A 121,896-nucleotide genomic window follows, 5' to 3' on the forward strand; every position below is an offset into this window, starting at 1 on the left:
CGTCTTTGCTTCGTTGGATGGAAAAGAAACAGACCCGGAGACGTTAGAGACCGAGCCCCAGTTCAAATAAACAGACCTGACGGGGCTCCCGTCCCGTTCCGCACATAAAACCAACCTCCTGGTGCCATTTCTCAGAGAAACGGTCTATAGAAAGGGTACGCGTTTCTCCCTGCTGTAGATTCCCGCCTGCCTGCCAGAGGAAGACACGCGGTGCTTACGTCCGTTGTCTCCCGTTCAAGTACAATTATGCAAAATGCGGCGATGGAGGCAACTGGGCCCTGTGGCCGCGGCTGGTTTCTGTGTCTGCCGGCACCACCCGCAGACGCCTAAGGCGGTTGCTCAGCTGTTAGCTCGCCTGACCTCCGCCTCGTCCTCTGAGTTAGATATAAATGCTCTAAAATACTTGGAACTGTTAAAACACACATCGGCCAGCAAAACTGGAACAGCTCAGTGACTGCTGTTGAATAAATATTTGTTGAAGAAATTTATTTTGTTTAGTTTCTGATCTCCGTGTGAAATTTATTTCCACAATTGAAAATGAATTCCTATGCAACTACACTTACTACTAATAAATGGGAACTTATATTCTAAGTTATATTTAGAAGCGTTTACACACATCTGAAGTCGTTTCTGGGAGTGGGACAGCTTCCACTTAGGTATTCCAAACCACCGAGCCGGCCTGACACAATGTCAATGAGCAAAAGATCATTTTGTTTGGTTTGTTTTTTTTCTTCAGACCCAGTCATGCCCTGCGATACCATCTAACGACTTTTTAATACACTATTTCTATTACAAAAGACGCAAGGAAGTCATTACTTTTCTGTAACAATTTGTACAGATTTATTACTTAATTAGGGTTTTTTTTACCTTTATTTGACAGGGGTTATTAAGTGCAGCGTATACCTCAACACAGCCAGAAAAAAGATCTGAGTAATCTTTTATAGAGTCCTACATTAAGATGCAATATATCTAGACAGTAAAACGTATTAACACATCTCAGAGAGACTTCCATTTGTCACCTATTTCAAGCGCTGGGGAAATGTGTATTCAAGGAGTGATTTATTTCCTGTGAGGGAGTAAAGTCACTCAACAACAAAAAAAATTAATTTAATTAATATTTTCCTACCCAATTGAAAGGGTCCGTATCTACACAGCAGGCTGCTCTGTGCAGACACGGAGGCGTGTTGGGGACGAGGAGAGAGGAGGTGGGTCATTGCTGGAGGGCGTGATGGGGGTCGTCACGGGGCGTGCGGAAGATCCCTGTGGAGGAGGCGAGCCCCCGGCCGACACCCGTGACGGCTCCGGGGCTCAGCGGTGCTGGGTGACTCCTGCTGTCTTAGGCGCATCTGTGGTGTTTGTGTGACTCGCGGGACGGAGGTGTGCGTGGGGTCAACACGGTCGCTGCAGATGGGGACGCGTCCGTAGCTCGGCAAGGCCAGCGCTCCGTGTGCAGATGCGCGCAGGCATTTGAATGTGAGTATTTTTCATCCAACATGAACGCCGCCGGGCTTGCCAGCTGGCAGAGGCTCCTCAGGTCCCTGAAACTCACTCACGGAACGGAGGCTACGGGGCGTCTGGTGCTATTTTCAGCATGGCCATTGCATTTCTACGAGTCTCCGTGGTGACACGCTCTTTGCCTCTGGACAGAGTCATAGATGAAATAGAGAATAAAATACAAAGTCTGCCCCACCCAAATCTTTCTTTGAAATAGACAGACTTCAGCTAGATTACTGAGAGAGAGAGAGAGGAGACTCGATTATGGAAGCAGGAATGCTAGCTGGGCCACCGCAGGCAGCCTTAGAAAAGCAAAAGGATCACAGGGAACGGCCCGGAGCAGCCGCAGGCCGTGGGCAGAGCGCGGCTGCCGTCCTGCCTCTTCCACCTTCACGGGGGGACGTTAACCCCAGGGGCTGGCGCCGGGAGGCGCCCCGGGGAGATGACCAGGTGGGAGGCGGCTCCTCGTGAGTGGGGCCACTGCCCATGTGGAAGGGACCCCAGGGTGCCCCCTCCCACCACACGAGGACACAGGGGAAACACAGCTGTCTGGGAACCAGGATGTGAGTCCCCACGGGACACGGAATCTGCTGGGTCCGTAGTGTCGGACCCCGGCTTCCAGAACCGCGAGGAGATTGCTCTCGCTATCGGGCCACCCCGTTGATGGATTCTGTCATCTCAGACCAAACGGACTAAGAAAATGACCTCAATTAAATTCCTACGAGGACACAAACTACTTGAAAGGGACTCTAGAAGAAACAGAAAATGTAAGTAAGCTTAAGACATTCAGTGTAACAGAGACACTGCCCACAAATAAAACCACAGGCCTAGATGGCATCCCTGGAAAGTGTTTCAAACTTTAAAGAATGAATGGATGCCAATCTTTTACAAATGCTTCTAGAAAATAGAACAGGAAGGCCGACATGCTGACTTATTCTAGGACGCCAGTGTTCCCCAAAACCAAAACTAAGAGGAAAAAAACAAACTGCATCAATTTCTCTTATAAATACAGACCCAAAAATCCTCAACAAAATACTGGCAAACTGAATCCAGCAGCGTAGGAAAAGGCGGATTCATGACAACTAAGTAACAGGTATCCCAGGAAGGCAAGGTTTGTTTCACACAAAAATCAGCCAATAGAATGGACCCTGTTATTAGAATAAAGAAAAAATATATGGTCATTTCTATAGACTTAGATAATCTTATGGCAAAGTCTAACATTCTTTAATGATACAAACACTCAAAAAACTAGGCATAAAATGTGACTTTAGGAAAAAAATGGAATTTTTATCTAGAACTGAGTGCAAACTCAAGACCCATAATGCTTTAGCATTTCCACCAGACTGAAAGAGCATGTGGGAGGAGTGTGGCCTGTGGGAGGCAGTGTGGCCCGTGGGAGGAGTGTGGCCCGTGGGAGGCAGCGTGTCCTGTGGGAGGCAATGTGGCCCGTGGGAGGCAGCGTGGCCCGTGGGAGGCAGTGTGGCCCGTGGGAGGCAGCCTGGCCCGTGGGAGGCAGCGTGGCCCGTGGGAGGCAGTGTGGCCCGTGGGAGGCAGCGTGGCCCGTGGGAGGCAGCGTGGCCCGTGGGAGGCAGCGTGGCCCGTGGGAGGCAGCCTGGCCCGTGGGAGGCAGCGTGGCCCGTGGGAGGCAGTGTGGCCCGTGGGAGGCAGTGTGGCCCGTGGGAGGCAGCGTGGCCCATGGGAAGCAGCCCGGCACATGGGAGTTTCTTCAGCCAGACTTTTGTCACTGAGGGAAGAAGCTGGAGAGCCAGCCCTTCCTTTGGCCCGACATTCCCTCCATCGGTCACTCTTTCGTTGTTGAGTGTTATGGGGGAGACACTCTTCTGTCTGTTTCCAATTACCCAGGTCCAAGGAAGCGGGTTTGTTATTTCCTGTCCTTTCTGAATGAAAGCAGGAGGCTCATCTGTGCTGCATTTATCGGTGGAAGAGGATTCCGCCCTGATGCGTGGGGATCGGCTCATAAAGAGATGAGTGGTCTGTGCGCATTTTGAGCTCCTTGCAGAAGAAGACCTGAAAACATCTATAATTTTCACTCTGTTAAAATTCGGGAGATTTTTGAGGTCAATTGCCCATCTGCACGGGAGAAGCACTGTAATTATTTCACAGCCTGTGAAATTCGCCGGTTTTTAGGTTCACCCGGTTTTGAATAAGCTGTTACTTCCCTCATTCGATAAACAGTGAGAGCAACGCATCTGGACGCACCCGCGTGCCGGCCCCGAGGGTGCGGGCTCGTCTCGGTGAAGGGCCCCTAAGCACCAGCCATTTTCCTACGATTCAGGTTTTGTCATTACAGGGACTTTCGTGGAAAACTCACTTCCCCGGGGGAAAAACACAGCAGCCATCGGGCAACTTGGATCTTCCACCTGGGAAGGCAGATTTCCTAAGACTTGGTTTCCAAACACAGCCTTACCCAGGCTCCTTTGAACCATAGACTGAGGTCCCTCCCACAAAAGAGACCACGTTTCTACAGGGTGGAAAAACAAATAAATAAATGGATAAATAAATAGTAAGCAAATGGATAACATTCACTTTCAAAGGAAATTCAAGTTTTCAGTTTAAATGTTTTAGATTTTCTCTTGAAATAACCCTGAAGTCAATGATAGGAGGCTTCATATGTTCAGAAGAAATTCTTTTTATTCAAAGTTCAAAGCCAAGGGCAAGAATAATATGTCACTGAGACCTGTTCTCTCGTTTCGTGAGTCCCTCAAGCACAGTATCAATGTCTAGAGCAAGTCCCCTGATAACGACATGAGTAATTATCACCAACAGACACACAGCATATTGACTGCCAGGTGTTGTTCTAAGTCTTTACATTTATTTTTTTTAATAAGTTTTTATTTATTTCAGAGAGAGGAAGGGAGAGGGGGAGAGAGACATCGACGGGCTGCCTCTGAATGTGCCCCAACCAGGGCTGGGGATGGAGCCTGCAACCCAGGACGTGCCCTTGGCTGGAATCGAACCTGGGACCCTTCAGTCCTTGGGCCAATGCTCCAACCACTGAGCAAAACTGGCATTGCCCAGCTGATGTGGCTCAGTGGTTGAGCATCGACCTAGGATCCAGGTGATCAGGGTTCGATTCCCGGTCAGGGCATGTGCCTGGTTGCGGGCTCGATCCCCAGCAGGGGGCGAGCAGGAGGCAGCCGATCAATGACTCTCATCATTGATGTTTCTGTCCCCCCCCTCCCTTCCTCTCTCTGAAATCAATAAAGACATATTATAAAAAGATCCAGGATCTCCACTCTCTGTACAAGCACCTCAACTATGATGTTCGATGTTCTCAGGATTTTATTCCGCGCTCTTGGCATGGAAGCCGCCCCAGAATTAGTTACAAGTCAGATCTAGTACATTTCCTGCCAAGTGAGAGTTGTACAATGATTTTATCTTAAATAACTGCTTGTTAGAGATTGTTGAGAGCTTACATTATAATGCGATTTGGAGTTTAATTGTCTGTGTGCCCGCAGACAGCTCGAGATACCACGCTGTCCACGCAGGATTGACAGCGGACCCCAGCGCGAGGAAATGGGGTTTCCAGGGGTGACCAAGGCCCAGCTTTTGCTCTTGGAGTGAGTGTAAATGTGTCCAAATCAGTAAGATGCGAACCACTGAGAGCAAACAGTGGCGCGGGGCCCAGAAGGGAGGCGCGAGGGTTCCTCCAGGGAGCCGGGAGCCACCTCTCTGACGAGCGGTATTTCAGGTGTGTTTTGAAAGAACGGGAGCAGGAGAGCCAGCCTGCGGAGAGCAAACCGCGCTCTCTGCCCGCGCCCCACCCCTGGGCATCGCGGCGGCCCCGCGCCCGGCCCAGCCCGGCCGAGCGGACCCCACCCTGAGGGTCCTCTCCGAACCCGTCACTATTACCCTCACCTCCGGCACTCCAAAGGGTCCGTCTGCCTCCACGTGGACTCTCGTCCACGTATCGTTTACCTCTCAAATAACCAAATTTACTTTGAAAACATAAAGCAAAGACCGTCGCTCGCCTGCTTACCGTGAGCACCGTCATGGGGGAGCAGGTCTGGGCCCTCCGGTGGACTGAGCCGCGTCTGGGGTTTGGGTCTCTGCGGCCCCATCACCTCCCGCCGGACGCTCTTTTTCTTTTTTTTTTTGTCTACTTCAATCACTGCTCCCGCCTCTATTTCCTGCTGAAAATGTTCTCCTCCTGGGGCCCCTCAAAAAATCAGTGCTAAGGGCCACAGCTGCGTCTCAACTGCGTTCCCCCATCGTCACCATGCCTCGGTCTCCGCCTGGACAGCCTTCCTCTATTTACTGCTCAGACGAGACCCCCTCCTCCCAAGAACATCAGTGTCGACATCACTCGTTGGCAGAGGGGAGAGGGGACGACACCTGCAAGGCTCCCATTTTCACGAGACCTCGCTCCGCACGGTGAGGCCGGGGGGCTGTTTCAACCTTTGGGGGGACTGCGCCTTCTCTGTCTCTGCCCCTCCCCGCCTCTCCTGGGGCCCCGCTCGCCTGCAGACGCTGGCGTGGCCCGGACCGGGGTTAACTTGGGCTCTGGGTGGAGCGCCCCCGGCCGCGTGGCATCCCCGGTGACTGAGACGCGGCGAGATGCCCGTGGTGCTTCCAAAGCATTTCGTTCCTGCCCCTCAGCCAGTTGGGAGCCATCGGGAGCCTGGGGTCGCTTTCTGGTTTTGGCAGGTAACATGCCCTTTGCGCTAATGCTCTGGCCCAGGACCCAGAGGATTTGGCCAAAACCTGCGACCCTGCAGACACCATCACATGGGTTAAACCTTATTTTGCTCAGGAATTCCTATAAATACAAAGCTACAGAGACACGCGAAATAAAATAAAAGCAAACCCAGACAGAGACCTTTAACAACGGGGGAAATTGCACCGAGAAACTCCCGGGTTTACGACCAGTGTCCCCTCCACTCAGAAATGCGTGTGAGCCAACGTGAGCTAAGAAATTGCCTCCTGACAGTGTTTCTTCCCATGAAAATCAGCCGCATGTTCTCTCGGCTTGTTTTCGCCTGGGGTAGTCTTGTTTTCACAAAGGCGCAGCGTTTCCCGTGTATTGACCAGTGGGCTGGCTTTTCATTTTTGGGCTTTTGCCAAGGCAGCCTTTCCTTCCCGCCGAGGTGGTGCCTTGTGCATGTACGTGACCTTTTCCTCTTCACTTTTGATGGATTCGGTGCCGGCACTATAGCCCCCCGGGGGCTGGAGCTTCAGGCGAAGCCTTGGGCTCAGAGGTGGGCGAGTGTTCGGGGCCCCTCTCTGCAAGTCATACATTTTGCACAGAGAAGACGGGATGTAATCTTTCCGATCGGTCACTGCAGTCATCCCGAGTAACCTGCAAACACCCTGCGGTAACGTAAGATCATGCAGGCGGCAGGACAGGGCCTCCCCGAGGTCGCCGCGTCCTAATCCCTGCAACCTGGGCCTGTGCTCTTACAGGGCCCCGTGGACTTCGTGTGGCTAAGCTAAGGACCTGGAGCCGGGAGGATTCTCCTGGGCTCAGGGTGTGCTCAGCGTAACCCTCTCTGCTTGTCCCTCCCGGACCCGCCCCAGCACCTCCCGTCACACTGGTGCTCACGACCCCAAACCCACTTTGTCATCAGAACCTAGACAATGACTGTCCAGCGCAGGCCTGGCCGTCCCAGCGCTGACCTGCTCCGTAGCCGTAATTGGTAAAAACTGCCACCCGCGGTTAGAAGTGTTAGGGGCACCTCCAGGCAACCCGGGGGTCCTTTCCCACAGTCGGACCCGTGCTGACGGCAGCCAGAGCGCGGGCCGGGGGACCCCTTCCATTGCCGCGTCCCTCAGCCTCATGTGTCTCACCCTGAGAATACTGAGCTGCTCCTGATTCCCCGAGTTTACCCTTAGTCACAATGCACGTTGACTCATCCGCTCGTGGACTCGTGCGTCCTGGCTCAGCCACGCTGGGAAGGCTTGGAAGCCTCCGGAGACTAAAAATAGGACTTTCATGGGCTCCTGCAACTCCTTTTACGGGAAAAAGTCCTCGAGGGAAATGAAAGCAGCTGCCGGAAGAGACGTCCGCAGCCCCACGCGCACGGGGGCAGTAACCGCGACACCCAGGGTCGGAGATGCCCTGAGTGCCGGAGAACAGGTGCCCCGGCGGGGAACTCAGGGCGTGAGACGGGGTATCACGCAGCCTTGAGCGAGAAGCGGGTCCTGCGGGAACAAACCTGGAGCCCAGCGTGCGGAGTGCATGCGCCGGACTCAGAAAAGTGTTTCTTTGAAAAACCTGCCCGACCTCGCCTGTGTATGGAACCTAAAGGTACCGCTCCCACGGGCGCAGGAAGGAGCTGGGGCTGCAGGGGACACGGGGCAGAAACGGGGAGGCGCTGGTCGGGGCTGCAGGGGCCCAGGGGCAGGGGCTGGGCAACCCTGGAACCTAACGCCGGGCGCGGGACTGTCGGTAGCTGGACTGGAAACACGTGAGGAGAGCAGGTTCCAGGCGCCGTGGCCCCCAGAATAGTAACCGCGTGAGGAGGCGCTGGGCTCTCTAGTTTTATTCCACCGTGTGTGTGAATCAAACTGTCACGTCGTCTCCCTTATGCAACTTTATTAAAATATAAAGCAGACATAAATAAATATATAAAAATAAGTGAGCCTCTGGGCTCAGCCCGTCGGTGCCCAGGGAACAGCAAAGGCTATTTTCGGCGGCGAGACGGGCTGTGGTTCCGTTTAACCGCAGGCGGTCCTGCTCCGAGCTTCTGGAATCACCACGCGAGGGCGAAGGGTCCTCCGGCCCCGCTCCGTCTAAAGCGGGAGCAGCCTGAGGCTTACGTTTTAATCGCTAATCATGTCAGCAAGTATCCAGCAGGCACTTGCCAGCTGTCCCGTGATTTCTGAAGGACGCTTTCATCTCACTGCGCTTATCCGTCTGAAGTGCCCGCCGCCCGCCCTGTTCCCCGAACTCTCCTGCCTGGTGAGGTTAGGGGGAGGTGTGTTTAATTTCCGGCGGCATCGCCAGCCCGTGAAGATTCACGTCTGTGCCCGCCTACAGCTTTCTCGTTTACTTTGTATTTTGTTTTCTTTGGGTTCCGAGTTTAATATTAGTTTCAGACAACCGCACGTTTGATGAGATTTTATCATTTATACTTGGAGTATCTTCTGGGATTGGTTTTCTTCTTAATTGGACACAAGTGTCTTTGTTAGGGCATCATGTCTGGAAGAGACTTTGTAAATATAAAACGACAGTCCCGTCCTATTTCCTCCGTGTCTTTTCCTTCAGTATTTAAATAAATGTGACCGCACTGCCGTTTGCCCGCAGTGCTGCCTTTGGGGGTCTGTCCTCAGCATAACTCCCAACAATTCCTGTCAGCTCCTCTTCTTGGCGAGCTTTTGGATTTCTATTTGTTTTGGTTTTATTAAGTTTTGCAGTAACTCACCGAGGGTGGGTTTTTGCATTTCCCCGTATAGATTTAAACGGCCCCTCGAGGATTCGCGTTGTCCCGGGAGGGAGGGTGATCCGGGGTTCGGAGCAGGTTCTGGTTTTCGGATCTGCCGGGTGCTCCTGGACCATTGAAACAAGGCTGGGACTCCGGCGACTCCGTTTTCTCATCTGTAAAATGGTCTGATAATGTTGAGGTCGTTCATACTGTGGGAAATAAATGAAACCCTGTATCTAGAGCCGGGCAGGTTTCCCAGTACTTAGTGCTTCCTTCCTGCCGCTTCTGAATCCCCCGTATTGCGTTCATGAGGTTCAACCCACCTGTGAAGCGAGGCGTCGACCCAGGCGCCCTCGGAGCCGAGTGCCTCCCGGCTCGGAAACGAGGGGATTCTGCGGGTGAAGAGCAGCGTCGCGCCCCAGCGTCTGGACAGGCTCGGGGCCGGGAGGCCCACAGTGAAAATGCCGCAGCTCATCAGAGGCGCTTCACACGCGCCTGACACATCGCCTCCCGTTTGATAGGAACAGAAGCGAGTCCCGGCGGTGGGCAGGCAGAAGGGGATCCAGAGAATCGCAGATGGAATTTAATTACAGCTGTAAAATAGGGGTAGACGTTCCCCTGAACTTCAGCCGAGATGAAGGGAAACGCTGAGGGAGAAGGACCGGGAAACAAGATAAACTGCCCGGGGCCTTGCTTTTCACCAGCCGGATCCTGCGTTCCCCTTCCCGACACCCCTGAACCCTGCGCGGCTCCTCCACGCGCCGGACACACCGATCAGAATGGAAATGTCTTCAGAAGCCCGAGGGAGCGAACTGCTTTCTTCCTTCTGCTTTTGTTTCCAGAAGATGAGAGCCATTCTCCGGGCCCCTCGGGCGGCCGTCGGCCCCGGGAGGCGCGTGGAAATCAGCCGGGAAGGGGCAGAATCAGGTGCCTTTCCTGGCGAACCCCCGAGGCCAGGGCGAACCCCCGAGGTCAGATCGAGAGGCCCGCTGGGCTCCGGGGATCCTCAGGCTTGTTTGTTCTCTGCAGGTTCCAGCCTCTCACCCGCGGGCCTCGGGCCTCGGGCCTCGGGCCTCGGGCCTCGGGCCTCGGGCCTCGGGCGCCCGGCGCTGACTGTGGAGTCAGCCTCGCTCTTTCCTGACGGTCGCTGTGCGCGTCTGCTCCAGGGAGAAGTAAACCTCTGTACAATCGTCTTCCTAAAAATGAATCGAGATGATACGTTTCATTAATCATGATTTATGTTGCACCCGAGTGCTGAAAAATTACACAGCAGTCAATTAATTTAGCAAATATGTTGGAACCTACTCTGTGCCCGGGGCTGTATCATTCAACACAGAGGAGATTAACCGAAGAACTTACGTGTACAACCCGCGGACACAGACGATAGTGCAGTGAAGGCCTGGGGAGGGGGCCGGGGCAGGGCGGGGGACCACTGGGGGTAAAGGGGGGCATCTGTAATATTTTCAACAACGGGGTTGAACCGGCGGCCTGTCCGTACCTGGGTCACTCAACCAACTGAGCCACACTGGCCAGGGCAAAACATAAACACTGAAAAATAATTTAAACATTTAAATATATATCAAGATTTTGATTTAGCAGCATCTGTGACATTAAAGCAAACCCCTACCCTTGTCACCATAAGATTAGACTTGACTGTTTTGTCAACAGTTTTCTTTTAAAAAGGATGAAACAGTCCGTAGCCCTGATCTATTTAAAATTTCTGTTTTTCCTATGGCAATGAAAAATAACTGTGCATAACTGATTACAGACTAGACACAGAGTTTTACTTTCAAAGCTATATAGACATTCACAGGACATTTACCAAGAAACACTGTTTCTGCATTGTCAAGGAAAATTTTTAAATTTTTATTACACTTTACTCCACTGATCAGAGGGCCTTACTTCCGTCTTTCTCATAGTTTCTCCCTTGCGCTAATATGTTCATTCGAGATGGTACCGAGTACTGTGTGCGACACCCCGAGAAACTATATGAGCTTTTAGAACCAAGGGCCCAAAGGAATTTATTTTCAAAATCAACACAAGACACTACGGCCCCTGTGGAAGGGGCACTGACCGAACACTGGGGGTGTTTTGCTTGTTTGGGGAAAAGCGTTTGACTCCCACTTAAACCCAGAGCTTCGTTGTGACGGGAAGATGCGCGTCTCCCTTTTTAGAACATCGTGGCCGGTAACCGATGTGGGGCTTTGTTTTCATTTAACAGCCACCATATACCATTCCACTGACCTTCTTCCAAAAGCCAGCCTTCGGGAATTAGTTGATGTCTGGCGTCATAAAAAGCGTGCGTCTACCCGACACTCTAACACCGCCTGTGACAGTGCCCTCGTTAAAAAATAGGCAAGACCCGTCCTCTGCAGCCTTCAGGCCAGTTTACAGGGGGCAGGAAGTTCCAAGGACAGAGAACCACGCCGAGCGCCACCAGGAGGACAGCTGACCAGGGCGACTCTCTTAAGTCAAGGCCGTGCGTGGACGGGTAAGAAGCCACGGGCGCCGGGCGGAGGCCCTTCCAGGGCAGCGTCCCTGCAGCGCCCTCTGCTGACGAGCTTCGCGAGGAGCCGGCGGGCAAAGAACGTTTGCAGGACGCAGCTGCCACATCCCGGCACAGCTGCCACGTCCCTGCACAGCTGCCACGTCCCGGCACAGCTGCCACGTCCCGGCACAGCTGCCACGTCCCAGAGCAGCTGCCACGTCCCAGCACAGCTGCCACGTCCCAGCGCAGCTGCCACGTCCCAGCGCAGCTGCCACGTCCCTGCACAGCTGCCACGTCCCAGCGCAGCTGCCACGTCCCGGAGCAGCTGCCACGTCCCGGCGCAGCTGCCACGTCCCAGAGCAGCTGCCACGTCCCTGCACAGCTGCCACGTCCCAGCGCAGCTGCCACGTCCCAGAGCAGCTGCCACGTCCTGGCACAGCTGCCACGTCCCAGAGCAGCTGCCACGTCCCAGAGCAGCTGCCACGTCCCGGCACAGCTGCCACGTCCCAGAGCAGCTGCCACGTCCCAGCACAGCTGCCACGTCCCAGAGCAGCTGCCACGTCCCGGAGCAGCTGCCACGTCCCAGCACAGCTGCCACGTCCCAGAGCAGCTGCCACGTCCCGGAGCAGCTGCCACGTCCCCGCGCAGAGGCCACGTCTCCGCGCAGAGGCCACATCCCAACACAGCTGCCACGTCCCGGCCCAGCGCAGGGACGGCGGGTGTGGAGCTGACGGCGCGCAGACCGAGACGTCCCGGTTCCGTTCCAGGAAAGCAGCCCCGCTTTGCTTTGTACCATCTAGGACTGAGCACTTTTGGCGTCTTTCCTCCGCCTTTGTTTTCGTATTTGACTTACCTGCTGAATTATCTGCCACGCGGCTGTTAACAGACCCTTGAGAGCATTTTTTTTAAAATTTTTCGCAAATACGTGAACTTCTAACCGCCGTGAACTGTGTCCAGCGAGCCCTCGGTAAACACGCGTGAGTGGGGCGTGTAACCGACTAGGCCGACGGCCTTCTTTGCATGCTCTGGGGTGAGTTTTCAACGTTTGCTTCCTCGCCGTGGAAACAAAAGACTAAAACAAATGTGATCTTTGAAAGTGACGACGTCTTGGGAGATTTTTAAGGACGTTTCAGTCTCATCTATTCCAAGCAACAGCTTTAAAAACACGTGTCCCTCCTTATTTCCTAGAACATGGGGTGGGATGCTGCCCACGTGCCAGCTTAACTGCAGTCGCTGACCCCTTTCACTTGACACTAAAGGCAAACGCTGAGCCCAGCCGCGTTTTTCCAGGACCCCCTCCTCCCGTGCCGGGGACCCTGCAGCGTCGGCTCGATGGCCCGTCCTGCCCGTCACCCCCCCCACGTGCCGCCACCTCTTGGGTGTGACCGCGGGGCCCCCAGAGTTGGCGCTGCCCGTCTGGGTCGCGCTGCTGCTGTTTCAGGGGGGTCACTGCCCTCGGTAAATCCCGGCGAGCCCGCCCGTCACGCTCACGCCCTAAGTCACGACTGACTCGGCTTCTCCCGTCTCCTTTCCCGATCGACCTGTGTTCTTCGGGGGACAAGGGGTCTGGGTTGCGCATCGCAGCCAACTTGACCGGCAAAGTCCAGAGTACGTGCGATAGAATCGCAGTTAATCACGGAAACGTGGCCTGTGGATACCAGGGAGGCGTGACGTGCGCTCTGCGGCAGTTAGCCCGGCGCACTCGGCGGGTGTTGGGGAGGCCTCATGCAGGAACGGGGGGCCCTGTGCTCTGAGCCCAGACCTGGGGCTCAGATGCTTCCTTTCGAGTCGCGGACGAGGGCAGGTTACCTGCCAGCCCATCGGACGTGTGGGTGTTAAAATGTCTGAGGACTGTGAGGTTTCCCTGAGCCGCGGGCAAATCCAGGAATTCAAAGAATAGTAATAATTTTTCGTAGGACTGAGATCGTGCCGGCTCTAGAGCGACCATTTTGCGAACAGTTGAAAACTTAATTTAGCCTAATCTGGTGCAGTTTGTCTGATTCTGTAATTCTTTGTTCAGAGTTGAGGGTCATTATCTCAATCACTGTCCAATTCAGAGCCTGCTTGCTTCCCTCTGATTGTTTCCCCGTGTCGGGAACTCCCCCTCACCTCTCCCTCGCGCCGCGGCGACATTATAGGGTCCCCGGGTCCTGCGGGGGGGAAGGTGGTGCCCACAGACCCGGCTCCAGGGCGGCAGGCGGGCGCCTCTGCGGCCCTCACGGTCCTCAGGTGTCAGCGCCAGCAGGTGACCGGGCTGCAGGGACAGCGGGGAGCCAGCGAGACCTCAGACGGGCTCCCGGCCGCGGCCTGCGTCGGTCCCATGTCTGGTCCCTGATGTCCCAGGCGGCCTCAGCCGGAGCTGGGCTCCACCCCGACCCCGGCCTGTAGGTGATCAGCAGCTTCCCGAACCCGCCAGCCAGGCAGCGCGTGGCTCCTGCTCACAGAGGCCTCTCGGGCCCCCACCCTCAGGCGGGATTTGGGGGTCGGGCCCGTGGGTGCCTCGGTGTCTGCCGAGCGCGTTCACTCACCTTCACAGGCCCCGCAGGCGGTGCACACAACGGGCTTCACAAAGTCGTATTAGCTGACACACAACCTGATTTTTAAACCATTCAACTCACACATCAGAGGTTTCTTACACTATGGCTTATGGAAAACCAAATGTTCTTCTGACATTTCTTATTTCTTAGTATTTAAAGACAATATTTTGACAGGTAGACAATAACACTTTTTAAAGTTTTCCTACAACTGTTTCATCTTAAAAATAATTTAAAAATGTCTCCCACACATACAGAGTACTTTCGGTTGGAATTACATCTTACGCAGACATCGGCTCTGCAATCAATAAACGAACATGCTCCTCTGGGCACAGCCAGCGGAGAGGGTGCGTCCGCTTGTTCCTTTTAATAATTTAATCAGACCCCATTCGGGTAGGTTTCTTCTGAGACTTGTGCTCCACACCACGAGCTACGCTACAGGCCGAATCCGTGGTCCACCCCTTGATTCCTGGGTGGCACCCGACTCGGAAATTCTCACGGTGGGCTCAGGAGGAGCCCTGTGGGGGCAGCGGACAGGCCTGCTGGGGGCACCGGAAGCCGAGGTCGGGCTCAGCTGCCGTGGCTTCACCGCAGGTAACACGCGAGCCCTGATTCTCTGAGAGGCCGGCAGGGTGAATCTAACGGTGGACACACCTACAGGGGAGAGGGGTCGGGCTTCTGCACCGAGCTTACTCACTTGAAAACGGGGACACTTGTCAGACCAGAAGTAATGCTGGGCGGCGAGGGGCCCGCCTCCCAGGCCGTCCACCCGGTAGGAAGGCAGCTGGTAGCCAGGAGACGCCGCCTCGCTTAACAGAACAGGGTCCATCGTTCAAACCTGCGGACAGAGGATGGATCAGACGGGGGGGGGGCACCGGCGAAACCCGCGGAGATCGGAAGTGGTGAGGCCTGGGAACCAGGCAGTGGAGTCTTCCGGTTGACGGCAGAGGCCGTGGTCAGGGGGCTCGTATCTGAAAGGACCTCGTTATGGAAAAGCAAAGCCCCAGGCTGAAGAAAACCGAGCACACGCGGGCCTCACACCCCCCCGCGGCGCTCGGGGCTCACCATGCACCTGTTGCTCAGGATGGACCACCAGGCAGGTGTTACCGCCCCCCCCCTTGGCAAGTGTGGACGCTCTGGGTTCATTCGTTTATGGAAGGTCACAAAGGTGAGAACCGGAGACGGGACAGGAGCCTGAGCCCGCGCACAGTTCAGCCCGGTGACCGTTCCAGGGAGACCTGGTGCCCCTGCGGCTGGCGCGAGGGGCACGCAGGTGACGCAGGTCCCGTGATTCATCGGCTCTGCTGCTGCTCTCCACGCGAGTTGTGCGCGTCTGTGGCGCCGGCCGAGCCGACGACACCGGTGGCAAATCCCCCGGGTCTGACGGATCGCCGAGCCCGGAGCGGCGTTCGCCAGCGAGACCCACTGGGAGGCACTTGGTGCCCGGATGTGTCAGGAACCGGTCCTTTACCTCCAGCAGATGCTCTGAACTGGGGCATGAGCTGCACCTGCCCGGCCTGCGTTCTCGGAAGGAGCGGCGCCTGGACTAAAGCACAGAGCTCTTATCAGCGCCTTCAGGGCATCACACTCGCTCGACCGCCCGAGCTCCTGTAGGAATGTCTCTCTGCCTCCCTCGAACCCCAACTGATGCCCAGTGGGCTGCGCCCCTCACTGCGGGAAGCGCGGCCCAGAGCCCCCCGCGGCCCGTAGCTCCGACTCTTCAGCTGAGCCAAGAAATGTCCCACAAGCAGCAGCAGTTGGGGTCCTGTGGCCGGACCGGCGCCTCCTCTCTGCCCACACCACTGACCCGCCGGGCAAAGGCGGTGCTTGGAAGACGCGGCTCAGTCGCTCGGGAAACAACCTCATTTCCCTTTATCTCTTTCCTAATTGGTTTGTTATTTGCCTTTAAATTTTAATTGTCCTGATTTATGTGTGTTTCGCTGTATAGTGCTCCTCCAGTCCTTTGTGGAATTGGCTATAAAACGCGGATTCCTTAGAAAATTGTCCAATAATACACGCGTATGCAAGGACCTGAGGGTGTGGGCGCAGGGCCGGCTTTCTCCTCCGACGCCCGAGGAGTGAGTCAGTTGGGGGCACACCCTCGGCTTCATTGCCCGCCCTGGTTCCCAGAGGTTGGGGGGCGGACGGTAATCCATTCTTGCACTGCCTTCAGAGCATTTTATAAAAATAATTAACAGCCTGGACGGGGTGGCTCAGGATCTAGGAGATCGGGGTTCGATTCCCGGTCAGGGCACAGGCCCGGGTTGCGGGCTCGATCCCCAGTCGGGGGCCTGCAGGAGGTGGCCGGTCAATGACTCTCATCATTGATGTTTCTCTCCCTCTCCCTTCCTCTCTCTGAAACCAATAAAAATGTATTTTAAAAAAAAGTAATTAACAAAGTTCAAATTGGCTTTTCAATTTCTTCCGTTACCCTGACCACCTGAGCATAAAGTGGAGTTTGATATAATTTCGTATGAAATCAATACGAGATGGCTCCCGAATGTTTGTGAAATTCTTATTGATTGTTCTGAAAATAAAATATTACCACGTTGAAAGTCATCATATCAGAACTGAAATATTCATTCCTAGAGAAATTTAAAATATCACTCCGTGGGACAGAGCTTAGGGAGACGCTTGTTTCATTTATTTTCAATTAAGTCATTCTGTAATTTCATCTCAGCAGGGCTATTGGGTTAGGTCACAGCTGAGTAAGTGGAAAGGGCTCGTGTTACTGTTTTGTTTAAAATCGGGAGAAAGAAAACAGTCTAAATGGATTTCCCTGTTGCTTTAAGTTGTTATTGAATATATGAGAAAGCTATCCTGGCATGGAGAAACATAAAAGGTTCTTCACAGGAAGAAATATGAAATTAACCTTTCTTGGGCTGAGTCCATCCCCTTTATCCGTGACTCGCTCAGTGACCCCGTTTGAAGTTCAGTTAACCATCAATTACCATCAAATAATAAGGTTCTCGGGGCGTTTTCTATGCAAATGCTGGAGTCGATTTTATAGATGTGGAGACTGGGGGTCGACTTTGGTTGCAGCGTATGAGGGATGAGCGGTCAGCACGGAATCGAGTCCGGGGCCCGTCTGCACCTCTTACAGTTGCACAGTCAGCTGACCTGTGGGCGCGTCTCTTGAGCCTGGCGTGTTTGCATCAGAAATTAAAGGACAGCCCGGCCGGCGTGGCTCAGTGGTGGAGCATTGACCTGGGATCCAGGTGATCAGGGTTCGATTCCCTGTCAGGGCACATGCCCGGGCTGTGGGCTCGATCCCCAGTCGGGGGCCTGCAGGAGGCAGCCGATCAATGACTCTCATCATCGATGTTTCTCTCTCTCCCTCCCCCTTCCTCTCTCTGAAATCAATAAAGATATATTTTTTGAAAAAAAGAAAGACATTAAAGGTAAATGCCCCGCAGCTGTTTTATCGACTCACCTCCTGAGGGGCACTTGGGCTCTTCCCAGACCTTAGCTGTTGTAAATTGCGCTGCTATGAACGTAGGGCTGCGTAAGTCCTTTCCGATCAGTGTTTTGGGTTCGTAGGATAAAGGGGCCGCCGACGTCAGGCGGCCTGTCCCGAGGAGTGTAAGCTCCGTCCGCCGACCTCGGTGTCCGGCAGCTGGGAAGCTGAGTCCCGCCCGCTCTCCCGCCTTGTCTCCCGCAGACGCTGGCCTGTGCCTCGCTGCCCCTGCTCTCGAATGGTGGGCGTCCAGCGGATGCCAAAGCCCTTTGCCGACAGCAGGGCCACTTCCGCTCCTCGGGGGACAGCTGCGGCTCACCCTGCCTGACCCAGGGCGCCCGGGCCCCGCTCCTGCCGACCGCCCCACGCCGGGCTGTGGGGCCTGGGGACCTGGGGCTCGCTGCTCCCATCGCAGCGAAACAGCCGGCCTCTGGCCCCCCGCAGACCACACTCCATTTCCAGCCGCAGACTGTGTCCCCCGGTCCTGCAGCCCAGTTCCGAACCCAGCGTCAGCGCCTCGCACTCCGTGATCCTGGCTCTCCGAACACGCAGGAAACGTCCACAAATATGCAGGTGACTCGCCCACAACCCGCGTGATCGTCACACCCGGGACTGGCCCTGCGGGCACTTGGACCCTCCCGTCGGCTCTGTGACTCCCTGCAGCGCTGGACGCGTTAATACTCCGCCCAGGGCCGCTCCCTCGGATGCGGGACGGGTTCCATCAGCTGCGGACGCCGGACAATTTCCCGCGTTCCCGTGATTCTTTTTTGTTTTTGTTAAACGTCTTTTTCAAATTTTATCTTTATTGTTGAAAGCGTTTCAGATGTCCCCACTTTTTTCCCCTACTGACCCCTCCACCCCGCACCGGCCAGCCCCCGGTTGGCCGTGTCCGCCGGTTATGCTTTTACGCACGAAAGTCCTTCGGTTCATCAGCTCCTGTGACTCTCGACCCCGGTCTGACCCGTGGGGCTAAACCGCGGGGCTGATTAGGGTGCGAGGCACACGCAGCATGAGTCGGATCTGCCTTTATTTCGTCCGGTCATTAAATGTTCAAACGCGGACGATCAGTGTTCTCGACTTCCACGTAGCTCTCCGATGGAGAAAGCGCTGAGAGGGACTTAAAGTTTAATAACGTCTCTGACGTGCCCCCTGCATATCCCCCGTCAGACGGCGAGCTCTTCTCAGCAAAGACTTGCCAGAGATTCGGTTTCAATCAGGGGAGATTTAAATAAATTCATTCCCATCGCCGCCCCCCCCTTCCAGCCATAAACCTGGGGAGACCCGTGGAATTAACCTGAGCCCATTCTCGCGGGGAGATCAATGGGAGCGGCGTTTTATTGATATTAAACAGATCGTTATGGGAGGCGGTTAGACTGAGTCTCCGGGTCGGGAGATAAAATAATAGAATTAAATCAAGTCCTGTCACCTTAAATCGAGACATTTAAATGTAAACTTCTGTGGTGCGGGGAGGGAGGGCTACACCTAGATGATTCCCGGGGCACCGGGAGAGAGATGAAAACAGCGTATCCGGTAAACAGGGCGGAAGCTTTGCACAGACAGAGCCGACCTCCCCTCTAAATGCCAACCACCAAGTTGTATTCTCAAGTTACCTCTATTTATTTATTTATTTTCTATTATTAGTTTCCTGGTAACAGAAAATCTATTTATTTTCCTGGGTTTTTTTAAAATGTTATTTTTCTGTTCATTTAATAGCAAAGTTTTTTCATGTTATTTATTTTACTTGTTTGTCTGTTTCTGTTTTTCTATTAATTTAACTGCAAAGACTGGCTGGCGTGGTACCAGGGAGACGATCCTCGCCTGTCGGGGCCACACTCTCCCCTCCGATGCCTCCGGGTCTGACGTCCTGGGAGGGAAACTGCACCATCGCCACCCCTCTGACAACACCGGGCCTGGGGTGCGGGGCAGAGACCAGAACCGAAACCACAGCCTGCAAACCTGCCCCAGGATCTTCCAAACAAGTCGTCGGTGCTTCTCTCCCCCCCTCTCCCTCCTTCTTTCTCTCTAAACATCCACAAAAGCATCTTTTGTAAAAATCTCCCTGATGAAGTTGCCCACGTGTTTTCCGTCTCCTGACTGGGCCCAGAAGAACGAAGCTCCTTAAACTCTCTCTTTCTCGGACGGAACCTTATTTGGATGGATTTTCTACCCGGTTTCTCAGCGTCTCTGACGTGACTGCTGACCGGTTAGGCCTCAGCATGTACCTGATTTGGGCTATTTGTCGTTTTAATGACTCACGCCTCCTTGCTCTATGATTCCTTGGCCACGACAAGGGTTTTGATGAGCTATTTTCCTTCAGGCCTGGCCAGGAGTCTCTGGCACCGTGACCAGGCTGCTTTGACGTCAGTCTCAAGAAATGACGCTTGTGCTGTAATAACGCCCAGGTGTTGGCCTCTGTGTTTCTCCCCCTCCACTTGTCCTCACTAATCTCCACTCTCTCCCTAATAAAGGGATCGGAAGTCCAGGCCATTCTTACAATAATATCAGTGACGACAGCAATAAGAACAATGGTACTAGCATCTGTGGAATACTTAATTTTTGCTCAAGGGTTGTGCTAAATATGTTTTCTTTAATTTCCACAACAGTCCTACTAGTTAGAAATCATTCCGTGCAGGTAATGCATCCATATTGTAAATATTAAAACTGAGGCCTGGAGAACCTATTGACTTGACCAAGGTCAGGCCGCTAATAAGCAGTGGATCTGAGGCGATGGAGACCACGGGTGATTATCCAAGGTCAAAGCATTATCGTTTACCGCATGTTGTTGCAACGTGGTCACCATCTCGCTTCCCGTGGTTTTTAGAACCTGTTATGTCTCCGTGAATGGTCTCTAGCTACAGAATTAATTCGTAGCTCACAGTATTAAAATGAATATTGCTGCTTGAAACATCCCTGTTACAGTGACATCGGATTTTGTAGCGATTGCAAGGTAATAAAAATTACTCTAATGTGAGCGAAACTGATTTGATTGACTTAGGTAATGTCAGGAAAGCAAATGTTTTGCCCCGATGACCCCGGCGACTGCATTTGGGTGGCAGACAGATCTTTGACTACATTTTTGGTTCAATTTAATTAATGAAACCAGACTCTGTCGTCAAAATGATGATTTATTCTTCAAGGTGTGGTTCACAAGTTCATGCCCAGAGTCTATTTAATCAATTTTAAAACTGCCTATTGCTGCTTGGGTAGATCAAATGAGCGAGTCATTTAAAAAATATAGCTATGCAGGGATGCCGTATAATTGGGAGGAACTGGGAGGGCAGTAACCAGCAAATAGACTACAAATGCAATTAATTAGCATTTATCCAGCTAAGCGTGCCACTTAATTTCTATTAGAACAGGTAACAGTACGTGTTGGTTTACTCTCCTTTACAAGTATGGTTTAGAATAAATTAATACTCAAGCATCATCCAGGAGAAGCCCTGAGACATCATGAAAGGAAGGGTCTGATGTAGAAACATCTTCCTCTTCGGGGTTTTAGATCAACTCTTTGCAAATATGATTTTTTAAAAGTATGTTTTTATTGATTTCAGAGAGAGGAAGGGAGAGGGAGAGAGAGAAACGTCAGTGATGAGAGTCACGGATCGGCCGCCTCCTGCGCGCCCCCTGCTGGGGATCAAGGAGCCTGCACCCTGGGCCTGTGCCCTGACGGGAATCGAACCTCAACCTCCTGGATCCTAGGTCGAGGCTCAGCCGCTGAGCCACGCCGGCCGGGCTGCATATTCAATTTGAGGTGAACCTCACAGGACTGTGGTGAGTGTTCAATGACATTACGGGGGGGGGGGGGTAGGTGAGAAAACATAAATGGGTGGGAGTAACACGCCTGCGGTAAACCCCAACCTCACTCTTTTTCCTGCTGCTTCAACTTTATATTCATCAGTTGCTTATCTTTGGTCTTCATGATCCACGACATCTCCAATCTTACATATTCCCAAGTCCTCGGACTTCCAGATTTCTTCTAATAGGTCAGAAGGCAAGACTCATCCCCTTAACCTCTTTAGCGTCTGCAACAGGTGCACAGAGGAGGGACCTGGAGAAACACCTCAGATCCCTCATGTGACACAGAATTCTGTCACACTCATTTTTGTGGCATCCAAAATATGTTCTATTTTTAATTTACACACATTAAATTTCAACTTAAAGATGTAGGTGGACTACTGGGCGCTCTGACCTGTCCTGTTGATCTACACGCCTGTTCATGTGCCAGGACCCTGCTGTTTTGACGACAGTGGCTTTGTGGTGTAGTTTGATATGTGGTATTGTGATCCCTCCAGCTTTGTTCTTCCTTCTCAAGATGGATGATTTTCGTTTTCTATCCAGTTTTTTTTCTTTTATTGTATCTGTGATCCCAGTTAGTGTCAAACTGCACTTCAAGTGTTAGCAGACATCGCAGGTGTGTAAGGAGGTGTAGTCAAGGGGCGGCTTTGATAAATGTCCTAACAGGGCCGCAGGGCCTCGGGAGGCGGAGGGAAGGGCAGACGCTCCTGTTCTGGAGGCAGGAAGAGACTCCTGAGGAGGACGGGGGTGTGACCAGTGAGGGGAATTCTTTACCAGACTAACCGCAGCAAGAGGACCTACTGCTGGAGTCCCCCCTTCAGCTCAATCCTGGGTACGTGGCAGGTTCCTAACACATTCTGGGTTCTGTTCTTAAATCCCCAGGATCTTGAAAAGCAGTTGTGCTCGTCTGGAGGGGAGAGCATTTGGGGCAGTGGCGGTGGTGTCCCAAGTGGCTTTAAGAGTCAGGTTCAGGCAGGTCCCCGGAGAAAAGTTGGAGGTCTGGGTGTGACCCCTACTTTGGCCATTCAAACTCTAGACGTGGCTGAGACCTGGGGTCTCCCCGTCCTTCTGCTTCCTGGGGAGAAGGCAGAGACAGTGCTGCCAACTCGTTCGTTGTCGTCACCACAGCTCCCTGGACCCCAAACTCTGGGGCGGCCACTTCAGGTGTGACGGTGACTTGGAGCTGGGCAGACACACGTCTGATTCCAGCGTTAGTCAGCCGAGATGCAGTTGGATGGTGGTGTGTGTGTGGCTCCCTCTTCTGTAAAAGGGAGGATAATGGTATTTTCTCCATGGGGATTCTGTTGCTAATAGAGTCTGATGACATCCGAGTACTGCTGGCGGGTTAAACCCTTAACAGACGGGGCTCCTTCCTGGCAGGGTCCCCCTCACTGATCCGAGTCAGGGGTGACTCTCTCTCGTTTTGTGCTGTTGCTTCCAGGGGAGGGGTGTCGGGTTGTTTAATCTTGGATGTGAGTGATGTGGAGAGAAACGCTTGAAAAGCCAAGTCATGTTCCCCAAAATAATAATTTTAACAGTTACACCATCTGGGGTGAGTTGATCCATTTTATGAGATTCTGTTTCCAGAGCCCAGGAAGAAATCTTCTAGAACTGCTGTAATTGGTAAATGTTATGCCCGGCTCCACAACATCTCTCAGCATAGAGCTCGGGTCAGGGGCCTGGCAAACCTTCTTTGTGCCTCCCGGTCATTGTCCACCTCTGAGCGTCAGGAGACTGACCAGCCAAGGAAATCCGCTCCATCCTCACGGAGGTATCATCTCTCCCTGGATGTTTAATTGGGACAGAAGCGACTGTCTCCTGATGAGGGCTGAAAAATAAATCAGAGCTTTCCAACGGGGCCTCGTGAGGCAGAACACGAGGAGGGTGGAAATGCCCCCCACGGCCCCGTCCCTGGTCACCCGAAGCAGCCTCTCACCACTTAGGCAAAACCACACCGTACCCTTGTCTTTGATCCTTTAGAATAGCTTCAGAATCACGTCACTTCTCAGACAAGTATCACCGGTGACTATTTTTAACATGGAAACGATTATCTTAATTTAAAAAGGAAAAGTATTATTCTGAATACACCTCTGGTTCATTCAGTCACCTGAAGTAGACATGGACCAAGCTATTTCAGGATAGGAAACAGTTTCCTCATGGGAACCAAAAATAGGAGAATTTTGCATTGAAAACCAGGCCATGAGCCCCACATGAGGCGGTCAGCTGAGAGTACAGAGCAGGACTTGCTGTTTTTTAGTGGCCATCTCTCCAGTTTCTCCACTTGGGGGATTTGAACGTCGACACAGCTGAGACTGTGGTCTGAACTCGCAGCCGGCAGCCGCAGGGGGAGCAGAACTGTTACCCCACCCACCAGACACCTACTGAAGGGGTCTCCGGCCCTCATGGTGGCGACACCCAGTTCACTCTCCCAGCCTGAGTTCCCCGGACAAAAGTCTGGGTAGAGAACATGTACTTTTTGTTTTTACTTACAAGAAACACCAAAGGAATTCCATCGTTCACTAGCATGAGTTTGTACAAAAGTCGGCTGTGTTTCTGCTTGTTCGTGACCAAATTCACAGCTGTAAGGCCAACTCCCCAACTCCCCTAAGCACACCCTTTCCTGCGAGGAGGTCAACCCCCATCCTCTCTCCACTCCTCTGTCAGCAGCTCAGTGCCTGCCCTCTGACCCCGTCGTATTTCCAGATCCTTCCCAGGGCCCTCATGCCTCCTCCTGTTTGTGGTCCGAGCTGTCACGAGAGAAGTATTTTACTACAACAATACATCAGGTCCCATCCTTGCTGCGAGATCCCCTCTGTCAGTATCTTCAGGAGGAAATGCAAACTGCCTTAGCAACCGACACTGCTCAGCTCCTCCGAGATGGCCCTCGACACGCACCAGCCACGTTCCTGTCACTGCCGACCTAGCCCACCCTGACCAACAGTTACCCTAACTCTCCTTTTCGGGTCGTCCTGCCTCTGGTCTGTCTGAAATGCCATCTGGACCTTCACCCCCTGGTGAGTTCCTACCTAAGATTCCAAGTTCCCTTTGGGGCTCAGTCGTCCCAGCAACCAGACTGGACTTGAGCAGCACAAAGTCCTTTCTGGAACCTTCCGTGAGGCCAGTGATTGACAGGTTTGAGGCACAGGATGGACATACTGGTGTTTAGTGAAGGAAGGAGGGTGGGAACAGACCTGGCCGCCCAACATCAGCAGGGGGGGTGACGGACACACCAGGGGTAATGTGACTACAGGAATATTCTGTCCGTTTCGGAAGAAGCTGTGTGTCCCACGGGTCTGATCTCTCCCACTGCGGCCTCTTTCTAGAGATGCATCATTTTTAAAATGGCATATTTCATACCAAAAATAGGGCATGAAAGTGTCACAGGTCTGAGCCTTGACACTTATAGCTTCTAACGTATCTCAGGAGGAGGGAATCGCTGGAGCCTGCAGTTCCCTTAACAAGGGGTGTGTGTGTGTGTGTGTGTGTGTGTGAGAGAGAGATAACAGAATATACTGTAGACTTTTGGTTGACACAGTGACCCTGGGGCTAATAAGCCCCTGTGACATGGAAAACTGGAAACAGTAAGTAAAAAGAATCTGAGGAAATATTAAATCAGTAACAGCCTCATTGGAAGAAAATATGCTTTATTTTAAATTCCAGCAAAATCTCATTTTTGTTGGAAAACTCATGCTACTGCGAGAGCAAAATACACATCTTAAAGGAAATTTTTTAAATTTCCCTGGTGAGAAGGGGAAGGGGGCCGCCCTGTTCTCTCCACAGAATGTTGCCAAATAGAAAATGTAATTACAGACCCTTTCTCTGTCCCTTTGAGATCTCGGTAAACCTTTTTAAAAGCTTAAAAACGCTTCCCTCCAGTGTTACAATCTAGGACTGTTTTTCTTGAGGGCCTGGGAGGCGTCCGTTTCAAACGTAAACCTGGAGGGAGTCAGCGCCCTCGGTCCCCTTCTGTGGGCGGACAGAGCGCAACTCAGGTTTCATGCGGGCGCCCGGCTGCAGGTGGTCACACGACCCGCTTGTCGCAGTCGCGGGAGAAGTTGTTTTCCTTCCGGATGCAGGCAATTGGCCAAGCGGCGGCGCCTTCATCGCCAGGTGGACTTGGAATGGACCGTGAGCGAGCGGGGGCACTGCCCCGTCCCTCCCCGAGGACCCGCTGGCCTGGGTCCTGAGACGACGCTGCGTCTGCCCGGGCCTCTGCGTGGGGCCTCTCCTGGCATCGCCCGGACACCGCACGTCCACCTTCCTGTTTGTTCAACCACAAAGCCGTTGTTCTGCGCCTTTGTGAAGAGGCATCTGGCCCCGGGGGCCGTGCTTTTAATGATCTCCCAGCGCTGCCAGCAAACCCTGACCTTCCTGCGGTGCAGTCGCCCGGGATTTATGGAAATAAGTTTTAAGAAAAATAACCACCGGCACCATGAAAAGGAACCTCGATGGGACGCGCTTCCTTTCCCGGCAGCGGTTCAGGCCTCGGTGTTTTCTGAATGGAAAGGGTAACATGTACACACCGCCGATCGTCTCCAGGCCTCTGGGATACAGCCTTGCCCAACACTGACCGGGCAGATCGTTACAGAGCGATTCTTATTTAGCCAACAAAATTTTTGGAACGTCTGGTTTTTTGTCCAAGACGCAGGAAAATACCTACCTTTTTTTTCTTCTTTTTTTCCTTGGGGCAAATGTAAAATTTTCTAAGTAAAAAATATTCAAAATATTTAAATTTCGAATCTTCAGTGTACTTTCAGGAGGGTCAAAACCATCATTTTGGTTCCCTTTCCTGCAATGACCAGTTTGGCTGGAGAGGCGGATGCCAGTTCCGACAAGCGAGCCAGCGATTCCCTGAGACCAGTTCGCGAAGATTTGGGACTGCAGGGAGTTTGCAGGGAGCCACGCTGCCGTTTACCCGATAATAAACGGGTCTGTTTGGGGGCCGCGATGAAGGGCTCCGACCGACCGGCCCACCTGCCCGAGGGCGAGGTGTCGGATCATCAAATCCCACGGAAGAACCGGAGATCTGGCCCAGGGCCGAGCCTGGCGAAAAGCGTCAAGGGCAGGATCAGGGCGTTTAGCAGAAGCAGAGAGCGCCCGGCACGTCCCGCGTGACTCCCTGACCCGTCCTCCCCACGCCGAGCGCCCCACACGCCGCCTGACCCGGCTGACGCGCCATCTCTCGCAGAGACCTGCCAAGGGCCGCGGTGACCCAGTTCCCCAGGGGACCCCATGGGCCCCACATGGCAGTAGTTCAGGCAGAGTCAGTCCACACATTTAAAAATGAAGAATTTTAGACGTAAGCTTGATGTTCAACAGTGATGAGGCTGAGGAGGCCTCACTGTGACCCTCAGCTGCGTGGGAGACGAGCCCCCAGAGCCGGCAGGAGCCCTGGCTCCACGTGGCTCCACCTGGTCCAATTCCAGGTCCCACCAGTGACACAGGCCGAGCCCCTGCGGAGAGGAGATGCTGGTGACAGCCAAGCTCCATCAGACGGAGGAACCTGAAGGGCGTGTGGACCATAAAACAATGCTACGGTTGCCACATGGATGAGATTGTTCCCACAATGTGTGGCAAGTACCACTGAGGGGGCATCAAGGGCATATTGGTTTTGGTTCAAGAGGAGCTCTGTGTGGAAAGACGTCCCAAGATGAAGGGGGGGAAGCAATTTTACCTCCAGTCACTAGAAACGTTCAAAATGACCAAGGGGACAGGACACGATTTGGCAAAATATCGGCTCCACGTGGGAAATAATCCCGGGAAATGAACAGTGAAGGCTCCTTAGCTTCTGCGTCAACAAGGATTTGGCCAATCACCATGGACAGGCCGGTGGGGGTGACGATCGGCTCAGCCTCCCGCCTCCTCCGGGCCCTGTGCCTTCCCCTCCAAGGCCCCGTCTCCCAAGGCCCAGGCCCCGCGTCCTGCGACATAAACACCCGAGGCTTGAGGGCGAAACCCCGGCTGTTTGCGACTCCTTCCGGCGTCCCCTCGGCACCCGGCTGTTTCATCGGTGGGACATTGTCACCCGTGGGCCTGCACACGGGGATTTATCTGCGCTTGTGGTGTATCGACTCCATTACGGCCACGGCAGCAGGGAGCCCGGTGGGGTCCCAGATGTGCTGCCGCCCCTGAGATTTATTCCAGGCGCTTGTGCCCCCGTAACTTGAAAGGCCCCACGTAAGGGAGGTTTTATCTCCGGAGCTACACCAGCCGGGCAGCTGTCGTCCGGGTCCGGCCGCACTTCGGGGAAGCACCTCTCTCCGCAGGTATTTCTGTGCCGGGGCCTCAGCTCAGACTTAAAGGGCGAAGTCACGCAAACAGGGGGCCCGTGTCAAAGGATCGTCATTTCATGAGTTTGTCTCTTCTGAGGCAAGGACATAACAAGTCTTAGAAAAGTAATAAAGCACAGCAGAGGCCTGGTCATTTTATCAGCATTTTATATATTAAAATAATAATAGCTGCCCCTTCCCAGGTGTAGGGAAGAACAACACGGGATTATTCATGCGGAGCCTTAATGATGCGGGTTCTTCATCGTCTTCTTTCCTCTCACGAGGACACTAATTTGGGGACCGAGGGGGACAAGGAACCGCTAACGTGAGAACCAGGTGTTGCCCACGCCTCCGACGGACGTGCACCTGCATGTGTGGCGAGTGCCAGCGACGCCTGGACTCTTGCTCAGTGCTCAGGCCCCGGAGGTGGCCAGGAAGGGGAGCAAAGCTGGGCGGCGCGGACGCTGTCCTTGGAAACACTGACTTGAGGGCTTAATTAAGAAACAAAAGTCTCCAGAAGGACCTCGGGCGCCTCCCCTTTCCTGCCCAAGAGGCTCAGGCGCAGGCTGGAGGAAGATCCCGGGAGAGGAGTCGGGAGGGACCCGGGGACAGGGCAGAAGGTTGGGTCGTGGCAAGAAGGTGGAATTTGATGCTAAAACGTGCGTTTCTGGTGTTTGGAAATTGAATCTCAGTCTGCTCCGAGTCTAAAAACAGTTAAAAAGAGAAAACACCGTGTGAGGTCTGAACACTGGCGGTCACAGGACCCCATCTACTAGGCTGCTTTAGAATTTGCGTTTGCAGCCGGCGTCCCCTCTCAGTTGGTCACGTCATAAACGGGGCTGCCCCGGGCGGCTTCAGCCACGAAACACAAACCTCAGGTTTAGGCTAAAAAGCAGCCGGTTCCCACACCGAGCAGAAGACCCCTGATCCTGGAATCTGTCCCGAGGGTTCCCTGTGGCGAGGGGAACGGCCGGGAGGCAGGTCCTGCATTTTTGGTGGCTCCTGATTAATGAGACTGTCATGAGAACAAAGCCGGCGTCCTTCAAAAACGCAAAGAAAAATCTTTTCTGTATTTTGAGTGACAAAAAAAAAAAAAATACAGGAAAATCGACAGACGTGTCGGTCGCCCAGGCGGTTGCCCGAAGCAGCCTTCGGTCGGGCTGCCGACGGGAGACCCTGAACCAGCTGGACTTTAGAGGCTGTTGCACGTCGAACAATCACAGGCCCTGCAGCAGACACCACCTGGAAATGAGACTGTCCCCTCCGGACCCCGCTGTCGCCGTCGGCTGCGGCCTCCAGGCCTGAGTCGCGAGCCCTGTGACCTGACTTGGCTCCGGGGCAGCAGTTAAATTTAGAAAAATGCTGTGCTTGGATCTTTCCAAAGGCAGTGGCCCTTCGGTGACATAAATCAGAGGAGCTGGCCAGCTCTCGAGGGTGCTCAGGCCCTCACCCGATTGTCCCACGTGAATTCCTTCGGTGTAATGACGGCACGGGTCCCACCACCTCTCCCGCGTCACCCGCCGTCCAGCCCTGCAGGCATCCGGGCTCTGCCTCCTCCCTCCCCGTGCTCTCCCCGGACGGCCTGTCCCGTGGGTGCCGGAGACCTCGTGGGTGCTGGGCACTCAGCGTGGCAGCCGGGCTCCTGCTGGGGAAATGACGGAGGCCCCACAACGCAGCCACGGGCATTGTGATTCCAGCATCACGCCTTTTTTTTTGCTCTCGTTTCGCTTTGCTTTCTACATGGTTCCCTTAGAAAATCCTGCCCCGTCGCCATCCGTGTTTCATGTGCCACGAAGAACAATTTCTAAGAAGTCGACGGTACTCTGCTGTCCACAGATGAGCGAGAAGAACTGTCTTACGTCAGGGACGGCCAGCGTCTCCCGGCGGCTCTGTCGCTCGCCACACCCACAGTTGTCCCCCAGGTCGGTCTCAATTCTTCAGTCTTCCTTTGATTCACTTGCTTGCGGATCTTGTCTCTGAGCCTCACGCAGGCGGCACCAGGGCTGCCTGGAACCGAGGAGGCAGGTCCCTCGCCCTCGGGGGGTTGCGTGGGCTCCCAGAACGCGAGGGCTTTTCTCAGCCCCCCCCCACGCCCGTGCGTCCAGTTTACACAGACGGCACTTGGCGTTTTCCACCGTCTAAATCTGCACATTTGGGGACCTATTTCTTTTCATCTCTGCTTGCAGAGCAGCTGATTCCTCTCTGAGCGTCTCCGTCTCCCCGTCTCCCTCTCGTCCCTCCCCCCCTCCCCGCTCTCCCCTCCCCTGCAGCACCCTGACCAGTGGCACCTACAGCAGCCACCGATTCCCGGCCGGGGAGGGCGACGCCTCACCCAGCGCCTCCCGCTGCAGGCCCTGGGTCCCACTGCTCCCGTCTCCGTGGCGCTTTCTCGGCGCCCGCCATCCGGACATGAAGCCACCGCCTTCGTTTTGGTTTTGCTCCTGTCTGACGGGCACGCCACGGGGCCGAGAGGGAATCAGGGGAGACGCCAGGGCTCAGCCGCAGGGGACGGTTGGAGAGCCGGCTTCCCTGGGTGGTGCCGTTGCAGCACCTCCCACGCGTCCGCCGGTGTCTGGTCGGGACGTCCGGTGCCTGGAACCGTTAACGCGCGATTAAAACACCGTGAGTGAGAGTGAGACGGGGAACGGACAAGTGGACCGTGGACTGCGAGCGCTCACAACCCCGCCCGGAGGGATCGCCCCCTGCAGGACCGGGTGTCTCAATGTCCAGCAGACTGACGGCCCCTTAATAAGCCCCTCCCCCCATGAATGTCTCCGGAAAAGTGAAAAACCAGGGGACGTTTCTGCATATGTGATCGAGAGCCCCCAAGCCCTGCGCATATTTTAAATCCGACAGTCAAATGAGACGATGAATTGTTCCTTTTACGGGTCATTTTCCTGATGGACTGGTCTGGGGCTGCCGGGGGCCAGAGGGCTGGTGCTGCTTCCGTTTGATAATTTGCCCAGGGACATCCACGATTTATTTCTTAAAAGATGATTTTGTTCCATGGAGTACTGTACAATTTATCACACACTGTAAGTATCAGCGTCCATGAATAAAGTAAATAACGTTAATGAGGAGCTTTAATCAATGGTTTCCTCGAATAATATAAAAATATCCACCCAAATATCAGATCAACCCTCCGGGCTCAGTAAGCGTCCCTGCGTAATTAAACAGCCCTGGCTCGATAGCTTGGAAAATCGAACGTTCTGGAAGCTGGAAAATACACTTAGATCATGATGTTGATTTATAATAAATATCGAAAATAGTTTTACAAAATTACGAGAGTTTCAAGTTAGTTTGAAATTGAAGTGAAGGGTTTCAGTTAGTGGGGAGAGTAAAGTCTAAACCCAAGTCCAGCCACATTCAGCAGCTGCAAATACATACAACAGACAGAAGCCCTTCTTTCCTGGAGCTTACGCCCTAGGGGGGGAGAAAGATGACAAATGAATCACTCCGAGTGTGTGCTTTCAACATTACTGGATGTTTAAACTCAACATTTTGGGGGGGAAAAATACCATGTCTGTGTTTGAGAGGGTTGAAGTTCCACTGTGAATAAAATGCTATCAAACGGCATCGGGTGCCACGGGGAAGCCGTGAGTGAGAGAAACGGTCGGGCCGCGTGGCAGGCTTTGTTTTTGCCTGGATCGAAAGGCCTCCACCCCTCAGCAGCAGCAGCCGGCAGCTACCAACGCCGAGGCGCGGCCCAGCGCCCGCGAAAGGATCGCAGCTCCCGAAGGCTCGGGTGGCGGGCGGCGTGTTTAGCGATCGAGTGTTTCTTGAGCAAGGCGTGGGCGTTGTTCTCAGACGTGTGCCGTTGACAGATCACGTAGAGCGTGCCCGTGACCTCTGTGGGGGCCGGAAACCGAAGAACCTGCGGCCCATTCACTGCGGCGGCCGCCTCCTTGCGGGCCCGGGGCCCAGCCGCCGTCTGCACGGCCTGCCCGCGACCAAACGCCCCGCGTTGGCCTGTTCTCCCCGCTGCCCGCGACCTCCCTCCGTGTCCAGTTTGTTGAACTACAAGCAGCTCCGAAAAGCCCTCGGTCTAAGGCTGTCTTTCCCCCGTGGAGAGAAGAGGCTGGCTTTGGTTGGGTTTGGTTTAAACGCGTCTGCCGGGCTCCTGGTACCCGGCGGCTTCTCGGGTCAGACAGGAACCGGGCATCCTGGTCTGCGCCCGACGCGTTCCCGGTTCCCAGGCACATCAGTAGGAAGGCAGGCAGGGGACACAAGTCCCCGAGGCAGCCACCTCGTGTCCCTCCACGCGAGGGAACAGCGGCCCCTGGGACGAGACCAGAGCGGGAAGCGCCGGGCCGGGGGGGCTGGTGCCTTCTGTGGGCACAAATCCTGCAGCATGAGGGGGCCGGGGGCGGGGGCGCAGGCGGCCGGAAGCACCGGCCCCCTCGTTTGGAGGCTGGGACCTCGGGCGAGAGCTGGGAGGGCAGTTCAGTGGGGGGGGCGAGGGACCCGGGATGAAGGTCTGCATCGGTCACGTACACTGGATTTTCGGGGGGAAATGTAATCTGCGGGGATATTCCAGTTACATTGTGTTCCGACAAAGATGGGTCCCTGTTCTCTCGTGATCGTTTGTTTTCGCGGAGCCGCCGCTGTGAATCGCCGCGTCGCCCTGAGGTCGCTCGTTACCAACGTTCACGGTCAGAAATGAGAGCGTCTCCAGCACGCGCTCTCCCTGGCCAGTTGCCCTTGTGCTCAGCAGCATCGCCTGCGCGGCCCCGAGGCCTGAAGTCCACCCCCTGACCTCCGGCGGCTTCCTCTCTTCCTGAGCGTCTCTGGGGTGAGAGTGCGGGAAGAAGATAAACGCAGGCAGGTCAGCGCGGTGGTGACGGGGCAGAGGGAGTTTCCATTTCCAGTGACAGAGGAAACAGAGGAGGAAACAGAGAGGCTACGTGGGCTTCGTCTTACCTGCGGAGGAGGCGTCTGGGCACAGAAGCAGCTGCATCCAGCCATCTGCCCGTGGTCAGTGAGGCCTTGTCGGGGAGAGGCCGGCGGCCTGGAGGGGTCTTGGCCAGAGGGAGACCAGCTAGCGACGGAGAAGTCAGGCGGGCGAGATGTTCACGTCTGCGAAACTGTAATAACCTCACAACTCCTGGGATGAGACTGGTACCGACTGCAAATAAAACACTCGGCGGCCGGTGACGGGCAGGCAGGCTCCGCGGTGCGCACTGTCATCGGCTGGGGTTTTTACAGCAATTTTCAAAGAGAGCGACCAGGTTTCTAAAGAAAATAAAAGAGGGAAGCTATTTTCACAGTGGCTGCATTGCCTGTGAATTATATGACTGTCCCTTGTGTCTCCTCGATTCCAATCTAATCTGCCTCTGACTATAAAGAATGCAACCTTCTTATCTCGTGGGAAAGGCCGCAGGCTCCCCTCCCGCCCGTATTACAGAGAAAGACCGTAAAGACAGAGCAGAGCTCGGAGTGGACGGCGTAGGCCGGTCAGGCTGCGGGCACCTCTGCCGGGGGGGGGGACCCTGAGCACCGTGGGCCTCGGTGCCGCCGAATGAAGCATGACCGTGTGGGGAGCGATCGCCTTGGGCCCCAAGTCCCCAGTTTATGTAAGAATTTATCATCCGCGCCCGGCCGGGCGTGGCTCAGCGGTTGAACGTCGACCTGGGATCCAGGCGATCGGGGTTCGATTCCCGGTCAGGGCACATGCCCGGGTTGTGGGCTTGATCAATGCCTCTCTCATCATTGATGTTTCTGTCTTTCTCTCTCCCTCTCCTTTTCTCTCTCTGAAATCAATAAAGATATATTTAGAAAAAAATAATAATAATAATAATTTATCATCCGCTAACCAGTCATTCTCTTAACCGTCAGGCGTCCGTTGACCACCTGATATGCTCTAGGCTTTCACTGAAGATGGATGAAAATCTCACCCTGGCCAGTGTGGCTCAGTGGACAGAGCATCAACCCCCACACAAAAGGGCCTCGGGTTCGATTCCCAGTCAAGGGCACGAACCCGGGTGGCAGGTTCAATCCCTGTCCCCGGCCGAGGTGCTCGGTGCACACACAGGAGGCAGCCCATCCCTGGGTCTCCCTGGCATCAATGTCTCCCTCTCTCCCCCTCCCTCCATCCCTTCCTCTCTCTCTAAAAAATCAATGGGAAAAAATATCCTTGAGTGAAGAGTCACAAAACAAAAATAAAGAAAAATGGAAATATCTATATTTACATATATAGGTAATATTGACTGATTGACCTGTCTGCGGATGGACTGATTGGTCAGTAGAAAGCATGAGCTTCATTGCCAGGACCCTGGTAGAGCCCGGCATGCGAGAGGCTCCCGACCCTCGTGAAGCCTTGGCCCCTGGCTCGGCTCGGCCTCGCCGTGCATGGGCCCTGTGCAGGGGGAGAAGCAATTCATAGTTAACAAGCACAATTGTCCCATCGAGTGGTCTGGATCTGAACGACTCACCTCACGGTGCCGAACACGGGACATCCATCCTTAAAGGGCTGAATGCACACGCTGGGCTTGCACCATAAGGGCTCTCAACCCATGAGTGAGGGCTCCACCTTCACGACCCAAGCACCTCCTGGAGGCCTCGCCTCCGGACACTGTCACCGTGAGCGTTAGGGTGTCAACGTGTGAATTTGGGGAGGGGGGACACAAACAGTCAGGTCAGAGCAATAGCAACATTCACAAGGAAAACTGGAGACTAAAGGCCCCCCAAGTGAGGGGCTCGCCGAGCCTGTCAGGGTAGAATTGCTCAAAGAAGTCACAGGCAAGCAATGAAAACGACATTTATCCGACGGAATGCTGCTTCCACCCTATGTGGAAACACAAGATACACAACTTAATTAGAGCGTGATGACGACTGTGATATAAAACCCTATTCGGGGAGGATTGAGAGGAAATATAGTAAAATGCTGACTGATTTTATGGCTACAAGGGATTTGGGGAACGGTTCTCTCATGTTGTATTTTTAAGTTTCTACAATTAGTGCGTTCACATTTAGCATGAATGTATTTTTATAAAAGGGGTTCTTATCACTGTTCCAGACGCACGTCAGCGCCTGTTTGCTTTAGCAGTGGCGTTTCGGTTGCTGTGTTGAGGCAGCAGGAGGGACGGGCACTGAAAACGAGCTCCAGAGCATCGGGAGCTAAAACCCTGCGGGAAACGTCCCTGGTGGGGACACGGGGACGGGACGGAGGAGGCTTCTTACAGACCTTCACCGTGGTCTCTGCCTGGACCCACCAGGAGCAGGGCCGTTCGTATCTGCTCATGTGACGTCTGCATTTCCCCTCGAGGGCCAGTTATGGAAAACTCAGTCAATATCACAATGATTGTAATAGGTGGAATCTCTTTGATTTTATATGTTAGTTTAGGAAAATCTGGAGGGTTTTATTGCTTTTTGGTTGCAAACTGATTGGGTAAGCCTGTCATCCAAGAGTCTTTATGAACTTGCAGAATTCCCGGAACTTGATGAGATGCTGAGCTGAGAAATGTGAGCGGTGAGGCCTCACTGCCGCCTCAAGCACGTCACATGGAGAGTTGGATCTGGGTTCATTGCTAGTGGTGTACATGCAGCCAAAAATTCGAAAGTAGAGCTTTCTAATAACAAGATGAATAGTGTGTGTGTGTCACTGAGAATCGTGTTGATGTATCTTGGTCTGGGAAATAAATTTATCCACGGGCTTAGCATTCTCACAGAGACTGGCATCCGAAGTCAGTGCTGGGAGGAGTGCTGCTCTTGGAGTTGCTACCGGGGCAGTCGGGGGGTGATCAGCGCCCGTGGCTGTGCACACACTGGGCTGTGCGAGCCACCTCTAGGGGCTTGTGGGGTGGCAGGGCCCAGCCGCAGACACACAGGTGGTGGTGGTGCCCAGGGCATGCAGAAAGGACCGGAGCCAACTGTGGGAGCACTGGCGCCGTGGGGACTGTCTGTATGCACTGCGACTCCTGAGTGTCATCACAGGCACATGACCGCAGAGGCACGTGTCCGGGGTCAGGCCTGCAGATGTGTACAGCTGGAGATAAGAGGTGCCGGCGAGCTCAGAAGCACAGGCCAGCGTCGGGACACATGCATCTGCGTGGGCCTTGGTTCTAGGCGTGCACCTGAGGGGCTACGACATGAATAATTTCCCCTTCACAAGTCGTCAAATATTTCCCATTCCCACCACTGACTGAAGATGCTTTTTTATCAGTTATTAACTTTTATGTCGGCTCGGTTCTTTTTCTGGGCTTCGTATTCCAAGCTATTGATCTGTTTATCTCTTTGGGCAAAATGACCTCAGTTTCATAACAACTGTTATGATTTAAATGCATTTTATTATCACGGAAGTCAAGCCCTTTTATCACTTTTCCAGATCAAAGATTTCTTAACTATTCTTGTTTCTATATATATAATATAATACACAGATTAAAGATGCCCAGAAAGAGAAGAAAAAAGGGAAAAGTTGGAGAGCAAGAAATTGCTAGAATATTAAAGACGATGAAAAATTCTGCAGAGGCACCCTGTGAACTCCCAGACGCCGCTTCTGACCCATTTCCAACCACTGCTGAGCCGGCTGGATCAGCTCTGACTCTGAGGCTGTCAGGCACCACCTTCTGTTCCGATTGGCAGCTGAAGCTCAAAGCGGCCTTTCATCTCAGCCGCCTCACTGTGCATGCAGAGGAGGAGGTGCCCGACCGGTAGGCACCCAGGGGCAGGGACGTGCCTCCTGAAAGCCTCCAGCCCCCAGGCAGACCTCGCAATTACAGAACTGAGCCTGAGAGAGAAGACGGATTTTTTCCCCTCTAAATCTTACGCAGAGATCTAGGTAACGCTATGCAAATTGCTGGGGATAAAAGGCAACTTGAAAGCCGGAGGGTTGAGCAGGGCAGGGCCACAGAGACTGCTGATATCAGGGAAAGGCCTCTGAAGTTTTCTGAGGCCGTCAAAACCATCACTTTCTCTTTTAGTGCCTCCAAGCATCCAGCCACTGCCTACCAAATACTTTCCAAAAGAAGTGCTTTCAAATACCTATCACAGAAGCCCGTTTCTGTTTACAAGGCCACGAAGGGAAAATATTCATTTATTCGCACATCAAGTGTCTATAGCGTCCACACACAAGAATGACAGTTCCATGGAAGAACCGTGATGAAGGCGAGTAATGAAGCGTCGGTGAGGAACGGTGTCGGGCCCGGCGGGCTTGCCCACCTGAGCCAGGCAGGGGGACGTCGCTGCCAGTGCGGACGGACAAACTCAACAGGGCGCCAAGGGCAGGGCAAGGTGGGAGCCCGTAGGAGAGTGCCTCCGGCAGTTCGGTGGGTCCGAGGAAACCGAGCAGCTCTAAGAAGGGAAGCGGCGTATTCGGAGGAGCAGTTAGAAAATCTGACAGCTCTGCACCCAAATGGTCTGCAGGAGACACCAGAGACTAAACCGACCTAAGTCTGTTGGAATCCATAGCATGGAGTCCAAGATTCTCAGGCTCTCCTCAAACATGGGTTATTCCATTGTATGGATTTGAGAGAGAGAGAGGAAAGGGGAGGGGGGAGAGAGAAGCATTGATCGGCTGCCTCCCGCACACCCCCTGCGGGGATCGAGCCACAACCCGGACAGGTGCCCTGACTGGCATCATGCTGGTGACCTCTCGGCGTGTAGATGCCCTAACACTGAGCAACACCAGCCGGGGCCTAAGGCTCTTACGAGAACAGAGCCGGGCTTTGCCCTTGGACTTCTAATTCAGAACATCTATGGTGTGGCCCAAGGATCTCCACTTTGAAAATCGAATTCTCCCACCAATTCTGAAGTTCGGCCACAGGGGAGGCGCGGGCGTGGACCACCGTGTTGGTCGGGCTCACTGCTCGGTCACAGGCACCCTGTAGACGTCCCCCTTGGCTCAGTCCCCGACCTGCACCCGGTCTCCTGTGAGGCGTCTGGTCCCGCCTGGAGAGCCCAGTTCTTCACCCTCCGGGAACACTTTGCCTGCCAAAGGGCCACTCGCCCGTCTTGCCGTGACCCGCGGCGTTTGCGTTTATGTTCCGTGTGTAAACCAGCCCCCGTGTGCTTTGTTTACAAATTAAGAGGTGAGCTTGGGAACAGGACATCCAATTTTTGTCCTGAATACCTGCAATTATGTCCAATTTAGTGTGTTTATCTTATGACTGAACCACTTTTAAGCAAAAATCCAACCTTTCAGGAGAGCATTTTAGGGGTGAATGTTCCAGCCTCTCTCTGCCCCCCAGCCTGCAGCCCCCACCGGCTGCCCCGCACACGTGTCCCTTCCCCAGGGCCGGGCTTCGGACTCAGAGGGCACGAAAGCGGTGAGGCTGACCTGCTTGATTCCCCAAATCAAAGTTCCACGAAAAGCATTAGCCTTGGAGGCACGAGCTCTGGTTGTCCCGCCTCGGTCAAAAATGTCTCTTCTTCCGTGTTGGTGGCGGTCACCTCTCTCTGAAAGTCTCCACAGACTAGGAGTTTCTGCGATTCCATTACCAGCAAGATGAGACCTCAGCCCTTGTCTTCTCGACGGGAAGGTTTCAGTCAAGACACAACGTGTAGAAAAGCCAGCCAGGGTTTGCCGGTCTCGGGACAGCGAGCAAGGGTGGGCCCGGGAGAGGCCACGGGGGAGCCGGGCTGGGCTGCTCCGGCCGCTGGGAGGTCAGAGGAAAGGGGCCTTGGAGGCAGGTCCGGGGGTCAGCCACTGCCCATTGCTCCCTGGGTGCAACGCCTGTGGGGTCCCTTAGCGTTCAGGGGGGAGGGGATGGCCCTGGTTGCTCCCCTGCGGGGAAGCGCTCGCCGGGTCCTTCGTCCTGAGCGAATTCCTCTCTCCTGCGGCTGGGAATCTGAGGGGAGGTCTCGGGAGGGTGTCACTAGAATACCCACCTGCTTCCCAGGTGCCCTGTCAGGGCCGAGGTCTCCGCCGATCGGCCGGTCGGGGCAGGGGGTCGTTAGCCGAGTCGCTGGTCCTGAGGCAGCCAGGGCGCCGTGTGTCTGGTTTTGTTGCTTTTCTGGGCCTGGAGCTGAAATACAACGGAGGCCCGGGTGTTATCTCAGGGAGGAAAGCTCAGGGGCTGAGCGGCATCACCAGGGACGTGAGAGGCCGGGCCCGAGCTGCACGTCCCGTGGCGACAGCGTGGCCGCTCCCTGTCCTGTGGGGACGCAGGCGCTCCAGGGCCCCGCGCTCGCCGCCCGCAGCAGATGCGCACGGCTCGGGTTTGGTTGGATCAATCAACAGGCCGTTCTCGGAGCCCTCGAATCGATGAGACGAGTGTCTGCCGTGGAGGGAAGGTCAGGTTACGGCGACGACCTGCTGCTGCGCCAGGAACCGCCCGGGACTCTGCCCCTTAGAAGGACAAACGTGGGTTAGCTCGCGGTTTCTGCGGCGAAGAGCTCAGGAGTGTTAGCCGGGTGCCTGGGCCTCAGCTCTCTCACCCGGCTGCAGGCTCATCCGGCGGCTCTCACCGCACACACGGACACACGGACACACTATACACACGGGGACACACAGACACGCACACACTATACACACACAGACACACTATACACACGGGGACACACAGACACGCACACACTATACACACACTGACACACTATACACACGGGGACACACAGACACGCACACACTATACACACACAGACACACTATACACACGGGGACACACAGACACCCACACACTATACACACACAGACACACTATACACACGGGGACACAGACACGCACACACTATACACACACTGACACACTATACACACGGGGACACACAGACACCCACACACTATACACACACAGACACACTATACACACGGGGACACACAGACACGGACACACAGACACACTATACACACGGGGACACACAGACACGCACACACTATACACACACAGACACACAGATACACAGGTACACACGGACACACACAGAAACAACACACGCTCACAGACACAGACACACGGACACGCACCTCGAGCAGAGCCCCGCCGGACGAGCCCCGCCCGCTGCCCCTGGAGCGCGTCCCGCCCCCAGATGAAGAACTTCGTAGTTTGATATAAAAAGATGCTCAGGTGCCGGTTTAACGCGCGAGTGTTAATGTCCCGTGTGGGGCCTTCTCCCCGAGAACAGGCTGCCGGCCCCCGAGGCGCGGGGGCCTCGGGCGGGCTCAGGTCCCCGCGCTCAGCGTCTGCTCGGAGGGGGCGAGCCGAGCGCAGGACCCTTTTGCGGCGAGTCCTCCGTCTCCCTCGTCACAGGCGCGGCCCCACCGCCGGCTGCCGAATCTTAGCTCACCTTACGCTTTGCTTCGAGGCACGTGTCTCGGTCAAAACCACCGTGTTGTGCTCTCGGGACTGACGGCCTGCCGGGGAGGACCGCCCGCATCGTAAGTAAACGCTGTCCCGGCGACGCGGTCACAGGCAATTTCACCTCCAGTCGCGTCCCTGATTCGCAACACGACGCAGCGAGAGACCAAAATAAAACGAAACTGCTGAGAACCCGGCGTGGCCCCTGGTTGGAAAAATAACCGACTCCGGTCTGATGGTTTCATCCCAGGTCCCCAGTGTAACTTTGATTAAAATGTCGTGAGATGAAAAATCTTATTTTAATGGAAGCAACAGTGCTGTGGAAGGTTTTTGTGGGGTTTCTACTTCTTGCTATTTTTTTAAATATGTTTTTATTGATTTCAGAGAGAGGAAGGGAGAGAGAGAAACATCAGCGATGAGAGTCATTGATCGGCTGCCTCCTGCACGCCCCCCACTGGGGATCGAGCCCCCAACCCGGGCCTGTGCCCTGACCGGGAATCGAACCCCGATAACCTGGATCCTAGGTCGACGCTCGACCGCTGAGCCGTGCCGGCCGGGTGACTTCTTACCACACACAGCCCCACCCGGCTCCTAGGGTCTCGGGGCCAGACCCCGAATCCTGCGGCTTCCTGGTGTGTTTCCTCCCCGGCGTCTTCCACGCGGGCGCCTGGCGCGTCCCAGCACCTCCCCGACGGAGCCGCGTGGGCTCCTGCTAACCTGTCCCACGGCCTGTCACCTGGGGCCTCCCGGCACGTGACTGACGCACAGGATCGCTCATCAGAGATGGGGGAGACCCGCCCCTCCTGGCTCCTCTCCAGCCCCGGGGCTCCCAGAGCCCCCAATTCAGGTACCGAGACGAAGTGATCCCCCTCCCCTGGCTTCTTGCCATAAACCATCTTTACGGCTTTTTCTCGCAGCCAGTTTGTGGGTGCCCAGCTTCTCCTGCACCCCTCCTTCCCTCCCTGGTGCAGCGCCAGGTTTCCTTTTCATTTATTTTTTGATAGTTTTCTATCGTAACCTATTCCCTCCCCCACGGGCACAGCTCCATCCCTCTCTCGGGCTGCCCTGAATTTCAGCCCCGGGGGCATCACCGCACCCCTGGGGGCATCACCGGTCCCCACTCGGCACCAGGGGCTTATGTACGACTCACAGGCCGAAACTCGTTCAGTAAGAAAAACACGCACATGTCCCAGCCCCGCACAAAAGTCCCCAGTGGGTCCCGACACGGGGACCACGCTCCTGGTTTCACGTCGCAGCCTCACAGGACCCGTCTTACCCGCTCGGTGGTGCAGCCAAGGACGTGGGCTGTCGTCTGCACAGGTCAGCGTAGATTATCGAAACCTGCGAAAGACCGAACCTTCAGAGCCGACCTTCAGAACCCTTCCCCCGACGCCGTCTTCACCGGACGGCGTGAGGCCTGCGGGCGCGTGGAGCCTCCCATGGGCCACTAGGTTCAGGTGCAGGTCTCAGAATCCTAAACACCACAGATGGGTAACGAGCGGAAAGGCCTTTGACGGAGACAGTGCTGTTCGGTGGCGTTTGCAGCCAGGCCGCTTTCTTAAGCGACGGGATGGATTACGTCTGCGCTCACCTGCTCCAGTCGCCTGACCTGCAGGTTTGGAGCTGAAGACAGGACACGATACCCTAGAGAAACAACTCGCTGTTCTTCCTGAAACCCTGTGAGTGACGCATCCGTGATTTGAACCCATCCACCCAACTTGAAAGAAAACGTGACCCCAGACGTGACGGCCGTGAGCCCGAAGCCCCGAGACCCCGCAGGGAATAGTCACGCAAAATAAGCTCTGTCCCCGAGCGCAGCTGGGCCCCCGCAGGGATTTCCTGGGCACCCCCCGTGTGCCGGGCGCTTTCTCAGGCCACGGGAGGGCGTGGGGAGGCGAGCTCCAAACTCCTGGCGCCGTGGAGGTTGAATTCCACTGCGAGGAGGAGACGGCAGCCTGTGGACAAGCAAATAAAACGCCGCAGCTTTAGGGAGGAGGCAGGAAGGGCCCGAGACGGCGCCCGGCGGCCTGGAGAGGGACCCGAGTGTCCACCTCGTCTGGAAGGCCAGGGACGCGCCCTCTGCGACGGTGGCCCCGTCCGCACTGTTTGGGGTCACGGAGGCCAGGACTGAGGGTTTCTGGGAGCAGCCGGGCCGCGCGGCGTTTTCTAAGATGCTCTGTTGACTCGGAAGAAAAGTTAGAGATTGAAAGTTGGCCCCTTGGTGCAACCGGGCCGGGTGTTGAGTATCGGCGGCTTTCAGTGCCGTGAAACATTGGTAGGTTATTGGCGGGGGAACTGCTCGGATCTGGGGACGTTTGCCGAGGGTCAGGGCCGCGTTTGGGTGGGTTCTGTCGGGGGCTGCGGTCGGCCTGCGGAGGCCCCGCCGTCGCCTCCCAGGCGGCCGCCCATCCTCCCCGCCGGGCTGACCGTCCCGCTCACTCTCCGATGAACAAGCTCCCGGCCTCAGGCCCCCGGAGCCGCTCTGACGTTACCTCGGCCTTTGCGCGGACGCGGGGAAGGGTTCGGCCTCGGCCTCACAGAAGCACGAGGCGGCTGCGGGGTTCTGTGACCCGCTCGGCCGGGGCCGCAGGAAAGGTCAGGCGGTGAAACAAACCCGGGGGGCTGCGGGGTCTTGTCCAGGAGCTCGCGGGACGTCTCGTTGACCTTTGCGTGCGCGAGGCAGCGTGGTTTCCGACATTTCCCAGCCAGGCGGTAGCTGTTTTTTCAAGTACATTTATTTTTTTTAAGAAGAAAAAAAGAAACAAGCGTGTGGCCTCTGTGCACAGTGTGAGGTCAGGAAGCCTGGACCTCGGCCTGGCCGGCGCGGCTCGGTTGGCTGGAGCACCGTCAGGTCTCAGGTCCGAGTCCCGGTCGCGGCACATGCCCAGGCTTCGGGTCCCACCCTGGCCCTGTGATGGATGAGTCTGTCTCATCGATGTTTCTCTCTCTCCTTCCCTCCCACTCTCTAAAATTCAATGGAAAACTACCCTCGGGTGCGGATTAACAGATAAAATAAAATAAAATGTAAGAATTATTAACTTCTACCAAACACGTGTGTCTGAAATGATGCCTGTGGTTTTACTCTGCAATTACAAAGTAACTGTAATACCAGCCACACTTGTAATCAAAGGTGAGGAGGGTGGTTTCGCACGTTACTCGTGGCGGCTTTCACCGCGCCGACCGCGTTTCCGGGCGGGGACTGCGGTGGAAGAAGCCCAGACGGGGTCAGGTAGCAGCAGACGGAGGCCACTCGGCCACCCGGCCCGCGGGGTTGGAGAAAGCTGGGGGGGGGGGCTGACAAAACCATCACACATCCCGAAAAATGGGGAGTGAAACGTCCCCACGCTCCCCTGGGCGGAAATTCAAGAGCACAGATCACAGCCGGAGGCCGGACGGGAGCCGCAACCGCATTGACCAGACTACGGGAGGGAGGCCGGCTGTGGTCCGGGCCTCGTTCCCACCCAGGCCGGCTACTCGGCGCCGTCGGCGGAGCGGCCGGTCTTCTTAAGCAGCCGTGCAGTTAAAAGATGTTCTCCTATGTGACCGGGCGTCGTGACCCCGAGAGGTCAGGGTCAGGAGGAGACGGCCGCCGGCGCGGTTCACACTAATGACACCGTAATAAATACCCGAAGGAGCAGGGACTGCGCCCGGACCCAGCGGCATTCAAATCAGGTGGCACCGTTTGCAGTCATTACAATCGACTGTGGCGTCTGTAACTGGGGCCTGTAATTGAAATGTCTGTCTCTAAAAATCAATTTGGCGTAGATTTCAAGGGCTGAAAAAGGAGTCCCGCTCCCCAGAATCTGTGATAAGAGTGTTCGGGGGGGGGGGGCTATAAGAATAAAAGCAGCCCTTTCCTTTAGCATTGTTTGTAAATGGAAAGTTGGGAACAAGGCGATTCTCCAAAAATAGGATGCTTTGTAATGATGCAAAATGAATACTGGTTGTTGGCCTGATAAAATATGATGCAGCTTTAATGAGTTTAAGGCTTACGTGTTAGCGTGAGAAAGTAATTATATTCGTGCAAAGCAACCAAACAAGAACACAAAATGGAAACCGCGCCACAGTTACAAACGTAGGACACACTCCCATGCACGTAGAGAAGGACATGTGAGACCAAGCAGGCGGCTCCGTGGGCCACCTCAGAGCAGAGCCCCCAGAGCCACGGCGCGGCCCTGCCGCCTCCTCTTCTGAACAACAGGGTCCCCGACCAGGGCCGCTTGCTCCGTGCGGGCCCCAGAACGGAAGGGACAGGGTGGGCGGGAGACAGCTGCAGCCGACCCCCAGCTGTGTGGCTGACGTGACCGTGAAACCGGGAGGCAGCCCTGACACGTGTAGAACATGTAAGCAGAGTGTGGCGTGTGAAGCTTTGCAATGATCGTAAGAAGAGCTCAGGAAAACACTTGTAGAATATTGTGCAACAAAAGTGAAACACAAAATCAAGCAACCCAACACCCCTGCTGTGTAGAATGATTATATTTGGATATATATTGGGGGGGGACCCTAAAAACAGGAAGTACGGCACATTTTACTGTTTTTACAAATTATTTTTTAAATGAGCACAGAGATGCCCTAAAGATTACTGCATAAGCATGTGACACTCTTTAGTGATGCTGATTCTATTTATACACACGCACAGCATATTTACAGGGCTTTTTGAATATATTTTTGGAGCTTTAGTTTGGAATAAATTTGTGTTGTCTCAGCTATTCTGTTAAAAAGGGCACCTGGGCAGAGACTGTGCTGAAATTCGTCCAGAGGGGCTAGAAAAGCAGCAGCGAGCCAGGTGGAGCGGCAGCCAGTGCTGAGTCACCTGCACGTGGAGCATAGTTAGTGCTGAGTCACCTGCACGTGGAGCATAGTCAGTGCTGAGTCACCTGCACGTGGAGCACAGTTAGTGCTGAGTCACCTGCACGTGGAGCACAGCCAGTGCTGAGTCACCTGCACGTGGAGCACAGTTAGTGCTGAGTCACCTGCACGTGGAGCACAGTCAGTGCTGAGTCACCTGCACGTGGAGCACAGTCAGTGCTGAGTCACCTGCACGTGGAGCACAGTTAGTGCTGAGTCACCTGCACGTGGAGCACAGTTAGTGCTGAGTCACCTGCACGTGGAGCACAGTTAGTGCTGAGTCACCTGCACGTGGAGCACAGTCAGTGCTGAGTCACCTGCACGTGGAGCACAGTTAGTGCTGAGTCACCTGCACGTGGAGCACAGTTAGTGCTGAGTCAGCCCTGCTCTTGGAGCGGCAGTTAGTGCTGAGTCGTTCCCGCTCCCCACCCAGAACACTCCAGGTGGTGCTGAGTCGTCCCTGTGAGGGAGCCCTTCCCTGTTGCCCCTAAACCATTCTAACCTTCCCCGAACCCTGGATCAGGGAGCCGGGGCTTGGAGCACCAGCTCCCGCTCTCCTGGGTGGTGTCGTTCTTAGTAAAATATCCCGTCTTCTCTGTGACGCTCGTGCCTCGCATGAGGCTCTGCCGGCGCCGGGCAGATGAACCCTTTCTGTCCCGTGACGATCTTTTCTGTTGGCCTCTTACACGGGCGATTTGTAATCCAAGCTCGAGCAGTCAGCGAGGACGGAGTTCCCTAAACCAGCAAAGTCAGCCACGGACATAGCGGCTGCCGAGTCCTGCCCCAGAGCTGCCTCTGTGCCCGACCCTGGTCCCACGGTCCAGCCAAGTGGACACGAAGTTCACCATGGCGCCATCCTAGCCCCGACCAGACCACCCTCTGGGGCCAGTCCCGCACCCACCACCCATGTCTACAGAACTTTCTCCTCAGAGCAAAGGGACCTCGTAAAATGTAGGCCGGACCCCAGATTTTAAAGCTTGCTCAGCTTCCCATTGCTCTTTGCATGGAACCTGAGCTTCTGTGCCCAGGGGTACAGCCTCCCCGAGACTCGGCCTCCTGCGCCATCCCGTCCTCGTGGTGACGGGGCCACGTCCTGCTTTCTGCTCCTCTCGCGGGGCCCAGCCTGTGTTCCCGTCTCCCACGTGTCCCACGGCCAAGTCGCCGTGTCGTTCAGGCCGTAGTTCATCGGTCATCACCTCAGAGATGCGTTAATGTTTCCCACGAGCACAGAGAGACATATTCAGTACACACTTTATTTTTATTAAAGATGAGCATTTAAAAAAAATGTTTGTGGTTTATTTTAGAGAGAGAGGATGGGAGAGGGAGAGAGAGAAACATCCATGATGAGAGTCGTTGATCGGCTGCCTCCCGCACGCCCCCGGCTGGGGATCGAGACCGAGACCCGGGCATGAGCACCGACTGGGAATAAGTCGGTGCCCAATCACTGAACCACACGGGCCAGGCTCAATGCGCGCTTGTTAAAAGATTGAGGGAGTGCTCACGACCCCGCGTTCCTCCTGCCACTATTTGGCCCTGGTCTGGGTTCTCGCTCGGTAATGACCGTGGTAGGAAACAGTTAAATTCTTCCACCTCTGCCTGCAACACGCTGAGGCCACAGTTTTTCACGGGTGCCGGGCAGAGTTATGGCAGGGAGCCTGATGGCCGGGAGTTAGCGAGGTACCAAATGGGTACTTGAAATGTAGAAACCTATCCGTCAACGTGCGCTGGAGGCTCCTCTCGATTCCAGAAAATGAAAAGTTTATGAGCTTCCTGTCTTGGAATCTTTAAAGACCTAAGGGTGTCTTCTGAATTATGGTTTTAAAAGAGCAAAACCATTTTAACTCGCTGATTAAGTCAGGAACGTTGCAAACATAACCGCGTCACCCACACCCTCCGTATTGATTAAAACGTGAAGTCAGACCCTTATTTCAGAAACTCAAGCCGTGGACTGTCAGCGGCTGTGGCTGATGGTGTGGACTTTCCTTTGCCACCGGGCAGCATAAACAGTCCTGAGTCTTGGAGGGGAAATGACACCACAAAACAGGAGCCGTAAATCAAAAACGACTTAATATGAGGGAAAAAACTTAACAGCCGCTAAACAAATAGCAGGAAGGTTACGATTTTATAATGGAAATAGAAGTCAGATACTTCTTGCTTTCCCCAGTGAAGCAAGATCTGCTAAAGGACACCCAGTTTCCACCCTTGTTCCTGGAACAAGATCGTTCTGTCGATGACATTGATGTGCTCCGCTCGAGTCCCCGGCGCTTGTAAAAAATACCGCTAACATCTTCCCAGCACAGAACTGTGTGAAAATGAAAGGTAGCTTCAGGTTTTGGACATTTTCTTTCTTTGTGGGGCTAATTATAGATCTGAAATAAATCTCAAACCTCAGGCCCATAATGGACAGCAAAGTAAGCTGTGAGCACCAGAGAGGTTTCCAAAGACTGACCCTTAGTGACAGATCTGTATCTAGCACTTGGAAAAGCACCGCATCATCTAGGCTTAAAATTGTGCTTTTTTTACAATTTTTCAAATACACAATTTATGGTACATGGTTCAGAACAAGCAGATGCCCGGCCAGCGCGGCTCAGGGTGGAGCGTCCACCTGGGATCCAGGAGGTCGCGGTTCGATTTCCCATCGGGGCGCAGGCCCGGGTTGCAGGCTCCTCGATCCCCAGCAGGGGGCGAGCAGGAGGCGGCCGATCCCTGACTCTCATCATCGATGTTTCTCTCTCTCTCCCTCTCCCTCCCTCTCTCTCAAAAATCAATGGAAAAAATATCCTCAGGTGAAGATTAACCAAATAAAACTAGAGGAGTCGGAGAAGGAGAAGCCACAGGAGGACCTCGGGGGCTGGCTCGTGGGGCCCGAGGGCGGGGGAGGCGTTGGAGCAGCTGTAGGGGGTGCTCCGTCTTTGGGGGACACACACGGAGCAGTGTGGGAAGTGGGTGGCGACAGAGCACTCGCTTGTGGCGAATTTGAAGAGTCCTATGGGGACCTCGAGGAGAATCCTCACCGGGACGTTTTGAAGCTGAGCCTAAATACGCTGCCCCAGGCCACACGCTGAAGCCAAAGCTCCTAACCAGCCTCGGGACGTGCGGCCTGGACCACGGCTCAGCATCGGGCCTCAGGGTAGGGGGAGAGGCTGAAGCGAGCCCCGCGACGCCCTCCATCCCTCCCTCTGAATCGATGGCCTGCGGTCAGGGCGCCGATTCTCAGGAACTTGGGCGAAACTGGACAAGACTCTGACGTTTGCTGTGACCGCCCAGCCGTGTTCCTAACATGGCCCTCGGGAAAGTCAATGCGATAGCAAGACTTACGGGCTCTCGTTTTTGTCCAATTGCTCAACATTTCTGGCTCAGGAACTGGGAAACCAGGCAGGAGACTGTGCCCGAAAGGCCCGGGTGGCGGAGTCCTCGGCGGTGAGAACTCTCCGGGCGCCTTCATTTCATTCCAACCCCCCCCCCCCGCCCCGGCTTCCTAATCCTCGCGCTCCGTGTTTTCCCCGCTGGTCCACCCGCTGCCGCAGTTTCTTCCCTGACCTGAGAAAACAGCAGGCACTTCGGGGCCCGGAGTCCCCCCGAAAGCTCCCTCCCTCCCTGGCATCTGCTCGTTTCTCGTCAGCATGTCCCTGTCACTCCCGATCTCTGTTTTATCTTCCAAATTAAAACCACGCTCTTGAGGGAAAGCCGAGACTTATTGCAGACAATGAAATTTAGCCTCATATTACATTACATTAAATGCACATTAGCAGATTAACTTTTATTGAATGTGAACTTGGGAGAAATAACCTCCCCGAGCCCCAATTACCTCGTCAATCGGGGGGCGGGATGGTGGGGACTCGCGCGGATGCCGGGAGGATTGTGCGACGAGTCAGTGGCCGCCTGGCCCCCGGCGACAGAGGACAGACCGTGTCCTCTCCCTCCATCTCCTCTCGCTCCCGACAGAAGGGAAATCACTCGGGGCCGTGAGACGCAGCCTGGGCGGCACCGTCGGGGCATCAGAGCCTAGGAGGCAAAGCCAGAGGAGCAGCGGTCGGCTCCGGACCCCGGGCGCCGCGACCCAGGCGCTCGGCTCTCCGGGGACAGCACAGCCCCGCGCCCTCCATCCCCAGCTGCCTCTTCCAGTCACAGCGCCAGAGACGGCGCCCGAGCGGCTGGGTCCGTCCGTGTCTCCTGAGGGGAAAGGAAAGCGCCGAGTGCGCCGGGCGATCGCGGGGCCCGGGGGCTGCGCCTGTTTTCATGGTGTCCCTGCTCGGGAGAGTCGACCGGCCCAGGGCCGCGGCTCCGCTCCGACGGGGCCCCGCCCAAGCAGGGCCTTGGGGTGGAGAATTCTAAGTGTGTGCTCAGGGCTTTGGGCTCTGAATACGGGGTGACGCTTCTTTTTTTTTTTATTATTAAGCATTTTTATTGATTTCAGAGGGAGAGGGAGGGAGGGGCAGAAACATCCATGATGCGAGACATCCGCCCCCAGCCCGTCACAGGGACGCGCTCTCAGCGGCGGCGGAAGCTGCGCCCCAGCCGGGCCGGGCCTCCCGTGGCCCACGTTTCAATGGCCTGGGGTGGAGGCCGCACCCGCAGCCTCGGTGGCAGTCTCCCTACGCCCCTCAGAAAACAAACGTGGTGATCCGTGCGTTTGAAAGTCCTTAATACACAGGAGGCTTCGGGGCAGGGGGGCAGATAAACGGCAAACGCAGAGGAAGATTTTACAGGAAATGCACGAATAACAGATGCTGGGAAATTCAATAAATAGCTCCTTCCCCTTCTCATTTTAAGAGCCGGGTTATTTATTCTCCCCAAGACGTTCAGCAGCCGAGCGAACACGTGCGCGGACGCCTCCGTCTCGGCAGAAGTGCCATTCACGGGACACCTGCGGCCGCCCCGGGTCCGCCGAGCCCGCCGGCCGGGAGGAGCCGCCACGGCCACGGGCCCGCGGCTGCCTCTTTCAGCGTCCACCCCGCAGCTGCTGTGCCGGGCGGGTGCCCCCGTCGCTGCGCCTCCGTCATCCTCAGAGGGTGAGGAAGGGCCTCAGGAGCTGCCACAGGGGGCTCTGCGTGGCTTCAGACGTGGCTGGCAGCCGGCATTTGTAGGAAAGAATACAGTGAGCCCGGCTGGCGTGGCTCCGTGGCCGAGCGTCGACCCCTGAACCCGGAGGTCGCTGGTTCGATTCCCGGTCAGGGCGCGTGCCCGGCTGTGGGCTCATCCCCAGTCGGCGGGTGCAGGAGGCAGCCGACCAGTGACTCTCTCATCACTGATGTTTCTACCTCTCTCCCTCCCTCTCTGAAATCAATAAAAACATTTTTTTTTTAAAGAAAGTAAAGAAGACGGTGAGGAAGCGGGAGGGAAGGTAAATGGCACTGAATTCCAGCCGAGGCTGAGAAAATACGAGCTCCTAGCCGGGGCCTCTGCTGAGTGACTGGGATCGAGTCTCAGGGGGAGGGTGCTGGCCGCTCCTGGTCTCACTGAAGGGGAGGAGCCAGGGGACAGCCTGGGGACGGGGCTCGGGGTCCCCCGAGGAGGGCGCCCCTGCCTCGGGCTTCGCAGCCCTACACCGAGCTCTGCACGCGGGCAGCCTGGCCGGGGCGGTGCCCGGAGTCGCCTCCTTTGTTTTTTACTGTTGTCACCAGGCTGAAGGGCCCCGTCCGCCCCACTCTGCCCACGGCTCCGGTTCTCCCAGTCTCCCCGGCTCACCCTCTTTCCAGAATTATCACATCTGAAGGAAATTTGGAGAAGGACCCAGTTTAGTGGGAACTACAATGTATTCAGACATTTTCAGTTTGTTTGGGGACATTCGGGTAGCGTTAGGACAAAATGACAAATACACTGAAGCAAGAGGTGCCCCTCCCGGTGGCCCTGAGTGTAGGCGGCAGTGACGCCCGGAGCTAAAACGAGGGGGTGGCCCAGGGAGAAGAGAAAACCGTGTGAAGACAGACCCGGAAAGTTCTGACCCTCGCCTGCGGCGCCCGCGGGCTAACGTGGCCTAAGGGCGGACAGGAGAGTCTCCTGCAGCTCAGTGTTGTAGGGATCAGGAGTTTTCTGTCCGTCTCTTTCTATTATTTCATGTGTAAAATCACCTCTCCCGCCAGGACCTTTGATCTCTCCTTCTGTTTACTTTAGAGTCTCAGCTGTCGGGTCAGAAACAAAGTGCTCTGAGCAGCTCTGGGGAATTCACGCTGAAGGCGGGGAATCGGTTGATGGGAAGATTGAGTCTCACGTGCATTGGAAAGGGGGGCAAGGACCCTGTGAGTGGAAAAAACACTGGTTGCCTGCCTGGGACCAGATATTTCCTGAACTGAACGAAACTTCTCCTGTTTCTGTATAAATACACCAGAGGAGTTACTACATAAAGATGGATATTAAAAGAAGAAAACCTGTATTCTTGGTGTCATCGCCTTATTGGAAATAAAGAGTGAGAATAACACAGTGTTTCGATGGTACATTTCACGTTCTGGTTTGCTTCCTCGCTGGCTCTTTTCATTAAAATGCAATCGACACATTGATTTATATCCTAAATTAATCTATGAATAAATTTTCTCGCATGAATCCATGAAGGAGCTCAGACAAGAAGTGCGCCCAATATCAACGATCGTAGAGACAAAGTAACAAAGGTGGGAAATTAAGTTTCATTCAGGGGAAAGATTAATCACAAAGTGAACACCCTAAGATCCCTACACGTTTGCTACATTTGTAACAGGTCTGGGCTTCCCGGCGTGGGGGGGGGTCTCATGTGATACCCACAAAGTATCAGAGCCAAGAGCATAGGTTTCATTGTTACCAAAACCTGTGGACAAAAAGGGGCCACGTGCTCACCTGACGCGCTCAGGGGAGGCCTGCCGGGCGGCCTTGCAAACTCAGAGACCTGAAGAGACCACACAGAATGGTCTGAAAGTAAAACTTTTTACCTAAAAGCAGTTTATGGAGAGTCGTCATGACCTAGGCCAGCATCTTCCCTGACAAAGGTCCATCTTCACCTTCACTGAGCCTGTCTGTTGTCTTTTTGCATCTACGATAACATATCACTGGAGTGTCAAAGTAATTTCCTTTTTCCGGACCCCTCAGGGCACAAACCACACATCCCCCCCCCCCCTTGTTACCGAGTTAACTGTTGACTGTTAACTATCCTGCACCCACCTGAGTGTGAGTCCATCACTTTCCTTTCTCTCCAGTCCCAGAGGTTTCCCCGCTTTGCTTTCTCCCGCCTCCCTCACCTGTCGCCCATGGACTTCATTTCACCCACTTACGGCTCCTCTTTTGATTGTAAAGCCTAAAACAAGGTGCGAAACTTCCCCTCTCCGGAGCACTATCTCAGTCCATTGAGATTCTGCTTCCAGGCAACAGTTGACAGTTTGGCTCAAATAAACTCGCAGAAATTCTTCACAGGTCTGAACGTTTCTTTCGTTGACAGACCCATTACAACATTCGCAGCACACGTAGTCCCAGCGTCTTTGTTGTAGTTTATCCCGTTGCCCCTTCAGCCTCCAGGGCTGCTCTTCTAGTCCACGAAAGACAAGCCTCCCTCTCGCCACCGAGGGTGACAGGACCCACCCGCCGCTCAAGCTCTTATCACGTGTGAGGAGCACCTGGGGCAGAACCCCCTCTCCCCGGGTCCCCGCCTTCTCCCACCAGTTCCCCACTCAACATCTCAATTACCATGGCTTTAAATTACAAGCAATAAAAAGTCCTGGTGGAAAGAGAGATCACCCCTGTAAGGTGTATTTTTATAGCAACTGCTAGGGAAAGGCAAAGCGGCTGTTTTTTAAGGCGAAGCCTCACCCTCTATCACGTCTACCTGGCAGATTTGCTCCTGGGTCCTGGGCATCAATACTGCTTGATGGCGATGCCGCCGTGGCCACCGCCAGCATTGCCACATGGATTCTGCAGAAGCTACAATAACTTAACAAGGGGAAAATGAATTGCTTGAGAGAGGCAGCTCTTTGGATGGATGACTGGGGTGACAAAGCAATATAATAGGTATTTACAGGTGGGTAAAGATCCCTGTACTGCTTCTATCAAATAATTACTTGGGTAGGGCCATAGAGCATGCTTCCCTTGAAGAGGCCTGAATTTCTTTAAAAATAACCAAAGAAAAATTATGAAACGACCTCCAAGCACATGACGAATTAACATCCACTTTTATAAATCACTTTTTGTACAATCTCAAATTCCTCTCATTAATGTTCCCTCATTTGTCTTCCTTTCAAAAAAGTCTGTTAATATCGAAATCAAATTGCTCTTCTCACAAATCTTATGAGTGAAATTATTAGTAATTGTCCTATGGCCCTGGCGGGTGTGGCTCAGTTGGTTGGGCGTTGTCCCATGCACCAGGAGGTTGCTGGTTCGATTCCTGGTCAGGGCACATGCCTGGGTTTCTGGCTCCATCTCCAGTAAAGGGCATGCAGGATGGATGGATGGATGGATGGATGGATGGATGGATGTGTGTGTGGATAGGTGGATGGATGGATGGGTGGATGGATGGATGGGTGGGTGGGTGGGTGGGTGGATGGATGGATGGATGGATGGATGGATGGATGGATGGGTGGGTGGATGGATGGGTGGGTGGGTGGATGGATGGGTGGGTGGATGGGTGGGTGGATGGATGGATGGGTGGGTGGATGGGTGTGTGGATGGGTGGGTGGATGGATGGGTGGGTGGATGGATGGGTGGGTGGATGGATGGATGGGTGGATGGATGGGTGGGTGGATGGGTGGGTGGGTGGATGGATGGGTGGATGGATGGGTGTGTGGATGGGTGGGTGGATGGATGGGTGGGTGGGTGGATGGATGGGTGGGTGGATGGATGGGTGGGTGGGTGTGTGTGGATGGGTGGGTGGGTGTGTGGATGGGTGGGGGGTGGGTGTGTGGATGGATGGATGGGTGTGTGTGTGGATGGATGGATGGATGGATGGATGGATGGATGGATGGATGGGTGTGTGTGTGGATGGGTGGGTGGGTGTGTGGATGGGTGGGGGGTGGGTGTGTGGATGGATGGATGGGTGTGTGTGTGGGTGGGTGGGGGGTGGGTGTGTGGATGGATGGATGGCTGTGTGTGTGGATGGGTGGGTGGGTGGGTGGATGGGTGGGTGGGTGGATGGGTGGGTAGGTGGGTGGATGAATCTCTGGATGTGGCTCCTGTTGCTAGGATGTCCTTTCTCTGTGCTCTGCTAGCAATTCCCACTTACCTCTCTGACGGGCTATCTCTTTATTTCCAAGCCTCGGGAACTCTTTCTTCCTCAGTTCACGAGATGCTGCAGGGTTGTTAGCCGATTTCTTAAAATTGGTTAAGGTTCAGAAAAAGGAAAAAGAAGAGAGAGCTGGTGTTGGCACCGCACAGACTGGGGGTTTCTTAAAGGCAGCCGGGCACATAATTGAAAACTAATTGAATGTTCTAATCCATATGCATGAAAAACAATTTGCATTTCTTCATTATTTAAATGCAGAATAACGATGGGATGTGGTGAGAGTCTCCTTGGGGACGTTCCTCTGAGAATATTCACCAAAAATACAGCTTAACTCTTGAGATCTTGGACCTGTTTTTTGGAAATACCTCTAAGTGCTGCACACAACCTGTGTTCCAACATTGATTTCAGGTTAATAAACCTTGGGTTAGAGCTAGTCATAGCCACGTGGTGCCTTAGGACAGAGCTCCTATCCCGTAGACAGAGAAAAGTAGCTCGCGTTCAAAATAACCGGCATCGGAGCCTCTGTGACTGTGAGCAGTTCCAGAGCCAATATTGTCTCAGGAAACAGGAGGAATTTGATTTAACGTGAGGAAATGAATGGAGTGCGGGACATCCCCCTGCCCACCTCCCCAGCGTTAGTCTTTAATCCGGTCGAATGCTGTGCTGGACATTTTGACGCAAAGTTTGCTACTTAATTTAGACGTGATTCAAACAGCCGTGTGCTCTCTCCGGACGGTCCTGTGTGTTCTGTCTCTAAAGAGCCCAACGCGACCGCGAAGTGAGACCCATCACTCCGCAAGGGTTTGAAAGCCCCGTGTTCTTACTGCCTGGCTTTATTGTCCCCAATAAAACTGATATTTACAGAGTGGCTCGTTTCTGATAATATGGAGTCACCAGGAGCCAGGTCTGCCCTCCCGTCTTAAACAACTAAAACGAATGGGAAACAATGCCGGAAGCAGGGCCTTCAGATGTTGGCCATTGGATTAGACACAGTCTTCGTGCCCATCACCAAGGGGGAGCCGAGGGGGAGACGGGAGGTCACCCCAGTGGTCCCACCGTTCCCAGGAGAAAGAGGCACGATTTACAAATAGGCCCTTCTGATTCCAGACCCATCTTCCTCCCACGGCCCTAAATCGTTCAGCGTCTCCTTCAGCAGGACCGGGGGGAAAGCTTTCCAAACAGAGGAACCACGGAGAAAATTCTCAGATGTGAAGGGGCAAAGTCCCTCATAGAACGAACCTGGGCGCACGCGGGGAGCGAGCGTGAGAAGAGGCATCCGGGGGGCGGGCCGGCCCCGAGGTCAGCGCGCCCGGGAGGCCGCTCACTGCAGCCTTGGACGCTGTGCTCCACGGACACTGTGGCGTTGTCCGCGCAGCGGGAGGCTGCTTAGATGATTTGAAAGCGTCTCGAATAGACCCGGCCACTGACAAAACCCTCCGGGGCCTTTATTCCCTGGACCCCATAAATACAGGCGGTCACTCAGTGCATCGTCACCTTTTGCAAATGGTTAGCGTCCAGCTGCACAGTCAGTGCAAATGCGGGTGAGATTTTCCCGAGATCCCGCGTGGGCAGAACACGCCCCGTGTGACACAGGGCGAGGGGGTGGGTGGGAGCCGTGTCTCATCAGCTCCTGACACCCACTAAGGATCACCCGGAGCCAGGCCCCGGTTCTGTGTGAATGAAGCCAGGAGGCTAACACACAACCACAGCTCGGCAACAGATGAAATGCGGCCACACGAGCCTCACCCACGGGACATAAATGTCCTGGGGATGGTCAGAACCTCAGCCTCTATGCTAAAAAAAAGGGGGGGGAGAGCATCTGTAATATGTTCAACAATAAAAACAAATTTTTTTAAAAAGACATAAAAACAATAGAGGGAACCCCACTGTAATCGCTGGGCCCAGAGACCTCCCCTGGCCTCCCGGCCAGACTGTGTGCGTCTCAGGGACAGAGCTCGCGGCTTTTCCTCTCCCCCGCGTTCACGGTGCCGCCATCTCCTAACGCACCCCCAACGGGGTCGGAGGTGCTGATGGGAGGAACGGGTGCGGGGCAGGGGCCGCGCCCCGGTGACTGAAAGGACATTGAACGAGCCCGCGTGGGACACGCAGGCCACCGCTGAGCTCAGCAGTGCGGCCCCTGGAAAGCCAGAGGCGGACCCATGGTCCAACCCGTTTGAACACTTTAAAAGCCTGCGTCCCGCAGATGGGCAGGAAAATGTGGGAGTGACGTATTTGTGTCACATTTATAAACAGTACTTCGCGGGCGTGGGGGGCGGGGGCGCGTTTTGTGAGATGTTCGCAGTGACCACGGGGAGCGATTTTCCGGCCCAGTGTCCACAAACCCGAGCTGACTAGGTCCCTAAGCCCCCAGTTCTTTACGATCATAAAACGATAATTCTTATTTGCTTTTTACAGCCTGGAGTTTGCCCGACAGCTTCAGTACGTTATCTGTTTAAATATCCAGATGAAGATAAACTTTGTGCTGGAAGCTGCGTCGCTGGGACCTGGGGAACCACTGTTACCTCCGCCGGGCACGGCGCTGCACAGAAGGCTCTCGAAGACGGGGTTTGTTTAAAAGCCTCGGCAGGGTGACCTTAAACCCAAAGGTCTCGAGACAAATGTTTAACTCGAGAGTCATAAAATACCTGCATAATTTATCAACGCGGTGACATTTCTGACATTAACGCGGGAGCTGACCTTTCGAGGCCGGTCCTCGGGGATGCGGCATTTTCGCCGGCGGGTTCCCCTTCCTTCCTGTTGATTGTTCAAATGCGCGCCTGAAAGCGAACCTCACGATGCGGCAGCTGGGAGACCAGGAGAGGACGCCGCCGAGCAGGACGCCGCCGAGGAAAAGGGCCGAACGCTAAGCGTTTCCCGCCGAGAGAGTAACCCTAGACAGTAACTTCTTTAAGGAAGCGCGATTCGCGGGAATCAACCCGAGCGATGAAAACCATCCCGACTGCGTGCAGGGCGACCTCCCGGGGACACAGATTTAAGGGGATCTTTCCTCCTTAAAGAATCGCCCCGAGATAGTGTTTCCTTTGATCGCCGATACTGTGGCTCAGCACTTAATTGCTAACGTTAAGTGTTAAGGCGGAGTCGGAGCCGAGGTTTTGGAGGCCGCTGCTCGGAGTGGAGACGGGCCTGGGCGCAGAAGTGTCGGACCCGCGACGATTCTGCGGCCGACGCCTGACCTGATGGATTTACTAAAACGCCGGGTGCGCAGCATCTTTGAGAGCCGGGGGTCGGCGCGAGCATCTGGGGCTGTGCTTGGAAGACAGTGATGCTGGGATCTTTCGAAAGAACGTTAAAATGTTTGTAATTAATATTTACAGACTGTAGATTGTGCTGAGTGTGTTTGGACAACTGGAATGTGGGTCAGGATCACTGGGGGGCTTGTCTGGGATTCAGGTCCCAGGGCTCCCGCCCTGAGTTTCGGACCCGGGGGGCCGGGCGCCGGCTTCCTACCAACCTCCCCGGAGCTGCTGGACGCAGCTGAGAGCTGCTGATTTGAAACAGTTTAAAAATGGTGATTCTTAATCCAAATTAAGGAAAAGAAAATACATTCGCATCCTATTTCTTTGTAGGCTCCCCTAAAATTATAACCTGTGAAATTCTGGTAAAACTTTTATAAACGATACAGATTACAATTTATTCAGTTTCGCCAAAGCATTGACTCAAAAGCACTTTAACGCCTTTTTTAAAAAGCATCTTTTAGATGAAAAAAAACAGCAATTATTTTTCATGCCGTACCATAGAATGCCACCCAGTGTAAGGAAAAGTTTGCATTTAAATCACTGGATTTTTATTTAGATGCTTGTAAGTTTATCAAGTGAAAATATGACAAAATAGAACATAGTCCTGGTGCTGTTTCCCGTAATGATGCTGGGAAGGTTCTGACCTCGGGGCCTCGGGGCCTCATGGAGAAAGTGAAATGTTTTGAGTGGACCGTCTCTGAGGCCACCTGATGTCCCCACCTGGGCTCTAGGGGTGCCTGTGTTGGGGGACCCCCAAGTCTGTGGGAAAGAAACGCCGCTCAGTTGGGGGGTGGTTAATTGACAGTGAAAAGTGGAAAGTGAAGGAAGGTGAGACCCTCCGAGGGCCCGAGCACGTCCCCCCCAGGCCGTGCTCGCTCCTCTGCTCCCGAGGACCAGCTGCGATGGAGACGGGCCCCCTTCCTCCGGCTCCTCTTCCTGGGGCTCAGACAGGCAGGGGAGGTGGCCGGCGGCCCTTGGGGGACGGGCCTGGAGCCGGCTGCTGCTCAGTAGCAAAATCAATAAACACCTGAAAGAAAGTGAAAATGATCGTTAACCTACAAGAACACGCGGCCTTCTGTTCTCAAATATTATAAGAAGGAAAATCCTCCCAAACTCCGCCCCACTTTGCCTAAAAATACACACAGATCAGCCCTTGCTGGTGTCTCAGCGGTCAGAGCCTCGGCCCACAGACTGAAGGGTCCTGGGTTCGATTTCCGGTCAAAGGCACGACCTGGGTGCAGGTTCGATCCCCGACCCCAGTCCAGGCTCCTGCAGGAGGCAACCCACCGACGTGCCCCCCCCCCCCCATCTCTCTCTAGAAATCGATGGAGAAAATGTCCTTGTGGGCAGATTAAGAAAATGAACACAAATCACTCACCCACACCACCCTCCGAGACCCCCCCAAACAGGTAAGGCCACTGAAGTCAAACTCCGGGGGTGACCAATGTCTGGACAGGGTGGGTCCCCGGGGGTCCTCGGTGCCTCAGTCTCGCCTTTAGAACGACACCGAGCGCCTGTCTTTTCAAAGTTAGCGACCACCCAGTCCCAGGGGCGTCCCCAGGTCATCGGGGTGTGGGTGGTGGTGGGTCCGGCGGACAGGCAAGGTTAAGGGGCGGGGTTTACCCACCGCACGGCCGACGCAACTGTGAACACCCCGCGGCCCCATCGCAGGGGGACCGAGTGGGGAGCGACCATACGCAGCCCCCAGCCCTCATCAGCCTTTGGCGAGACCCGGCGGCGAGTCCCTGCGGGCAGCGGTGCCCCCGCTCGTGACCCAGCACAGCCCGGAGACTCCCGCCAGGCGCCCGCCGTGCCCAGGTGGCCCACCTGCTCCAGCGAGGCCTGGCCGATGGCGTAGTGCCGAATGCTCAGCGCGGCCTTGCCGTTCTCCAGAACCTGGAGCAGGTCGGCTAAGCGGCCCGACCCCTTGGGCACGTGAAACTCCAGCAAAGGGAGGCGCTGCTCCTGGAGGCCCAAACGAGAGGTCACGCGGTCGGTACACCATCGGCAAAAAGTCGACCACACTGACCACACGCGTGAGCACCAGCCGGGTGAGCGGGTCGCCTCTGTGAGTCTCTGGCGGGTGGTTAGTGAGGACGGCTCCTGGGGACGCCTACGGGATAAGGGCCCCCCCCCCCCCGCTGGGCTCCCGCTGTCCCCTGGGGGGCTCTGCGCCGTCCCGAGAGCCCGTGACTGTCCCATGGGGGCCTCTGGGGCGCACGCGGCGGGGATGCCCGTGTCCGGCCAGCGTGCCCTGCCTGGCAGGATCTCATCGCTGTCACTGTGGAAATCGGCAGGTCACGGCCGCCGCGGGGACGGCTCCTCCTGGGAGTCGTAAGAGCCGGAGCCGCAGCAGCCCACACGGGACCCCCGGGCGCTGGAGCTGTGGCTCCTGGAGGGTCACCATGCAGAACGCGGCCCAGGACGCAGCAGGCTGGGGCCTGACGCCCGCCGGTCTGCCCAGTCCCCTCGGGAAGACGCTGCGGGCTCGGGGACACGCTTGCATCGCTTGGTGGGGGACCAGGACCTCGAGCACCGGTGCTTCCCGTGAATCATTCCTATTACGGTGGGTTATAGGCTTGAGGGTTTCAGCGTTATTCACGGGAAGGAATTAAAGTTCGCAGTTATCCCCCCTGAGGAAGCTGAGCCAGGCGGTGGGGCCGCGCCCGAGGACAGGGGGGCTGCAGGCTCCTCGGGGCGCCCCACCCGCGGCCAGCAGGCGAGTCGCCATTCTCAGCGCCAACCGGCGCCGCTGGAGGCCCCTGCTCGGCGGCGAGGCCGGGACAACAGGCAGCGTGTCGCAGCCCAGGACTGAGGCGGGAGAGAAACTGCGCCGGCGAGGGGTTTACGGGCAGAACGTCGGCCCTACCTTAAGCCGGGCTCCGGGGAAAAGCAGCTCCAGGCAGCCGGAGATGGCGTGGTGACCTCCTTCCTCGGGGACCCACACTCTGACAGTGTAGCCGTCCCCAAACCTGAGCGGCGGGCGGGAGGAAAACACGGTCACTATGGGCCGGGCCCAGTTCACAGGGAGGTGGTGACTTTTCCCACTTGCTGGGGGGTCTCGGCTCCTCAAACACGGATTCAGGGATTAATTCCAGCTCGGTTGTGGAGTTTGCTCTCATTTAACTTATAATTGACACAGAAACTGCTTTTTAAAAAAAAAAAAAATCACCAGAACACCCGTCTGATGACGAGGCGTGAAAATGCCAACCGTGGAAGCAGGTGTGAGCTGGGGGAGCCGAGCCGGCCGGCGCCCCCCGGGCAGGACGGGGTCCGGGTCTGCAGGGACTGGGGTGCGGCCGGGGAGGGCAAACGGGCGCGTGGGCCGTCCCGCCAGGCGGGGCTCTGTCACCCTCACGTGGAACAACGCTCCCGACTGTGCCACCAGCCGGCGCGACTGGGCCGGGGGGCCGGTGCCCACACTGCGGAGTTGCAGGCGGCTCTGGGGCCGGAGCGGCCACACCTGAGGAGTCAGACGGTGACCCCAGAACCCACGGGGCTTCCTGAAGCTACATCCTTCCATTGCCGCAGCCCGGGTGCCGAGCACCGAACAGCATCTCCTTACAGGCCTGCCGACTCCACAGAAATACACACACAGAGTCTTAATGCCCATATTTAAAAGAAAGAAAGGTCGCCCCGGCTGGCACCGCTCAGTGGGTGGAGCGTCGGCCTGCACACCAGAGGGCCTCGGGTTCGATTCCCAGTCAAGGGTACCCACCTGGGTTGCGGGTTCGCTCCCCGCCCCATCGGGGTGCATACGGGAGGCAACCCGCCGATGTGTCCCCCTCACATCCACGTGTCTCTCTCTCCCTCCTTCCTCTCTCTCTGAAAATGCAATGGACAAAATACCCTCAGGTGAAGATTAATAAAAAATAAATTAAATTAAAAAGATCACAAAGCAATAACCTAACCTGTCACCTGGGACACGGGTCAAGGAGAGGGAACCGAGCCCCCAGCAAAGAGGAGGGAAACCATGACGGTCAGGCTGGGACTCGACGAGGCACAAAGAGAGAGCCGGCGACACGGAAGCCGGGTCCCTTCCGACGACCGCCCGCCGGGGCCAAGCTGGACGGACAGGGCCTCGAGCTGCCAGCGTCGGGAAAGAGCGACGGGGACCAGCCCTGTCACGGGGAGACGGGGCAGACCAGCAGCTGTGTCAGTACTTTATACAAATTAAAGGGACACATTTCTAGAAAAGCAAAAACTGCCGAACCCAACTCAAGAAGAAAGAGGGTGCAAACGGACCTGTAACCGGTGGAGAGATGAAATTAGTAATTTTGAAGCTACCCAGAAAGAAAGTGCCCGGCCCGGGTGGCATCCCTGGTGAATCCTCACACACGTTTAATAAAAAATTAAGACCAATTCTCCATAAATTCTTCCAAAAAACAGAAGACGAGGAACGCGCCCCAACGTGTTCTGAGGCCGCTGTCACCACGATACCAGACCTCCGCTCCCCGCGCCCCCCTCGCTGCTGGCCCGCGGCGGGCTGGGCGTGAAGAGAGGGGCGCCTACCTGTCCCTGACGTGCTGGGGGGACCCCAGGCACCGGAAGCTGCCGCCGACCATGATGGCGAGCCGGGCGCAGAGGGCCTCACACTCGTCCACGCTGGGGGAGGAAGGAGACAGGTGAGCGGCGTCCTGGGGCCAGGCGCCCAGCAGACGGGCCGTCGGGCGGCAGGCGGGCGGGTCACCCACCCGGGACCCGCGGGGGGCCGGCCACACCGCTCACAGACGCGCGACTAGGGCCCGGCGTCTCCCAGCAGCTACAAAGTATAAAGAGGGGACCTTTCAGCAACAGTAGCTCCACCTGCGCGACAGGTGGGAGTGACCTTCTCACAAAAGGTGAAAGTCTCATGAAAAGAAACAAGAGTTGCTGATGCGCTTAAATGAAATCCCGAATCACTGGAAAGATGTATCGAATAAAGGAAAGTAAAAGGATATTTTTAAAGCAGGAAATTATTATAATATAAAAAGTAATATCATATGAAATTATTGTGATATAAAATATTAGTGGTATGTGTAAGTTCAAGTGTAAAATATAATACACGTAAGTATTAAATGTGGTAAGTAAATAAGTTATATAAAATATATTTACTATATACAAAAATAAATACAAGTGATATTTAACATGCTAGAATATAAAATATAATATAATGGGTAATATTGTAATTTGTAATTTATTTTGTAATATAAATCTACATTGTTCTGATATAAAATATTTAATGAAGATTTATAATTTTTAATTGCATTGTTGTAAAAGGTTCACTTTTCAACAAAAGTTATAAACACTCAGAAAGCAAAGAATGTTCGATGTGTACTCGGGAAACAAGTCAGTAAAAGCTGTTTCTACGTGTCCCTGGACGTGAGACTTAGCAGGAGACAGTCTTCAGTGAAGCCACTATCGACGTGTTCAACCGACCAAAAGAAACCATGTTTGAAGAACTAAAGCCGGGCGTCGACCTGGGATCCAGGCGATCGGGGTTCGATCCCGGTCGGGGCACAGGCCCGGGCTGGGGGCTCGATCCCAGTCGGGGGCGTGCAGGAGGCAGGCGGTCAGTGACTCTCGTCATTGATGTTTCTCTCTCTCCCTCTCCCTTCCTCTCTCTAAAATCAATAAAAACAGAACTTAAGAAAAGCCTGATGATAATAATTAACAGAGATTCTGAAGGAGATGAAAACGATGTTTTTAAAAAGAGACGAGTGGGACTCTTGCAGGCAAGGAGTACGATAAATTAAACGCAGGATTCGCCGCAGGGGCCGCGGCGGGTGTGAGGTGACGGGAAAGAGAAGCGGTGACCGTGAGGCCGAGTCAACAGCGGTGACCAACCTGAGAACAGAAACACACGACTGAAAAGCGCCGGGACTCAGGGATCCGTGGGCGCCCCCGAGAGTCCTACAGACGCGCTGATGCCCACAGGAGAGGGGAGAGAAGCAGGAGGAGCCTGATCCCTGCGTCCGGGAATTTCATCGGCCAAATCGCAGGGCCCGCTCGCCATGGAGCTCCCAGGCCTAGTGTCCGCGGAGCCCAGCGCCCGGGAAGGTTTTGAAATCTAATTACACAGGTGATTCCGCCAGGAAGGGAACCTGAGCCCCAACTCAGCAGCTGCTGGCCTCCCGCCCGCTCACCCTCCTGCTGGGAGAAGCTGCCGTGGCCGAGGGGACCCAGGCGCGGCCGCAGGAGGCCCGGCCGAGGGCCCGGCGCGCGGAGCACAGGCGGGGAGGGGTGTGGTCCGTGGCAGACGCGGGGTGTAGACCCCGACTCCAGCCCCAGCCCCGGGCTGCGTGGCCTTGGCTGAGGCTCACCCTGCCCCTGTGGCAGTGTCCTGAGCTCTATGGTGGAGCAGCAGTGCCGCTGTGGGCACGGAGGACCCTGTGGGCAGCCGGGAGCCCGCTCTCGGCCCTCCCGGCCTCGGCCCGCAGCCCCCCCGTGCGTAGCTCACCTGTGCGAGGTCAGCACCGCGGCACAGCCCTCCTGGACCTCCTTCCTTATGGCTTCCCACAGAGACCGCTTCGAGCAGGGGTCCATCCCCGAGCTGGGCTCGTCCTGCAGGAGAGAGACACAGTGAGGACCAGGGGCCCGGCCAGGAGGAGGGTCCATCCCCGGGCTGGGCTCGTCCTGCAGGAGAGAGACACAGTGAGGGGCCAGGGGCCCGGCCAGGAGGAGGGTCCATCCCCGAGCGGGGCTCATCCTGCAGGAGACACAGTGAGGGACCAGGGGCCCGGCCAGGAGGAGGGTCCATCCCCGAGCTGGGCTCGTCCTGCAGGAGAGAGACACAGTGAGGGACCAGGGACCCGGCCAGGAGGAGGGTCCATCCCCGAGCGGGGCTCATCCTGCAGGAGACACAGTGAGGGACCAGGGGCCCGGCCAGGAGGAGGGTCCATCCCCGAGCGGGGCTCGTCCTGCAGGAGACACAGTGAGGGACCAGGGGCCCGGCCAGGAGGAGGGTCCATCCCCGAGCGGGGCTCGTCCTGCAGGAGACACAGTGAGGGACCAGGGGCCCGGCCAGGAGGAGGGTCCATCCCCGGGCTGGGCTCATCCTGCAGGAGACACAGTGAGGGGCCAGGGGCCCGGCCAGGAGGAGGGTCCATCCCCGGGCTGGGCTCATCCTGCAGGAGACACAGTGAGGGGCCAGGGGCCCGGCCAGGAGGAGGGTCCATCCCCGAGCGGGGCTCGTCCTGCAGGAGACACAGTGAGGGACCAGGGGCCCGGCCAGAAGGAGCCCCCGATCCGGCTCCGGGGCAGGTGTCCTCAGCGCCCTGCAGGGAGCCCCACCCCCGGCACCTCCACGTGGGCCTCGGCTCCCGGTGGCGGCCGGAGGCTGAGCCCGCCCTGATGTTTCCGAAACCCAACCTCAGCGGCCATGAAATGTCAGAAAGATGCACCCAAGAAAGACGTGCGACAGCCCTAAAAAGCTTCACTTATTGAGCAACATCAAATCAAGTGAAATTTCTCGGAACCTGAATTTCTCCTTCAATAAACGCCAAGTGCTTCCCATCGGAGCCGTTTCTGAGAGAAGCGTGTGCGGAGCGTGGGAGGCATTTCTGAGCTTTCTGAAGTCAGGAAGCAACACGTTTTCTTAAGAGCTCAGGGCGGCGGTTCTCAGCCAGTGCCGCAAGGATTTTTAACACACGCAACACGTGACTGTTTCGTCGGGGGCGCTGACCATGTTTCCCTGAGATTGTCGAGTAAAAAATGACAACAGCCAGCCCGGCAATAGCCGCCTGGTGTGAGTGAGTCAAAAGTATACCTTTTTTTCTGTCAGATCGGCAAAAAAAACCCCATACTTCTGGTGCGCAGCAGAATTTTAGTCACTGGCCTACGTGCCTGAGACAGCGAAGGTTGACACTCGCTAGGGGGCAAACATGCTGGTTTTAGATTCAGGTGAATTCCTATTTTTTCAAGAACTGTTTTTAATGTTACAGTTTATTGAATCTTCAATTTGATAAATAAAAGCACCTATCAAAACTAAACTTTATGTCTGTAAAAGCCCAGTGAAATGTCGATGGCTGTGTTTGGGGGGCGCTGGCCCAGGGCTGAAGAGCCTGTTGCTTCAGGGACCCCGCCCTGCAAATCGGGACTCTGCCCCTGGAGGAGCCCAGAGGGGCTGGGACACCTGCGGGTCTCCCATGTCCCCACCGCTCACCAGCAGCAGGAGGTCCGGCTTCCCCAGCAGGGCCAGGGCCACGGACAGCTTCCGCTCGGTGCCCCTGCTGTAGGTGGCCACGGGCTTGTCCACGTGGGCTCCCAGCTGCAGGCGCCTCACCAGGTCCCCCGCCACCTGGAAGAGAGGAGTCTCTGTGAACAGCCCCCACCCGCCGGGCCCCCATCCCACTCCTCCCTCTGCCCTGACCCCCCCATACATAGTCCCCTCAGTACTGGGGGTAACTGAGAAAGAACAGATAGGGCCCCGGGACCCTGCTGGGCCTCCTGGGCCTGTGAGATGTCGGGGTGATGGTCTGGAGCCCAGGGGGCCAGCTCGGGCCAGAAACACCCAGTCCAGGGTGGGCCCGGACAGGGAGCCACCCCAAGGTGAGCAGAGACAGGTGAGCCCGAAGCAAAGACTGAGAGGAACTGACTGGGAATGAAGCCTGAGCGAGCGTCTCAGCGAGCAGGGAACTGGGAGGGAGGTTTTAGTGTCCACACGGGACAAAAAGGCCCTTTCCCCGAGACCCCGCCGCAGTCCACAGGGGAGCCTGGTTTATGCAGTAACTGCAGGTGGGTCAGGAGGGGACAGCGTCGCTCACCCGGCCGCTGGGGGCCTTTAATCAAGTCGGGAGGGTGGCCACTGCAGCCCAGCCCCAGGGAACACCAGCGCCCCCAGCACACGGGGCTGCCAGGCTGCTTCCCTCCCTCTGGGGCCACCATCAACCACAGGCCTTGTTTCCAAAGCTGGGCCCTGGGGACACCGACTCTATGACATTTGTCCCTAAATACAAAGCTACAGCCCGGCCGTGTAAAGAGCGTGGGAGAGGAGGCCGGAGGGGACACCACGGTGCCAGTGACCTTACCCATGGGCTCCCAGCGCCCGCCCTCCTCGCCCAGGTCGAGCTGAAAATGCAACACAAGCACCACAGAAACGTTTCCTGGTGTTTCTCCAGGGTCCTCATATTGGAAACGCCGTCGGGGCCCATTTGTCTGACACTGGTTCCTGCTCAAGGGCTGAGAGCCACAGGGGGACGGGAGGTGCTGCCAGGCAGCCCTCGGGGGGCCGTCCCGGGGCCTCACCTCCGGGATGTGCGGGGCAGGGATCCCGCGCAGGCGGCAGTAGTAGTGGAGGTGCTCCCGGCCGGTCAGCAGCTCGTCCAGGGCGTCCTGCTGCGGACAGTAGCCCACGCGCACGCCGGCCGCCCCGGCGGAGAACAGAGGCGCGTCCACCCTGCAGAGCGGGGCGCAGGTCAGGACGCGCCGTCTCCAGGCGGCACCGGCCCTGCGCTCTGGCTCCACGCAGAGGCCGCTGAGGCCCAACCAAGCCCCGCGGCCAGCGCGCCAGGAGCAGCCGCGTGGCCGTCGATCAGCTGGACTCTGTGGCCACGGCTGCTTTGCGTGTTAAAGAAAAGGCACAAGCACCGAGCTCTGTAGTTGGCACAAAGGATGCTCAGGGAACCACCGTCATAGCTGGTGTTTCCCAAAAAAATTCATGTGACACCTAGTGTACCGGTGACTAAACTATCTTGAGTATCAGGTTTAAAAAATAACTTATAACAATTTTATATAATCTGTCCCTGAACCGGTGAAAAACAGAGAGATGAAGGAGAAGGTATGGTCGCCCTCCGTGATTTCTGAGGAAGAAGGCGGGAGCATCAATCCTCCCGGCCCCGGATTAGCAACAGTTTCCAGACGGACACAGAGAGAGCATAAGGCACGAAAGGAGAGATAGGTCTGTCTCCACACACACATGCACACACAACACACGCATACACACCTGCACACGCATACGCGCACACATGCACACACACAACACACGCATACATGCCTGCACACGCATACGCACACACCTGCACACGTGCATGCGCACACATACACACAGAGACACATATACACACAGGGATACACATGCATGCGCCGATACACGCCTGTGCACATGTGTGCGCACATGCACACATATGTACACGTGCACACATATACACATACACACGCACAAAACCTGTTAGAAGTAGTAAATGAATTCATCAAAGTTGCAGTATACAAAATCAATATACAAAAATCAGTTACATTTCTATATACTGACAATGAACTATCAGAGAAATTAGGTAACAGTCCCACTTACCACTGCACCAGAAAGAAAAAATACTTAGGAATACATTTAACTGAAGAGGTGAAACTATAAGACATCCAAGAGAGAAACCGAAATCACGAATACATGAAAAGACAGGCCATTATCATGGACTGAAAAAACTAATACGCTAAAAACGCCCGCACTACCCAAAGAAATCCACAGGTTCAATACAATCCTTATTAAAATCCCAACGGCGTTTTTCACAGAAAAAATCCTGGACGTCGTAACGGAGCCACAAAAGATCCTGAAGAGCCAGAAACAATCTTGAGGAAAAAATAACAAAGCTGGAGGCATCCTACCCCCTGGTTTCAAACTACGTTACAAAGCTGCGGGAATCAGAGCAGCGTGGCCCTGGCACAGCCCCGGCCCCCAGGCCCGCACGGAACCGTGGGCCCAGGGATAAGCCCGGTCACCTGCGGCCGATCGCTCTGGCAGAGAACCAAGAGTACAGATTGGGCGAGAGGGGGGCACGCCCAGCAAACCCACGGGGGGCTGGGCCTCTGCCTTACGCCACACACAGAAATCAGCCCAAAGGGGGCTGAGGACTTAAACCTGAGATCTGAAACTGTAGAAACGCGGAGGATAAGCTTCCTGCTGCGGGCCTGCGGTGACCGCTTTGAGCCTCACGCCCAAAGCAAAGGGAACAAAGGCAGAAACAAGCCAGCGGGACGAAAACCCCCGCCCAGCAAAGGACAACAGCGAAGAGGCAGCTGGTGAGACGGGAGGACGTGGGCGAGTCAGCGTGGCCATCGCTCGGACGCCTCACTTACAGCGTCTCAGCCACGCGACCCGGTAACTCCACTCAGCCGAACACGCGAGGCGCCCGGACGCGTTCCCGCGCGAGAACAGGCCTGAGGCCGGCGTCGGGGCGCCTGCGCTGTTCCCTTCCGGGCGTCTTGGAAACGCTCACACCTGTGTTCAGTTCGCAGGCGCCTGCGCTCCCATCCCCAGCCGACCGGGATGTCAGCACCCCGCCAGCCCTGTGCCTCGGCACCACTGGGAAGGTGAGGCATCTCCCGCCCGGGGTCTGGCACAGACACGACCTTCCAGTGACCTTGATCACGATGCAGCCTTTTTTCTCTTTATTTACCGACGTACCAGAGCAAGAAATTCCGAGAACTGAAAAAATGCCTGAAGCTCCCCAGGAGGTCGTTGCCAAGCCCACGTCTTAACGTCTGGAGAGGTCTTGCCCGGGCTCTACCTTTCACGTCGGGCATTTCGTTTCCTTTGTATTTTCAGCAGTAGCGCAAGCGGCCAAAGCCAAGAAAGCACTCTCCCGGTCAGTACTGGACGCCTGCTCGCCCCCAAACAGCTGAGGTCCCGCCGCCCCACCCACACCTCCCCACGGGTGTCCCCACTGATGCACCCGCTCCCCTCAGCCTCCGGTGGGTGCTGGGCTGCGGTCCTGGGTCCTGGAGGACTGGCCTCTGGAAGCCAGATTCACGGGCCCTTGGACGTAAGCTGTGTGTCAGGAGACGCCCCTGAACCGACGAAAAATTTAAATAACTGAATTTGGGGGAGCGGCACCTCCAGGTGGCTTGCCGCGGTTTCAGAAGGAACCCGGCGCCGCTGTGTGCGGCGAGCTCCCCGCGCAGGAAGGTGCGCGCCGGCTCCCTCCGCGGTTAAAACTCCATTGTGATCTAACTGCCCCTTTAATCCCTTGAATACCAACGTACAATTAACATCACAAATAATGAAGGTTAAAAATATAATTAATGCAAGTGTGATTTAGCTATAATTAAGCTAATTACACAGATCCGCAGCCCAATAAGGGGCTTGCGGGCCGTCGCGGAGATGCAGATTCGTTCCTGCTTTCCAGGGCAGCCGTTTGAATTCCATTTCCCAATTATTTCACAAACGACGGAATGAGATATAAAGGAGATAGTCAGCCTCCCGGGGATGACAAAATAAAACAACGTATTTCTGTTTCCTTTTGAATTCCGATTATTTTGTCCTTTTGTACTTGTACGTAGAACAATTATCCAAAAAAATGTGCCACCCAATCAACAAAAACACCTTCTCACGCCTGTGGCCGCCGGGAAAACCGACAGCGTGACGCGAGCGGCTCCGACCCCACACGGGGGTCCCCTCAGGGTGCTCGGGGGGCTGCCACTCGGTGAGCACCTCACCCCCTCCCTCAGAGGGTGACGTCTCTGGTTTAAGCTCTTGGACACAATTAGCTTGAAACATTGACTTTTTACCCACTAGCCCGAGTGTAACTGTATCTTCTGCCCGCGGGTGGCAACAATTGTAGCAGCTGAGAGCCGACACAGGCGGGGTGGTTCCTCCGGGGCCTCCGGGGTGAGGCCGGCTGGGTGCCGAGCCTCCACTGTCTTCACTTAAGTTAGGAGAGGGGGTCGTTCTCCAGGGAGAAGAAGGTGACTTTCCCATGAGGTGTCACGGACGAATCTTCGTTCCAACCCTGGAGTTGTCACTATCCCAGAATACGGACGAGGGGACAGGGCCCGCGGGGAACAGGAGGCAGGAAAAGGGTATCATAAGGAGCGGACGGGACAGGAACACAGCCGACCCCGTGACCTCTCCCACATCGGTCAGAAGGAGGCAGGACAATGTCACCGAAACACACCCCCCCCCCCGCGAGGATGACTGGAAACCGGTGATCCTGAAAACTGGGTAAGTAAAATGGAAAAAATAAGCACTCGTCTGTCCTTCTTATATGAACGACACCTCTGAGTCGTCAAATAAAAACTAGCGAGAGCAAGCAGCCCTAAAATGACCCAAGGCAGGAAGTGAAAAGGGAACGCTAAGCGGGGGATCGCACCGCCTTTCCCTCGCCAGGGAAGGCGCGCATCGCCTGGGCAGGAGGCCCGCCTGCGCCCACCAGGGAGACGGCGAAGACCAGGCGAGCGGCCTCTGGGTGGGAGAAACAGTGAAAGGTTCCCCTCGGCTTTGCCGGAGCACGAGCCCGGGCCTCTGCGTCCACGAGAAACGTTGTCATCTCTGTGCAACCGGCCAAGTCTGCGGGCGGCTCCGTCCCCGAGCCCAGGGGCCCAGGGTCAGTAGGCAGATTGTAAAGAAGCCTGCAAGGGGCCCGAGATCGAGACACTTACAAGTCGTACCGAGGTTTTTACAAAGGAGCAAGAGGAGACTGTGGTGTCTGGGACACTCGTGGTCATGAAGCCGCACGGACTCCAGGAGGTAGAAATGAGCTAATAATACACAAAACCACATTTTTAAAAAATCAGGGTAGGCGTTACCCAGAAGGGGTTTTAATGGGATGGTCTTGTCCTGTTTTTCAGCTGGTACAGATTTACTTTGTGAAAATGTATCAAGATGCTCTTTTCTACATGGAACTTACACGTCAATGCAAACATTTTAAAGACTTTTATTAAGCCCATATCATGGACTGTATTTCTCACGCTGTCCTGTGCATCCCCCTGTACACCTGAAACTAATACGAAATAAAAGATAAAATGAAAAAATATTAAGCCCAGGAACACAAGACTCTGAGGATCTAGAAATACTCTTATATGTAAGTTTTTGAAAGACGAAATCAAACTTACACACGTCGTTTAGAGAAAGTGGCAGCAATAATGTCAGTGATTAAATTTTTAGGATCAAGGTAAAGCTGTGCCAAGAAGCATGTTTATAAACGTAAGGATTTGATCATTTATTTTTTAAAAGAGTTTAAAAGTCATTCAGATCAAGAAGTTAACAATCGGACACCACAGCAAGGCCGAGGGGAGCGTGGTGGAGAGTTTACCAAGAAGAGCAAAGTTTAATAAATTCCTGAAGAAACTTCAGTCTTTCATTCTTTTTAAGGTAAAATAGTCAAAGTTGAGAAAGTATAAAGATAATTCTATAGGAAAAAATCCCAAACATACTGGTAGAGGGACAGGACAAAAATACACATCTTGTGGTAATAATAATTATGACTATAAAAAAGCAGTAAAATTTTTTTAAATTGAGTTTTTGTAAGAAAATACAAACTATGAAAATACAACAAAAAATAAAAATAAAAGTAATTTAATAGTAAGGACTGGAAATGAAAGATTTCAACAACAAACTAATTTTTCTTATGAGCTATCCATTTAAAATACTATGTGAAATTTAACAGCTAAGAAAGATTTAAGTCCAGGACAAAATAAACGTACTGAAAAAAGGTGAGGGCAGATCAATAATCAGAAATATCTTATTTACGATATAAATCTGTGTAAAGAACGAACCGTAAGATATGTCCATGTGCATAAGTGCTAACTGATAAATTTAAAACTCTCCTTACAGAACTTATAATAAAATTGCAAAGTGATATCTCCCTGCGATAAGAAATATGTATATAATTTTGTAAAAATTAATATACATATTAATTTGTATATATATAATAAATACATATATATGTATATAATAAATACATATATATGAAATAAATATGTATATAATATGTATATAATTTTCAAACCGTCACACTTGGTGAAATAGACGGACCACCCTTTAAGTAACTGGGCGGACAGACCACCCTCCAGCGTTGTTCCGATGGTTTAGAGAAGCAAAGAGGGACAGTCAGAGGCCTGCCGAGGGGAGGGAGGGAAACGTCCCGTTGGTCCCCGAGACGAGCCCGCGCTCTAGGTGGACCATGAGGCCGATGGACATGCTTTGCAGACCTGGATTTATCTCGGTTCGTAGAAATATTTACCAGGTGTGCGCCCCTTTCCGGTTGCGGGGCGTCTGGAGCTGAGGGGGACAGTGAGCAGTGAAGGCGGAAGGGCCAGTCCCCCTCCAACCCCCCCACACGCACCGTTTCCCGCGCAGCCGAGTGGGGGGCACCGAGCAGACACCCCCAGCCCCTCTGGGCACCACAAGTTCACCTGCTACATCCTCCCCACCTGCGCTGACCCTGGGCTCCCACCAGCGTCCTGGGCTCGTTTCTCTCACACGTGGAGGCTGCCCCCTCCCGCTCCCCCAGGAGGCCTGAAGTGAAGAGAACTCGGGGGGTGACCTCCTGGCCCTTGGTGCACAGGACCCAGGCCGTCGGGTTCTCTGGGCTCAGTCACTCGCTCTACGGGCAGTAAGGCGATTGAGTGCGGATCTCACCCCGCGGGCGTCCTGACCACGGCGTGGCCTGCGGTCGGGGGCTCGTCCCCGCTCAGCATCTTGAACGTGGTGCTCTTCCCGGCTCCGTTCACCCCCAGAAGCCCGAAGCACTGAACAGGGGAAACGGTTAAACCGCACGTCAAACTGGGTCAGAACAGCACCTTTCAGCAGCTCGGAGGCAGCATTTTCGCGATATTTGTGGGCGTTTAAAAGCAACCGTTTGCGTGAAGCGGCTTATGGACTGCAGAGTATTTCCGAAATGATCCTGGCACTTGAGTGGAGTCACCGGTCCAGCTGTGCCCGGCACACAGGTGGCTCCACGTGTGGGAAACTCGAGAGGGCGACAGGTGGAAGCCACCCTGCGGCCGCCCCAGCGAGCTCCTCGCCATCTCCCCTTGGGGACTGTAGCAGTTGCAGGTCACGTCAACACAATCCTGATTGTCCCCCTGACTTCACTGCACATTCAAGTACTTAGTACAAAGGCACACTGGGCAGTGTGGCTCAGTGGTTGAGCGCTGACCCATGAACCAAGAGGTCGAAGGTTCGATTCCTGGTCAGGGCACAGGCGGGGTTGGGGGCTGGATCCCCAGCAGGGGGCGAGCAGGAGGCAGCCGATCCATGACTCTCATCACTGACGTTTCTCTCTCTCCCTTCCCCTCTCTCTAAAAAAATCAATTAAAACACTTTTTTAAAAAAGTGACACAAGCAGACGGGTCCTCACCTCCCCTCTGCGCAGGCCCAGGCTCACGTCCTGCACGGCCGCCGTCCTGCGGGAGAAGCCCCCGTAGCTCTTGCTCAGGTTGCACAGCACCAGGAGGTCGCCGCCGGTTCTTCCCTTCAACACCCGCGTCTGCTCCTCTGCCACGTCCCTGTCCTCGCAGGCCGTGACCGTGCCTTGGACGGCAGAGCGACCCCTGGGAAGAGACGGTCGGTCAGTTCACACCTGGGAGGCGGGACTGGAGGCGGCTGGAGCGGGGGAAGGTGAGAGACCTGTCAGGACAGGAGCGAGGCCTGGAGACGCCCCCGGTTCTGACGACAGGCCGGAGTCGGCGTCCCCTGACCTGAAGGGGACGTGGGTGTCCCTGAGAGACAGCGAGTGCAGACGCCACTGGAGCTGCTCTCAGCTGTGTGGAAAACAGAATGGGACCTGAGCCGGATGGAGAAAAGCCCCTGGAAGCTGTTACGAGGAATCGAGCCGTCTCGGCAGCTCTAGCAGGTGGGTCACCAGCAGCCAGGGCTGCAGGGAGAAGCCCCCGCACACCAACCGCAGGGCAGGCGCTGGGCTGTATGAACGGACCGCGCAGGAAGCAGGCTCGTCCCACAGCGACTCGCTCGCTGCCCTTCAAAGGCGTTTGTCAGACGGACTCACATTCAATTTCAAATTCTCACTCATCCGCTCACACCTGAGCTGCTTCCTCTTCACGCCTCCATGTGATTTTTTAAAAAAATATGTCTTTATTGGTTTCAGAGGGAGGAAGGGAGAGGGAGAGAGGGTTGAATATCGCTGATGAGAGTCACTGATCGGCCGCCTCCTGCTCGCCCCCTGCTGGGGACCGAGGAGCCCGCAACCCGGGCCTGTGCCCTGAGCGGGAATCAAACCAGCGACCTCCTGGGTCCTAGGTTGATGCTCAACAGCTGAGCCCCGCCGGCCGGGCTCCTCCTTGGGATTTTTAGCCTGGTTCATTTTTACTCACAGGTGAACATCAGTCTCCCGTGTAAACCACAATATGCCAGCATCTGAACCACTAACGGGTGCGGACCCTGCGTCCGTCCTGTCCCGACACCAGCGTCCTGCTTTGTCAATGTCTCGTTGGCAGGTTCTTTGTCACCACACTATTGGGTATCCCCGCGGGAGGCCGGTGGTCGGCACACGGGGCTCTGCACTCGGTCTGCAATTACTCCGGTCTTAAAATATTTTAAAATTTTCGGATATTTAAAATAAAATAGATGCCCAGCCGGGCGTGGCTCAGCGGTTGAGCGTCAACCTAGGATCCCGGCGATCGGGGTTCGATTCCCGGTCAGGGCACATGCCCGGGTTGCGGGCTGCAGCCGATCAGTGACTCTCATCATTGATGTTTCTATCTCTCTCCCTCTCCTTTCCTCTCTCTGAAATCAATAAAGATACATTTTTTTAAAAATAAATAAATAAATAAAATTTAAAAATAACATAGAATATCCACATCTGGCCCCCAGTGTCCCGAGGTCCTTTCCTTGTGTAATTTTCCCCAGTGGAGAGATGAACCCGAGAGAGAACACAGATGATGCGGAAATATTCCAGATACTCGGGAGTGTATATGACACAATACATCTATGTCACATTCAAAATGCATGAGAAACAAATCAACGGAGATAAACGGGGCCGGCGGGTGGGGAGGGGTGGCGAGGACGTGGCCGCCTGCAGGGGCTACGGACAGGACGGGTGCTGGGGCCTCTGAGATGCTGATGGCCCTCAGCCAGGGGGAAGGTGACATGTGTGTCCAGTTTGTGCAAATTCATCAGATTCCACACGTTCCTGTCAGGCTGCTCTCTCCCCTTCCCCAGCTGGCCCTCGAGACGCCTCTTCTTTCTCTAACAGCAAATGGTCTCCTCTCTTCCCTCCTGTTTCCAAGACCCACCCACAGGTGCCCACACCAGCCTCCAGGATGGAGTCTCCCCCGCTTCATTCAGAAGCTGGTGCCCAGAGGACGGGCCCCGGAGACGCACCTGGGCCTCCGCACCAGGTCCCAGTGCAGGCTCAGCCTGAGGAGCAGGAGCACGGTGCCCTGCGAGGCCAGCTGCACGAACGTCCAGCCCAGGAAGCCCGTCTCGAAGGGGCTGGCGTAGGCGTCGACGCCGAAGCTGTGGGCCAGGTCGAACCTGACCTGGTTGTAACAGAGCTCGATGAGCCCCTGGCCCAGGCAGAACGGGGGGAAAACAGTGAAGGCCCACCTGAGGACCTTGTAGATGTTCTGCAGGGTCTGTGCAGGAGAGAAAGGGGACAGAAGCTGGACTAAGAGCCCCTCCCCACGCCCAGGCCCTCCCAACCCAGCCGCTCAGCTACACTCTGTCGGCCAGCGAGCCCAAGGGACTGCCTGGCTCCACAGAGTCTGCCCGGCTGGGTCAGGACAGGCCAGGGTCCCCTTCCCTTGCCCTAGAGGCCCTGACAGGCCCTGAGAGGCCCTGAGAGGCCCTGACAGGCCCTGAGAGGCCCTGAGAGGCCGGCCGGCGCCCGCTGACCTGGTCCTTGGCGACAATGGCCAGCAGCCGGGGCATGGTGGCCATGAGCATGGTGCAGAGGCCCAGGATGAAGTTCAGCGAGACGTAGGCGATGAAGGCGACGTCCGAGCTGGAGAAGACCCTGGACATCAGATACATCCACGGGAGAGTCGCATACCTGCAGGTCGTGTGGAAACCGTGTTTATTTCCCTGTGACGTTTATTTGCATAAAGACGGGATGACGGATGAAGTTTCACTGCCCGGCCAACCTTCCTCGCTTAGTGAGCCATCTCCCGGGGTCTCAGAGTCGTGAGAGCACCTGGACCTGCGGCTCTGCCATCCTGGGAAAGGCCCCCGGTGACCCCACCGTGTCCCGCCTGCAGGGACGTGGCTGGGTCTCGCTCTGAGCTCCAATGGCCAGACTGTGATTTGTGTAAAATTCACTTCACTTGTAACCTTCGGCGTAAATAAGAGCGACTGCTTTGCTAAAACAGCCTTGAATTACAACAAATTGGTGTGTCCGTTCCTTCCCTGCCACCAGCAGGTCTCGCACACGCTTGCCCGCGTGCAGACACAGGTGCAGACACACACAGAAAGCGCAATCTGGGGCCACCGGCAGTGACCCTGATTCGTGCGTATCGATGAGAAACCTATAAAATGACTCTTCGGCCTTTTCATTTCCCTCTGAGAAAAAAGTGGTAAAAGTTGGATAAAACATTTCCAGTCCACTCCTGTGGTAGGAGAGAGAACACATCCCAGACCCAGGGCTCCCGGAAAATGTCCACGTGGGCACCTTCAGAGCCCAGGGGACGAGGCGTCTGAGCCCCTGACCAACGTCACGGTGAAGGTAAGAGAGAGTTGGTCCCCGGTGCCCGTCTGTCAGCAGTGAGAGGCCCCCTGAGCAGGGCCGCCTGCCCCCCACGTGCGCCCAGCCTCCTCCGGGGGGTGCTCGGCGTCTCGCTCGCGAGGCGTCCCCGCAGGAGCCACGTAACTGCCTGAGAGGAGAGGAGAGGAGCTCAGGCAGCCACAGCCGCTCGGAGCCCCCCGGGGTTTCCCGCCTCAGGGAACAGGCCCGATGGTGCAGCCGGGTCCCGTCACGCACCCGAACAGCGCCAGCAGCAGGGCCGTGGCCGCCAGGTTCTCCCGGGAGGCGAAGGCTGGCAGCCCGAAGGCGGCGACGGCGACGACGCAGAGGCCAGCGGAGACCAGGTAAGAGAGCTGGGAAGCAAAGGGAGAGGGGCCTGAGACGTCGCGGACACGTGAGTCCCTGCCCAGCCTCAGGTTTTCACGTCCGCTTCCACTGCGCTGTGTTTATCTTGCGCCTCACGGGCTCCGCACAGTGGCACCGGCCCTGGAGAGTCGCGGCCCGGGGGTTCCCTGTCCCCCAGATTCACCTGCCGACGCCTCAGCCCCTCAGGATGCACTGGGAGGTGCACCCGGAGGTGGGGCTTGTAAAGGGCAATCAGGTAAAAGGAGGACATGCCTGTCCCCTAATCCATCGACCGGTGTCCTTTTAAAGAGGGGAGACAACACAGACGAACAGGAGGGACAGCCGTGTGGGGACACGGAGGGGGCAGTGTCCACAAGTCGGGACAGGGGCCTCAGGTGTCCGGGAAGCGTGGCCCCCGCAAGCGCTTGTCCTCTCTCCCCTTCTCTTTGGGAAGCTGTTGTCACCAAGTCGTTAAACGGCCAGCAGTGTGCGGCTCGGGGACAGAGGTGAGCCAGGACCCGGTGGCTGGCCCTGCCCTAAGGGGGGAGGGGTCAGGGACAAGCAGTTTCCTGTCCTGACCCGAGAGTGTGTCCTTCAGGAGAGATGAGGGGCCAGGACCAGTGTTCCTCAGTCTGGGCTGAGACCTATCGCTCGAGGGCCGACAACACAGACTCTCCATCCCCGTCCCACCTGGCAGGGGATCCCGCGGGTCCCTTCAGGAACCCCCAGGGGGTCACACTCACCAGGCAGGTGCTGGGGAGACCTGAGTAGACAAAGGGACCCCCTAAAAGGTGGAGAGCGCTGAGGTGTGGCCCATAGACATGGTAAAATTCCAGCCGCGTGTTCAAAAGGACACAGTGAGCTGAGTTCTGAGCCAGGTCAGAGGCACGAGCCTGACCTGAGGTCCCAGCGGCCAGGGCAGCCCCTGGCACGGGGCAGGTGCCGGGTGAGCGCCAGGCCCTCCTCCCTCCCCCGCTGAGGTCACAGCCTACGACCTTGGACGGTCGTGTTTATGAGAACAAGACGCCACTGTCCTATGGGATGGACACTGTGAGTGACAGTGAGAGAGGTGTTGGCCCCTGAAGGTGTGTTTGTGATTCAGCTCCAGGAACAAGCTGCAGGGTTGTCTCCTGAAGGGCTGAGGGTGGGGATCTGGAAGCTTCCGTCAGAGCCGAGCACACACAGGACGAGCCAGGGCTGGGGCACAGGTCAGGGGCCCGGGAGAGCGGCAGGTGACAGGCCACCTCTAGTGATGTCCCCTCCCCACCCCCTTGGAGAGAGCGTGTGAAAGGTGGCTGTTTATTTTCTGATCTTCCTGACGAGAACGCGCATCTCTGCACAGGCCCCTGTGCCCCAGGCCCGCAGCCTGAGGCTGGTCAGCGCCTCTCAGGAAGCAGCCAGGTGACTGCTGGTGACAGTGAGGGGACTTCACCTGGGACACGTCTGCCAGTGAAAGGATCCCTTCTGGTGTTCATAGTCTGAGGTGCCAGAGCCCCCAAAATGGGACCACACACATTCACACACATGCTCACAAACATACACACATACACACTAAACATACTACACACGCCACACACATACACAAACATACACACCTTCACACACATGCTCACAAACATACACACATACACACTAAACACACTACACATGCCACACACATACACACACATACACACCTTCACACGCATTCACAAACATGCACACATACACACTAAACATACTACACACGCCACACACACATACACACACATACACATATACACTAAACATACTACACATGCCACATACACAACACACACCTTCTCACACACATGCATGCACACTCACACATTCACTCACACATATACACCCACACGCGACACACATGCACAGATACACATGCACTCACTACACGTGCACACACATAAACACATACATACATGCTGCACCCATATCCGCACCACACACACACACATACACGCACAGACCTAAACAGGGCCCGGGGGGGCACGGGGCTCACCCCACACCCTACCATGTCGAACAGGAAGTGGGTGAGCCAGTAGGCGCCGTAGCCCAGGCCACTGATGTGCTGCAGCCTCTTGGCGCCGGTCACCCTGTCCCTGACCACGGAGCTCCCGATGGAGGCGGACAGGACAGAGAAGCCCAGCAGGATGCAGAGGGCGACGCCGCACTGCCGGATGCCCTCCAGGCTGTGGGCCGACAGACGGCGGGTCAGGCGGGGACGGAGCAGGGCCTCTGCCTGCGGGCGGGACCCGCGGCGAGCAGCGGGAACCCTCCCTCGTCAGTCCCTCCACGACCCCCAAGGCAGCACCACTGTCCCCCCTCTTCCCTCCTCTGTGCCACCCACTCCGCAGGCCAGCTCCCCCAGGGCAAGTGCAGAAGCAGCAACCCCCCCCCCCGTAACCCAAAGATTTCACCCATAGTTGGCTCACCCTCCCCACGTCCCCGCGACTCACATCCTGTCCTCGCTCAGCAAGGCCCCTCCGTACGGATGACTGTAGAGCGTTATTCCTGAGGAGGGCAACGGACCATCAGCCGCAAGCTCCGCCCACGCCCGAGGAAGGGAAGCTCAGGAGGTGAGGAGACGTTTCCGTTCTGACCCCGCGTGCGGGAGACCTCGGTCAGTGTGTGGTGGCAACTCCCCCGCCCCCAGGGCCGGGATGTTCATGCTCCCAGTTCCCTGCACAAACTCCCCGCCCCAAGAGGGCTGCATGCACAGGCCAAATTAGGAATGAGATTTTCACATAAATAAAATGCTGCTCAAGTTTCGGTGATTGAGAATAAATGTGTTTTTCAAGTCAACAAACTTTCAACAGAGGAGCAGGGAGTCCACTTGTTCCCGTAGGTGTGACTGAGCGGAGCCTGGGGACCCCTGAGAACCCGGGAGCCGTGTGCAGAAGCCCTGGCTGACGCCTGCAGAGTCTGCCACAGACCCCGGGCATCCTGCCCTGAGAGGAGGGACTGGTCCTGCTTTCGTAAGATGCTGCTAGTGAGGTGAGAACTCTCACGTTGCCCACTCCCTCCACCGCACAGGTGAGGTCACAGTTCCAGGAAGGCAAAAACATTTAATGACAGAGCCCGGCCGGCGAGGCTCAGGGGTTGGAGCATCGGCCTGGGATCCAGGAGGTCGCTGGTTGGATTCCCGGTCAGGGCCCAGGCCGGGTTGCAGCTCGATCCCCAGTAGGGGGCGTGCAGGAGGCAGCCGATCAATAACTCTCATCACTGATGTTTCTCTCTCTCTCTCTCTCTCTGAAATCAATCAAAACATATAAAAAAATAAAAATAAAAAGTCCATCCTTTGCTCAGATTTCCTTAGTTTAAAAATAAAAATTAAAAACAACCATGGAATGACACAAATAAAGACAAGTAGGGCCTGGGACTTTGGGTGTAGTTAGAAACGGGTGGGTGTCTGCTTCTCCCGCCCGTAAAAGCGTTGACCTCTGCAGGCAGCGGGTGACGGGGCGGGAGACACGGCCTTACCATACTGTCTCCAGTCCGCGCCAGGCGGCAGGAGCCTCCACAGGATGACGTTGTTCAGGTGGTTCAGGTAGGAGGGGAGGGAGTGGAAGGCCTTCTGGTTGTACCACACCTGGAAGGGAGAGAGCCCAACGGCTCCGTGGGCTTGCTCTCGGGTCTGCTCGCCAGCTCTCCCCGGCACAGGAGCGCGCCTGCCCGTCGGCCTCGACGGCACCTGGACGCAGGCCCCGGAGCGGCGGCCACGAGCGGCAAACTCCAGTCCGCTCGTTTCACATCTATCTCAAGCACATAATTCACAGCTAAAAATAGATTCATTCTCCCCAGAACAAACGCGAATGTTGCTCTATAATTATATCCCCACAGCGAGAAAAAGAACTTAAACCCATCATTTTTTTTTTCTGTCTCGGTTGGTAAGCTAATGAAATTTGACCTGCAAATTAAAAGTGGGGAAAGTGACCAGAAAAAAAAAAAGATTACTTTCAAATTAATAACTGAATGTGGAACATTATTTCTTAAAATAAATGGAACTGCACGTGTGCTGAGCTCAGAGCGTAAAGCAGGCTCCCTGCCTGGGGGGAGGAAGTCGGAGGAGAAAAGAGAAGACGGACAGCGTTATTAAAGTTGGGGTAATTGGGAGCATAAAAGTGCTAATTGAACCATCAGTGTCCATGTTTCAAAATATTAATATTGTAAGGAGAATTTTTAAAAAATATTCTCCGGGTGGAAGGCTGGCCGGTGTCTAGGAGAAGTTAGTGAACCAACCGGCAGGCTCCGGCCCAGACCTGCTGACAGACAGCCCCTCCCCCAGCCGGCGGAACCTTTTATCTGAAGTGGATACAATGTACCCGAGTGTTTTGCTTGAACAAGGTAAACACTCCAGGCGGGAATGAAACAAGGCTTCCGTGAGCCACGTGAGCCACGGCCTACCCCACAATGAGCTTAATTCATAGTAAGCCTGCGCCTATGAAAATTTTCTATTTTCTCTTTGGAAAGACTGAAAATTGGACAACATCTTATGAATGTTCCCTAAAGGCCAAAGTAAAAGGCTAAAAGATTCTTAGAGGAAATGGACAGGTTTCCCCTACTAACTCGGCATATTCTAATAACAGCCACATCCTATGATCAAAAAACCAGCGGATGCATTTTAGGGTATTTATCTATCAAGCTACGAATCTTGATGTTTTTGTATCGAGGGATAAATCTCCTCCCCGGTGCTGCCGGCTGAGGGAGGATTGCTGAGCAGTCTGCACAGCGACAGTGCTTCGTCGGGGATTACACCGTGAAATACGTCCGTCCACACTTTCTTCCAGGATTACACTGTGCAGTGTGAATGTTGAGACTTTTATCAGCGATTAGATTGTGAAATACGACTGTTAAAAACTTCTCCCGGGATCACACAGGGAAACGCCAGCACCCACAGCCCTAATCCTGATGAGCTTTTCCAGGCTCCCGGGAGCCACGAAAGCAGCGAGGGGCCTGCCTCCCGGGCTCACGCAGATGGACCGTATTTCATCCCTCACGTGGCCGGCTGACCGGCAGCCTCACCACCCCCAGGACCTGCTCTTTCCTCGTTTCTTTCTCAGGCGGGACACCCCCAGACTGTGTCCCAGTTGCAGGGACTGAAGCTTGGAGTTGGTCGTGTCTCCCCGCCTGCAGGCTGAGCCGGGGCTCCCCCGAGACAGCCTCTGCCGTGACTCAGCACTTCTGAGTCCCTCGGGGGACAGAGGCGTCCTTCCTCCGCCGCTCCTCACCCCTGCCCGCCCCTGCTCCGTGAGGCCGCGGGAGATCACAGTCCCGCAGGCCCTGGAGAAATCCTGCCAGTCACTGTGTCTGCGCCGTCCCCAGGCCACCCCGGGCCCTGGGTCCTGGCGGGTCGGGAATGTCAGCACGTGGGGAAGAGTCCGGCCCCCAGGGGAACCGGGGATGCTGCCGGTGGTCCTGACGGGTCGGCACAAACTGATCACCTTCTCAGGTGCGTTAGGTGTGTCGGGTGAATTCAGATCGTAAACAACAGTAACCATTTGCTACGCGCGCTGAAGGAAAATTATTTCCTCTTTCAAGGGCCTGTTCAGTAGAAACGCTTTCACTCCACAGGAGCAAACACCGGGATTTGACTTGGTTCCTCCTGAGCCCACGGACGTATCTGGATAGCGAGTCTCCCTAAATACTTCCTGAAACAGGAGAAACAAACAAACACAGGCCGTTACCTTTGCCAGGTTTCTTGGCTCTGACGCACTCGAATCAGCACCGTGTCCTGGATCCGGGGCTCGAGCTCCGAAAGACCAGCCTCCGAGCCTGGAAACGGCGGACGGGCGTTAGGGCTTTACCGCGGGGGGCCCCCGGCCGAGGGCGCCGGCACCACCGCACTGGTTATGACGACCTGTGACCCCGAAGGGCAGCCGCTGAGCATCCGTGGGGGACAGGGCCACCCAGGGCGGGCGTCCAGGGAGGGCACTGCCCGTGTGGGGGTCGGGGCGAGGCTGCCGCCTCGAAAGCGTGCTGCTCAGGACCTACCACCTTGTCAGGAAACACCCGCCCGGGGCAGGAGGGCCTGGCTGGGGCGACCAGCTCTCTAACTATTTTCGTTAACGGCCGTTTCCCCTGCAGATCAGCTGATCCCAACCACTTGGCGGGACCCGCTTCCCAGCTGCCCTGCCTCGCATTGCTCTGTCCCCCTGCTCTTGCTTCTGATTTTTAAAATATGTTTTTATTGATTTCAGAGAGAGGAAGGGAGAGGGAGGGAGAGAGGGAGAAACACCAATGATGAGAGAGAGCCCTGCACGCGGCCTGCTGGGGACGGAGCCCGACCCGGGCCTGGGCCCTGACCAGGAATCGACCCCTGACCTCCCGGTTCATAGGTCGACGCTCAAACTCTGAGCCACGCCGGCCGGGCTCCCCTCCTGCTTCTTTAGTGTTAGTGCAAAACTGCCTGGCTCTGGGGGCACAGCAGCAGCGGCCGCGACGTAGAGCCCCGGGAAGCACCCCTTTTGCCCCATTGAGACCCCCGAGGCTCAGGGAATTCGCACGACACAGGAGCTGGGAGACACGGCGGCCTCGGGGTGCGGTGGAGAGGAGGGGTCTGAAGGGACCTCGCTCCACTAGCCGCTGACCACCTGCCCTCACGCCCGCGGGTGCAGCCGACCAGGGCACGTCAGCAGTCGGGGGCCTGTTACCCCCACAGCTTTTGCTGGGACTTTTATGAGACTCTTCACATCCTGAGAACATTGCATTTGAAAAAACAGGCTCTGCACAGCGGTGCCCGGGGCAGGTTTGCACCCACCTGGGTTTCTCGCTGGGCAGCAGCAGGTACTCCTCCAGGCGGACGGCCGAGAGGTTCAGCAGCGTGTGGCCCAGGCGGTTGGTCAGGTAGGAGGCCCGGGCACTTGCGTTTGGACAGGTCTGTAATTGTTTGCAAGGAGAGAACATAGAAACTTATTGATAGCCCACAAGCAAGCAGGTTACTGACGGTACCTTTAACTAAGCATGGCTGCCTAAGGCATTCGGTTTTTACTAAATTATATGTGCTGAATGCTCACGTTTCGTCAGGAGTCGCCTACATCTGAGAATGACACCAGGATCCCGCTGGGCCCTTTGCATCAACTGTATTTGGGACCCGCACATGCTTCGCTATGTGTGAGTTTGGGCAGTCGGGGCAGCCGCGGCCCTGTTTAGCAGTAGGATGTCTATGCCTGTGTTTCAGTGGGAATCAGCCAGTCAGAAGACCGAGGTGGCATCTTGGCTTTTAATATCCAGCCCTCACGCCCGGCCTGCGGGGCTCCATCCCCGGCGGGGGGCGTGCAGGAGGCAGCCAATCAATGACTCTCATCATGGATGTTTCTCTCTCTCTCCCTCTCCCTGCCTCTCTCTGAAATCAATTAAAAACTATTTTTAAAATTTAACATCCAGCCCTCAGAACTCAAATAAATACTATGACGAGAGCCCTGTCATCCCGCCTTGAAATGTTGGGAGATTTCTCCCCGAGGGCGAATCTAGTGTCCTTGTCAGTAACTGCGGCGAGTGAAGGAGGGAGGCCGCTGTGGGGCCCGTGTAACATCTGCGACGTGTAAATGTTCACTTTGTGGAATGAAATGAAACTTCTCCAAGCAGCAGCCCATCCAGTAAACCAAAGCCACAGAGGCTCGCTGTGTTTACAAGACCAGAGAATTTATAAATGAGGTAAACACTACTGTTATTTCAGGTTTAGACTTTCAAGAAAAATAAGACCATGACAGAGACCTACCAGGCAGCCGCAGGAACCCTGGGCCTCCGGGCGAGACAAGGGGTCCGTGTGCCAACAGGAGGAATTCGTCCTGCGGGAACAGCGCGGGGACCGGTGAGGACTCAGGCTGCGAACTGTGTGCCGTCCGTGTGAGAGAGCAGGGCCCGGAGGGTCAGTGCCCAGCCTCCCCGATGGCCCCCAGAGCATCTTAGCAGAAAATCAGCCAGTGAGCAGAATGTAATCTGCCATTTTCAAATGTTCCCTCTGGCCCCGGCCGGTTTGGCTCAGTGGTTAGAGCGTCGACCTGCAGACTGAGGGGTCCTGGGTTCGATTCCAGCCAAGGGCACGTTCCTCAGTTGCAGGCTCGACCCCCAGCTCTGGTTGGGGCAAGTGTGGGAGGCAACCAATCGATGTGCCTCTATCACATCAATGTTTCTCTCTCTCCCCCTCCCACTCTCTCTGAAAAGCAATGGAAAAATATCCTCGGGTGAGATTAAAAATAATAATAAATAAAAATAAAATCAGATGTTTTCTCTAATCAATAATCGAGTGATTGCTAAAGTCCACCAGGAAGGAAAAACATAGATATTGTTGGATTCAATGATACTTTACACTAATAGAAGGAAACTCTCTTGTTTTAAATAAAAACATTTCCTTCACTCTGGGACCTTAGTAACCGACGGTTGTTTGTGCAACATGGACATAAATTACTATTAATGGAAGTATTCACGGTGCCCTTGTCTGAGGGAGACCCACCGCCTGGCCTTATGTTATTTAGACCAAGAAAAAGGGTAGAAATTGTTACAAAACAGGAGTAAGCTAAGGACAGACTCCCTGGATTTTACAAAGTAAATGGAGAGACGCTGAGGGCGGTCGGCAGGCTGGGCCGGGGGCTGAGGGGAGTTTGGGGGCCACAGCCACTCCTGCGACAGAACCGAGAAGCGAAATCGCGGTCCAGACAGAATTTGGGATGTGTCCTGCTGTCTTTGGCATTGATTCTACCCGTTTCTCCCTCTTGAGAGACCAGATAAAGAAACGTCTCTTTCCTGCCAGCTGCCCTGTCTTTGCGGCGATGCTGGGCCAGGACGGACGGGGCCCAGGCCACCTTCTGTTTCCCCTCCGCAGACAATTTCACATCCTGCTCGTTTCGGGAGCAGAGGAATGAAAGCATCGCGGAGAAACTCTTACTTAGTTAACGTAATTACTTTGTCTTTCAGGAGAAGACTAAAGGGAAACAACATAATTAAGTTTCTATTAATCCTTCCTCACTGAGGCCATTAACAGCAGCTATCCAGCCTGCAGCTAAAGGCCCCCGTGACGAATGGGCAGAGTGTCGCCATAAATCAGAGAAAGATATTCCCAGCATCGCATTATTGTCTGGGTTTTACGTTTATGGCTTAAGAACATACACTATTGTCCTTCATATGTCATAATGGTTTTTATCACTTTTCCCATTTGCTCCACCCAGAGCCACTAACCCCTGAGACCAGAGCCGTATCCCATCAGTACCCTGGTTGCTGTGGCTGATGTAGATCCTCAGTAAATAACAGTCAGGGAGCCCTGGCTGGTGTGCTCAGTGGTTAGAGCATCGGCCCGCAGACCAAGGGGTCACAGATTCGGTTCCCGGTCAAGGGCATGTACCCGGGTTGCAGGTTCCATCCCCGGCCCAGTCGGGCAGGTTCAGGAGGCACCCAGTCAATGTGTCTCTCTCACATCGATGTTTCTCTCTCTCTCCCCCTCCCTCCCTCCCTTTCAGTCTCTCTAAAAAGGTCACGTCTATAGGATCATTTTCAAATCCAAGGAAGAAAATATTCAATGTAATTCACTCCCAAACTGAAGTCACTGACTCAAGTCCCTTAAGTTAAAAAAAAAAAGTATAGCTAATATTTCCACATGTGCAAGTTTTCCCTAAAAGTAAATGACAGGTAATACATACTTCCTATGTGATTGCTAGTTAATGTTTTAGCTTTGGGTTTTATTATAAGAAGCAGGATGCTATTAATTATTGATTAATGATTTTTGCAATCATATAAGCCATGTGTTTGCCGAGGACGGAAAGGGACAATTACATAGCTTATCTCGGGTCATTTTAGGAGGCCAGTCGCCTCAGGTCTGTTCAGCACTGACCAGCTCCGTTGGCAGGTGTTCACTTCGTGGAACGTGAACTTGTCACCTGAACACAAACCACAACGGGACGTCTCCGGCCTGTGGGTCACTGGTTGGAGGAGACGCCTGTGCAGAGGGCAGCTGGTACTCACAGGTCCGGGTTCGGGGCGGCACAGAGCAGCTCCTTGTCTTCGAACTGGCGCAGAAGCACGTGGGTGAGCCCCATGCCATCGCTCTCACTGCTGCTGTCAGGAGAGAAAGGACTCGAGGTGACGGGGTTCGAATCAGCCAGAGGTCGCAGGGCAGGGACTGACCTCACAGCACGCCCGCGTCGGGCTGGTCCGGATTCCTAGCAGCTCATACAGAGCGAGCAAATTGTTCAGTTTTACGGTAAAGCCAAACCAGCGAGGAGACAGGGAATTCCTTAAACGCACAGCTTTGCCACCGCAGATGGGCACCTGTGCACACCTGCCTCCCGGGAGGTTATCCTCTCATCTTTTCACTTAATGTGGTGCTATCCCCGTCTTTGGCATTTTTGCATGAGTTTTTAAAATGAGTTTCAAAGGCTGCAAAACATTACATCGTGTTAACATATTAAAATCTATGCAAATATTCTGCTAACGGTGCTCTGGTTTGGCTTGAACGTTTGTTCTGTTACACGTTTGTTCTGCAAAAAAACCACGGCTCGTGTCCATGTGGATTTCGTTTTTATACGTGAACTGTCTTGAACAGCATTTGCTCGTGGGGAAGCCCTAGCGCAGGACCCTGAGTGTGCATTGGGCACGCGCTGAACTACAGTCTTTATTTCTCTGGCCCAGGTCTCGTAAGTGAATCAGTGGTTCAGCAGCGCGGCTGAGAACCAGGGCCGCCCGCGCCGAGCCTCCTTGTGGGAGATGCACCCGGAACGAGACACAGGGTCCTAGTCGGGGAGCTGTGGGAACAAACTCCGTGTAGGAAACGTCTTTACGTCAGAAAAGGCAAAGCAAACGACGCTGGATGGAACCTCTGTCAGCTGGGCTGACTGGGAGCAGGGCCCATTGTAGTTGATTTAAATTCGGAATGATCGCGTTTATGGACGAACTAGAGCGACGACTGTCCAGACCTCGCATCACAGTTTGGTGTGTGGCTTGTTTTAATCTTCACCTGAGGATATTTTTCCCATTGTTTCTTAGAGAGAGTGGAAGGGAGGGACGTAGGGGGAGAAACACAGGGAGAGAGAAAGGTCGATGTGAGAGAGACGCATCGATGGGCTGCCTCCCTCACTCGCCCTGACTGGGGCCGGGGATCGAACCTGCAACCCAGGCACGTGCCCTTGGCCGGAATCGAACCCACGACCCTTCGGTCCACAGGCCGACACTCTAACCACTGAGCCCACCGGCCGGGGCTGCATCACAGGTTTACTGCAGCATCTTTATCCCCACCTGTAATTCTCTGCAGGTCCCAAATAAACACACCTCTGCTGATAAAAAGAACTGGGTTTTTGATTGTCAAAGTCAACATGGTTTATAGCTGGTCTAATATGATTCCCTGAGGCTATGGCCAGAAATACCCGACGATGAAAAACACTGGTGTTTACAGAGGAGTTATGTCCCGTACGCGGGCGGGGTGACCCCCCTGCACACACAGCTTTCGAGTTTCTGACAAATGAGAAAACGCTTTCCCAGGAAAGAGACACGCTTCCCACTGAAATGTTCCCATAAAAAGAAAACACTATTTGTGACATCTGTGGAAATTCTCCAGGCCGCCCTCTTTTGACCTATTAACCCAAGAACAAATATAAAAGTTTAAAATGCTTCTTCTGAAGGAAAACATATATATTGATCCATAAAGTAGTTTACTTGGAGTAATTACGAAGAGCAAGATTTAAAGTTATGGGTTACTTTTTACTATTTTTTTTTGGTTTGTTTCGGTCTAAAGGTCGCTGTTTAAAAAAAAAAACAGACATGAAAAACACAACAGACTGGCTTTAAATTGTCCCTGTTGCCATAAAACGCGAATGTGCGTTCCCACTGGGCGGCGGGGGCGGCCTTCCAGCGCGGGGCTGCGTTCAAGGTGCTGTGAGAGGCGGGTGGAGTCGCCCTCAGCAGACCCTGGGCTGGGAATCGGGGCCTCGTTGTGATTCCCGGGGCGGCTCCCAGACGGGCCCCCGCTGCCCTCTCTCCAGCTTCTCCAAGTGCAGCGCCCACCAGCGACCCAGCAGCCCGGCTGGACACGGGCTCGTCCCCGAGCCCCATCCTCAGGGGCCCCTGTGCTGCTGACTAGCCCCCCTTCCCCGGTGATTCTGGTGCAGACGGAGCTCAACCGACCTGGAGGACCAGGGGCTTCCGGGAGGAGAGTAACCGCCTGGCTCCTCCTGCCCCCCACGGCTCCCAGCTTCCCTGCTGAGGAGCAGCTGGCCCCGGGGGTCTCAGGCTCTGCCGGCAGAGTCCACGGGGGGGGGGGGGGGGCGCTTCCCTATTGTCCCGGCAGCGTACGGATGAAATCAGCTGCAGAGCGGGGGCCGGGGGCCAGGAAGGACCCATCCTCCGAAGGACAGCACCCAGGTGAGGTTGACCTCAGCCTCCCCAGGTCCCCCCCAAGGAGTCGAGGACCAGCTGCGCTGCAGGGCAGACGCCTTCCTGCGCCTGAGCCGGGAGAGCTCGGCAGCGAAGAGGGAGCGGAGGTTCGTCAGCTCTATGCAGAGACCCAGCCTCCCAGTTCCTCCCAGTTCCTGCTCCAGGCCTTGGGCTGGTGTGGCCGGGCCCGTGACATGTCAGCCAGTGGCACTGGGTGCCCTTCCCCGGAGGGGACCTGGTGGCCCTGGGGAGCTGCAGGTGCCCAGCAACAGGAGCTTGGAGGCCAGGCCGGCCTCACCTGCCCTAAACACCTGCCCAGAGACAGGCCCTGGGAGGAGCCAGAGCTGCCCGGAGCTGACCCGGGTGAACGAGGCCCCACAATAGTGGAAACACACGTGTACCCGAAACTCCTAAAGCATCGAGGCTGTGGTCACGCTTTCTAGTAAAGGGGAAAGCACAGTCCTTCCCTGATCGAGTGAGCGTCTTACCTGAAGAAGTAGGTTTCGGCTTCCCCGTAGTGGCCGGGTGTCAGCTGGAGGGGAGGGTAGTCGACGGCCAGAGGCCTCACCATGAACAGGCCCATGGCCAAGGCCACAAAGAGGACAGGAAGCAGCAGGACGCAGAGCGAGCCCCGCCAGGCCCGGCGTGCGCCACACAGCCGCTTGGTCAGCAGGGCGGACACCTGGGTCAGGGTGCTGGCAGGGGCGCCGTCTGCGGGGACAAGGACATGAAGCCTGAGTCACCCAGGGCCCCCCAGCCCCGGCTCTGTGACCCTGCACCCAGGGCCCCCCAGCCCCGGCTCTGTGACCCTGCACCCAGGGCCCCCCAGCCCCGGCTCTGTGACCCTGCACCCAGGCCCCCCCAGCCCTGATTCTGTGACCCTGCACCCAGGGCCCCCCAGCCCCAACTCTGTGACCCTGCACCCAGGCCCCCCCAGCCCTGATTCTGTGACCCTGCACCTAAGGCCCCCCAGCCCCGGCTCTGTGACCCTGCACCCAGGCCCCCCCAGCCCTGATTCTGTGACCCTGCACCTAAGGCCCCCCAGCCCCGGCTCTGTGACCCTGCGCCCAGGCCCCCCCAGCCCTGATTCTGTGACCCTGCGCCCAGGGCCTGACTAGGGAAAATCTCATCTTTCCATCCACACCGACCTGGATTGGAATCGAGCCTCAGCCACCAACGTGCTGAGTGACTTCTGGAAAATGACCTACCCTCTCTGAATGTCACTTCCCTCGGTTATGAAATAAAGACCTAGAACATTTTCCCGCCAGGTGACAGGATTATTATTACTGTACTTACTAAACTACCAGAACAGATGTAGTGTCGACCTCCCATCACAGTAAATGCTCATCAGAGGCTCAGGAAGCTTGGGGGGGAGGGGCTTTGCTCATATTAAGAAAAATAAATTTTCTCACCTCCCCGCACACGTTAATTGGATATAAATGGGGAAAATAAGGGGCTAAGATAATTTGTAGCCTTGAGTCAGCACCAATCAAAAATTCATGGCTAAACTCGTGAAAGTGTTCACGTGAGTAATTTAACAGACGAAATTAAAACCAGACTATGGAGAGTTGTCGCACTTGACGTATGTGCCCAATTACGCTCCAGGCTCCGGTCCCATCCGTAACTGTGCCTCTCCGTTCGCCCTGATCGCCCAGCTGCTCAGGGAAATGGGCAAAGATCTTTTTCTGAGGGGCAGGTGGCTTCAGTTGTTCAACCACTAACGCCTCGTGAGAAATGGCGCAGAGTGCCCAGGATTCGGTGCGCGCCCGGAACGTGGGCGCCACAGTCCAGTGCGCCCGTGCCTGGGGGACTTTAAATAAAGCATCGCAAACGCAATGCTTTCAAAAGAGAACCGTCCCAGCCAAAACCAAGCCAGCGGCTCACAGAAGCCTACACAACAGCCGACAGCTGGTTACTGTGAAAGAGCAGCGACAGGACTTTCAGCTCATCAATATGGGCAAATACTCCTCTAAAAAGCAAACTCAGGCCCGGCCGGTGTGGCTCAGTACTTGGGCTTCATCCCAGGCACCAAGAGGCCACTGGTTGGATTCCCGGTCGGGGCGCATGCCCGGGATGCGGGCTCGATGCCCAGCCGGGGGCGTGCAGGAGGCGGCCGATCAGTGACTCTCATCACTGATGTTTCTCTCTCTCTCTCTCTTCCTCTCTCTGAAATCAATCAAAACACATTTTTTAAAAAAGTAAACTCAGGATTAATGAGGCTTCCTTCTTTACAAAGCTAACAGGTAGAGCTATATTTATCTAAATTGTTTTATTGATAATAATTTCCCAACTACGTGTGACCCAACTCTTATAACGTTTTATCGGTTCGTTTCTTGGAACAAACATACTGCCTTTTTAATATATGGTTTTTCTTTAAAATAAGGAAAAAGGAAAGGAGAGCCAGGTCAGGGTAATTGTCTACCATCACATCGCGTCCCCCGAGTCTACGCTGTGTGTGGTGTAGTGACGATTCGGTTCTTTGGGAAGTAGTCTGACTGTAGCGGCCAAGTTAGGATTTCACTTTGGGAAAGGTCACCCTCAGGCCCAGCCACGGTTTTGAACAATGTAAAGGCTGCCGAGGCCCCTCTGAGTCCACCAGCCTTGAAAAGACAGAGACTCGCTGCCCGGGCGCCAGGGCACCCCGGCCCTGCACCGACCACCATGCCGGGGGCAGGTCCCCACGCTCAGGCTGGGTTCCCTCCTTCGCGTGCACCAAAGACACGTCCTCCTGAAGCCGCTAAATGGCCCCACGCTCAGGTTTCAAGCCTGAGCCCCCCTGAAGTGGTAACGGACGGTCAGCAAAGGGGTTTGGGGCGCCGTCTGCTGCTCCCACCACTGTTTCAGCCCCTTTCTCGGGCTCTGCTCCAGCCACAGCGGGGAGGCAGGTGCACAGCGGGCGGCCCTGGGCTCCACTGTCCTGCAGACCTGGGGTCGAAGACGGGCTCCAACAGCTGCTCCAGGAACAGTTAGTGATGACACTGAAGCAGGAGCCTTTAAGGGGTACGTGGCCCACAGGGGGGTCCATAAATACAGCCCGGACCGGGCCCTGGGCTCACCTCCCTCACTGTCCTACCACCTCCGGCGTCCGGCCTCATCGTGTGCAGGGAGGTCCCCGCAGCCACGGGGCTGGGGCTCAGGGCCCCTCGCTGCCTCCAGGTAAGACCACGGCCCAAGGAAGGTGCTCGCCGAGGTCTGACGGTCATACGTGGTGGACAAGCACTACACCCAGCGTCCTATGTGGCTCCTGTGTCGCTGAGACGAGGCCACCCCCCTCCAGGGCCATTCCTTCCCGTCGAAAACAACACCCGGTGCCTCCCGCAGCTCCGCCCGCTCTCGGCTTGGACAGCCTCGCCTGCTGGCCTCACTCGGCTGTGGCACCCAGGCCACGGGCAGTGGCTCTGTCTCTATCTGGCTTTCGGCTGGAGTGCACGCGGCAGGTCAGAGCAGGCGCCAAGCCAAAGCCGTGACTGCGCCGTGGCTTTGAGAGACAAGTAGAGCTCAGGTCCCCAAGGCACCCCATCCACACGAGGAGGAAATGGGGCTCGGGGCTGGAAGGATGAGCGGCCAGCTTGGGGTGCCCGCTGCACGGTGCCGAGGATTGGACGTGCCCGTCGCCACCCTCGGGAGCTCCCTCCGGCCGCCCTGATCTGCGCAGCCGCCAGGACTCACGCCTCCCAGGCTCCCGACGCCCCACGGCCCCTAACAAGCTGCCGCTTCCCCCACCTGCCCCGCGTCCGTCCGCCCGAGTGGCTCAGCCCCACTCTCTCGCTGGCACGGTTTCCCGCGAAGCTCCCGCCGGCCTGGACAGCAAACCGCCTTTGGCGCCTGTAGCTGGCAGCGGCCGGGCCCCTCCCGCCTCGCTGGCAGGGAGGGCAGTTTTCCCAGTCCAAGGAAACGCGGTTAAAAAGGAAAGGCAGCCATGTGGGTCTGACGGCACAGTCGGCCCCGGAGACAGAACTCGGAGCCGCTCTTTCAACAGGCGGAGGACCGCGGCCTCGCCGCGTGGGAGGCGCCGTGCAGACACGACTGTCCTAAAAAGCCAGCGAGAGGCCGCAGGCCCTTCCCGCCAGCCACGGCCGAGACCAGCCTCCATCGGCACAGGGCTCAGCAGGAAGGGAGGACACGCAGGGGGTTGCTTGTGGAGAGAAAGATGAAGAATCTCAGGTGAAGTGTTCCTGAGACGCCACAGAGCTGAGAATTTCAGATCTTGAAGGGGGGGGGGGGCGGTAAGGCTTTAAAAAGGCCGTGGACAAGCCTTCAGAGGGAGAACAGCAGCTTCCAGCTTCTCTCCGCACTAGAGGAACCTGTGTTCCCTCCCGTGAGCATGGAGCTTGGAGACTTTTCTCAGTGACCACGGACCCCCCCACGTCCGAGAGGAAACAAGTGCTTTTCTAAAAACCGTGGACGTCAGAGTCCCCAGGATCCACCCGAGGGGACGCTGGGCCTCAGCACCTGCCGTTTGCATAGGCGCCCGGGTTGGCTGTTTGGTGACGGCCGTGGTCACAGGTGTGAGCACACAGCTCGCCGAGGCTCTGACCGCAGGGCCTGGTGGTCAGCGGTGCTGAGCACCTTTCCATGCCCCTGTCCATCTGTACGTCTTCTTTAGAGAAATCTGTGTGTTGTGGACCTTTGCGTGTGGTGGTCCTTTGCCCATGTTTTAATCAGGTTATTGGCGGGGTGGCTATTGCGTCGAAGGAGTTTCTTATATGTTTTGGATATTGACCCTCTGAGAGATGGTTCGTGGGCCTTTCCCCCAGCTCCGGAGGTTCCCTTTGCACCCCACTGTGTCCTTGGCTGTGTGGAAACTCTGGGGGCGGGAGTGGAGCAAAGGGAGCCTCGTGCACTGTGGGTGGGAATGTAAACTGGTGCAGCCCCTGGGGAAAGCACTATAGAAGTTCTTTAAAAACTTAAAAAGAGAACTGCCATGTGATAGTATTTATCCAATTTCAGTTTCTGGGTTTTTAGCCAAAAGAATCTGAATCAGGACCTTAGAGAGGTGTCTGCACCCCTGTTCCCTGCAGCAGCATTCACAGCAGTAAGGTGTAAAAACATCCACGTGTCCACAGACGGACCACAGACAAGGAGAGTGGTCTGTCCATCCACGTGTTCATCCACAGAAGACGGACAGAGGAAATGTGGTCTGTCCATCCACGTGTCTCCAGATGGACAAAAAAGTGGTCTCTCATCTGCGTGTCCATCCACGGAAGATGGATCAAGAAAACGTGGTCTGTCCATCCACATGTCCACCCACAGAAGACAGAGAAAATGTAGTCTGTCCATCCACGTGTCTCCAGATGGACAAGGAGAAGTGGTCTGTCCATACCAAGGGATGTTGCTCAGTGATAATATCTGTGACAATGTGGGTGGACTGAAGGACACGGCAGAAGCTAGACACAGAGACCAAAGCTGCAAGATTCTACTTAGCGGAGGAACCAGAACTAGTTAAACTCTCAGGAGGGAGAGCGGGATGGTGGCTGCGGGCGGGGGGGGGGGGTAAACGCCAAGCTCCTGCCTCTGAACGGCCTCCTTCCCGTTCAGCTCCACCTGTTCCTGCCTTCGGTCTCCCTCGCTCAACTTTAAAGCCCGGGCTCCCGTGCGCGATGGCGATTGCCCTCCTCGGAGCTCCCCGCCCCTGTACTCACAGAAGTAGGCAGGAGTGTGCTCCCGGGGCCCGCGGCTCTGTGGCTCCACCCCCGGCCCTGGGGCAACGTCAGGTGGTTCTTTGGGATCTTGCAAAAGCATCAGAAACACCTTATGTTGGGAATGAAAAAAGAGCTTTGTATTATATTACGTTCCTTTCCGCACGGCTCTTCTTTCTTTGCCTTAATGACCCAACTGGATCATTAGGACGATATTCGCCCAACGCGTCATGATCCACTCATCCACTCGCGTAACTGGTGCGACTCGAGGGCCCCGGAGTCCTTGGCAAGCTGGTTGCAAGGCTGCTCACGGGGAGTGGGCCTGACTCGGTTTCCTCACGTGACACACGGTAACAGCCAGACACGGAACAGGACTGTTCCCAGCAGTGATGCATTTACACACAATGACCCGGGACACGGCTGCAGCTGCGCGTGGGGCCCTGGAGCTGCCGGCCGGAGGCGGTGCAGGGACAGCCAGTGGGTCCCGGTTAACCCTCCCTCAGCCGATGGGACGGGGGCTGTGTCCGGGCGGGGACGGCCCCGAGGCCCCGAGCGCCGTACGCGTCCACCAGGCGCGTTTGTGAAGAACACATTAGAAACGGGAGAAACGGTGCCCGTCAGGGACCGTCCACGGAGCGGCTTCCTGCGCATCTGACTCTAAAGGGAGCGGCCCCGCCCGGTGCAAGCGCAGTCGGAGCTGCAGGGCGCAGGTCTCAGCGCGGAGGGAGCGTTCTCCATAAATCTTCATCTCTACACTGCGCTCCTCTTCCTCCTTCGTAACAACACTCCCTGTGCATTGCGTCAGGAGACCTCGCCGTGGCTTCAGACGGCCACACGGGTGCCCCTGTGCCACCGAGCTCCGGGCACCCCGGCCCAGCCCCACACCAGGCAAACACGGGTCCTGGCACCCGGGGAGAAAGGGTAAACTTTGTAATGAGACTGATGCCCGGCCGGCGTGGCTCAGTGGTTGAGCGTCGACCCGTGAACCAGGAGGTCAGGGTTCGATTCCCGGTCGGGGCACATGCCCGGGTTTCGGGCTCGGTCCCCAGCAGGGGGCGCACAGGAGGCAGCCGATCAATGATTCTCATCAATGATGTTTCTCTCTCTCTCTCCCTTCCTCTCTGAAATCAATTTGGAAAAAAAAAAACTGGTGACAATCGTGGTCAGATTTCCCACTTTAGCCTCGCTGGCCTGGGGTCTACTCAGGGACCACGGTTTACAGAACCGTACTGTGGTTTGAAGTGTTAATTGGCAGGCTCTCCGGACCCTGCGCCGTCGCTGGGCAGAGCTCGCCGATTAGGGAAAGGCGGGCGTGGGGTGTGCGCAGCCCTGCTAACCATGGTCGATAGCAGGCGCGAGATGGGAAAGTCAATACTTGCCAAGTGTAAAAAGACGAAATTGGTTGGTTAGTTATTTTATAGACTGCACCACACAAAAGAAAGCTTTTTAAGGCACTTAATCTTTTTCCAATTTAAGACATCTTTCTCCAACAGGTCCAAACGTGCTACGATGTTATATTTTGTTAAATACACTTTATGTATTTCAGACCCTTTGCTGAGGTCTGTCCTGCACACAGATGACTTCTTTTTAGCATCTGGGGGGAGTGGGGGGAGGGATACACGAGACCTGATCAATTGGTGTTTATTTAATATCTATTATGTGCAAAGCATGTGCTAAATGTAGGGCATGGAAATTACTGCGAGAAACCGGAGAAGCACTAGAATCTCCGGAGCAATTAGGCAGCTGGTCCTGTTGCCTGTTGTCAGGCTCCTTGGGGTGATTAACTGCAGGACGTGAGCTGGGCGCCCTGTGGGGAGCAGCCTGCCGAGTGCTCTCGGGCTGGCGGGAGCGCCGAGCCCCTGTGTCTTGAGTGTGTGTGAGGCCCTGACCCCACGCACTTGTTGGAACTGAGAGGGGCAGATTTTACCATGTGCAACTTCATAAAAAAAAACAAAAAAACATGTTATAAAGAACAGAGGGAAAGGAGGAGGGAGACTCAGAAACTGCCCAAAGGGACATGGGTGGGGAAAGTATAAATGAAAATACGTTGCAGAACAAACATGGACGCTAAGCAGCACCTGCTCCAAGGTGGTGTCTGAGACCCCGAAGCCGGCCAGGTGCAGGCGGTGCCGGTGCTGCTCCAGCGCCTGGAAGAGCCCCTTGAAGCCGGCTCGGTCGGCGTCCCGGGGGATGGCGTAGCTCAGCGTGTGCCCGCTGCTGTCCTTGAGGAACGCTTGTGGGATGTAGGCCTGTATCAGGGCTGTCGTGTGCGCTGTGTCCTTCGGGTCCTCCACCTCCAGAACAGAAGGCTACACCCCCCCAAAAAAGAAAAAGTAAAAAATATAAGTGCAACCATCCCAAACATACATCCACTGATCCTGATCTCACAGTGTCTCCAGGCCCCAGGGGAAGGCCGCTCGTGGGTCACCTGCTTCGTGAGCACAAGGCTCAGGCCCTGGCTGTGGGCCGCAGTCAGGCAGAGGGGGGGGCCGCAGAGGCAGAGCCGGCCCCGCTGCAGGACGGCCACGCGGTCACTCAGCGCCTCCGCCTCGTCCAGGTGATGGGTGGTGAAGATGATCGTGCGACCTGTGGCCCAAGAGAGGCGGCTTCAGAACCGGCCTGACCCTCGGCCGGGAGGCCGTCCGCCCTGTTCTGCCAGAGGGAGAGTGGGGACAATGCCAAGGTCATCACCCATTTCTAAGCCAGAGAGAGCCCAGCCAGCGTGGCTCAGCGGTTTGAGCATTGACCCATGAACCCGGAGGTCAGGGTTCGATTCCCGGTCAGGGCACAGGCCCCGGTTGCAGGCTCGATCCCCAGTCGGGGGCGTGCAGGGGGCGGCCGATCGATGTTTCTTTCTCTCTACTCCTCTCCCTCCCTTTCTCTCTAAAATCAATAAAAACATTTATTTTAAAGTGCCCTGTCCCTGGTCTGGCATCTGAGGCAGCTGGACACTGGTCAGTGCCACCCGGCGGTTTGGGTGACAGGATCCAGTGAGTCCCCTAAGAGGACAGGGAGAGCAGTGGCAGGGGCCACTCCCACCTTTGCGGTACCGGAGGATGATGTCCCAGATGCTGCGCCGGGAGCAAGGGTCCACCCCGCTGGTGGGCTCGTCCAGCACCACAGTCCTGGAGGAGCCGAGGAACGCGGCGCCGATGGACAGCCTCCTCTTCAGGCCCCCGGACAGGGCGCGGGCCTGCTTGTGCCGGTGCTGCGTCAGCCCCACGTCCAGGAGGGTCCTGCACCGAGAACAGAACCCTCGCTCGCGCCCGGACCCCACAGCTGTGCTGAGACCTCTCCGCAAACGGTGACCTGCGGTGACCGAGGTCTCCGGCCCCGGAGCAGCTCCTCCCGCGGTCAGGCCCGGCTCGGGCTCTGCTTTGCAGCATCCAGTTGAGAAGCTGAGGACACTCGCGACCTCGGGGCCCGGCCACGGGCGCCCGGAGAGAGCAGCGCCCGGCGCAGGCAGGCGGGTCCAGGACGCCCCCGGCTGCTGCCCTGCCCGCAGCCCACCCTCCCGAGCTCATCTCCCGGGAACACGCTTTGCTTTCCGACCAGGTGTCTCCCTTCTCCACCTGGTCTGAGCGACTACGTGTCCCCAGTGGGACGGAGGCTCCTGCTCTCGCTGGCCCGTCCTGGCTGCCCCAGCCCTGCCCCTCCCCAGCCCCCGGCCCTCCCCTGGGCGCGCCTGGGCTTCCGCCTGGACTCCCCTCCCTGCCTGGGCATCAGCTGGTCAGCGTGGCCTGTCCCTCCTGCTGTGAACAGTCTGGCCCCACCCAAGGACAAGTCAAGGTCAAGTCCTCCCTGAGACACACCCCCCCCAGCACTCGTGCTACCAAGCGACTGACCTGAGCTGACACAGGGCAGGGCTGGGGCGCAGAGTGGCCGAGACTCACTTGTCCACTTGCTGCCGGCGCTCCGCCCAGGTCCACTGGGGGGACTTGATGGCCGCAAAGAGTAGCAGGTGCTCCCGGACGGTGAGCCTGTCGAACAGGACGTCCCGCTGAGGACACACCCCCAGCTCCTTCCTGACAGCGGACAAGTCTGTCTGCAGGTTCCTGCCATCAACAAGGATGGTCCCAGACGTGGGAGCAAGCAGCCCTGTCACCAGGGACCTGGGGAGAAGAGAGTCAGCAGGACAGTCAGGAGGCTCGGGACGGGGCGGGCCTGTGGGCACGGGGGCCGGGGGGAGGGGCACAGAGCTGGGCCTGTGGGCACGGGGGCCGGGGGGAGGGGCACAGAGCTGGGCCTGTGGGCACGGGGGCCGGGGGGAGGGGCACAGAGCTGGGCCTGTGGGCACGGGGGCTGGGTGGAGGGGCACAGAGCTGGGCCTGTGGGCACGGGGGCCGGGGGGAGGGGCACAGAGCTGGGCCTGTGGGCACGGGGGCCGGGGGGAGGGGCACAGAGCTGGGCCTGTGGGCACGGGGGCTGGGTGGAGGGGCACAGAGCTGGGCCTGTGGGCACGGGGGCTGGGTGGAGGGGCACAGAGCTGGGCCTGTGGGCATGGGGGCCGGGGGGAGGGGCATGGGCACCAGGCTGGTCTGCATCGGGTTCCTGCTCTGGCCCCCGCCAGCCTGTGGGAGCTCAGCCCCGTGAGCCCCGTGCCCCTCATGAGCAGCTGGCTGCTGGGCTGGTCTCAGCCCTTTTCCGGGGGCTGTTCACACTGCTTGTGTGTCTCAGGGCTTTTTGTGTTTTCTGTTTTGTTAGTATATTTGTTTGTTGTTAATCCTCAGCTGAGGATATTTTTCCCATCGCTTTCCCGAGAGAGAGAGACTCATCAATTGATTGGTTGCCTCCTGCACACACCCTGACTGGCGCCGGGGATCAAGCCTGCAACCCAGGTACATGCCCTTGGCTGGAATCAAACCCGGGACCCGTCAGTCCACGGGCAAAAGCTCTAACCACTGAGCCAAACTGGCCAGGGCGGGGCTTTTTGTTTTAAATAGTGACAAGCAGTCTGCTAACCGGCCTCTGAGAGCTGCCCGGAGGTGACTCCAGGTGCCCCTCCTCACTCGCTGCAGGACCGACCAGGTCAGAGGAGCTCGAGCCGCAGGGAAGCGCCTGCAACCGCAGTGTCCCTGCAGGGGCAGGCGTGGGGCGCTGGCGTCCTGGCCGCTGCTGTGCGGTGGTCACTCCCCCCTGGAGACACTGACCCAGTGCTCGGGGGGCTGCGGCTCCCACCCAGGCCCCGGGAGAGAGGAAACCCCCAGAGTTCCTCTCGGTTTGTCCTCGGGGTGAGATTCCGAAGCCTCGTGTATGTTATTTGTCCACCTTTCTTTAAAAGGTAGAAAAATATTATTTTTGCTGTTTTAATGAAGCAACTTCAGCACCACTAAGCAACAAAGGCTGAGGCAGCTCCGCCCCAAGGAGCCACGGTTTCCACGGGCCACTCGGGCTGCCTTGTGGGCCACGGACGTCTGAGCTCCCCGTTTCTCTGGGACAACACGGTTTGATTCTTTCACCAGATTTAGAGCCTTTGGATTCTAAACCAAAAACCAAACCTTAAAAAAAAACAGCCAATCACGCAAAATCAGGACATGAGAAACACTACTCGGGTGTTTACAAAACTACAAACTTGGTTCTGAATTTCACCTTCCCACAGAAATGCAAGTGAGATAAAATTATGGGGAACTGCAGGGGTCCTGGGCTTTCAAAGGTTAAGTGAAAACAGGCGAGTTATTTGTGGGAAATAGAGGAAGAATTTAAGATTTTAACATCCACCCCCCTCCTTGGCATGGGCTCCAGGCGCCCAGGGTGATGGTCGGCTGGGGGCACAGCAGCTCCGGGCAGAGGGCCCTGTGTTCCCTCCATGAGGAAAGAAAATCCAGTCCCCGGCCTCTCAGGTAAGCTGACATTTAAGAACGGAAGCCCGAGTTTTACAGGGCAGAAGGGGACGCACATGACGGTGGTCTTCCCGGCGCCGTTGGTCCCCAGCAGGGCGGTGATCTGGTCTCTGTGGAAGGTGAGGGTCAGGTCTCGCACGGCCGCCTGGTGGGGCTGGTACTCCTTGGTCACCGACACCAGGGTGACGCCCGGGGCGCCCCCTTCCCTCTCCCCCTTCCCGTGTTGTGGTGACGACCCTGTGAGGAAGATGGAAACACCCCTGAGAGGACGGCAAACGCCCCGATAGTGAGAGGACCCAGCGGCGGCCCTGGACACGAGTTGTGGTTCCAAAACTTATGAAACGTGCAAAAATCTTTCTTTACAAAATCAAGAAGCAAATCACGTAACAGCAAAATTTAGGGAGCTCTCGGGTTACAAAGGTCTGCAGCCTTACGCTGTCCGTTTCGTAAGAAAATAAAAACAAACCTGCACACATGCACACACATGTATGTACATGCACACATGCACATGAATGCACACATGCACATACATCCACACACGCGTGCACGCACGTGTATGTACATGCACACATGCACACAAATGCACGCCTGCACATACATCTGCACATGCGTGCACACGTGTGTGTGCATGCACATGACTACACTCCTGCGCATGCGTCCACACACATGTGCACACATGTGCACACACGTACACACGTGCGTGTACATCTGCAGAGGACAACAGCACGCAGGTAAGTTACACGCCAAAACGTCCTCAAGCAACACTCTCCCAGGGAGGCGAGAGTTAGCAGGTGCCTGTCGTGTTCCAAGTTTTCTAAGAGATTCGCAGTTTCCTCGTGTGGCCAGAAAAACCATACTTTCCAGACTGCCTTGTAGAAGAAACCGTCCTGCGGGAGCCTGTGCGTTCGCACACCCTCGGCGGTCCTCCGCCTGCGAGGGGCCCCGGGAACGGCGTGAGCGCCACGAGGACGGGCCTCGCTCCTGCCCTGCCCGGGGGCGGCTTCCCGTGCGCAGGGACAGGGACGCTCTCCCAGGGACACACCAAGTGGGGGCGAGGGAACACAGGGGCCTGAGCGCTGCGTGCCCGGCGTGCTCTCCATACAGACCTGTGCGGCCGACGTTCTCGCGGGGGGAGAACAGACCGGGACCCCGAGCGCACTGCCCCCGGGCCGCGGGGCCACACAGGCCCTTCCAGTACGAGGCCGTGAAGGGGAAATGCCACGGCTTCCGCAGGCCGACCGTTCCTGGGAAGCAAGACAGGGGCCGGGTCAGTTCAGCTCTTCTCTGTTCAGAGCAAGCTTCTGTAACAGGACGTCGTGACTAATTCATACAGGCTGTCGTTCCAGGTGGACGCACTCCGCACACAGCCCGTGTTCGAGGCCAGTGACCGTCCCCAGCCTGCCCAGGGCCCTCCCTCCGCTCCCCGCGAGGCCGCCTGAGCAGGCGTCCAGGACACGGGTGGGATTCACCAAGACAGCGGCCGCGCTGCCTGACTGCCCGACTCCCCGAGCGCAGCCGGCCCCGCCCACCGCCCGCGGCCCTGTCCCCGCCTTTGTCCACCTGGGATGTGCGCACCGGCGACTAGACGGGTGAAGAGCATGAAGGAATTAACCAGTTACAACTTCTACAAAGGAGGTTAAGTCGCGGTGCCAACGTTCCCACAGGAAACACATCGACAGCCTTTCATCAGGCGCCAAATCCCTTCCGTGCCCTCAGCAGCCACGCGCCCGCTTCGCAGGCTGAGGTGCGGGTGGGTTTCACGGTTAGCAGGCCTCGGTTTTCTTTAGCACATCACCGTAGCTTAGGTCCGGTGCGTGGGCCACACTCCACGGGGCACTGAAGAGGGAAAGGCCCTCGAGACCACCCAGCAAGGGAGAGACACACAACCCCTCACCCCATCTCATCAGATGGTTGAAATTACCACAGAGGACAGCGGGAGGCGCGGAGCCGGCACCCAGGCCAGTGTTCTCCATGTTACGGGTGGAACTGTGTCCCCCAACATTTATACATTTATACGCCGACGTCCTAGCCCCCGTGTGACTGCGTTTGGAGGAAGAGCCTTCCAGGAGATGACTAAGGTTAAATAAAGTCACCAGCTCAGGCACTAACCCCATAACTGGTGTCCCTGTAAGCAGAGACCAGGACACAGGCTACATGAGGACACCTCGGAGGGAAGGCCACGCGTAGCCACGTGTGGACTCCCTCGGAGGTGAGGCCACGGGTGGACACCTCGGAGGGAAGGCCACGTGTGGACACCTCGGATGGGAGGCCACGTGCGGACACCTCGGAGGGAAGGCCACGTGTGGACACAGGGAGGAGGGGGCAATACACGCCTGGGGCACCGACACCTCGATCCTGGACTTTCTGCCTCCAGACCGTGGGACCCTTCATTCCCGCTGCTTGGCCACGCGGTCCGAGTGCTCGTTTTGGAGGCCGGAGTGGACTCATGCAGACGGGCTGCTCTCCAAGAGCCTCGCGAGTGAACGCCCATCCCCAGCGGGAGGGCGAGTGGCCCTCGGGTGGCCACGCCACACCACAGCCGCCCTCCCCGCGCTCTCTCTTCCGGCACCGCCAGGGCCTTCCCATATTAACACACGGCCCTTGCCCCCGGACAAGCGGAGCTGTTATCACCTCTCCCTTCCCGGTGGGAAAGGGCCCCAGAAAGTCTCCCCGAGGACCCTCCGCCCGCGAGCTGCAGCAGCTTCACGACAACCGTGCGGCGCCCCGGGAGCCCCTGCCTGTCGGACACACACATGCAACAAGGAGACGCTCCTGCCGTCCTTTTAAACAGGTCGCCCCTGACTCACAGCCAGGAGACTCGCCTCCTCTCTGCTCCCCTGACCACGGGCAGGAACGGCGAGCGTGTGGAAACAGAGGGAGACGATCCTGCAAACGCTGGTGCTCTCCCTGCTGCTCAACAAGCAGTTTCCTGCGAAGGGTGACAGCTCTGTCACTGCTGCTGATGGTGGGGTGGGCACCCCCTGAGAAAGCGCCCTGGGGTTTGGACACCTTCGGGTGCTATAGGTTTTGAATTAGCAGCGGCGAGGGGGCCGCCTAGAGGCCTGGGCAGGAGCTACATGGGGGCCGATGGGCCCAGGTAAGCGCAACGAGGCCGGGGTGAGGCTCGCCACGGTGGAGGCCTTTCGGAGGGAAAAGGAAGACTTTAGAAATAAATTGGATATTAATGGTGATTGCTAATTACACCACCCCAGCTTTAATCTGTCTGGACTTTAAAAATCCCCCTAATTGATCTATTAACTTAATGAATGGGAGCTGCCAGACCCAAGCTGGAGGGGAGGCCGGGGCTCCCAGCTCCTCGGCCGAGCATGTCTGCCTTTGCGCCCAAGCCCGTCTCACGCACCCCGGCCCGTTACCAGAGGCACGCGGACGACGCTGACATACGGACCCTCCCCGAGGGGAGGCGCCGAGCGAGGAGCCTGAGGCCAGGGGAGCGGTGGAGGAGGCACAGGAACCCAGCGAGGGCACATTCCCAGCACGGATACATCCGCTGAACACAGCAGCCAGCAGTTCTCACACTGCTCCCGGTCACCTGGTCCTCCTGTAAAGCGCAGGAGTCTTACCGGGAATCAGGTTGCTCAGGTACCAGCCACCCAGAAAATAAAGGCCCGAGTCGACCAGGATCATCCAGCAGACCCAGCCGAACGCCATGCCCCCCTGCTCCGGGGGCTGGTCCAGGTTCCCCCACTGGATGCCTGAGGGAGGAAGGGCAGAGTCAGGCCCAGGGCGGGGGGCAGGCGTGTTAGTCCTGGAGGCCCGGGCAGAGCTGCCGGCGAGCGAAGCAGAAGGAAGGCCAAGGCCGGGGGCCCAGTCCTTCAGGGGGGTCAGCTTGTTAACCTCACACTTAGCCCCACGATGCAGCAGAGCGACCGTTAAAACGTCTTAATATCTAACGTTTAAAAATTTTAAAGGCTGCTCTCCTTGTTTACTTATTTAGAGAAAATAAGCGTGTTTATAAATAAATAAAAGAGAAAGCAGACTCCTGAGGCTCCAAACCCCACGTGGCATCATTCCCTCTGCTCTTAGAAAACGTAAACAGGACGCAGAGGACCTGGGGTGGGAGAGAATCGCTACTTCCTACAATGTATTTGCAACTTACTGCTGGGTTGAAATATAACTTAAGCAAAATATCCCTCTTCCTCAGTTTTCCTCTGGGACTAGCCTAGAACTCAACAAAATAAATGTTTCAACACTGTGTGCTTGTTGGAATTTTAGCCCAAAATATCCACAGGACTGGACAGTGACCATTTTCCTTCTGTGTCCTCTGGACCCCGTCTAGGGTCAGGAGTGGCTGCAGGCCCCCCGGGGGGTCGCGCGGGGTCACTCTTGCCCCAGCCCAGCTCCTGTGCACAGGGTCTATGTCTGAGACCTGAAATGCCCGGGGCTCCGGAACCAGCGCCCAGCGAAAGGGTTACCCTCACAGTGGCTGGAGCAGAGCTGCATTTACTGTGCAGACTGTACCTGTAAGTGTTTACAGAGACCATGTAAACACGCGAGAAACACATGCCTGTCCTGACTCAGGAGGGTCGTTGTCAAAGCCTCAATGTAAGTGAAATGGGCAGCCACTCACTTTGTTAGAATATTATTTTAGGCTGAATTAATAGGGATAAAATATATGGAAGTAAAGGAGATGATTGTACTCCATCTGCACCGGTTAAATCTCTGGGCGTGGCCTTGGGGAAGGAGCCAGAAGATCTGGGGACGGAGGTGAGAGCCGGCAGACAATGCGTGGACGCGGGCATGCGACAGAGGGAATCAGAGAGAGAAACTAGTTTGACTCAGTGGTTAGAGCATCGGCCCGCGGACTGAAGGGTCCCGGGTTCGATTCCAGCCAAGGGCACGTACCTGGGTTGCAGGTTCGATCCCCAGCCCCCAGTCGGGGGCGTGCAGGAGGCAACCAATCGAGTGTCTCTCTCACATCGATGTTTCTCTCTCTCCCTCCCACCCTCTCTGAAAAGCAATGAAAAAAATATCCTCAGGTAAGGATTTAAAAAAATAAATTTTAAAAAAGTAGAGAAGTGAGACCCAGGGAGGCAGACTCCGGTCCGATAAGACCCTGAGAGACGGGACATGGGTGCCCACGCCATTCCTGGGAGAATTCAGACGGTCGCTGAGTTGACCGTGTGTCGGGTGCCCTGAGGAAGCCCCGGGCGTGGCTGGGGGGCTGACCGGGCAGCAGCTGACCTTTGGGCCCCCTGGTTGTTCCTGACTGTCCCCGACACCAGCTGACGCGGGGGGTGTTGCGTCGGCTACGCCAACAGCAGGGCCGCGTCCCAGAGCCTCTGCTTGGCCGTGAAGACTCCCGGCTCAGCCACCTGCAGCAGGGCAGCCATACGTTTCCCAGCACCTGGGCCCCGAGAGCCACGTTGAAACAAGGCGTCTCCTCACCTGCCTCCTGCCCCTCGAGGACTGTGATGAAAAACACTCCCTGTCCGAAGGCGGTCGTGGAGAAGAGGCACTGCGAGGGGCGGGGGGAGAGAAACGGCCGTTAGCGCACGACCGCCGGACTCCCCAGCACCGTGTTCAACTGGAGGAGCCCCGTGGTCCCCTAAGGTTCCCCTCTAAGATGAAAGCACCCCCCCACGGTGACGTCTGCACCTGGACATCAGGCCCGAGGTCAGCTGCTGGAAATGCAGAAACAAGCTGGTTTTCACGTTAAAAGGAAATATCTCTCTTTCCTGCGGTGCCCGAACTATAATAAATCCCTCGCCGTGTACAGAAACGGGGACACGGCCGCGGGAATCGGGCAGAGCGTTTACTGTTTCCTGCTACGAAGTGAGTGCCCTGCAGCCCCCGGGGCTGACGACGGAGGGGACACGGCCTGTGCCGGGAAGACCGGGCCGGAGGGAAGCCCTGCTCTCCTCCCAGCGCAGAGGCGACGTCAGGAACAGGCCGCTGGAAAGGAGCCTTATACCGAAAATGTGACGCATGGAGTGAGCCTGTCCTGCAGAAACCACTTGAATGTGTGAAAAGGAACCTGAGCTTTGTGTGCGCGGAGCCCTTCGATACGAGGCTTGGAGTAAAAACAAATCAACAGGGTTTGAAATTCATGCCTGGTTGTCACGGCCCCATTTCCACACGTTGGCGTGTGCGGGGCCCGAATGGTCCAGGAGCTGTAACCACCCTGGAAACACCTCATAACACTAACCCGGAACCGGGGGTTGTGGACTTTCACGGGTGCGACGTAAGCTAGTCCCACCAATGGGCCCCTGTCCCCCTGCCCACCTGTCCCCCTGCCCACCTGTCCACCTGTCCCCCTATCCACCTGTCCCCCTGCCCACCTGCCCACCTGCCCACCTGTCCACCTGTCCACCTGTCCCCCTGTCCACCTGTCCCCCTGCCAACCTGCCCACCTGTCCCCCTGTCCACCTGTCCCCCTATCCACCTGCCCACCTGTCCCCCTGTCCACCTGTCCCCCTGTCCACCTGTCCACCTGTCCACCTGTCCCTCTGTCCCCCTGCATGCAGCTCTGTGCTGTTTGCAGCCAGTGGGCACCATGGGGCGCAGAGGGGTTCACTGATGCTGGAGAAAACACAACGTGGTTCTCACAGAAATATTCCCCCCTCGGGCTGGGATCAGGCAGGGAGGGGACCCCTCCCGACAGGTGAGGACAGGGAGGAGCCTGGGGCATCCACCTGACCCGTGGGGGGTGAGGCTGGGCGCGCAGGGCACCCGCCTGCCGCACTGGCCCCGGCTCTGGGACCGACTGTGCTAGTCACGGTCCCTCCCTCCCTGCCCTGGGGACGGAGCCCCCGCCCCGAGCGGCCCTGCGCCTGCCAGGCTTGGTCAGGACAGAGTCTCGGTCTCCCCTGGGTGGCTCGGGAGACCTGAAGGTATCCTGACACTCTCCCAGGACGTGCATTTGAAAGGGTGAGAGGCTGGCGTCGCTGACAGAGAGGGCCGTCCGCGTAACGTGGGGCAATTCAGGAGGCGCCAAGGAATCGCTTGTCTTTGACCCCTACACCACCAGGGAAGCCCACTTATTTCCACGTGTAAAGCAGAGAACTGAAGTCCCCGCTTCCTGAGAGATGCCGGCGATCGCCCAGAGTCTCCGCGGGAGAGGCCGTCGCGGGAGAAACGCCCGCTCTCCCGGCTGCCTGCCCCCCGCAACCCCGCGCCGCGCCCCCGAGCCACAGCGAGGCCGCATGGGGGGGCAGGCCAGGGCGCCCGCGTCGGCGGGACCGCACAGGGACGTGCGGAGGCCGTGACCTTGTTTGCCGGCAGACGGCAGGTTTGCTTGCTGGGCATCTGTGCGGCGCGGCCGGCTTACCAGGAGGGTCTGGGCGGCGGGGCTGAGCTGGCTGTGCAGAACCAGCAAGACGACATAGGGCAGGAAGCTGAGCAGGTAGAGCAGGCTGGAGCAGAGGCCCGCGGCGGCCGCCCGGCCGAAGAGCGCGCTCAGCAGGTAGCTCAGCGTCACCGCCGACACCCCGAAGTCCAGCAGGAAGAGGAACACCAGGAGGGCGTCGCTGTGCGCGAAGATGCCGCTGGCCTTCAGGACGGCCGCCAGGGCGGCGCTGCTGAGGGTCATCACGGCCACGTTCCCCAGGAGCCAGGCCAGGACGCTGGCGGCCGGGGGCGCCCCCATCATCCTCAGGTGCTGCCGGGGGAGGAGCCGGTGAGCACAGCAGCGGGGGCCCCAGGAAGAGGGGCCAGGTCCCGGGAAGGAGGCCCGGGAGGCGGGCGGGCCAGGCTGGCACTGCGCCCACCCCGCGTGGAAACCCAGCCCCGCCCGGACCACTGGGGGCTCCCCCGGCAGCCCGGGGTTCATTCTTAGGAACGTAGGGAGGAGGCCGGTCGCCGCGTCAGGGCAGAGAGAAGGGAGCCGACGAGGGCCCGGAAAACACGCTCCTGCGGAGGAGCTCAGAGCGGGTCAGACCCCAGGCGGGCGGGCGGCCGCAGGCTCCGGCCTCTCCTCGCCCGCCCTGGCTTCGTTGTTTCCAGTCCCATTTTTTTGCTGCGTCTCATTTTGTTTAAGAGGAGAAACCCTTCCTGACGTCTGGGGGACTGTGGCGCAGGGTTTAGAAGGAATTTTGCTAAATAGCTCAGTTCGAAGTAACAGCAGAGGATTAATTCTTCCGCTGAACTGACCGTTGGCTCCTCGGTAACATCGGGAGAGCTCTGGGCGCAGCGTTACTACTAAGGAGGATTTCTGGCCGGCAGCTGGGAGACTAACCGTCGCCCCAGGCCCTATGCCCAGGGGCCCGGCTGGACCAGGCGAGAAACAGGACCCGCTGTTCATGGTGAAGCCATGGGCAGGAAGGTAAGGCGACCGCGACTCAGAGCCGCGCGGGAGCTCGCTGGGCTCTGCCCCCGGCTGGGCCTCGGGAAACGGGGAGCGAACAGCCTGGGCCGTTGCCTCCCGGCCCTGCCCTCCTGCGGCTAAAGGGGGGCAGGTCCTTCTGGACATGGGAGGCAACCCACTGATGTTTCTCTCTCTCGTGCCCCCTTCTCTCTCTAAAATCAGTAAAAGCAAGTCCTCAGGTGAGGATTTAAAAAAAAAAAAAAAAACACACAAAAAAAAAGCAGTTCTGATGGTCTAACTTTTAACAATATTAGGACAAATCCAGCCGGCGGAGCGGGAAGAGAGCTCCAGCCGTAAGGTAAGAGGCGAGCGGCTGCCCCCACTTTCCGGTGTAAAAACTGCTGAGTGAGCAACGCGGTTTCCTTCCTTCCACTTCCTTCCCCTCCTTTCATCTCGGCCGGAAATACCTGCTCGGCTCCGGCAGGACCGGGGCCTACGGTGGTTTTCCCGGGGCGGGGACCCCCCCGGCCGCGCCCGAGCCCCAGGAGGGGAGGTGGGCAGGGCCCTGGTTGCCCAGGCCGCACGAGCCCCTCACCTCCTCCATCTGGATCTCCCGCTCGTAGACCAGCTTCCGGACCATACTGGCCACGGACACCATCCAGGCCAGCACCATGACCAGGGGGAGGAAGAAGCCCACGTTGTTCAGGAACCTGTGAGGGAGGGAGGCGGGCGGCCTGAGGGCGGGGGCGGGGTGCCCAGGGTCGGGGCACAGCCGGCACTGCGCGGGGCATCCTCCACGCTGTCCCCGCAGAACACGGCACTGTGGGGACGCTGTCTAGGGGCCATTCCGACAGGCTTGTGACAGGCAAGGCCGCTCTTCGGGGTCCTGACCTAACAGCTGTGCAGGCTCACAGGGGAGGCGCCTGCAGCCGGCAGCACCCTGAGCCCCCACCCTGGGTGACAGGCTCTGAAGAGGCCCCTCACCCCTCGGGGCCCCAGCGGAAGCCGGTGACCTGTGGTCTCTGGTCCTAAGAACCCTGGTGACCGGCGTCCTGAGGCGGTGACCCTGCTGTTCCCCACGACGCACAGCCGTCGGCCGCGAGGCTCCCGGATGCAGACAGCGCAAACCTCCCCTCCCGGCAACACGTGGCCGTTCTAAGTTTGTGAAACAGGCACCCCGACCACGGGGGGGGGAGCCCAAAAACAAGCGAACGGCACCGGCGTTCTGGAAGCGGGAACAGGCCACCTTTCCCCTCTGCTTTCTACCTCTCGGTAGATAACCATTTATTTATACAACTGACAGTGGGACGTATGAGAGGCGACAGAACAGCCCTGTCCCCCCCGACTCGGGGGAGCAGGCGCACGACCCGGTTCCAGACCCTTCCGTCCAGCGATGACCCTGCTCTGGCACCGGAACAAGAGCACGTCGCTCGCTCGGCAAACTCCGCAACCAGGGGAACAAAGCCCTTGGTTATTCAACACTTTTTAAAAGGACACTCTGGTCTCCTAAGCTTTTAATTGTCACCGCCTTTCTCGGAAGGAGGCAAGTCCTCCGTCGACATTCTAATGCCCCCTGCTGACAGTGTTTTCTCGGGGCTCCCCTCTATTAGCACCTTCCCCGAGTCCAAAGGCAGACGCCAGGAGTGGAAAACACACACGGAAGGACCCGAGACAGCAACTCTGGTCCAAGTGCGGGGCCTGGACTTGCAGCCTCTCCGCCCCCACCCCGGGCCTCTGCCCCTGCCTCCCCCTGCTGTTCCCCCCAACCCCTCTCCACTGCCCCCAGGACCCCAGGCCCAGGCCCAGGCAGAGCCCAGAGGCTGCTGAGGGGAAGGACCACAGCCGTCCGGCCCTCTCTCTGTCTCCGTTTCCCTGTTTACTCCTTTAGGGACCAGCCAGCAGGCATGAGAAAGGGGGGGGATTATAAAATGTGATGAATCTGCTCCTTCTACTCCCCCGACAGCTGCTGTCACCAAGCAACTACCCACCTTCCAGGCCCTCTGGTGGGATGTGGGATGGGACAGGGTGTGGGGCAGGGCCTGGGGCAGGGGCAGGGCCTGGGGCAGGGCCTGGGGCAGGGACAGGGTGTGGGGCAGGGGCAGGGGCAGGGACAGGGCCTGGGGCAGGGACAGGGCCTGGGGCAGGGACAGGGCCTGGGGCAGGGACAGGGACAGGGCCTGGGGCAGGGACAGGGACAGGGCCTGGGGCAGGGACAGGGGCAGGGGCAGGGCCTGGGGCAGGGACAGGGACAAGGTGTGGGGCAGGGCTGGGGCAGGGGCAGGGCCTGGGGCAGGGACAGGGACAGGGGCTGGGGCAGGGACAGGGCCTGGGACAGGGACAGGGGCAGGGACAGGGCCTGGGGCAGGGACAGGGCCTGGGGCAGGGACAGGGGCAGGGACAGGGCCTGGGGCAGGGACTGCAGGAAAGCCCAGGACATGCCCCGCTCAGGGCCTCGCGTGTGAGGGGACACGGCCGGCTGGGACCCCGGTACTCACAGGTCGCTGTGGTGACACGGGTAGGGGATGGCCTGCGCCTGCGTGGCCGGCCCCGCGGCCTCCCGCCCGGCCTGCGCCAGGACGAGGGCTCGCTCGATCAGGTCCTGCAGCGGCGCGAACACGTAGTTGTACTTGAAGCCCTCGGCCGGCAGGCTCTGGGGGTGGAGCTTCCACAGCGGGCTCCTCGCCCGGTCGGTGCGCAGGCTGTGCAGGACGCTGGTGCGGAGCGTGTAGGCCACGCGGGGAGGCAGCGGGGGCCCGTCCGCTCCCGAGCCCCTGCCCGCGGAGATGTTGAAGATGACGCCTGAGGGCGAGACGGGCAGGGGGCCCCCACGTCAGGCCGAGGTGAGGTGTTTGCATGGGGCCCCTGGGTTCGGGGAGAGGCGATACGCTGGCACGTGGCCCGCGGGCACCGCTTGTCACCGGATACTTACTGGCCAGCAAACTGTTCTCCTGCCTGAGCTTGAGCGCGGCGGCCTCCAGGGCGGCGACAGACTCCAGCCCCTGGAAGCGGTTCAGCTCCACGCAGGAGGAGAGGTTGACCACGGCCCGGCCCAGGGAGAGGAGACGGGCGGTGCCGGTGGGGCTCAGCATCCGGCCCAGGCTCCCTGCTGGGGACAGTGAACACGGGCACGTGGCAGCTCCCCCCACAGCACCGGCCACCCCACGGAAGACACCGTGCAGGACACGGGACCTGTAGCTAAATTCCTGCGAGAGGAAGTCACTCCAGAGAGCCCAGTTTCGTTCATGTGCACATCGGCTGAGTGTACGCGGTGTCTCTCCTTTGCTTTTTTAGAGAGAATGGAAGGGCGGGGGAGAGGGAGACATCGACGGGAGAGAGACACACGGATGGGTCGCCTCCCACACCTGCCCTGACCGGGTCTGGGGATTGAGTCTGCAACTGAGGTACATGCCCTTGGCCAAAATCGAACCCAGGACCCTTCGGTCCCCAGGCTGACACTCTAACCACTGAGCCACACCAGCTAAGGCTGAGTGTCCACCTTTTATATACATTTCCCGTGATACTGACACTTACATGTAAGTGAAAAGAAACGGTTAAATCAGCAAAGGCTGGGCACGGGGCAGTGGGGGTGTAGGGAGCAAGCAGAGGGCCAGCCTGGGCCGCGGAGGGCAGCTGTCACCCAGGGAGCAGCAAGAAAGGGAACGTTCCGCCCGGACGCGCGGGACCCGAAGCAACACCCGGGCCTGTGAAGGCCGTTCGCTCTGCAACATTAAGTCTGCAGACCGTTCTGGGGGGAACTGAGGGAGGCAACCCCGCTGCTCTCTTGCCCCGGGGGGTGCATCTGAGCAGCAGGGTAGAGCGGAGGCGTCTCAGCCTGGAGGCTGGACGGGACCCCGCGGAGGCTCAGTGTCTCGCACACTCACACCTACGCTCACACTCACTGAACGTCTGCAGCTTCTCCATCAGTGTGTCCACGTCGATGTGTAGCTGGTTTTCCACAAAGCGCCTGATAAACGCGCTTTCCAGGACTTTCTGGAGGGAAGTAACACAGTTTAACCACGGCCACGGCCTCGCTTCTCCTTACCCACAATCCCCCCTGGTTCCCTCGGAGTCTCGTTGTTGCACAAGAACAGGGCACGTCGAGTGAATCGTCTTAACAGAGGTTCTGAGCGTCCCGGTGAGTCACAGACAACGCGACCCGGGCTTTATCTCGAAAGCAGCAGTAGCAGTTATGCCGACGTGGGTGTTACCCATAATTGTGCACTGACACCAAAAACAGAATGAGCGAAGCGCGGACTCGGGCAGATTTTCTAACTGGACCCTCCGGCTGCCTTCTCCGCAGGCCAGTGACAAAGACAGGTCCGGTTACAAACCCGAAGAAAGGGCCAGATTGTCCCAAACCCTCTAACCCTGTGACGTTCCCACCGCCTCCGGGAGCTCCTTGCACGCGGTCACCTGCGTCATTCCTCCTTCCTGACCCCGGCCTCGTCGTCGACCCCTGCCCTGTGGGCTGTGCCCCCCCACCCCGGCCACTCTCCTCAACCTCAGGAACCTGGTCTTTATTTGGGGCCTGTGCACTTGCGTGCATTCTGCCCCGCACACTCGCGGTGTCCACCACCCACAAGAGACTAAGCATGCGACGTCCCTCCCTTTCCTCTCCCCCAGGTCAGACCTGCATCACCACCTGACGGGGGTGCTCCAGCCCCCCTCCAGATTCCCCCCATCTCTGCCCTAACAGCCAGGGATTCCCATAAGAATCTCACACATGTTATCCCCTCCCGGCCTCCGCTCCGGAAAGACCAGACATGGAGGCATTTCCTCCCTGCCGAGCTCTGCTCCGTGTGCTTCACTCCCTCACTTCACAGGCAGGAAACCCAGGCACAGAGACTTCCAGTGACCAGCCCGAGATCACACAGCACAGGGGCTGGAGTGAAACCAGACATCCCAGCTCCTGAGTCCCAGCTCTCACTCAGGTGAACTGCTCACCTGGGGCATGAGATGAACCAAATAACAATAAAGACAGGGCCTGTGTGCTCACCTCTCAGACACGAGCAGGTCAGAGCTAACAAACGCCCCGAGGTTATCATGTGACCTCCCTTGACTACACATTGGCAGTCGATGGCCACAGGCCCGAAGGAGTCGGTCATTTTAAACCCAGCCCACTTATTGGAATATATTATGTTTCCAACACAGAATATTAGGAAATGACCATTGATCATTTTAACATACCTACAGTAGAAAGTACACAAACCGCCGAGAAAACACTAAGCTAACATGGAATATAAAGCTCGGGTCACTATTAATAAAGTATCAATAACACCCTGCATGGTGGGCAGAATACTTGATCGTTTGCAAAGAGTTTTCACACACGTCCAGTGTCGCGTCAATACCATTAGTCCACTGGGAAAACCACACCCGGGGGGACCGCAGACCCTTCTCTCAGACGCCTGGCACCTGCTCCCCAGCCCCTGTGGCGAAGGACCATGTCACCTGCAGCCACTCGAGCATCTGGCCACTCCCACCACTCTGGAAGCTGCCGGCTATTTTCAGCAACGTTTCTGATAGTGTCCTTAGCTTGTCCACAAACACAAACGTGTGATTCGCCTGCAAGATAAATTGTATTTGGTTGTCTCTATTTCAGCTGGAAGAATCCTTCACCCTGTGGAGCTAAAAGGAGAAGGGCATGGAGGTGACTGGCCATCAGAGCAAAGGTCTGCTGTTTCCACCTGCAGGCTGGTGACACCTCCCCAGACAAGGTGACCCACTCACTCCAGTGCCCTCGTGTCGGAGGCGTGGCCCTGAGACCTCTCGTCCAGACTCTTCCACCCACCTACCTGTCCACTACAGTATGTCCTTCCTGTTCCCCTTGGGGCCCCCACCTGTTCCCCTGGGGCCCCCTGAGAAGAAAGGCATGGGCATTATCTTGTGGATCAGTGCGTATTTTTATAACGATTTATTTTACAAAAGCCACATGCTGGTTGGCCCGCAGCAGCAGTGGATGAGCACACGGCCGGCGTTGCTCTCTGCTCAGCAGAGCTGGGTCTCAAAACAGGTGCAGAGAGAAGCTACAGACATAGTTTTGAGGAGACGGTGAAAGCAAACGTTGCTTTATGCAGCCAAGAGGTGTCAGAGGCACCTGCTATTCTGGACAGCAAGGTGAGCACTGCAGAAGTGAGGGTCAGGGGACAATGGAGCAGAATCTACACTCTCCGGGGGAAGTGACACAAACCAGGAGCCCTGTGTCCAGCCAGCTCTGCCACAAGGCGGTGCCCACAGAAGCGCTGACTGTGGCTCCCGGGTCCGGGGCTGGAGGAAGGGCTCACGTGGGCCATGTACCCAGGTCACGGTCACCTCACTGGGGGAGGGTAGACTTCTGGTAAATGCATCTCCAAGGGCATGTGCAGTGTGCCCGGGCTCCCTGTCCGGTCCTCCTGTCTGTCTGTCTGACTGTCCTCACCAGACTAGCCGCTGCAGATGGCACCTCCTGCCTGCAGTGTCCCCCCAGAGAATGACCACAAATCCAACTTGAACAGAAACAAGGAAATCTGGCCGGAATAGACTGTCATCAGTCTAAGAAAACCACAGGTCATCCAACCTCATAACAGTTATGGTCAATATTTTAACTCTGTTGCTTGTATGGCCCCTCAGACCCTCGTTTGCTGGACTCACCTTTTGAATGACCTTGTTCATCTCTGGGGTGTTCGGCGTGTACAGTATTTTCCCGTGTATTATCGGTTTTAGGAAGGACCACACCAAGGCGCCGTTTGGAGACTGTAGAATTTCCTGATAAAGCTTCAAGCAAAACGGAGCTGTGGTGATTAAAAAACAAAAAACATGTTACCAAGACAGGATGCCCAGGGGAGTGGGGAAATTCATTTCCACGTCCGTGCGCCGCACTTTCAGTGAGTGACTGACACAGGTCTGCATCTGGGCGGCGGGTTCAGGAATATTGTTCTTGACGGTGTTTAGTGGCTCTTGTCTCCTGAGAAACTTTCAAGGCACCACGTTCAGGTCAGTGATCTGAGAGAAAGGGAAGTGCGGCTTCGGGGTGCTCACCGAGGTATCGCTGAGAGCCCTGAACGGTGACAGGGACGCCTGCCGACGGAGCAGCAGTAACACAGGAGTGCACCTGGCTTCTAGTCTAGAAAAATCTTCATTTCAACCGCACAGGTTGGGGACCAGAATTAGACTTTTTAAATAAAATGAGCCTCATAAAGGGCGACTGAATGTTCTTCGCGGCACTGTACAGAGCTATGGAGCCTATTACTGTGATATGTGGAATTGCCTGGTTTTCGCTCAAACCCTCCACTCCTCACGGGCTTTCATCCTAGTCATGGCGCCACGGGAGGTTTGCTTGTGTCAATCGAATGAAAGCAGAGCCTTCGTCGCCATAAAGGTTAGTAATCAGAGATTACCAGGTCTAGCCAGCCGGTGTGGCCCAGGGGTTGATGCACTGAGAGGTCACTGGTTCGATTCCCGGTCGGGGCACTTGGCCGGGTTGTGGGCTCGATCCCCCAACAGGGGGCGTGCAGGAGGCAGTTGATTGATGTTTCTCTCTCATCAATGTTCCTCTCTCTCTCTTTCCCTTCCTCTCTCTCTAAAATCAATAAAAACATGTTTAAAATATATATACGATCAGGTCTTCAGCTAGCCACGAATGCTTCCATGTCATGAGTTCCTTTGCCCCTGAAGAGACTATTTAAAATGGAAATACTATCTTAGCTTCAATATCCTGATTCGTGACCCTTGGGGTACGAAGGGCAGGACTGTGATTATTTCCAGTGTTAAGTTCACCTGCCACACTCACCGTTTGAAAAGAAAAACAAGGTATTTTATTCAAAAATTACTATAAAACCAACAGAAATAAGCCCATAAAATATAAATTAAGAGCATGACTACGTAACGAGTGTTAAAGCATGAATCAGAGAGCTTGCCCGGGCTGATATTTTAACAACTTACAGTTTAAAGTACAAGCTTAATGCGTTCGGTGGCAATGTTGATTTCAGAAGGGACGTAACCCACACGTGCACAGCTGCCACTCGGGCGCTCGGCAGCCTTACCCAGAAGGAAGGGCACTGCTAAGAGCTTTCGCCATGAATGGGTTTGGATTTTGTCTAATGCTTTTTCCGCATCTATTGATATGATCATATGATTTTAATCTTTCACTTTGTTTATGTGATGAATCAGGTCGACGGATCTGCAGGTATTGAACCAACCTTGCATTCCAGGAATAACTCCCACTCGATCACAGTGTATGTTCTTTTTAATATATTGCTGAGTTCGGTTTGTTAATATTTTGTTGGGGATTTTTGCATCTATGTTGCCAGGAGGACGCTAGACTTACGGGGGCAGAGGGAGGATCACCTCGAAAATTACATAAACGTCTGACCACTATGCCGTACACCTGAAACTGATATAATATTGAATGTCAACTGCCACTAAAGTAATTTTAAAAATTCTTATAAAAAGGAAGACTAGAAGTTAGAGGGTGGAGCAGAAATTCCTTGCCTGCCTTCCACGCAGAGTAGTCCGGACAAAGCAAAGCTAATGGTCAATATGCAATCTAAACAAATATTAATCACTGTTTTCTTACTTGAGCCTTCAGGAATGTTGAATTTCTCTTTGTCGTCTCCCATGAGCTCGTGAACTCTGGGCAAGTCAAGGAACATGTGCGAGCTGCTGAGGAAAGACTCCTGCTCCTTACAGACCATCTTCATCACCGACTGGAAGGAGCCAAAGGCTGAACTCCTGGCCTGGTCACCGTGTGGAGCCTGAGAGCGTGTGACAAACACACTCAGGGAAACGGCGGCCGGGAACGATGCCTCCGAGGCCTGCGGGAGTGTGGCCCCTCCTCCCACTGAAAACACACATCCAGCAAAGCACAGGTGTGCAGCCCCCACCGTGGCCTGTCCTGGGAAAGCCACGCCAACCGCCACAGTGAGTCTGCTGGCCTGTCCCCCAGTGGGAGACAAAAATGTCACACACACCAGCCCAGTGCTGTCCAGCGATGAACTGTTAACCCACAAAAATCACTAACTCAGACTAACTAATACTCTCAGTTTGGTCTCTGCTACCAAACTGCCCCGACACTGAACATCTTCCCAAACAGTTCCCCGGCTGGTGGGCATCGGGAGGCCCCACCCCTGAGACAGCTTGAGGGCCCCACCATCGGCCACGTCCTGCACCCCCATGTCTGTCTGCGTTCCCCCCACACACCCCTCTCCTTGGTCCCATCCCGGGCAGAGAGGGTTCAAGCAAAGACAAATGTCATGTCACTAACATCATTCAAGTTAGTGTTTGTATTTGCAGAAATGGTCTGTAATTTGTAAGCCAGTCATCGATATGTAGATAAATGGTTTAAGATTTTTGAAAGCAGTTTGCTCTCTGGATTAAATCAATAGGCCCTCAGAATCTCATCTGTGCTAATAATTGACTTAGTGATTTCCGGCGTCACAGACTACGAGGGAACTGGCCCCAAACTCCACTCGGGGGGCAGGCAGGTCAGCAAAGTCACTCCCCCTAGTTCTTGGGCAGGACTGGCCCCTGGTCATGCTGTTGCCCCGGAGCCACTAAAAGGTTTTCCTTTTCCTACATTCTGTTGTCTCGGGCGGGTGTTAGGTGTTGGAAGAGGGGTACAGGTCGACAGAATAGGGGCCCAGCCCGTCTGGACACGTCCCGGGGGCCCCGATGAGACACCTGTGGAGAGTCGGGCGCGTCCAGCCAGGCCGTGGTGTTCAGCGCGTGGAGGGTCTCGGGAAGGTGGTCCAGGACGCGGCTGGCCTTGGGGAGCAGGTGGCTGAGCCGGGAGACCACGGCCGACAGGGAGCTGAGCATGCCTCTGGCTTCTGCCGGTATCAGAACCTCGAAGGAAAAACACAACAGGAAATGACCGAGGCCCTGTTTTCACTCTCAGTGCGTTGGCTGAGCAGCGAGAACATGGCTGTTGGCTCCCGCTCTCTCCTGAACGTGGGCCGTCCCTGCTGTGCTCTCCCACGTCCTCAGCATCAGAGTCCACGTGGCTCAGACGGGGCCTCAGGGGATGTTTTCACTGCTGGACCTTCTGTGTTGGCCATGCTGACACCACCAATGCTGTACATGCCCTGAGGGGCCTGACCCGAGGACCCCTGTAAGGTCCCCTGGACGCCCCTTGGTTCCGAGCCCCACCCGGAGTTAGCACACGGGAGACAGAGAGTGCCCGAGGCCGCCTGGGACTCCCTACAGTTTACTTGTCTGCCACCCATGGAAGTGGCCCCCACCCACGTCACACAGGCACCCCAGCCATCACCGCCTACCTTGTAGATGAAGCTGCGCAGGTCCAGGTTCCGGCTCATCGACACCAGCAGAGAGTACACCGTGGCCCGGGGCAGGCCGCACAGCTCCCTCGCGGCAAAGCGAGACGTCCCATCCTCGGGAAAGGCCAGCAGGAGACGGAGCACCTCCTGATCGCATCTCCCGGACAAGGCCACAGTCAGGGCCCCGGACAGGACCTGCCCCGGAGCGGGAGGGTCAGAGCGAGTGCACCTGAGGCAGGTGCAGCCCCACCCACGCCCAGGGAGGAGCCCTGCGAGCCCGTCTCCCCAGTGCTGAGGGTCCACCTGGAGGCACACGGGGCCCACCTCTGCTCTACTTCGAGCATCTTGAACGAAATCTTTCTGAAATGTCACCTAACTTAAGCAACCTGCCGCCCCGGAGAACACCTGCTCCTGGGAGCAGGGACGTTGGCCCCAGCTGCTGCAAACACACTAACAGAAAGGGGGATGTTAAGCGGACGTGTGAATGAGAGTCCCTGCCCTGCCTCCAGGGCCCCAGGGCCCCTGAGAAGTATTCCCTGCGGGTGACCAACAGCTGGACTGAGGACCCGACGTGATGAATTCACAACTGACTGGACGTACAGTGGAGAAGGCCAGGGAGACAGGCATCAAACAGGGACCACAAGTAACACGCACGGTGCTGCGGGCCATCCACCCGACAGTCTAGACACACCACAGCCCCCGAGGGCCACCTCCGAACCAACATGAACGCACGGCCCAGGTCAGTGGGCGCATCTGGGCTCCTGGACGACCTTCATGATCAAAGCGAACAGGGGCATCGTTTGTTTGAGCGGCAGGAACGCAAGCTTTTTTTAATACCCTCCCGATGACCTAACTGTCCAACGACTAGCTGACCACAGTGGTCCACTGTCGAGGAGGCAGAGGGAGAAACACGGGGGCAGGAGAGCAGGGGGCAGCCCCCCCCCCCCCCCCCCCCCCCCCCCGGCCGCGCCCCTCTGCATGGCCCCCAGAGCACAGCCTCCCTGGCAGCACATCAGCGCCACCTGGTGGCCGCTCGCTCAGCCAGGCTGCAGCCTCCGACCCACGACCAGGAGACTTCGCCCCCAGAGGGGCCGGGAAGGGGGCTCCGGACCTGTCTCAGCGCGCAGTCAGCCTCTTCATTAGCCAGCCGCTGCCGGGCCTGATCACAGCTGCGTATTGGACAGCACGGGGCGCCCTCCTCACCCACCTGGTCCCCGCCCCCCGGCACCTGTGGGCTCAAGGAGCCGCCTTTCGGGGTCTTTCCTTCAGGGCAGACGCTCTGTGACCGTAAACAGCCTGGTGACACTGCCGTTTGAATTTCGGGCTCCCAGCTTCAATCTACCCCTTTCTTGGTGCAGACTGATTCTTCACCAGCTGCTCTGCCAGCCGGGGCTCGAATTTAGAACCAATGACCCAGAATCGGGGAGAAGTAATTCGATGCCTATTGGGGCCCGGTGGCTCGTGAATAAAAACGCTCACGTGAGAGCCATCTCCTTCTGGAAGGTTCTCCGTAGGGAACGTAAGCACTTGACCGGCCAGAAGTGCTGGAAGGGCAGCTAGAAAGCACCCGCTGAGGACCCCGGTGTTCTCACCTGCTCCCGCCCCCGTGGACGCCGCGTGTCCCGCACCCCCTACTGCGCGGCCTTGACCGTGCATCTCAGCTGCCCCGGCGGTGCCTCCGCCCGTCGCTGCTCATTGCTGTCACCACAGCCCCACTACAGGCCAGACTGCAAGGTGCCCTCCACCCACGTGTTCACATCTGTAGATACGTCGGGGTGTCGTGCTTGGGGCTTGAGAACCCCTGGAGTAAGTGTCCTCACCAGTTTCGTCCTTTCTAGCCCCAGCATTGTGGAACAAAGGACCCCAGGGCCGTGGCATCACAAGGACCCCCTTCGGTTCCTTTCTGCCTCCGAGCGACACCGATCACAGCCACCCGGCCCCGCGGTGGGAGGTCTGGGGAGACGGGCACGGCCCCAGCCCGGGGGTGGGGGGGCGAGGGCCGGAGCAGCCGCACTGTACCTGTGAGCGGGAAATATTTGCTTCCAGAATGCTGTTGACCGTTCCATCTGAGATGTGGAGAGATCGGAGCTCCTCGGTCAACGCGGTGATGTTCCGCATCAGGTCTTTTACTTTCACGTCTGAGAAACGACGAGAGGAAGAAATAATAAAATAGTGAACGTTGGGGCTATTACTGTGAAAACGGGATTCATAGACGCCACCTCCTCCGGAGGAACCCCGTGATTTACCGAGGGCATGGCGAGCCCAGGGGTTGGCGTCTCTGCTCACCCGCTCCCTCTCTGAGACCCGCACGGTCGGTTTCCTCCAGAAAGAGGTTTACTTGGGGGCAGGGAGCTTGGGAACTGCCAGCCAGAGGAGGAGGCCTGCAGGTCCCAGGCGGCGGGTCCGGGGCGCAGGGTCCGGGCGGAACCCAGACCACAGAGGTTTCTCTCCCTCCTCCTGGGTTTGGCAGCCAGGATCTGAGGACCCGTCTCCTTCACCCCCAATACCTCAGAGCAGCCGAGTGCCGCACTGTTGTTAACCACAGTAGCATGGCTTTTCCTTTTTATGCTTTATTTTAATAATATTTTTGTGCGAGAAAATTTCATTTTTAATCACGCAAACCTGGAGGAAGCACGTGCTTACCCGCAGTTACTGTGGAACTGCTAAGAAAGGTCATAGTCGAGTCAGGCAGGACTTTCAGGGGAAGAGATGCCCCGTCCTCAGAAGCTTCCTTTCCCAGCAAGGTGAGGACCGTCCCCCAAGGCCGCCCCGCGGACTCCGCCGCGCCTCCTGGGGGGAGCCGGGGCCCCGCGCCCTTTCCTGACTGCGCCTGGCTCGAGGTGAGGGTAACGGGATTCGCGGTCGGAAGGTCGGGGTCA

At 56.3% G+C, this 121,896-nt stretch overlaps 1 protein-coding gene across 1 annotated transcript; it reads right to left on the reverse strand.

Moving 5' to 3' along the window:
• Positions 1–31,107: 31,107 nt before the first annotated feature.
• On the reverse strand, positions 31,108–121,694 carry ABCA13 (ATP binding cassette subfamily A member 13; the record flags this gene model as incomplete). Its single annotated transcript, XM_081146988.1, has 41 exons — positions 31,108–31,362; positions 58,763–58,900; positions 59,805–59,907; positions 61,448–61,540; positions 63,375–63,478; positions 65,079–65,213; positions 66,161–66,311; positions 72,264–72,373; positions 72,985–73,177; positions 74,967–75,220; positions 75,480–75,636; positions 76,561–76,676; positions 78,680–78,857; positions 79,125–79,179; positions 80,149–80,257; positions 82,353–82,440; positions 83,426–83,544; positions 84,386–84,455; positions 86,623–86,715; positions 89,514–89,736; positions 94,668–94,776; positions 96,743–96,973; positions 97,093–97,250; positions 97,704–97,900; positions 98,558–98,776; positions 100,561–100,741; positions 101,611–101,748; positions 104,086–104,217; positions 105,911–105,980; positions 107,793–108,122; positions 109,363–109,477; positions 111,263–111,566; positions 111,697–111,870; positions 112,655–112,757; positions 114,216–114,329; positions 115,395–115,534; positions 117,319–117,496; positions 118,422–118,586; positions 119,018–119,212; positions 121,037–121,155; positions 121,661–121,694. 41 exons carry the CDS (start codon positions 121,692–121,694, stop codon positions 31,108–31,110), a joined length of 6,150 nt encoding a protein of 2,049 aa, XP_081003114.1.
• Positions 121,695–121,896: the final 202 nt, after the last annotated feature.

The sequence above is a fragment of the Miniopterus schreibersii genome (genome assembly GCF_964146895.1).
Source record: "Miniopterus schreibersii genome assembly, chromosome: 9".
NCBI classification, from domain to species: domain Eukaryota; kingdom Metazoa; phylum Chordata; class Mammalia; order Chiroptera; family Miniopteridae; genus Miniopterus; species Miniopterus schreibersii.